Source organism: Colias eurytheme, chromosome 4 (assembly GCF_061535395.1).
Source record: "Colias eurytheme isolate Ceu_HAF_F1 chromosome 4, ilColEury1 Martin Lab GWU primary, whole genome shotgun sequence".
Taxonomy (NCBI): Eukaryota; Metazoa; Arthropoda; class Insecta; order Lepidoptera; family Pieridae; genus Colias; species Colias eurytheme.
Window position 1 is genome coordinate 4,433,156 of NC_142983.1, and position 106,091 is coordinate 4,539,246.

General features: G+C 33.4%; 7 protein-coding genes across 9 annotated transcripts; 5 read left to right on the forward strand and 2 right to left on the reverse strand.

The window, feature by feature from the left end:
* The first annotated feature begins 6,642 nt into the window (after positions 1-6,642).
* On the forward strand, positions 6,643-61,165 carry LOC149908886 (pyrokinin-1 receptor-like). The gene is made up of 5 exons (XM_090120468.1): positions 6,643-6,857; positions 55,863-56,753; positions 59,547-59,767; positions 59,959-60,070; positions 60,404-61,165. Exons 2-5 carry the CDS (start codon positions 55,964-55,966, stop codon positions 60,583-60,585), a joined length of 1,305 nt encoding a protein of 434 aa, XP_089976594.1. The 5' UTR covers positions 6,643-6,857; positions 55,863-55,963; the 3' UTR covers positions 60,586-61,165.
* Positions 28,036-32,142, forward strand: LOC149908887 (uncharacterized). The gene has a single exon (XM_090101509.1). It carries the CDS (start codon positions 28,036-28,038, stop codon positions 32,140-32,142), a length of 4,107 nt encoding a protein of 1,368 aa, XP_089957635.1.
* A 6,216-nt stretch (positions 61,166-67,381) lies between the features above and the next one.
* On the forward strand, positions 67,382-75,452 carry LOC149908888 (acyl-CoA Delta-9 desaturase). 3 transcript variants are annotated; one of them, XM_090120472.1, is made up of 7 exons: positions 67,382-67,487; positions 71,343-71,513; positions 71,856-71,986; positions 73,446-73,651; positions 73,923-74,108; positions 74,697-74,803; positions 75,190-75,452. In XM_090120472.1, the coding sequence occupies exons 2-7, from the start codon at positions 71,345-71,347 to the stop codon at positions 75,381-75,383; spliced, it is 993 nt and encodes a 330-aa protein (XP_089976598.1). In that variant the 5' UTR covers positions 67,382-67,487; positions 71,343-71,344; the 3' UTR covers positions 75,384-75,452. The 3 variants fall into 3 exon arrangements, with proteins under 3 accessions (XP_089976598.1, XP_089976599.1, XP_089976596.1); XM_090120473.1 differs by lacking the exon at positions 67,382-67,487 and adding an exon at positions 70,600-70,715; XM_090120470.1 differs by lacking the exon at positions 67,382-67,487 and adding an exon at positions 70,645-70,663.
* A 122-nt stretch (positions 75,453-75,574) lies between these two features.
* Positions 75,575-83,210, reverse strand: LOC149908889 (putative glutamate receptor). The gene is made up of 11 exons (XM_090120469.1): positions 83,030-83,210; positions 81,962-82,131; positions 81,161-81,731; positions 80,612-80,813; positions 80,251-80,421; positions 79,624-79,847; positions 79,140-79,351; positions 78,504-78,655; positions 77,477-77,596; positions 76,182-76,348; positions 75,575-75,687 (listed from the first exon to the last, which is right to left on the reverse strand). Exons 1-11 carry the CDS (start codon positions 83,208-83,210, stop codon positions 75,599-75,601), a joined length of 2,259 nt encoding a protein of 752 aa, XP_089976595.1. The 3' UTR covers positions 75,575-75,598.
* Positions 83,211-88,927: 5,717 nt separating this feature from the next.
* LOC149908890 (acyl-CoA Delta(11) desaturase-like) lies at positions 88,928-94,274 on the forward strand. Its single transcript, XM_090120474.1, has 6 exons — positions 88,928-89,243; positions 89,646-89,776; positions 90,261-90,466; positions 90,810-90,995; positions 91,788-91,950; positions 94,200-94,274. The coding sequence occupies exons 1-6, from the start codon at positions 88,928-88,930 to the stop codon at positions 94,272-94,274; spliced, it is 1,077 nt and encodes a 358-aa protein (XP_089976600.1).
* Positions 94,275-96,159: 1,885 nt separating this feature from the next.
* On the reverse strand, positions 96,160-97,528 carry LOC149908891 (uncharacterized). Its single transcript, XM_090101584.1, has 3 exons — positions 97,284-97,528; positions 97,097-97,200; positions 96,160-97,028 (listed from the first exon to the last, which is right to left on the reverse strand). Exons 1-3 carry the CDS (start codon positions 97,351-97,353, stop codon positions 96,504-96,506), a joined length of 699 nt encoding a protein of 232 aa, XP_089957710.1. The 5' UTR covers positions 97,354-97,528; the 3' UTR covers positions 96,160-96,503.
* A 1,878-nt stretch (positions 97,529-99,406) lies between these two features.
* Positions 99,407-105,692, forward strand: LOC149908892 (E3 ubiquitin-protein ligase TRIM9-like). The gene is made up of 9 exons (XM_090120475.1): positions 99,407-100,378; positions 100,571-100,666; positions 100,762-100,995; positions 101,740-101,887; positions 102,443-102,585; positions 102,839-102,977; positions 103,784-104,014; positions 104,682-104,854; positions 105,327-105,692. Exons 1-9 carry the CDS (start codon positions 99,695-99,697, stop codon positions 105,459-105,461), a joined length of 1,983 nt encoding a protein of 660 aa, XP_089976601.1. The 5' UTR covers positions 99,407-99,694; the 3' UTR covers positions 105,462-105,692.
* Positions 105,693-106,091: the final 399 nt, after the last annotated feature.

Below are 106,091 nucleotides of genomic sequence, written 5' to 3' on the forward strand. Positions count from 1 at the left end.
AGGATGGTAATACTGTGGTTGAACATTGTAATAGACCATAGATACCGACACAACTAACACTGTATTCTTTGAACGGAAGGTATGACCCATATCAGTCATAGTCATAGGCTCTGGTAACTTCAGTCGCAGGAAAATCACTCATTTTGTAATGTGTTCAAAGATAAACAGTAGAAAAAAATAAACTCAGTTTAAAACACGTTATAATATACACGTTATATTTTTTTTCTCGTCATCATTTCAAAGACGTAAGGGATTTAAAAAATTAACCCCGAACTAACTACAAAATACATAACAAGTCGAAAAAAACGTGATTTCTTGTCCGTTCCCCTATTTTTTTCGGTGTGTGTAGGTTGCATGCATATATTCCTACTAGATATGAAGAGATATACAGAGAACGCTAAATACATTTGCCTGGTCACCATTACCATTCGATACACCATGACACGGTAGAGGCCGTTCTATAGAATTACGTCAAATAATGTACTCCATCTTTTATATCTCTGTAGGTGAGATGTTCTCCACCCTAGCCATCATCAGGTCTCCAGAACATAGTAGAGTCCGTTTTGAATAAAATTATCATCGGTGTTTTCTTAACTGTTCCCCACTCTAGAACTTATAATTACTTGCTTAGTCATCTTAAGGTCTCCAGAATGGGTCATGTAGTAGAGACTTTGCTTATAACGGTTAATGTTGAAAGATGAGTCTTCCTACATTACATTTACAACATACATAGTACACAATATTTACTATTCATAAATGTAATATGTTACTGCCTCTCAGAGAAAACATAAATTAGGTAGAAACCACTAACACATTACGATACAATACGATACATTTTACAATTCCATAATCTTTGGTCACTTTTACTTCAACAATGATGTATATTATAGAGGGCGGTTAAAAAAACAAATTCAAATATAGTGACAGAATCATTAAGGTCGTTGAACCATGTAATTGCCTTAAGCCAATTTATCTTGCGTTCAGCTTCCCAAATCACTTCTGTTATACGATATTTGACTTGCCACAGCATAATCTCTCCTTCATCATAACTTACTTCATATGATATGCTCGGTTTTGGTTTGAATGAAATTATATTTACGTTTAATTTCTGTAGAACAAATAATTTTAGTATTATTTTAGTTTTTAAGTTAATAATAATATAATTAAATTACTCTTTAAGTTAAATTATGTTAAAGACATATGTTATACCGTATTTTTATTTTTAATGTGTTAAATAATGTCTTAAATTAATACATAGAACCAACAACTCACAAACGTTGATGACTCAAAACAGAGTCGAATATTGCCATTAAAAATTATTATTTTAAGGATGGCGTTATAATTAAAGATACATTTTACTTAAGCCAAAGATGTTCAAGCTATAAAAAAATATCCATCACTAAGTTCTTGGTATTTTAAGAAAGTATTATATGGCAAAGAGCATTGTGTGTCTGTGTGTATTTGAACATTACAACAGTTCCTAGATTTTTCATATTAATAGATATATATATATATATTTAAATATATATGTATTTGCATTTTGCATTGTGATAAATAATTTATGGCAGTGTGTTAAAAGATTACAATTTTAGCTTAGGACAATATCTGCTGTTAAATTTCAATAAATGTTGTTTATTTTTATATGTCTAAGGTAAATGTCCAAGGTTAAATGCGTAAAATAAATTTTATATCTAACTAAGTATGTCGGACTTCTCTGAAAAAAATGCTATTATATGTGTATCACAATAACTTTTCCTTATAAAATTATACCTATTTGTGTAATTGTTCCATTTACCTATTATAACTATTTTCAGAGTGTTTTTATACAATTACTATTTATAATGTAATATGATATTTATATTTACTTAGTTGTTTTTATTTTTCTAGATAACAGTACAAATTTATATAAAGTCAACAAGATGACCATCTTGATTTTGATGTTGCAAATTGTGAATAAATTGTTTTGAAAAACACGTTTCTTTTTTCTTTATACTTCATTTTTTTTGAGATTGGCATAAATAAATTAGCAGTATTGAAAATGTAAAGACGTATATGTATATATTAATCTTATAATATATATAAATCTCGTGTCACAATGTTTGTCCTCAATGGACTCCTAAACCACTTAACCGATTATAATAAAATTCGCACACCATGTGCAATTCGATCCAACTTGAGAGATAGGATAGTTTAAACATGTAGGTACCACGTCCAAAGCCGGGGCGGACCACTAGTTAAATTATAGATCTTATTATTTCTCTCTTCTTGACTGCGCCGGAGAAGGGTAATTATTTCAGCAGTAGATATTATTAGTCAGCTCTATATTACATTTTTTCTACTATCCCACATAGGAACGCTATTTTTTCATAAAATTGCGCTTTTTAGATAATATTCAATGAATAATTAAAAGCTTCTTTTTCTGTGTTATTGATTCACCAACTGAAAATTGAACTACCTTACAAATCTAACGCCTTAGGTATGCAATAGCAAAGTTTACCATTTTTATTTTTCTAACAGGAGAAAAAAAATTTATTTAATGCACTTAAAATATTTCTGCCTATTGCTAAGTACTAAAAATCTATTGAACATATTAATACATACATAGATGAATTTATAATATTTTTTTTTTTCGTTAGTAATTGTTACAAGTCACCCGTGTCCACAGATTCAAAAGTTATAAATGAATATTACACCTAGCGAGGAATCACAGTCACCCTCTCGTTAAACCCAACTTCTAGAAAATAAGAAACAGTTTCCGAACTGAAAACTAGTCTATCTTGCTGAAACATCGCCAGTGCCGGCTCTGAGGCGGAGCGGGCGGAGTATCTCTAGGCGCCAGATCGTAAAGGGCGCCAAAATGCATACCCATTGCACCTAACACAAAAGATACTAGTAGATTTGATTTAACTAGATGCATCTTTTTCATCTTGTTCTTCTTCTTAACAGATAGCATGCATATTAAACCTAAAAATTAATAAAAAAAAATAATTTGTTAAATACCTATATTGAAACTTTTCACTTTACCGTCAATGCGAACTACGGATGGCCCTAAAACGTAGCACCGTGTTTTCGTAAGTATCAGTTCAAAAGATAATTATTTCAAAATAATTTTTTTCCAAGTTTTTATGGATCTCAGAGCCTATTTTTGACGTTATAAAATTATAATGGTTCGGTTAGGTTTACAACATAATTATTTAACGCGGGTGTTGAATTTACACTTGCACGAGAATAAGATGATTATTTATTTGTATGCTAACAAGAATAAAATATGAACATTACAAACCAACATAAAGTGTTTAAATTGAGGAATCACCGAGGATTTTCTTCGTACTTCGTTGTTCCCAACAAGTTCCAAACTACACACACAGGCTACTCCTTAAAACCTTATTTCTAAGGTGGCAACACTTACTAAGAAAACTTTTGTTATAATTACCGATCGTGGGACAAAAATCATACTACGAAATGCGAGACGCCATCGTTTGAAGAATAAAATAACAAGTTTTTTTTAGTTTGTTCGATTCCCGGTTGAAGCAAGTGCATTTTCGAAAATCTTAGAATGCAGTTCTATTTCTTTTTAAAAATAAAGGAATGCTTTGTTTCAGGAGAATTTTCTATCTCCAGTATTTCAAGTAGGTACTTTCCCTCCAGGGCCTATCGAAAATTTCCACACTGTATACTATGTAGTGAAGTGAAGAATAGAGAAGAGAAGATGTTAATGTTTGTGCCTGTTTCATGTCCTGCAACTTACCCACCTACTAATTTATTTTATTCAATATTGAGGTATAAAAGACTTGTGAATACATATAATTTATTTCCCCTGAAAGCTGAAGCTTGGATGCTTTGTATTTTCCTTTTATGGGTCCCTTCTATGAGATACAGTTGGAGATCTTATAAATCTTTCCACAATAATAAAAGTCGCTTCCGCTCTCAATTTTGTAATGTTTTATAAGGAAATAAAACACGTGTTCAATGTATTAGAAATGTATTTTGTTTCTTTCGTATCATTTTGATAGTTGATAACCTACATAATAGGTATAATAACTTCACAAATAAAAATAAATTTGCGGATATGTTTTCAATAATGCATTATTAGGCAGGGAGATATTGACATAAAATTTCGAGTCATTTGTAACAGGATGGCGGTTCTACAGTTACAAATTATTAAGTAAGTATTAAATAAGAGCAATAATCAAAAAAAGGTATAGGTACCACAGTCTTCATATTATTGTTCATTGATAAAGAATAAAATATGTTTTTTCAAATTCACGTGAGACTCGTGCAATTAAACTTGTTAATTGTATTAAATTATTTCAGAACGTTATAACTTATAAGTATCCTACATAATTGTTTCGCCTATTATTTGTTTTTTAATACATGGAATAGTTCGGCATTTACATAGGTATATCTATTTAGGGTTGAATTTAAAATCTAGACTTATATTGAGGAATTTCATATAGAAATTTCTAATAGCGCTCGAACCAGGCATGGGCTCGTAACTCCATTCAAGCGTGCTTGTAACTGATAGACTGATGTTACAATTGTATTAAAATATATCAGCTTTCTAGTTTTGTTCCTACATTGGGGTAAAAAAATTTATTAGCAATTTATAATGGTAAACAATTTATGAATTTAAACGTGGTTTACAAAGCTAGATATTGCACACATATTAAGTACTACGTAGATTTCAATTAACAGATGATAAATTAACTTTCACATAAAAAAGGGAGACAGAAAAAATAATCATAACACTTTATATTATTATGTCGATATCAAAGGGGAATATATTTCAAATAGGAACATATTGCAAAATTGCGAAAGTAATAAAAAATATTATCTATCCTTTATCATCAGCAATTTCAGCATATATCGGTTATTTAAAAGCTGTTAATCCTCTATTCTTGAATCTATTATGATATAATTTCTCAGAATTTCAAAATCGATAACCAACAAATTAGGTACATTCCAGATAGGTACGCGAAGCTTTGGAATCTCTGTTTTGTAGATTAATAGCTTTTATAGTATGGCTTTCAAACACTCATTCCATTAGTATACTTTAATTAGTACTATCGAGCTTTAGGATCTAGGAATATGTCGAGCTATTATTTTAATATGAGCACACTTTTATTACATAAAACTTAGTTACTATAGTTATTATTCTGTGATAAAACTAACAAAACATATCATACTAGTGATTATATTATATCACCTAATATAGATGTATTATTAGGTGATATTAGTGCCTATATAATAATACCACCTAAGTTATTTGTATGGATGAAGGTACTTAAAGGTTATGACCTAATAGGTAGACGATATTCAGATAGAATTCCATTGCCCTAACAATCTTGTTATCCGAATCAATTCAAGCACTATTCCCATTTCCCAGAGGTGAGATGGTATCCATTAATTAAGGACTAAAATCTTTATCTTCAAAGAAACTGTTCAGTTTACATGTGTTCATCTTCTCTACCAATAATTAAATCAGATAAAATATCAATTTACTTGTTAATGGAGACATGGTTTGATCATAAAATAAATCTATAAATACGTGACTACTAATGGTAATTGAGAAATTGTTTTATGAAATAATCACTTGGGACAAAATAACATACTAATTACTATATGTCTTATATTACTCGTACTTTATTACCTAGTTAATACATGGAATATTTTATGTAATTAATTAAACATTAGCAAGGGTTGCAATTATCATCCAACTATTTTTCCGCCCACGACTTCGCCCGCGTTTTCAAAGAAAATCTGCGCATCTACCGTTCCCGTGGGATTTCCGGAATAAAACCTAGCCTATGTGTTAATCCAAGTAACCCTCTATATGTGTGCTAAATTTAATTGAAATCGGTCCAGTAGTTTATATGCGTGAAATGAAAACCATACATTTATACATAATTACAAACCTTTCCTCTTTATAATATTAGTATAGATTATGAAATATTGATAAAAGAGAGCTAAAGGTTCGGAGCGTATACGACCAGTACTTACTTAAAAAATGGTTGTTTTCACGAAGTTTTCTTGATATTATAGTGTCGCTTTTATACCTAGCTGAACGGAGAATTCATTCATTTTATAAAAAGCATAAATAAATAATAGATTAACTAATACATAAACTATAAAGCATAGTACTTACGCATACGTACATAAAGAGCGAATCAATGGTACAATTTATTTTTTTATATATTTCACATATTATATCTATAATTATGAAAAAAGCTAAACGTTTAATGTTTATAAAAACCATTGCGTTATGTTACTTCGCTAGTAAAATTACTTTATTCCTTGCAGCTATTATAAACATATTTTGCATAAATTACTGACTATTCCTTGAACTCTTTCACATCTCATGTTGTTTAAAAACTAGTATGACTGGGTAAATAGCTGCAAAATACCCATTGGACACGTGCGTAATTAATTCACTGGAAATAATTACAATGCTAGACAATATGACAGTGATTTTAAAGCGATGACCCCAAAGGTCGCTGCATGTATTGTTTAAAAAATCCGATACCGACAATATGATGGTGAATTAGCTGCCGAATGTGTTTATATTTATTTTGGTTAGTTTGATTACTTGTTATGAGGTTTCCGGCGAAAAGACGCTGCGCGAGCCACAGTAAACGGGTCGGGCCGGCGAGAGTAGCACGGTTCGCACGTGTTCAGTAGGTTTCGCGTCTTGCCGATTTCGCACTATAACTTTGCGAATCCACATCTTATTGCTATAAAATTTAGTTAATAACAAACAGCTAAATAACCGATAAACAATATAAATTTTGACTTGTTTATGTGAATTTGAAACCCCTTTGGATTGATATGATTTTATTTCTCTACATTGAATTACTGAGGTAAGTTTTGCGATTACCGAAATTTATTTAAATTTTTACGTTCAAACTCCACGTAGGTATAATGTTTAATTAATAATTCTCAATGTCGATATCGATTTAAATAAATAATTTATTGAATGTAAACATTATTTATTTCGTAATACATCTATGTAATAAGTGGCATCTACCTGTTGTTGAATATCGACTAAAATAGGATTTTAGTTAACAAGAACCATTTTTAAAGGAAAATATTGCTAGGTTAATTAAATTACGTGTAATACGATAATTGTATACACGTTTAATTAAAAAGGTATTAGGTATTATAATTAATAATTATTGCTTTATAAAAAAAATGGTATTCATATGGTATCATTATAATTATCAAGCTGATTTTATATAAAATAGATTGACTCATACAAGAATTTTTATTAAAGAATATATCGAAAAATGCAGAGCACACTTTAAGTTGTAAATTTCATACGATGCATTTTTAATTATCATAATATTGCTCAGGCTTATATTTTATCCTAAATAATCATTTTAATTTTTAACATTTATACCTTCAATATAAATTAATATCATGGTGAGAATAAATATCAACGATTAATATTGATACATTTCTAATTTCTATAATAGCTAACGGTTTAGCGAAGATTGTGTGACCAAAGCTATAAATATGTAGGTATATATATGTAATTATATTCACAATTAGGTATATTATAATAAACAAATTGAAACTCTGTAGGACGTGCCTTATTGAAGTACCTAAGTGGGAAAATCTTGCATAGGCATTACCTATCGGCCGCCGAGGAGCCGTGGGTTAGGTATGTCGGATTCTTACCGACTAAAACCCCACTGTGTTCCATCGAGCCGCTTTAATGATGCTTATTGAAGTACTTACTTACCTGCTTATATCCGATTTTGTATAACAATAAAGAAATTGTTTATTGAACTTGACCTAACAAGAACGTTAGTAGGATTATACTCTGATAACAATTATCTACGATATATCTGGAAGGTAGAGTGTACTCTAGTAGAGTACACTCTACCTTCCACGTTCAAATGTCTGATTTCTATAATATAACCAAAAATATATGTGATTTATGATTTATTTAAAAAACTGAAGATAATTATCACATACAAACAAATCAAAAAGTTAAATTTCAAACTGAAGATAATTATCACATACAAACAAATCAAAAAGTTAAATTTCACCAAATACCTACATTAATCACTGTAAGGTGTCAAAAGGTGGCTTTATTATTCATACGACAATTTGCACAGTAAAGAAGCAATTTAAATTAAATGTGTTTTTTTTTCATGTTCCAGGCCCAGTGAATTATCATATTACTATTGTAAAAGCATGAAATAACGTTGGTATTATTTTGTCTGGTATAAAGGTAAAAACGTGTCGGGACCCAATTATTATTGAAACTTGGGACGAGTCGTTCAAATTGAAACTAGATCCTAGAGATACCTATAATAATCAATATTTACAGATACCTTTTTATGAATATTTTTTAAAAGCTGGCCTTAATTTGCTTAGTCGAACTACATTTTAAACGTCATTAGCGCTAATTATAAAATCAAAGCTTTTATCGATATTTATGAACTTTAATATTTTGTTTAATTTATTAATAATTTTTAATTTATAGGTAGATATCATAACGCAGTCAAATGACTAATATCCAATTAAATGGTTTGAGCTTTCACCTTAGTATTATAGGTTTTGAAAATACTTCTTATAGCCAATAAATTTCTAGCTAATAGGGAAAAATGCTCTCTAGATCTAATATTTAACTTAAAATAACGTTGAATGGTTAATAATTTTACAACAATACTTATTAATCAAGCTGGGGTTACCTACCTACGTTTAAATAATGTTCAATAACACAAAATTGTAAAAAGAACCATAATATGTATGTATATCGTTTATTTTCAGTAGCGATAATAAATAATAATATCTCATTTATGCAAATCATAGCAAATCACAAACACACGGAAAAACTAATGAAGTATACCTACTTCATTGCCTATTTAATATTTTACACCAAACACTTCGCATACTTAAACTCAAACTCAAACATTTATTTATTCAATTAGACTTCTTCGAGAAGCACTTTTGAAACGTCAATACATATTTTTTACATTTACCACCGATTTGGAAAGCAGTATCTATGGAGAAGAACCGGCAAACTCCATAGTTGCTTTTTAAATCATATCAGTATTACAATTTAATTTTACAAAATATGTAACTGTATAATATCATAATATGCCAGAGAACTGTCCTGTGGTTTTAACGCGATAACCCTCCATGGGTTTTTATCTTCCATATATTCCTTAATGCTCTAATAGGCTCTCTGAAGTCTGAACTAATATACGTTTTTAACATAATTTAAAATTTAGCACTACTAAACTCTTATCTTAAATTATTGAAATTATTCAGATATTCACAAAAAGAAATCTTTTCTAAAATACAAGTCCTGAGTGACTACAAATCCTGTGTTTTAGGAGAGAAAAATGTGTGATTTTTAATTAAAACATTGAGATGCAAAGAAGAGAAGAAGCTTTTTAAAGCACGGGTTCCCGATGCAAATAAAATTTAACGGTGAATCACAAATTTACTTATCATGGTTAATATCAACTGACACGATCATGCCATAACAATAATAATTATTGATTCAGATATACGCAATAGATAGATAACATAACGAAAGTTTTACGTAGATAGTTTGACATGACCTGCCTAAAACATGAGCTTTGCCTAAAGTTTCATCTAAATGTATTCACAACTAATCTTTAATATTATAACATCGTCATCGTCATCAGCCCATATTCGATCCCACCGCTGGGACATGGACCCAGGACCTCCTATGAGGGTACAGGGCATAGTCCACCACACTGGCCAATTGCGGGTTGGTAGATGTCACATGTCGTCGAACTTTTGATTCCTCGACAAGTCGGTTTCCTCTTGTTTTCCTTCACCGTTCGAGCATTGGGGATGTTAAAACATATAATATGCAAGTAACGCTTTGAAAATTCGCAACGGTAAATTTATTTTATCGATATCTTTATGATGTGACTCTCCATTTAAATCTTATTTGGGATATTTATGATTAACCTTTGTTATTACGGATTCCTTGAGTTACCAATTAATTTATCTCTACAGTAATTGTTTGTTGCTGTATTCTGTAATTGATTTCCGCAATTACATATTATTAGTAATCTGAGCAATATGTGGGGTGTGTCAACACTCTTGGAAAAACAATATCGTGTGATGTTATTTAAAAGCAAATATATTTTAAGATTAAGACAAGAAGTACGTTATTTTCAAATGATTGTGGGGTTTTTTTTCTGAATTTGACAGACTTTTCTGTAGAAAAATATTTCGTAAAGAACATCATGATCAAATTAATAGAGCAGCATAAATGCTCTTTCATTTTAATATCTCTGATATAATTTTAAAACTCTTTAATTAATTCGTCCTTAATTGTGCGGACTCATTATTGTAATATTCTTCGAAAAAGGAAAAAGTATAAATGATAAAAAACTACCAATTTACTTCGCATTAATTTAATTCTAAAATTTCAGAATTTTAACTTCGCAGAATTATTATATTATTGTGTTAAACCATGGATCGAACCGTGTGCTATTACTTCCATCCATGAGTATTCATAAAGTTCTTTGAAAAGGTGTTATCACCTGCCGAGCATTAAATATATCCTTTTGTGATTTTTCCTCCAAATATATAATATTACATTCTATAGAAAATCCAGCATTAAGAGTAGATATACATTAATATATAACTTTATTTAAATGATCGGATACAGATCGACCTCAATCATATTACGAACACGATAAACGTCAGGCTTCTTCTAATTTTCTTTATTTCATTCATAAATGTTTGTAACCTTTAACTCCCAAGCCAATTGAATTTATAAATGTTGATCTTATTTTCTACATATGAAAATTTAATAGTAACATATTTAGTTCAAATAATTAATAAGTCTACTTACATTGTAAACATTAAGTGAAGTAGGTACGTTCAAACAGCCCTAAGTATCGGTTTAACAAACACCCTACATGCGGTTTGAGCAAAACAAGCTCTTTTCATGTAAGCTTTTAATTACATATTTAAGCGGATATGTTTAATGTTTGCCCTGTAGATGATCTAAATTTAGAAAATTTGATAATGAGGCGAGGTTTATTTTTTTTTTACAAAAAAAAACAATAAAACTTGCGCCAATGCGCAATCCAAATTTGCAGGGCACTTTTTAAATTTCACCATTTTGTCGATTAATCACTAAAAAAATATATTGATTGCTTGTTATAATTATTATTCGTGAAATGTCAGATTACACAATAACATAAAAATGGCCGGTGATCGATCATAACTGTCTCGTATATCAATATGCTAATCAATTATTCAGTAAAATTTCAATCTCAATTACAGAAAAAGGTGAAAGGTAAAGCAAATATTCAGCTTCCTGGGCAAGTACCTAAGACAAATACATATATTTTTGTGATACTTTGGCTCTAATAAAAGGCTTTGGCTATACTTTATACTAGTTACTAATTAGTAATTACAATGTACACAATTTCACAGTACAAATCGTTGGTACAAATTATAACGCTTTAGAAAGTTTGAAAACTTATTATTAATAGCAATTTTGATTATTTTTAGCGTTATGATTTGTTCTACTCTGCTTTAATATTGTGTCCCCATTAAATACACGTGAAAGTTTGTATTTGTTACTTGTTTGTTTTGTTGGTTTAATTGATCTATTGATTGACGAAATTTTTAAGGTCAATCGAATGATTCCGCGGGCTGAAGGTTAGTTAATAGTGCTAGTGGGTATTATTAACAATGAATTAACGGATCAATATGGTTTTCTTCTGTGAATAAATAAAATAAAGTTGTTAATACGCTATAATAATAATGAATACAAAGACGGCCATACTGACTATAGTGTCAGTATATACATGTACATAAGTATAAGTACAATTGAGCGATATTGTTTTATTCAGGCAACATTGGAATGAAAAATTTATAACATTGGAAAAAAAATCAAATTCTGAAAAGCAGAGAGCTAACACTACCTACAAATTACCTATGCATAAAAAATAAAAATTCAATGCTTTTAGCTCTACACTTAGCTCTACATATTTCAACTCTTCTCAAATACATATATATATACATATACATATACAGGGTGTCCCACTATTGGTATACTAAGCGCGAAGGAACTTGTAGTTTTGCATACACTGATCACGTAAAAAATACTTTAAAAAAAAATTACGTCCAAAATTTTTTGCTAAATTTTTCCTGAAAATCCATGTTTTCTTCTCTAGCTTCGCGTAGCCGGCATATACCGCTTCTCTAATATGAGCATTTTATCTATGAAAACATAATCTTAAACGATAGCTCACGTGCTGGTGGCAAAGTTGGGCGGCTCGCTTGTTATGGGTGTACACATAGAGTTTTAAGAATTCATCTATTTGGAAAAAAAAATGCGTCTGGAATTTTTTAATTATTTTTTACGTACTCAGCGTATGCAAAACTATAACCTCCTTTGAGCTTAGTATACCAACAGTGGGACACCCTGTATATATATAAAATTTTAGAAATTTGATAATATTATACCTATAACGATTTTTTAAGCTATTGCATAGCTTCTATCGCGGGCCTTGAGTGCGGGGACCGAATCCAGAAATTCCGTAACGAAAAAACCTCACGCTCCCCACTCCGACGGACACGGAGGTGTGGCTAGAAGGCATGCTATGCAATAGCTTTACCGCGGCACTCGGCAGTCCCCGTCACACGTCTTTTTTTTAATTAATATCATTTTAAACGGTTATTATATATGTACTACAAAGAGCGCGTCAGCTGAAGCTAACCGGCAGATTTGGTTAACACAGTAAAATAAAATGGTTATGTTTTATCAATGCAAAAATAATCTGTTCAAAACGGGTTTCATGTCAATAGGTACAATCATTTTATAAACGCGACAATATACATACTGGAAAAATACTATTATGGCAATATTCTCCTGTGAGGATTTAGAAAATTCTCAGCTGAGAGTTGCCCACTTTGTGTAAAGGCTTATACGATAGTCGACACTCACTTTTAAAAGCGAACGTCAAAATAAATTTAAAAATACCTAACCTTGTCTCGAAACTATTAGAGAACAGTGAATCGTAAGTATAAAGAAGCTATAAATCTAGCTTTTCCGGTAATGAGTTTAAAAGTGGATGCCAATTAGAATAAAATTCAAAATAGTTTTTTTTGCATGAAGTCTTAATTTTTATATATCAAACAAAAATTTTAAGGGTCACGTTATAAAATGGAAAATGCTTTTACCAGATTATTTCAATTGAATGTAATTATGAAATAATTTGGAAAATCCAAAAGTGCACGCCTCATAATTTTTTTTTAATAAATATTTATTAATTATTATTTTTGTTTATTTAATAACAATTAAACCACATCGAATCAGACCCTGAAAAATGAAAGGGTTCTATTCCTGAGCATACTCAAGCGTAAGAGAAAAAAAAAGACTCGATTAGTAAAGTATTTCGGTCGCTATCGTGTTAACAAGAAAAAGGATCCGCACATACAGACACACGGACGTCCAAGACAGAACTTTTTTAAACTGTTTTTTAACTAGTTTAAATAACAAAAATGACATCAAAAATATCATGAACGTTAAAAATAGTGTTTTTTCTTAATATGTGTGTGTATGTATTATCTTACAAGTGCAATGTATGATACATAAAGACATTTTAAGTTTGAAAAATCAGATGTTTTGCGCGAAGTGACAGTAGTACCCACCTCAACGCTTCGCTTATGAGGCGTGCAATATATAAATATTATTCACAGATAATTTATTTATTTTCATTGCATTCATTCATTTTTGGTTTATGTGGTTTATTATGATACTAGGTCATCTCATAAATCATCAATTAATATAAATTTTAGTAATATGTATAATAATTAATATTATACAATATACCTATACAATAGTATAGTTGATTATTCCGTAACTACATATTACAGATATAAGATAACATTAAACTGATATCGAAAGTTAGTCCTAATAAGTAAATTGACAATAACAACTTTTTAAAAGTACCCAAAATTTTACATGATACACTTCCAGCCAATAATGGTTCAAAAGTTCTTTTTGGGGCTTTCAAAAAACAGAAATATCCTAGACCTACAGGAAAAGAAACAAAACAGATGTATCGATATTAGCATTATATTTGGTAATTTCGCAATGCATATTTGTCGTGTAGTTCAGCCCGTATCAATCTCGATCCGTTTGATTGAAATTATGTGAATGATGGAGGAAATTGATATTGACTTTTCTCCCATCCATACATCGTATCAAATGGATAATTCATTGTCTCTAACGGCTTTGTTTACATACAACGTATCAGCCTTTTCCCATCTTGAAATTTTGTATCGCTTTCTAGAGTTCTAACAGACGAACGGCAAGTTATGAACTGCTGCACATGTGGCGACGGCTGAAGTAGCCTCTGCTGTTCACAACTTGCCGTTCGTCTGTTAGAACGCTAGCTTAGCGTTTCAATCAATCATACTTATATATTATATCAAATCATACTCATATATATCAAATTCGGTTTCAATCATACTCATATATATCAAATCATATCATATATTAGGTAGCTACATTACGTTATGTTATGTTTTTTACTTATACTTGTTTAAATATGCGAAACTCTTTTAATGCAAAATTATTGATTTATTAATATGGCCATTCAAGGTTACGAATGATCAAATTAATAAATCTTGTTCTTATGAAATAATTCATATACAAATAATTATAGATGTTTTCTCAAATAATGCTGATGCATCGCTGTTCAAGTCATTTTTTATAATATAATTCGTTGTTTGCCAAATTGTGTGTTTGAAATATGTATAAGTATTGTAATATATTATGTAAAAAATATGTAGATACAAGTGAGATACAAGCTTTATAAGCAGTATATTTTTTTATTAAATAATATAATTTGTGAATATATTTTATTCTTAATTATGTAGGTCCTTAACCGTAACCACGTATTAATCACTATCACTATCACTATACAATAGTATAAAACAAAGTCGCATTCTCTGTCCCTATTTCCCTATGTCCCTATCTCCCTTTGTACGCTTAAATCTTTGAAACTACACAACGGACTTTGATGCGGTTTTTTTTAATAGATAGAGTGATTCAAGAGGAAGGTTTATATGTATAATAACATCCATTAAATAGTGGAGAAGTACTGTTATTTTTGAGGTTTCTAATGTGATGTCGTAAATAATTACATTTTTTCCGCTTACATTGCAAACTCAGGCTGAACCCCTTCGAGTTTTATCAAAATAATGTACTAAGTATTGTACACATTGAAAAGGTCTACAGAAAAGTCCGCGATGGCATATGTCTATCTCTTATGGATTACCCACAATAACTTTTTTTGTCATTTACTTTTTACGTCAAATAATGGCTAATTTTCGAAGCGATTTAAACCAATACAGCATTAATCCATAACCAATTAAATACCTTGAATACAATGTTCATTTAATATAGATCTATATGGCCTTTTACACCGTATGATTTAAGTGAATATTTTCGAAGATATTACAGATTTAAAAATTGCGGGATTGCGGACCGCTATGTTTTTATATACAACGTTAAAAGTTTTTCTGTAGTGTATTTAGTATCAGCATTGCACCCGTGCGAAGCCGGGGCGGGTCACTAGTATATTATAAAAAAACGACGAGTTTTTTACAAATGGGATATAGAATAGATATTATATATATTTATAAAATTTCTTTAGCTTTGAATTCGGTTAGCTTTACGGCTATAAAATATTTATTGGAAATATGACAATTAATACTCGTATATCAATATCCATATAGTATAAAAAAAACAATTAAAAAAAAACACTTTTCCGTCGTTTTCACAATTTTTAAACACTATATGATATTGCTTTATACATATGTTTCTATGAAATGTCGTTCGCGGTAATAACTTGTAATTACTCATCTCGATGAAATAGATGTAGAAATTGAAAATAAAAGATATAAAGTAGCTGTGCTCCACGTGTAGTAAGTAGGTACCTTGAGAAGATGTTACTTTATTAATAAATAACTAATAAATTAAAGACGACAAAAATCCATATTTTTTTAGTGATGAGCTTTTTGATCTATGGTTAAGATAAAAATAAAAAGTATAAAAAATATACCTAGTACAAGATTTTGTAAGTCCGTACATAAAACATGTACCTACATATTCAATTATAAATACACTCAGTCTCTGACAGGTTGCCATCAAGTTAAGTCTCTGGTTATTTCATACGCGACCAGAATTAGGTTGCTGCCTTTTTAGTTTTTACTTAACTCAGGAATAGGGACCCCAGAGTATATAAACATGGAAAGAAGGCGACGCACATATAGGCGATATTTTGTAATATAAAAATACGTATTTTCAAGATAGACAAACAGGCTAGTAAATCCCGATTTACATTTAGCCAATTTATTGTACATTCAAGGACAATAGTTAAATGCAATACGCAATAATTGACTTTCAATAATTGTAAGCAACCTGCAACTGTTTACACGCGGGTATACTTAAGTAAAAAATTGAATGAAAATACCAAGTTCTTTTTTTGAAATCAAAACTTGTAAAACAAATCAATCATTAAGACTACGCAAATCATAATATATTGTTTCAATTTAATTGTAACAGGCAAGAAATTTGCGTCGTGTAAATTAGGCTTTTATTCAATAGCATATTTCTAAACAATGAACTGACATCAGGTATCTTTGTGGGTATCTTATATAATTCCCAGGACAAAGATGATTGCCATTTCATTAAATGTCTAAATTCCTCGCTGACATTGCAATTGTAATGACATTTATATTCACTCAAGTTGTCGTCTGGCTAATGAGGTCTTATTTTATACTCAAACCATGACAAAGTAATAATTATCTTCCTTATCTTTGCAAGCTATTATTACGGTCTAGTTGCTATAATAGTAAAAGAAGGAATTGAGCATATCACTCAAGAATGTATGCTTACAAATTATTTGAGATTCATTTTATTCGTTCAAGCCAATTAAACATAGAATTTATTCTATTCTGGGTAAGCTAAAAATATCTGAAAATACCGCTATTAATTCTAAATTTACACAAACTCAAACTTAAACACAAACAGAAATTGAATAATTTCTATAATATTTCGCTATAATAGAGATTAACTATTATCGACAAAGATTAAATAACATTTAAGTATTCATTATTGTTTCACGAATATGATGCTGGCCGGTAAAACATGAAGTGGTATCAAATTACGTAAATTTTACATTTCGTCGAATACCTACATTATAACTATTTCACAATTAAACATAATAGTTAACATTATACGATAAAACATACAATAAATGATTATTATATGGATCAAAGTACAATATTTTGCCTTGATGCGCTGATTGACAAGTCAATTATTAAATACTTATAAAAAAATGCCAGATATAAGAGCCCACGACGGCCAGACTTTCCTTTCTTTCGGAAAGTTGAAAGTTTCTCTGTATATGTCTCCGATACAGATAAGAACGACTAGCGATTATCAAGTCTGGGTTGTGGTTACTTTGGCAGGAAACAGGTAGTAAGGGTGTATAAAATTGTACCTAACTTCCATTATAGTTTAAAAGCTAAATTTTATATATGTTACTTGGGAACCTATAAAAAGACATTACCTTAAGAGCCAGACAGTTTTCATGGTTCTTACATCTAGCCAGACACATTTAAAAAATAACTAACATATCATCAAATTCACATAACTACCTAAAAGCGTAACAAATATGAAATAACCCACTAAAAACATTAGTTAACTATAATTATTAAAAAAATAAAAGTATAATATATAAGTAATAAAGTTATTACTTATCTTTTACTTAGACTTATGTTGATGGAATTTCACGTATCCCGATGACTTTTTTATTGTGTCATCGAGATACGTGAAATTTCATCAACATAAACCCCCGTAAAAGATAAGTAATAACTTTATTACTTATATATTATACTTTTATTTTTTTAATAATTATAGTTAACTAATGTTTTTAGTGGGTTATTTCATATTTGTTACGCTTTTAGGTAGTTATGTGAATTTGATGATATGTTAGTTATTTTTTAAATGTGTCTGGCTAGATGTAAGAACCACGAAAACTGTCTGGCTCTTAAGGTAATGTCTTTTTATAGGTCCCCAAGTAACATATATAAAATTTAGCTTTTAAACTATAATGAAAGTTAGGTACTATTTTATACACCTTCACTACATGTTTCCTGCCAAAGTAACCACAACCCAAACTTGATAGTCGCTGGTCGTTCTTATCTGTATAGGAGACATACACAGAGAAACTTTCAACTTTCCGAAAGAAAGGAAAGTCTGGCCGTCGTGGGCTCTTGATCTACATGTTATAATCAATCATATATTTTATGTATTACAATGGCTATTCTGTGGTATTACATGCGCCTATAAAGGTGAATATATCATCAATTCGCAATTTATATTGTATAAAATATTTTTGTATTGTAAAAAGTAGATTACTAACGGGACTAATTGTAAATTCTAGTAGCTTTCTTTGATATTATTGAATTAGCTAATAAATACGATGGAAAAAATCTTCGACTGATATTCGAGATGCGCAAGCCTCTATCGAACAAGAAATTAAACTATGAGCATTTGAACTATTACAACTATTACATTTGAACTAATACAACTAACTTGAACTATTATTTAATTTGAATAGGTTTTTAATAAAAGTTTAGTTTATGTAATTATGCATTATTTTAATTCTCGGGAATCTATGGTTCTTCGTGAAAAATAAAAATTATCTTCCTAGTGCAAGTCCACACTGCGAGCCTAGCGCGGTTGCGACGGCGGGCGCGAAATATCAAACGTATGAAACGCGCCTTTGCGTCCACATTGAAATGACTATGGCGGAAGCCTAGTGCGACGGTAATGAGCGAGCCAGCGCGCGTAGTTTTCAAACTCTCCTATCCGCGCGTTCTGGCCACACTACGGGCCTAGTCAGCAAGCGACCCAATGCGCGGACGGCGGGGGTATCAAACCAGTTCGGTCTTGTCGCTCGACTTCTTATATTATATCCTTTATTGTTTTTCGTAAAATAGCGGTAAATACTTAATTGTTGAAGTGAAACTTCTTTATTATTTTATAAGTGCGATTCAATCTAAAACACTTATATACACCACAGTAATTTTGTAGGGTATAATCTCAATTCTTCATATAAGATTCACCCGTTATTCCTCTCACCTCTGTTTTATTTATTTCGTGTACAACTTCTTTAATGATCTCATCTCAAAATCGGACTGTCCAGTAAAAATAGCAAATCGTCCAAAGTTTGCAACACCCGAAAAACGTCGAACCGCTACTTGAGCTCGCGTGTCGGTGTGGCCACCGCGAGCGCCCGCTCGTCGCGCCCGCCTAGGCCGCCGCCACCGCGCATTCAGTGTGGACGCACACCTAGTCAAGCAACCATTCAAATATTATATTATTATGATTTTTTATTTACCTATAATTAATTTTATTGGAGCAATTTACCAATAAATTATTGAACCGAATATAGACGATACATATTCTTTAGTATCTAATGTTTGTTTTGGCGGCTTTGGATGTAGATAAATCATTAATATCAAAGTAACTGTGTGGCGTGGAGGTAAACATCTATTTTCGCTGATTTCTTTTTCTTCAGACGAGAAAATGTGTTAATTGAACGATCACTGTGAATTTTGTCTCTTAGACGAATTTAACGAACTTAACGAATTCCTTATTACGAATGTTTCATCGAATACTCTTTGTTACATTCGCCGCATTTTGGACTGTTTTTTCATTATTCTAAATCTAAATATGTACCGAGAAAATAGAAAATATTTTATTAGTTGTTAAGTATAATAACTATTCAAATAATTATTATACTTAACTTAATTATTAACTTTAGAAATCCGCACATCCGAAATACATCCATCACTGTTTTTAGTATTAGCCATTAGCTTAATAAAAGCTTTCTGAAAACAGACGCATTAGAATCTAGATTAAACGAGTACATCCATTTATTTTTATGAAATACTAGCGGTCCGCCCCGGCTTCGCCCGTGATACATGTTTACGTTTTCTCTACATAAGAACCATCCTCGTACTTCAAGGAATATAATAAAAAAATAATTATCGAAATCGGTTCAGCCGTTCCCGATTTATGCGCTTACCAACACATTTTGCGATTCATTTTTATATATAACTGACATTTATACCCATCTAATACACGTGGAAATCAATTAAACTATATACATATTGGGTGGACCATTATCTCCATAAAAAAAATCCATCAAATCATAATTGTTTTTCAAATTACTCTGCTTGGAAAGAATAAACTGCGTTAAAAGCAACTGACTTCAAAAACGAAAAAGTACAAAATAAAAAAGATTTGATATCATTAATTACTACATATTATTTAGATGTGCTGTTTATTAAATAGGTTTGATGTCGGTGCACGGTAAGCCCGGTATACTTATATTTTTACTTTTTAGTGTATTTTTCAATACGAATCAAACGAGCCCAATCTCGATAAAGTTGAGTTAATATATTACTAAGTTCCTATGGCCACCGTCCGATTCCATCATCAAATCAGCTCTATGTCATGATTATGTTTCATCGCTATCCAATTTACATACGTATACAAAATTTCAACTCAATCGGTTACCGGGAAGTGAATCAAAGTTACTTGCTACATTACAATTAAGTTATCGAGTACAGACAAAAATGCTCATAAAATAAAAACTACTGGGCCTATCCGAATAAAATTTTATGGGACCAATTCGACACCATCCCGCATCGAACAAAAAAAGAATCACGTAAATCGGTTAAGAAACCTAGGAGTAATCGGTGTACATACGTACAAAAAAAAATTATACCGGCCGAATTGATAACCTACTCGTTTTTTTGAAGTCGGTTAAAAAGCATTTCACATGTCAGCTTTCTGTCCAGTGCGAACCGCAAGTCGCTATTTAATTATGTAACAGATAAGAACCGACAATTAAACGATATAACAGAATAAAAATATATATACATTTTCTATGTATTTATCCTAGCTACATTGTAGAAATAAACAAGCAACAATAGGGGTATTATGTATGAGTCAGAATTCGCAATAATGAAAGTTCTAATATAAATAATAGGAGATCCTATATTAGTAGCAGGATTAGACTAGAGTAGATAATTTTTGAAACAAAAAAAAATCGCAGTCGGATGAAACCCATTAGAAAAGGAGGGGAATATGATAAAAATGTAAGGAAAAATAAATTACGGTCAATCCGAGTTCGGGAAGCGGGAGGGGGGAGCTTTTATGAGAAAAAAATGGTTTCTCTCGATTTCCGACAAAACTACAAGTCCTATAGAAAAAAGTTCAATGGCAAAGTTGTAGGTAATTAAAAGTTCTACAACTTTTGTATTCACAATTTTTTCACATAACCTAAAAATTTAGGTGAAAAATTCAAAAGACCAAGTTTTTGGTCTTTTATTTCTATCTACTTCAAAATGTATTTTTTTTCTACGAAATTTGGTGGAAACTTACTTTATTATGTCCCAAATACACTGTAATTTATTTGATTGAAAATATTTATTTTTTCGCCTTATTTTGAATTAATACCAAAAAAACAACCTCATTTTCAATCGAAAAGTCACCCGTCAAAATATCAGCTTTTTTCAAAAACTTGGGGTGCCTTTTATTCATTGAAATCTCTACTTTCATATGGTGTAAAAAAAATAAACACCACCATAGTAAATGTTCTCAGGAAATGCATACAAACAGTCTGAAAATTAGCTTTTACTAAATCAGGCACACTTCTTGAACTCTATATCTTCTCTTGTATCGGCTTTTCGGTAATATTTCAAAAGAAAAATAATTATCTGTTCTAAGTTTAATATTTTACAGCATATTCAAAAGCAAAATGATGTCGATAAAAACATTTCAGGTAGTTCGATTTTCTATAGGACTTGTGGTTTTGTCGGAAATCGAGAGAAACCATTTTTTTCTCTTAAAAGCTCTCCGCTCCCGCTTCCCGAACTCGGATTGACCGTAATTTATTTTTCCTTACATTTTTATCATATTCCCCTCCTTTTCTAATAATGGGTTTCATCCGACTGCGATTTTTTTTATCTTTTCATTATTTTCAAAGGCTTCTACCCCAGTCTATACATGGAAATAAAAGTTAGAATTGCGAATATTTGACGCGTTAATTACTGACTGCAATTTGAGCTTCTGACGGCCCAACAAAATACCACTTAACTTTTTAATACGCTAATAATAGCAGTATCAGCTTTCAGGAATACAATGAACCTGTTTAATACTTATTGTTTGGAATTCCGCGTTCGTTTGGAACTTTGTGTTGAAATTCACACGCTATATAATTTGAAATTTCTATTACAAACATAAATTCTGTAATGAAATTAATTTTCTATTAAAAGTTAAAACGTCCTGTTAACTTCACGGGTTTGCCAATTTGTGCGAAGACAGGACAACGTCTGTCGCGTTAGCTAGTTACTTATAAAAAGTTCACTTCACACAAAACAAGAATTTGTGTTTGTTTGACTTAAAGTGGTAGTTACAATTTAGTGTTCATTGAAACAAGCCTATTAAACATTAATTAAAAAGGAATCACTTAACATTATACAAAAAATATTACATTAACTACTACTACAACAATTTATAAAAACAATCATGCCACTCTGCAAATATTGTGCTGGAACGTGGTATAAAGTCTGATTCAAACTTGGGAGACATTTTCAATGTAAATATTTCTCAGTCTTTTAATAGGTTTCTATATTGACAGAATTGTGACGTAATTCCAGACATAATTAAATTGTAAGAGCTTTATGTACTTTGGTCTAAAATTAAATTAATAAATGAAAGCCAAAAAATTCCGTAAAGTTTCTTATATTAAGCTCGAACCTTATCCTGTTTCAAAAGTTATTTAACAAACATTGAGATATTAATACTACGTATGGAGACGACAATGCCTACATCACATATGTTCCGCTCAACATAGGCCATATGGCTTATCTGCACTAAGTCGCTTTAGTGCGATGGTCGCGCTCATGTCTTGTTTGTTTTAAAGCAAAAAACCAAGAAACTCATCAAATATGCCCTCGAGTGTGTTTCGATATTGCACTTATAATTCAAGTAATGCGGCAAGGTGCAAAGAAATAACTTTTCATCGGTAATTAATTAGACAATCATTTTTAGGGTTCCGTAGCCAAAATGGCAAAAACGGAACCCTTATAGTTTCGTCATGTCCGTCTGTCCGTCTGTCCGTCTGTCCGTCTGTCACAGCCGATTTACTCGGAAACTATAAGTACTACAGTGATGAAATATGATGGGAATATGTGTTGTATGAACCGCTACAAAAATATGACACTAAATAGTAAAAAAAAGAATTGGGGGTGGGGCCCCCCATACATGTAACTGAGGGATGAAATTTTTTTTTTCGATGTACATACCCGTGTGGGGTATCAATGGAAAGGTCTTTTAAAATGATATAAAGTTTTCTAAAAAACATTTTTCTTAAAGTGAACGGTTTTTGAGATATCAGCTCTCAAAGTCGTAAAAAGTATGTCCCCCCCCCCTCTATTTTTATAACTACGGGGTATAAAATTCTAAAAAAAATAGAGGTGATGCATGCTAATTAACTCTTTCAACGATTTTTGGTTTGATCAAAGTATCTCTTATAGTTTTTGAGATAGGTTGATTTAACTGTAATTTATTATATTTGCTGCTACGGAACCCTTTGTGCGCGAGCCCGACTCGCACTTGGCCGGTTTTATTAAAACTTGGTTCGAGCAAAATTTTTGGCGGGCGCCATTTTGTGTCATTTGTCATAGACTAAAAATTTAAGAAACGGCATTGGGTATGAAAGATGTCTTTATTACCTATATTAGGTGACGTACATTTTTATAGTGGAAAAAAAAATAATTTTACACATTTAAAAATATTGTACCTACTGTGGATATTATTTGAAAAAAGGTTAAATCATGAAAGATGAAAGTAATTAATTACCTAAGTATGTCAATTTTTTTTCATTAATTGGTTTTAATTGAAAAGTTTTTAATTTATAAGTTTATTAATTATTTATTCATTACATAAATTATATATTTTTTTTTTGTTCCATTGATTGTTCATAATAATTGATAAGTAATAGACAAAATATTTACAAAGTTTCGCCTCTATAGCGGTGAGTCGATGACATCGCTTAATCTATGACTCACAAACCACCCCGTGCCGCGGCGCCGCGGTTGCAGCACAGATTTTGTTCATGGTGTCTCCTCTATACGTAGTAATAATAGCTCAATGTCAAATAATAGCTTATTTTTCAGATGTCAATGTCTTTTATCTTATCAATATCATATTTCGTGCCTATTATACTCTGTCCATTATATTCACAATTATATTATTTGCTTTTTGACAGCTTCACGCCTACAAGGGTTTTGTATTGTCTATGTTAAAATGTCATACAAATAATTATCTTCATTTACTGGCCCCGCCCACTTAATGATGTCTACACAGAATTATTAGGTAATCGATAGGAATATTCTGTAAAATATAATATAAATTTAAACGTAAAGACAACCAAATTGTAAGATAGAAAGTAGAAACCAATAAATAATTAAATATTAGTTTAGTTTAGTTTTAACATAAAATTCATAGATATGTGGTCTTATTATTACATATCTTGTTAGTACGTTTACCTTGTAATTATTATTTACGTAGCTGATTCGATTAATGATAATATTTTGAGTTTATAATTGAAATGGTATCACAATCGATAATCTTTTGGACATCACTTCTGGTATCACCCGTCGAGCTGACAAAAAGCATTTCTTAAAGTGGACAGACCACAGGGACAGACTATAGTTGAAATATTCTATTATAAGTGCGGTGGTATATTGCACTTTTTAAATTTTAATTCGCGGATTCTCTGTTAGAAACCGCGAAACCTCGCGAAATTTTATTTTGATCAGATCAGATCTATCTATATGCGCACGTAAAACCGATATCTACACTAATATTATAAAGAGGAAAACTTTGCTTGTAATGAATAGGCTCATAAACTACTGGACCGATTTTTATGAAATTTGGCACAGATAATCTTTAGACCCTGAGAAAGAACATAGGCTACCTTTTATTGCGAAATATGTACCACGGGCGAAGCCGGGGCGGACCGCTAGCATACAATATAGTCTATATGCAATAGTGTTTTCACTAAATTCGTCGTGCAAAATAATGTCGATGTTTCACATCTGCCGGGCGTCCCATGACGGATTACATTTTTTAAAGAGCTTACGTTTTATTGTAGATGGAACACTTATATTTCAACCGTAGTGTGCTATTCGTGCGGTTTTGTGGTTATAGGGTTATAGCAGCTAACCGTTTAATGGGTGAGATTTTATTAAAATGGAACGTAGGTAAAAAGTAAAGAAAACATAGCTCTATTGATACATATCTTTATTTACGAGCCTCGAAATTTCCGATGCAATCAGTTCAGCCGTTCTTGCGATAATACCAAAGACAATAATTTTGTGTTTTATTAGCGTATAGAGTTGAATAAACACTGCTATTCTAAAATCATTCATTAAATTTATTTCATAAGCAAATGAAATAATGTGTAACTAAGTACTTTAAATACATATATATAAAAACATTAGGTAAAAAATAAAAATACATTGTAGGCTTTACTGATTAGTCCATAGATATAGATTTCTCAAGGAAGTGCTTATAATATATTATCTGTAGTCTGTACATAATAAACGCATAGCTCATGTTACTTAACTCATTATGTAAAGGACGAGCACACGCAGGCGGTAACGGGGCTCCCCGCGCAGCGGCTCCACGTGTATGAGGCGGAATATTAACGCTGCACGTGGAAGAGAGGCGCACCGCGGTTTCGACGAGGCGCACCGCGGTTTCGCCTATCGCGCTGTACTCAGTACGCCACGTGCATTGCGTTTACACGTGGAGGAGGCGTGGCCTAGGCGGCACATGCAAGACAGCCGCCGCCGCTTTGAGTCTCGCCGCCGCTTTTGGATGCCGCCGCCGCTTTGAGTCTCGCCGCCTTTTGGATGCCGCCGCCGCTTTGTGCCTCGCCGCCGGGCGGCCGCTTTGAATCTCCCCGCCGGCGACGCATATAAATAGCCCGAATTTTCAAATGGAATTCAGTTCGAGCGAGTGCTTACTCCAGACCAGTAGCGAATAAGTACTAATAGTGATCAGTTCGAGCAAGTGCTTATTACAGACAAGTAGTTAATAAGTAATAGTGATTAGGAATTGTAATTGTAAAGAGAAAATATATGTACTTATGTATGTCGAAGGAAGGGTTTTATTTCGACCACGAACCCCAAAAATTATACAGTCCACAACAAAGTGTGGTCCTTCGATCGCCGGATAACAACGTGTGACCCTTCGATCGCCGGATAACAACGTGTGATCCAACGAGCGCCGGATACTTCAAGGAAGAAACGCTGCACGTGGAAGACCAGATCCTGCCGAAGAGAGGTACGCATCGGCAACGAGCTCACCTTCGAGGGACGAATATCGGCAAACCGGTAACGTTGGTACTAGCCTGCTGGTGTTTTTGATCGTCACCAGGCGAGTCAGGTACCTACCGACGGGGCCGCGCTGTTGGTACTAGTCCAATAAGGTGAGTCGTAAGGTTTTTTACGGGCAGACACGGGCCGCCAGTGGTGACCTAGTGGTACGCGCCGGGAATCAGGGGTGCTGGTCAGCGGAACGAGTCTGCCAGTATAAGCCTGCGGTGCGTCACCTCTTTAGGCATGGTGGTAACCCGCTGCCAGGGTGACGCTGTGGAAGTTGAAGACCGGAGCCAGGAGACAGAGCGTGTGCGGCAAGAACGAATGCGGCGGCTGGTGCTGGACCCGTTGGCATCGCCGTCTGACGCACGCTTGACGTCAGCCACAGAAACAATGGAGATCCCGCCGCAACCGCGACGGTATTCGCCAGCGAGATCCTCTAGATCGGTGCGGTCGTCGGCGAGTACGGCGCGGCGGATTAAGGCGGCGGAATTAGAAGCGGCAGAGCGACTCGCCGCTATCCAGAGAAAAGAACTACAAATTGAGAAAGAACTAATAAATAAACGCTTACAGTTCGAGGTGTCCGCCATACAGGAAGACGAGGGCCTGCCGGAAGATATCGTCACCGCGACAGAAGAACGAAACAAGGTGGACGAGTGGCTCCAGTCACATCCTGTGCCGAAGGATGACAGACACCAGCGATCCGAACTAAGAAGAGGAAGATCGCCGACGCCGACCAGACGAACAGGAATAGAGCAGCTGGCGGCGTCCCTAGAGAAGATGGCGCGACCGCGCCTACGCCACGCGGACCTTCCTATATTTTCAGGTGCGATCGAAGAGTGGCTGCCGTTCCGAGCAGCCTACCGGGACACAAGCAGCATGTACCAAGTGTCCGACGCAGAAAACATCCAGCGGCTGCGTACATGCCTGAAGGGGGAAGCAAGGGACGCCGTGGCAGCGCTGCTTCACACTGCTTCATCACCTGAAGCAGTCATGAAAACCTTGGAGCAGTGCTTCGGGAGGCCCGAGATAATTATCGACAGGGCCATGGAGGACCTGAGGAAGCTGCCGCGACCTGGAGCAGCGGCCAAGGACATCAACAGCTTCGCTGTGAAGGTACAGAACGTGGTATGCATACTTCAAACCATAGATAGGAAAGGGTATTTATACAATCCTATGCTAGCAAGGGAGATATTGGACAAACTAAGTCCGCACCTGCGGTCCAGATGGTGCGACTATGCATATTCACAGGAAGGTACGGCAGATCCGGAAATTGTGGTGCTGTCCCGCTTCCTGATGAGAGAGGCGGACCAGGCGCTCCGCTACACATACGCGCCGATGAGCAGCACTGCGCCAGCGCGCAGAGACACCACGGCAGCAGCGGCAGCGCGACCTGCTCCACCAAGAAGGAAGTCGGCAGTATACGCCATAGTTTCCAGCAGTGGTGATGAAGAGGAGAAGAAAGAAGAGAAGAAAGAAGAGAAGAAAGAAGAGAAGAAAGAAGACTTCTGCCTATGCTGCGGGCGCGACCACACCATGGTTGCCTGCCCACGCTACGCCAAGCTGTCGGTGGATGAGCGGTGGGCGCTGGTGAGGGAAAAGGGCGCCTGCTTCAAGTGCGCCACGAAGAAACATCGGCGCATCTACTGTCGAGCGAAACCATGCGGCGTGAACCAGTGCCGCCGCCCGCATCATTCATCACTGCACGACGTAAGAAGAGAAGAGCCTGCTGCGTCGACCGAAGAAACCGTCATGGCGGTTGCTGACCGCGCAACCGCACCGCCCCGCGCCGTCCTGCTGAAGATGTGTCCAGTTACCGTCGTCGGCCCACGGGGGGAGGTATCGACGCACGCACTGCTCGATGAGGGCTCCACCATCACCCTCATTGATGAGGACCTGGCGCAACAGATCGGCGCCGAAGGTCCCGCCACGCCGCTCCGCATCCACGGGGCGAACATGGAGCAGATTGAAGAAGGAAGTCGACTGGTGACGGTGCAGCTGCGGGGGCAGAACGACGGGACACTACACGACCTGCGCGCCCGCACAATGAAGAAGCTACAGTTGCATCAGCAGTCCATCCCGGGTTCCCTGCTTCGGTACAGACACCTGCGCGACATACCGGAACATGAGGTATGTTACGAACAAGCACGCGCGGGTGTCCTGGTGGGTACCGACCACTGGGAGCATATCGTGACAAGAGAACTTCGGACGGGCGGCGCCGACGAACCTGCCGCCTCCAAGACAAATCTCGGCTGGGTGATACATGGGACAACGCCGCGTCGAATGATCGTCGAAAGGGACTGCGTGCTTCACGTCCGAGAACAGCAGCAAGCGGACCTACGGCTACACAACCTGGTGGAAGAACACTTCAAGATAGAATCATTGAACATAGCCAGTAGACCGCGCATAGGTGAAGCCGACCGACGAGCAACGTCAATCGTCGAGATGACTACGAAGAAGACGCCGGGCGGGTATGAAATCGGCCTGCCATGGAAGAGGGATAATGTCCGCATGCCGCCGAGCTACAATGCCGCGCTGCGGAGACTTCTGAAGATTGAAGCCAAGATGGACGCCGCGCCGGAATTCGCAGCCGAGTACACCAAGCAGATGAACAACTTATTTGAGAAAAGGTATGCGGTTCCATGCGATGGCAGTGAAGGCGAGAGCAGCGTGTGCTGGTACCTGCCGCATTTCGCTGTGACCAATCCCAACAAGCCAGGGAAGCAGCGATTGGTTTTCGATGCGGCAGCCAAAAGCCACGGGACTTGTTTAAATGACGAACTGCTTGAGGGCCCAGACTTGCTACTATCACTGCCGGGTATATTATTTCGATTCAGGGAAAAGGCAGTGGCAGTCACGGCAGATATAGAGGAGATGTTCCTACAAGTAAAAATAAGACCCGAAGACCAGCCAGCGCAGCAGTTTTTATGGAGGGGGAGCCGACGCGACACGCCGCCACAGCACTACAAGATGACGTCCATGATATTTGGTGCAGCGAGCTCTCCGTTCATGGCGCATTACATCCGTAATCATAATGCGCAGCAGCACGCAGAACAATATCCAATGGCGTTAGAAGCGATAACTAAGAGCCACTACATGGACGATCTGGTAGTGAGCTACGCCGACGCGGAGGAAGCCAGACAAGCAATCGAAGAAATACGGACGGTGCACGCGGCGGCAGGCTTCAAGCTACGAGGATGGAACGCCAGCGATAGGAACGTGCTGAGGGACGTGCCACGAGAACTGCACGCCAGCACACCAACGCAGCTGGGAGGAGCGCAGCCAGCCCCGAAGATCCTCGGGCTAATTTGGGACGCCGAGCAAGACGCGCTAGGATTCAACACAGCGATGAACAGGGTACCGGTGGAGGTGCGAGATCGCAAGCGCCCGCCAACCAAGCGCGAAGCATTAAGTGCGGTAATGTCAATTTATGACCCACTAGGCCTCTTAAGTTATTTCACCATCCGTGCTAAAATCATATTGCAGAGCCTGTGGCGCCTCCAGATTTCATGGGACGAACCGATACCTGAAGAAGAGGGCGAGCAGTTTGCGGGCTGGCTGGCGCAGCTGGAAGCGGTCGGCGCGCTACGTTTGCCGCGATGCTACGCAACGGACAACGTCGAAGACATCGAGCTGCACGTGCTATGCGACGCCAGTGAACAAGCGTATGCAGCCGTGGCGTACTGGCGTATGCGGCGAACGGACGGCAGCGTGCAAGTTAAACTCGTCTCGGCGAAAGCGAAGGTGGCACCACGGCGCGCGCAGACAATCCCGCGCCTAGAGCTGCAGGCGGCGGTGATCGGCGCCAGACTCGCCGACCAGATAAGAAGAGAGCACAGGTATGACATATCTCGTACTTGGTTTTGGACAGACTCATCGACGGTGGTGCACTGGGTGCGCAACGATGCAAAGAGATACACGCCGTTCGTCGCGCATCGCCTCGGTGAGATTGGAGAACTAACACAAAGGGAAGAGTGGCGGTGGCTGCCGACTCATGAAAACGTTGCCGACGACGCCACCCGCCTAAGTTTCACCACGGGACATGATCGATGGTTCCAGGGTCCAGAATTCCTGACAAAGACGGAGGACCAGTGGCCCACGGAGAAGGAACTACGAGAAACTACGGACGAGGCTGATGTACTGCATGTAAGCGAGCTGCCACGGAAGATGGAATGGCTGCCGGATCCAGAGCGCTTCTCCAAATTCCGCACACTGGTGGGAGCAACAGCAAGGGTGCTCGCATTCATTGACATACGCATCAGACACACGGCGACGAGACTAGAATGTCGCCACCTAGAGCAAGCCGAACGACTGTTGGTGCAGCGCGCACAGAACGACAGCTTTGGAGAAGACATAAAGCGAATCAAGGACGCGCGCCCCATCAGCAGATCCAGTAGACTGTACAAATTGGACCCGGTAATGGAAGACGGCGTGCTGAGAGTAAGGGGCCGCATAAACGCAGCCACGGCACCCGACACAATGAAGAAGCCGGTAATCCTCGACGGCCGGCACAGAATAACCAGACTAATAGTGTTACAGGAACATTGTGCCGCCGGACACGCCAACCGCGAGCGCGTCACCAACGACCTGAGGCAGCGCTACTGGGTCATCCACCTGCGGCCTACAGTGCGCGCTGTGGAGAAGAACTGCGCGCTGTGCCGAGTACGCCGAGCCATGCCGCAGGTCCCAGCCAAAGGGGACTTGCCGCGCGCTCGCCTCGACCCGTTCCACCGACCCTTCACCAACTGCGGGGTCGACTACTTCGGGCCAATGATGGTCAAGATCGGACGAAGAAGAGAGAAGAGATGGGGCGCGCTGTTCACATGCCTGACATCGCGCGCCGTGCACCTGGAGCTCGTCGCATCTCTGTCAACGGACTCAGCCATCATGGCGCTGAGAAGGATGGCAGCGCGCAGAGGGTGGCCTCGTCTGATGTATTCGGACAACGGAACGAACTTCAGGGGTGCTGATCAAGAACTGAAGAAGGCGTACAACGAGTGGGCGCCGGCGCTACAAGAAGAAGCGCTGCGCCACCGGATGGAGTGGCGCTACATACCACCGGGTGCGCCGCATCAAGGCGGTGCATGGGAGCGGCTGGTGCGGTCGGTGAAAACCGCGCTCGGCGCGACACTACGGGAGAAGGCGCCGCCAGAAGAGGTGCTGCGGACTCTACTCACCGAGGCGGAGTTCGCGGTGAACGCGAGGCCGCTGACTCACGTAAGCGTGAGCCCAGACGACCCCGAAGCCCTCACGCCCAACCACTTCCTGTTGGGCTCCTCAACGGGACTGCCGACGACGGGGCCGTGCGACGAAGCAGACCGACGGACCTGGCGCGCCAGCCAGGCACTCGCCGACCACTTCTGGCGCCGATGGATCAAGGAGTACCTACCGACGCTCGTGCCACGGGGGGAGGCGCGAAAGGACACGCGACGCCTCGAGGAAGGTGACGTGGTCATTATCGTGGACCACGTCTTGCCGCGCAACACATGGCCCATGGGGGTCGTGGTGCGCGTTCACGCCGGGCCGGACGACGCTGTGCGGGTAGCCGAAGTGAAGACCAAGAGCGGGATCTTCAGACGCCCCGTCAGCAAGCTCGTCGTGATGAAGGAGGCTACGCAAGCTACGCCGGGGGGAGGACTGTAAAGGACGAGCACACGCAGGCGGTAACGGGGCTCCCCGCGCAGCGGCTCCACGTGTATGAGGCGGAATATTAACGCTGCACGTGGAAGAGAGGCGCACCGCGGTTTCGACGAGGCGCACCGCGGTTTCGCCTATCGCGCTGTACTCAGTACGCCACGTGCATTGCGTTTACACGTGGAGGAGGCGTGGCCTAGGCGGCACATGCAAGACAGCCGCCGCCGCTTTGAGTCTCGCCGCCGCTTTTGGATGCCGCCGCCGCTTTGAGTCTCGCCGCCTTTTGGATGCCGCCGCCGCTTTGTGCCTCGCCGCCGGGCGGCCGCTTTGAATCTCCCCGCCGGCGACGCATATAAATAGCCCGAATTTTCAAATGGAATTCAGTTCGAGCGAGTGCTTACTCCAGACCAGTAGCGAATAAGTACTAATAGTGATCAGTTCGAGCAAGTGCTTATTACAGACAAGTAGTTAATAAGTAATAGTGATTAGGAATTGTAATTGTAAAGAGAAAATATATGTACTTATGTATGTCGAAGGAAGGGTTTTATTTCGACCACGAACCCCAAAAATTATACAGTCCACAACACATTAATTGAATACTTATGCATAAAATCATGCTTACTATAATCACGTGACAACTGCGAGGCCACTATGTCTATTATTTTATTATTGCAGTCTTTAAGTACCTATAATCTACTGCTTAATTGTATAATATGAATCGTAGATTATTTTCTGTGATATAAAAATTATCCTTTGTATGAACTATGAAGTTAGTGACATCGACATGATAAAGTTATAATGATCAATCTAGCCAAAAATACTGCGAATACCTATGCATTTTAACGAACGCTAACAGTACTTTAAGCTTACCTGAGGTGAAAGCTTAGTGCTTAGGACCTAGATAGTAGTTACTAGTTATATATCAATTAAATTTTTTCATTAAAAAGTAAATAATCATAAAACCGTTTCTATTTTATTGAAGTGAAACTTCTTATCGGGGTTGGAAAAAAATTTAGTGTAACATTTTTTCGTTACGCGTGACATTCTTCCGTTACGCGCCATCTTTTTCTTATCCCTACCACGCGTGATTCGACGTATTTCTGTCAAGTTGCTTAAAGTAAATTATTTTTTGAAAAATAAGGTCATAAAGAAGTTTCACTTCTTACGTGTGTACACTAGTACCTACATGCACACATTTTTTTGATAAACACTTCTATTTATGTAATAGGTAAAGTCATTGTGTACTTACACAACTAAGGTAATAACTTCATTGAACGACTAAAGTATTTTATGTGGTGAAACGTCTTTACCAGAAAATTAAATATTTTCGGGATTCAACAATTTTATTATCTAACCTTGTCCTTCCTTGTGATTACTTTAATGACAGCGACAAGAAAATAAGCCGTAAAAACACCACTCTTTTTTACTGATAAACTTTGAGAAAATTCTGAAGCCTCCATTATGTCATTATCAATAAGTACCTATAACGTGAACATCGTTTAATATAACTAAAATGTTTTACAAAAACTAAATTATACAAAAAAGAGCGTGTGTGAATCTTCTTTGGCAAGATTCAAAGAGACTAAAATCATCGCCTTTCTCCATGATGTGACGGTATTTCCCTTACGCGTCCTTGAAATTTTACTCTCAACGTGCCTAAAGATGTTTCACTTCAAAAGTAAATCATATTATATTTTAAGTAATGAAAATAAAGGATAAAATTGCAATACGAATTAATTATCACATTACCTACATAGAAAAGAGCGCAATATCGCTCACATAGCTACAATTTTCAATCCTATTTTGGATATTAAAATATGTGAGTTAGTGACATTTAACATACTTCCGACAAACCTAATTGGCAACAACTGATAGTTTTAGATTTAAGAGCAGTTTGCTATGTTCTAAAGTACCTACTCATAGGTACCTCATAGCATGAGGTACTTAGAATTACAACCGCGTCGGTAACTATTACTATCCGATATTTTCGAGTAGTTTGCTTTGGCTGTGTGTCTAAAGATATAAACTAACATCTTAGATAAATAATTACGTTTTCGTGGCGTCTTTATTCTGAAAAGTGTATTACATAATTTTTTCCTACAATACTGAAAACTGAAAATGGTTCAGGTCCAAAAACAAATACGTAACTAAGTGCACAAACTTACATATTATGTGTACATCACAGAGCAAGTAATACAGGCAGTTATAAATTCCATTGGATCTGATTTGAGCAGTAAAATTTTGATAAGTAAGAATATTTATTGATATTCTTGAAATTTGCGTAAAGCAAGTATGATCCCATAACATTCTCATTAACAACATTCCATCAAACTTTACAACTCGTTATGTTTTATTTTATATATATTTAGTACTAGATTTCCGCCCGCGGCTTCGCCCGCGCAGTCAAAGAAAAACCCGCATAGTTCAAGTTCCCGTGGGATTTCCGGAATAAAACCTATCCAATGTCCCGGGGTAAAAAGTAGCCTATGTCCTTTCTCGGATATCAAAATATCTCTATACCAAATTTCATGCAAATTGGTTCAGTAGTTAAGGCGTGATTGAGTAACAGACAGACAGACGGAGTTACTTTCGCATTTATCTATACATATAATAATTAATAATACATACATATTAGTATGGAAATATGGATTTCCTACACTTTGATAACAGGAAGACCAAAATGGAATTATTTCAAAGTATATTGGTAGGTGTATAATATCTATTTCACATATTAATGTTTTTACGTGTGTATTTTTAATAAGGGCAATCAATTGACCGATACAATTCTAGGAAATGGAAAAATTAAACGGTGAGAAAAACCTACTACCTAGTTGTAAGAATCAAAACATAATAATTATTCTAAGGTAATTGCGTTGTAATAACACGGCAAGTCTATTTAAATTACACAGGCATTTCATTAATTCCTGGCTTATTGGTTTTAATTATAAATTCAATTTTTTTTTCTTCGACTTTAAACAATATGAAGTAAGTACCGATTACGTTTTCCAATTGAACAAAAAAACAGTTCTTACTTTGACTTAAGAATTGTTTTGTTCGTTTAACTTAAAAATTGGGTTTTTAATTTTTATTATTGAGGATATTGGAAGGGAAATCGCAACTCACACGTGCATATACAGGGTGGCCCGTTTATAGTGGTCCAAAAATTTTTTTCAGCTTGAGAGCATCATGAGTAATCATTTAAAACAAACTTTAGTTAAGCGAAAACTTATGGTTTAGAAATTATGATTTTTTTTATAAATAATCCGGAGTTTCAATATTTTTGTCACAAAACCACTCTGTTATGAAAACAACTGGACCGAATGGAATGAAATTTGGTATAGGTATAGCGCAATAACCTACCTATCGCACTATAGGCTCATCTTGTGTAAATAATTAGACTACATTTTTTTATTTTAACTTTTTCTGTAGTTTTTTGAATTTCTCGGCAAAATATGGATTTTTCGAAAAAATGCTGTGAAAAAAAAATGTACTACCAAGGTTTTGCTGGTACTGCTAAAAACTACCTTAACATAGGGTTATTCTTGACACAAAAAATCATAGTTGTCCTTCGATTGTAACATCTTCAAAAACAACATCATGTACATTAACACATGAAAATCGAAAAATTACGAAATTTACCATAATTTAATTTTAATCATTTGGAACGGCCAATTTTTGATTAAAGAACCATTTATTGCCATAAAAGTCATTACAAATCAGTATTCACATGGCACTAAAACTTTAAATGAATGAAATAAAATTTTAACCTGCCAGCCAAAATAACTTAACTTTGTTCTAATGTCAATTTATTGAGTTTTTTTGTTGTTTAGTTTTTATGATTAAATCTTAATAAAAGGTTTGGAGAATTAATAAAACAAAATAAATATTAATTAACATATTGTTTATTTTTTACAAAAGGTTTTCAAAATACCGTCCGCCTTTCGCTAAACATAATCTGCATCTGCGTAAGAAATTTCTTCGCAGCCTTTTAAATGGCTGCCGGCTTTCTTTAATGTGTGTTATAGCCACTTGAATTTATGCCTATAAATAACCATAAATTCATTATACATAGGTACATTTGTATACCAATTTATGGTATTATACTATTTATTACCATAGGTTCATACCTAAAAATTCAAGTGGATATAACAGCCATTAAAGAAAGCCGGCAGCCATTTAATAGGCTGCGAAGAAATTTCTTACGCAGGTCGCAGATGCAGATTATGTTTAGCGAAAGGCGGACGGTATTTTGAAAACCTTTTGTAAAAAATAAACAATATGTTAATTAATATTTATTTTGTTTTATTAATTCTCCAAACCTTTTATTAAGATAAACATAAAAACTAAATAACAAAAAAAACTCAATAAATTGACATTAGAATAAAGTTAAGTTATTTTGGCTGGCAGGTTAAAATTTTATTTCATTCATTTTAAGTTTTATAGCCATGTGAATACTGATTTGTAATGACTTTTATGGCAATAAATGGTTCTTTAATCAAAAATTGGCCGTTCCAAATGATTAAAATTAAATTATGGTAAATTTCGTAATTTTTCGATTTTCATGTGTTAATGTACATGATGTTGTTTTTGAAGATGTTACAATCGAAGGACAACTATGATTTTTTGTGTCAAGAATAACCCTATGTTAAGGTAGTTTTTAACAGTACCAGCAAAACCTTGGTAGTACATTTTTTTTTCACAGGATTTTTTCGAAAAATCCATATTTTGCCGAGAAATTCAAAAAACTACAGAAAAAGTTAAAATAAAAAAATGCAGTCTAATTATTTACACAAGATGAGCCTATAGTGCGATAGGTAGGTTATTGCGCTATACCTATACCAAATTTCATTCCATTCGGTCCAGTAGTTTTCATAACAGAGTGGTTTTGTGACAAAAATATTGAAACTCCGGATTATTTATAAAAAAAATCATCATTTCTAAACCATAAGTTTTCGCTTAACTAAAGTTTGTTTTAAATGATTACTCATGATACTCTCAAGCTGAAAAAAATTTTTGGACCACTATAAACGGGCCACCCTGTATAGACTTTACAATAATTCATATCAATGCAGTGTGAGTGCTTGCGGTTATACAAATTGAATGCAGTTTTATTTATAATAATTGTTTCGTATAAGCATGGAAATATTATTGCTCGCAAAACCCCTATATAACCATAGATATTACAAGACGTTTCTTAATCATATAATTGAACAGGTATATTATTTAAATAATCATGAATGCTAATAGAAGCTAATATTGGTCATAATTTGTCGAACAAGGACAAATAAGTAATGATTTATCTGTCAACACATCCTTTTGAGTATTTATATAAGCTTTTTTCTATACTTACAATATAACACCTAGGTAAAAAAATTGTACGGACTACGAACCCTCACTTTTAGTTGTCAAGTAAATTAGTTGTCTACAAAGCCCAGATGTACATCTAAATTTTTAAAAGCATGGACGTTGCATTATTATGCATATCATATACATCATACATGATAATAATAATTAATGGCAGCCATAGGATGTATCGAGAAGGGCAATAAACTGAGACTTCGCTGTTGCAGCGCCTCCAAATAAAGTCGATAAGATAGATATTGCACAATAAACATGCGCGATGCGTGTCATAAAACAATTACCTACTTGAAATCCGTTACTTCTTGTAAATAACCTGTATACTGTATAGGTAGAGTATGTACTCTAATTATAGAGGCTCTTTTCATATGTTTTAAATATTAATGTAATAAGTTTCATAATTGTCGCACGAATTAAAAATTAACACGTTGTGTGTTCAATGCTCCAAATTATTTTTTTTCTATAAATTCATTTTTTCATTTACAACGATTTATCTGCGACCTCGTCCGATATCGTGGCAATGAGTGAAGAATTCAAAAACGTACCTACTAGAACCTACTATTACAACTACATACATATTCAAACAGGAAATCGAACCTGCCATTCCGTTTATAGTTTATAGGAATAAACCACAGATCACAGAAACTAAAGGGAATAAACAAATAGCGGCAAATAAAGCAAATACATAATATTATAGGTACAAGGTTCCCGGGATTTTGGGAATAGACGTAGCATACAGTATGTTGTGTTTATTTAGTCGTGTGTAGGTTTTAATATTCTACTATAACTCCCATAATATGTTAAATTAAATAATTATATGGTGTAGTGCATACTTTTAAATGAATAATGTGTTAAATTAAGTATGAATTAAAGTCAGAAATTATTTAATTAATTCAGTCAAAATTAAAAGAACGTGACATCTTGTCATTTTCTAAAGTAAAGAAAGTCCCAACGCGATATAATAGGTAAAATGTCCGTTGAAAACGAAAAAGAACGTTCACTGAACAAACATGAAATCAATTATTTTTTTAAAGATTTAGTGATATGTATTTACATTTGTGCATGTAATGCATGTGAAAGTATACTTATACAGTTTATAAAATCCTTATTATGTAAATAAATTGGTTTAAATAAAAGCACTTACATAAATACGATTATGTCCAAAGCTAAGGATGTCCACTTTTAATCGACGCTTTTTGTTGTCTTCGCGGCTACAAATTGTACAATTTATGGCAATTCGTCCAAATTTTATGTTAAATTCGTCACATTGCTCTTTTCGTAACTTATATATTAAAATTAAAATACATAGGCACTGCAGATTTAAGTTATTCAGACACAGTACTATGTCAAAATTCAAATACGAGCACACATCACAGTCACTTTTCGTTTGATAAAATAATTTAATGAACACCGTTGCAAGTGACTTGCTAATTATAATTGGCACAAATAATATTTTCCTTTATACATATAGTTAACTCCTAATAATTACAATTTATAATATAAAATATTAATAATTATACTTGTTAGTCATACTCACATGAGTTAAATTCGTAAATATCGTCCTGGTTAAAATGATACGACGTGCAGCAATTTATAGTTTTCCTGTATTTTACGTTCCAGAAATAGCAGAAGAGAAATAATATATTTAAGTTATGCTTTTTTTATAAAAAAGGATTTTGAGTCGTTAAAATAGTAGACTATTTTCAGATTCACCTTGTTCATACAACAAATACTTACAATTATAAAACTTAGTCCATGTGATAATATTGACAAAGACACAGTTAATAAAACATCTTACTTAAACCATTATAAGTCATTGGTGATTGAAGCTAGAATAGAAGATACCTTAACCTACGATGTATATTTTTAAGTTAATTTTAAGTTCTAACATTACAATAAATTCTTTAAAATCCGCTCAGTCTTTCTTGAATCTTAAGATATCTTATCTTATCTATAGATTTTAAACTTATAGAACGATATTGTGAGTTGTGAGTTGTGACAATAGGTACCAGCAAACATAATTAATAAATCACGGATTGAATTATTAAATGGACTGGCCATTAATAAATTCCTAGTATCTATTATGCAAGGGTCTTTGATTTTCTATAAAAAGAGCTCTATAAAGAAATTCAAAGAAATCCAAGAGTCAAGACCTACACTAACGCTATGAAGAGCTCAATAAAGAATGAACTTCGGAATATAAGTAAAGTTTTTATTTATTGAATATCGACCAAGAATAAACGTATGATACAGATGAACGGATAAGTTAACGGTTATTATTTGTCGTAACATTAAACTCAAACTCAAACTATAATTCTTAGTTTGAATGAGACTCTACACTATCTGCAGAATAATATACAAAAGCCATTACAATGTGATATTAGATTTAGGTTTAGAGAATCATTTATTCTAATTTAAAGACTTAAACTTATATGAGAATAACTTAACAAAGTAAATAAAGAATGTAAATTTCATCATCAATATTTACTACCCTTCAATTTCGCGGAGTCCATAATATCTCTAAATATTGTTTTAATGCAAAATAAAACAAAATTTATATATTTATAACTAAAACTTACCAACCAACTCAAACATTTATTAGGTAATTCAACTACAATTCTTATAGAAGCACACGGAGCATACCATATCTTTACAACAAGCTTTTCTCTTAAAATAAATGAAAATAGTATAACACGTGTTAAAAAAGTTAAAAACTTTTCATAAACTCTTTCTTATTATTATATGTTATCCTAATGGATTAAAAAGAAGGGGTACCGACAGCAAGCTAATAGTAAATCTGATTCTAGGAACTGAATTTAGTCTATTTATATTGAAGCGTTATGAAAAATCTTTATACTTTGCATACCTACATATTACGATTTTTCAACTCCTACACAATGATTTAGATTATGGACTTATGCTATAGGAAATAAAATAATTTACCATATTTGAGTATTGATATCACATTATATACGAGTGCTTACTAGCTTTCCGCCCGCGGCTTCGCCCGCGTTTTCAGAGAAAACCCCGCATAGTTCCCTTTCCCGTGGGATTTCCAGGATAAAACCTATCCTATCTCTCAAGTTGGATCGAACTGCACATGGTGTGCGAATTTTATTATAATCGGTTAAGTGGTTTAGGAGTCCATTGAGGACAAACATTGTGACACGAGATTTATACAGGGTGTCCCACTGTTGGTATACTAAGCTCAAAGGAGGTTATAGTTTTGCATACGCTGAGTACGTAAAAAATAATTTAAAAAATCCAGACGCATTTTTTTTCAAATAGATGAATTCTTAAAACTCTATGTGTACACCCAAAACAAGCAACCTGCCCAACTTTGCCACCAGCACGTGAGCTATCGTTTAAGATTATGTTTTCATAGACAAAATACTCATATTAGAGAAGCAGTATATGCCGGCTGCGCGAAGCTAGAGAAGAAAACATGGATTTTCAGGAAAAATTTAGCAAAAAATTTTGGACCCAATTTTTTTTTTAAGTATTTTTTACGTGATCAGTGTATGCAAAACTACAAGTTCCTTCGCGCTTAGTATACCAATAGTGGGACACCCTGTATAATATATTTAGATTAGATTAGATTAGATATGTTATACTACATTCATATGTCTACAACTCTACATATTATACATGTTTAATAAAATATTAATTGATTGGCGCTTGTACATGGAATGTGTTATGTAATTTGTATATGATCGAAAAACTATTGCGGAATTACGTGGTAATTACGTATTACGGCTAGGCGGTATTACGGCTTCTAAACGCAATACAAAAATTAATGATGTGGTTAATAAAGTTACAGACTTTAGTATCGATTTTATGTACCTATGGAGCTGCGTAGCAACATGACATTATACCTACTATAAATTCCAAACATCTATAATTATTGACTATTTAATAATATGAAATAATACATTTTTTCTATATAAACTTCTGTTAGCAATTATATTTAGAAAAAATTATGTAAAAGGCATGCGTCATGCCTTCCTCAAAAAAGTTTTCTAATAACTTTTACTCTAAAAAAGATTTTGCGTGTTTTATTTTAGTTTCAGTTTATGTATAAAAAATAAAATATATATTCGTCACCAGCCCCCCTAGTCAAGTGGCTTTCTGTTAGCGTAGCGTTCAATAGAATAGACTACGAATGTATGAGATTGACGTAACCTCTTTCTGTTAGCGTAGCGTTCAATAGAATAGACTACGAATGTATGAGATTGACGTAACCTGCCCCCCTAGTCAAGTGGCTTTCTGTTAGCGTAGCGTTCAATAGAATAGACTACGAATGTATGAGATTGACGTAGGCTGTAGATAAACGTATCTACAGGTTACGTCAATCTCATACATTCGTAGTCTATTCTATTGAACGCTACGCTAACAGAAAGCCACTTGACTAGGGGGGCTGTAGATACGTTTATCTACAGCCTACGTCAATCTCATACATTCGTAGTCTATTCTATTGAACGCTACGCTAACAGAAAGCCACTTGACTAGGGGTGCAGCTCTGCTTAGCGAAGAATTAATTAGATCACGTATGAAGGTATTTTGTTGCAACTGTATTTTTGCTTTTGGCACACGCGAAATTTTAATTAGGTACTGGTAATCCCTTTATACGAACTTTTCATATAATAAGGCGAGATTTAAATTGATAAAACTAGATGTTTTTGAATCGCGTAGCTTAGAAGTTAACGAATTAGAAAATACATTTTAAAGATTCTTCTGAAATATCTTAAATCTTTATTATAGAAAATGGAGTTTAACGTCTAGATTGGCCATGAGTGAGTCAAGAATTTGTTTATAATTTACGCATACCTACCACATAGCAATATAAGAACCATAAAATATAAATACTTTATTTATAATGTATACGTGCCTACGCTTAAACTCGTTTGATCCTTAATACAATTATATCTAAACATACTTAAATAACATTATTTTCAATTAAACAATTACTTTGTATCTTCACGATAATCTTTTTAAGTTGTTGAAACTGTTCAAAATTATATTCGCTCTTAAATGAACAATTTACTTCTTATATTTATACTTCAAAATGGATATACCGCACGATTTAAATAATACCAAGTAATACCTAGAAACTACAACTAATCCATTTTAATATCATTAAATTAATGCTTCGTTTCTCGCTTTGAAGGATACTCTAATTGGCAGTTCTGTAACAATACACAGAAACAATAATGTTACCCAATTATATCGCGAAAAGCTCTTTTTGATAGTGAACATAATTAGCCTTTTATTGAACAGCATATAGTGTAAGTTATGAAGTAACGTGAAGTATATTTTTGATATTTTGTTTTATATCATTCAAATACTTCATAAATGAGAAATTTATAATGGTTATAAACAATAAACGATTTAAACGAATACAAGGGTAAATTAATTTTATATAGGTAAGTAACATATGTTTTCCTTAAAAAGGTGTCTTGAAATCACTTTCTAGTGGGAATTAATTAACCTAAAGCGAGGAAAAAGGTTTCAAAATCGCTTACTTAATTAATTAATCTAGATAGTTTGAAGAAAAATAAATATAACATTATTTCATACAAAAGTCCACATAGAGCTGTCTAAATCTCGGGAACATAACAAAGAAATAAAAGAAGCAATCATTTAAATGTTCAACACAGACTGAATTACATTTTGTTTATCTTAAATTTCAGATAAAAATAACACGGTGAAGGAAATAACCACTATTCGTTCTTAAACAAAATAACATTACAAGTTACAACCTATTATCTAATTCGTATTTTTATAAGAAAAAGCATAATATGTCGGAACTTCCCAGAATTTGCAAGGACAACTATCGAAGGAGATTTGATATATCTTTTCCAAGATTTCAACCTTTAAACAATTATTGATAAGTTCAATAAATACAGATACGCACGTAGGTATATTGTTATTTGAAAATTGCAAGGGATAGGTTACAAAAATCAAATCAGCTTTTAAATGAGTAATGAATAGTAAGCAGCAATAGGCTGTTCAGTGTACGCAACTGGTGTAAAAATAGACATAATAACATTACAAACTTTATTAACGCTTTTATGTATGTACCTGTAGCTGCGTAGCAACGTGGCCAAATTCCAGACATTATGAAACATCTATATTTATTGACCGTATAAATTTACTGATAAAATTGAGAACCTAACTAATTTACTGCATAAAAAGTATACCTAACCTATAATCTACACTAATATTATAAAGAGGAAAACTTTGTTTGTTTGTTTGTTTGTTTGATTGTAATGAATAGGCTCATAAACTACTGGACCGATTTTAAAAATTCTTTCACCATTCGAAAGCTACATTATCCACGAGTAACATAGGCTAGGTTTTATCCCGGAAATCCCACGGGAACGGGAACTATGCGGGTTTTTCTTTGAAAACGCGGGCGAAGCCGCAGGCGGAAAGCTAGTAATATATACAGTTAGATACATTTTCACAAAAATTGTGCGGTGTAAAACCAGTGTCGAATATGGTTTTTGCAAAATCACAAGTGACCGATTGTTTTCGTTCTACCAAAATGCAAGTGCAATTTCTATGTATAGAAGATTCATCTGTCTGTAGATACATGTTTTATTGGCGATAATTAATAGATTAAAATGCGATTAAAAATCATTGGAAAGAATAAATAATAATACACATTAAGTAAATATAATAAATTATTATTTTGGGGAATTAAAGATCACGAATATGACTTTCATCTATAAGCCAAAATTCTAATAAAAATGAAACTGAATAAAGGATACTCCTTTTACAAGTAACTTGCAAGTAACTAATTGAAAATCATCATCATCAAAATATAATGTCAAAACTACTCATTACTTCACTGTATCTATACATATAATAAATCTGTAGAAGGGTCAATTCTGTACATTGAAAATATTGAAAAAATAAATAGCAGGGGGTGTTACTGGATCGATACCAAACCCAAATATGTGATTAAAAAAATTTTTGTCTGTCTGTCTGTCTGTCTGTCTGTATGTTCAGGCATCACGTAAAAACTAACGGTTCGATTTCGATGAAACTTGGTATAATTATACCTTATTATCCTGGGCGTAAAATAGGATACTTTTTATCCTGGAAAAATACGTATAAAAAAAATTAATCTTAATTTTTCAGTTTTATCCATAGACGTTGTTCTGTAGAACCGCGAACACACGTTGCGTATTATTATAGGCCTAGCCGTATTTGGGTCCAATAGATATTTATAAGATGTCATTGTCAGAGTTATCTATACATATAATAAATCTGTAGAAGGGTCAATTCTGTACATTGAAAATATTGAAAAAATAAATAGCAGGGTGTTACTGGATCGATACCAAACCCAAATATGTGATTAAAAAAATTTTTGTCTGTCTTTCAGTCTGTCTGCCTGTCTGTCTGTCTGTCTGTCTGTCTGTCTGTATGTTCAGGCATCACGTAAAAACTAACGGTTCGATTTCGATTAAACTTGGTATAATTATACCTTATTATCCTGGGCGTAAAATAGGATACTTTTTATCCTGGAAAAATACGTAAAAAAAAATTAATCTTAATTTTTCAGTTTTATCCATAGACGTTGTTCTGTAGAACCGCGAACACACGTTGCGTATTATTATAGGCCTAGCCGTATTTGGGTCCAATAGATATTTATAAGATGTCATTGTCAGAGTTACTCAAAATGGAGAAATAAACCATCCACGCGAAGACCGACATCCGCGCGGACGGAGTCGCGGGCGGAAGCTAGTAATAAAAATAATACCTTTGAGTTGAATTGAATTACAAACCTATTTCTTAACTGCATTTCAATTGAAGATTAAGGAAAACATAACAAGGATGTATCCAAACCGGTCTTACTCCTTCATTCATTTAACATAATAAAGGTAATAAATAGTGTTCTGTACATAGTTGCATTAGATTTTGCACTGAATAAATACTAATCTTTATAGTTTTCAACATAACAGTTAGGGGAATCTTCTGAGGTCACGAAATTTTAAATTTAATTTTGCTTCCGTAAAAGGTACAAATACATACATCATTTTCTGCAATGTTTAATGTTCATGGATCAATGAATGTTTCCTTTTTACAAGTAATCTCTTTTTTTTTCAATCAACAACTTTTTTACGGAAGAAATGCTAGTCAGACTGTGTAATGGAAAATAAATTCGATTTAGGACTTATATACATCAATGTGCTGAGCCCAATTTAAATTGGAATGGAATATTTTCAGAAGTATAATTATTTTCCGTTTGCCAAAATAGACATATTATGATAAATCGACAGCGTCCGATTTTCCCGCATGGATATTATGATTAAGATTTTCTTGTTATTTCTAATATTATATTATCAACAACCATTAATATAAAATTTAAAATAAAAAGTTTGTAATGTGTTTTCAAGTTTCATTATTAAGTAATAACAAAATAACAAGGAGGATTTTTTATAACTGAGTTAAATGTTATACTAATATTAAAATGAGATAAAAGCGAAGTTTCAATGGAACATAGAGAGGCAGGCAGGGGTTAGGAAAAGTTTAAATCAGTTGCGATTACGGACCTCTTTCATTATAAGGAAATGTCTAGGACACAACTATCTACCAACCTAAAATAACTATATATTCTTTGTACTACTCCTGAAGTAGAGATTTTTTGAAATCTATTGTCCCAAGATAGCCAGACCCAACTACTATACGTATATATAAGAATAATGTATTTAAGACACTTCTTCAATCTTCTATTAATGAATATTATAAAGCCGAAAAGTTTGTTTGTTTATTTGAACGCGCTTATCTCAGGAACTACTGGTTCGATTTGAAAAATTCTTTCGGTGTTAAATAGATTTTTATCGAGGAAGACTATAGGCTATATATCATCACGTTAAGACCAACAGGAGCGGAGCAATGCGGGTGAAACCGCGGAGCACAGCTAGTAATTATTAATGAATATGTATTTTGCAAAGGACTTGTTGCCAACTCTGCATGTATTTCATAGTCCTTAGTTAATGGATAATTATAGATATATGTATATATGAACATATAGTGGATTTGTATAATATGATGAATTTCTTTTTATCAAATTATAACATTAAAATAAAATTAAAATAATTGATCTGCATTTGTTGCATTGTGCAAAATTATACTAGTAAGAATCGCGTCTAATTTTCTCATCAAATATTTATTGCTATTACCTCCTAATAGTCGTTATCTGCATTTAATTGCGAACTGAAATTCTTTACGTAACCTAATTACGGCATCTCACGAACACTGTTCAAAACAATTCATTCAGCTTCCCACTTGTTTCTGATTTGATGTTATAAAATATAATCCTTCCATTGTCCCTTCAAGATTTAAATTTAAAATATTTTAAATATTTAAAACAGTATCTGTAAACAGTGTCTGTAAAATAAAGAATAGAAAAAATATATAAAATCTGTAAAGTTTTGACATTACCTACGCAACTTGATGAAATACCATAATTTTACGTTCACAAATAGGTAAGTGGTTTTTGCTTTTTTATTAATATTTTACCTTGTCATTATTTCAAAGGGCAATTTGATTAACGTTGCGCATTTAATTATGAAGTCGAATTTTTAGCTGAATTTATTTAAAAAATAAGTCGTATACGTCGATGTCAATACAGAATGATTAAAATTAACCTAATTATAAAGAGTTTTAGAATTTTAAGCGAAAATAAAAAACGAATGAGTGAATGAATATACTGGTCCCTTTAAAAATAATAAAAACTGCAAAAAAATCGCAGTCGGATGAAACCCATTAGAAAAGGAAGGGAATATGATGAAAATAAAAGGAAAATAAATTACGGTCAATCCGAGTTCGGGAAGTGGGAGGGGGGAGCTTTTAAGAAAAAAAAATGGTTTCTCTCGATTTCCGACAAAACTACAAGTCCTACGGAAAAAAGTTCAATGGAAAAATTGTAGGTAATAAAAAGATCTACAACTTTTGTATTTACAATTTTTTCACATAACCTCAAAATTTAGGTGAAAAATTCAAAAAACCAAGTTTTTGGTTTTTTATTTTTATCTACTTCAAAATGTATTTTTTTTCTACGAAATTTGGTGGAAACTTACTTTATTATGTCCCAAATACACTGTAATTTATTTGATCGAAAATATTTATTTTTTCGCCTTATTTTGAATTAATACCAAAAAAACAACCTAATTTTCAATCGAAAAGTCACCCGTCAAAATATCAGCTTTTTTCAAAAACTTGGGAAGCCTTTTATTCATTGAAATCTCTACTTTTATATGGTGTAAAAAAATAAACATTACCATAGTAAATGTTCTCAGGGAATGCAAACAGTGTGATAATGAGCTTTTACTAAATCAGGCACACATTTATTATCACGTAATAATCCCGAAATTAATTAATAAAAAATACTAGATAAGTAAGATATGTATTTACTGATTTATGATAATAAAAGAGGCCTAGCGAGCAGCGTAGTTAACAGATTAAGGAAGGAAATAAAATATAAGTCAGGAACATGAACTTTTATAAAAAAATCCACATCGTTGAATTTCAATAGATATAACCATTCAATTACCGGAGTGGAATAAAATCATTCACTGAACCAAAATATACCTGAATGATTCGAGTTGTTCGACTCAAACTTGCAAATTACGAAATCTTTTAAGCAATTTTTTTCCTTGTTCTTGTGCTAAACATACCTAATAAAAATTAAGTATTTCTTACCTAAGTATTTCGCACCTAATATATTTATGGTTATGCATTTAAGTATTTAGTTAGGAGTATTAATGAAAAAATTGCACCTTTGACCTTAGTTTAAAATTGGTTGTGACATTGCTTAATTTAAATACAATACGAGTAAAGTGACTCGTTAAATTTATGAGATGATGTTAAATTTTTGTGTATGTAAGTTTTTAATCTTGTAAAACTGATATGAGCAATAAGCAATTAAAATTGTATAAAGCATCTATTTAAGGTTATGTTATGTATCACAGTAATTTATCAGTGTTCTATTACAAAAACGTAAACAAGTTTCCAAATCCTAGGTTCATCGTCTTCTCTACGACGTGTATTGTATTTCTAAATTACTGAGGTAGCTGATTTATCGTTATTCATCCAATTACTTTGTATGAATCGCAGTTATGTTTTGAATTACTTTCAATAACAATACTTTCAATAAGTTATTATATACCTAAATTCGATCATGAAGACACGAATACCTTCTTGCAATACATAATATAATACCTATATTATGTACTGTGTGGTGTATGGCATAACCTATGTGAATGCTTCGATAACTAATTATTATTAATAATAATTTAATGTTTAACTTTACTGAAATACGCTATGGAAATACGTAACGAGTATTGGAGTTTATGATAGATAGATAGAAATTACAATGTAAAACATTTTCAAAAGCTTTTATTACCCACTACTCCAGCTACCTATACCTACGGTTTTGAATAAGCAACACTTTTGGGGTAAATATTACTCATATTTTACGACAATGATGTAATAATTCAAACAATACGAGTGTTTTTCTTCGTATAAGTAGTTTTTATTAATTTTTCCATGTATTTCATTATTCAAAATAAATTATTTATCTACGTATTAACATATTAAAGTTTTAATAATAATATCCATACGCTAAAAGTTAAAACAGTTAACAGTTTAAAGTTTTAATAATAATAAGCTAAAAGACCACCACGGTACGCGCGTTCGTAAGTTGGTACCAAATAAAGCTGACCTTTTCGACTTTACAAAATTGCCTGGACTATAAATTAAAATGTATACCATACCAATCATCCCTTTATTTTCATTACTCCAAAATATTGAGTAAATGTCGCTTTTATTATTAAATTTATATCAAAGGCAGGCTCTTAAAAATGTCAATTTTTTTTATTATAATGTGTATTAAAATGAATCATTTACGGGTTGTAGTTTACAATAATGAAGGATTAATGGTTGAAGGCTTGTAACAATAATTTGCTGAAGTCCCATGTCCCCTAGTGAGGTAAGGGGCAAATGCATCATTTGCAGTTGCTATAAATGATATAGACCTTTTTTGCTTAATAAAGACAAATACAAAATAAAAGCAAAGTCCTTTATTTAATACTTTGGTAGTTATAACAAATTCAGACAGTAGTTTATTTGAAACGCTCACGACCACGTGAAAAGTACTACGACTGTCTTATTAATATTAATAATATATTCATATTGATGGTGTGACAAACAAAATTTGTCCTCGAGAAAATAATTCCTCTTACACTTATTTGAATTGTTAAGTGGCATATTAGCCGGACTTTATTTACCAAATAACAAGCAATTTGTTTAATATTTAATGATTCATTAGTGGTTTGGAATTGAGAAATTATTATATCACGAATCATATTGACAGCCATCATGAAGATTATTACGTTAATAAAATATAAATCATTGCAAATAAATAATTACAATGCAACACTCAGCTAACATTCTGAAGTTGCACGTGTACGATTTAATATAAAATACATTTTATTAAATGTATACTATATTCAATTATCTTTCTGAAAGAAAGATATAGAGTATATAGACAACATTTCCTTTGGTATCTCTTTGATATCCATTTACCTTACTGATGTTATTATTCCAAGTGTTTCAACAAACCCAAGTGATCTTTAAGACATTGTAAGGGTTCAAAGTAAGAATTTGACTTATAGTTTTGCATGTAGCAGGAAAATATATAAAAATGTAAGATGGAACAAAAGTTCACGTGGTGGATAACTTTTAGTTGAAATAAAAACGCTGTAAAATTTTAAATAGGTACTGTTTTCTGCTTAGCTACTTGAAAAAATTGTCTACAGTTATTGATCTTCTCATCAATATAAGAAGAAACATTGTTCGCTGACGCTTGTTCAACCATTCTAAACTGACAGCTCAATATTTCAGAGCTACTGATTCACGATTTAAATTCCTGGATTTTATCGATATGTTATAGTCAAAGTCCGATACACAGTCTCTTCGCGGAAGGACTGGTTTATCCTAGGTTTGGCCAAAGCCATCAGGCAATCCCCGAAATACATTTCAATTTCGCCCTTTGCCTGAAGTATTTTTAGTCAAACCCAGGAGCTCCTAACTTTTCAGTCAAACGTCGAAAGTAAATTATTCTGTTTCGGTTTTGGCCTAGTCAATCCTAGAAGCGACTGCAATTCTCGGTCATTGAATTTCTTAATCTTGTGAATTATTAAAACAATAAACATCAAAATTTTAAAAATGTTATTTTTTTATACTTAATCTTATACAAACTAACCTCCTTATATTCCAAAGCATTTATTTATTTATTTTATACTTTATTGCACATCGTACAAAAGGCGGGCCTAATGCCACACGGCATTCTCTCAAAGCATCTCAAATATAAAAGTGAAAATCACGTAAGCTGACCAATCAGGTGTCAGAACTGGCAGAGTTAAGCGGTTCTTAAGACTTGAAAGCAGCTTAAATGATAAAATGCTTCCAAATATACGAAGATAAGACATTTCATACCTATATCGGAGTTGGACTCGTCAAACCCCGATTTAATAAAATTGTGTTTTGACGTTTGCCTGACCAAATTAGTCTCTCCCAGGTTTGACGAAAATTGTTTAGTCAAAGGCCGAAAATTTACATTTGTTTGGGCTTTGACTAAGTCATTCAGTCTGACCTGAGGATTGACCAGTCCAACCTAGGAGCGCCGGATCTTCGGAGTTTGCCTATAACAGATAGATTGAACTGTTTGAATGAACGCATTATTTTACAAAACTAAAAACTAAGGTTGGAAAGTTGGAATGCTTCAATATTTGGTAATTTATAAAACATGTTTAAATTAAATAAGTGCCTTTGAATAATATGTACTAGGTAAAAAACTACGCGAGCGCTTTTTGACAATGATTAAATAATTCTGAAAAACATATTTGTACGTCTTTTTATGAGTAATTCAATGAGCATATTATTTATCTTTTCTATTGTTAGTTTTCTTTTGCTACCTATGATTAAAATTGATAAACAGAGCGGGCAGCCTCACGAAGCAATTGCTGCACGAAGCAGCTTCTTCTATGACATAGAAATTCACACTACACATAATTTTCTCTCGCCTAATGAAAACTCGATAACCTTTCACTTTAAACAAAATTCCATGCAAGAATATCAAAAGAATCCCCTAACATAAACTTTTCTTAAGACCATTAAACTTTATCGTCCATAAAACCGTGTTACTAGAACACAAGTTTATCCTAATCATGACGCAATTTCACGTTTCTCGTGACAATAAAGTGTGACCAAGGGCTACAAATGTAAATGTTGTCGGTCGTGATTTATAAAAACATTATAGTTCAATAAAATTAAAAAAGCGATATACTAGGTATATCTAGGCTGTAATAGTTTGTTTGTACGAACTAATTTCAGGAACTCGGTAATGGCTTGAATTCAAAAATTGTTGTGTTGAATAGGCCATTCATCGAGGCAGGCTTTAAGCGATTGAAAAGTAGAAAAAAAATATTTAAGAGCAGACGAATAACCTAACGTTACTTTTTAATTGCCACTTTTTTTTTTTTTATGTTATGGGGAGGCAAACGAGCGGACGCACTGCCTGGTGGTAAGCAGGTTGCGTCGCCCATAGACCATAACAGAGGTTATGGTTGTTGCCTACCAGAAGGATTAAGGGGTTTGGAAGGAATTAGGGAGAAGGGGGCGAGGATGGGAGGGATTAAGGATAGGGGAGGAGAGGATGGATAGGGGATAGGAAGGGATGTGGGCCTCCGGACCCCTCACTCACCGTACGGAACGCGACAGTAAACTGTCACTATGGCGCCGATATTCTGTGAGGGTGTGGTACCTTCCCCGGTGCGAGCGTGGCCCAGTTCGTGCCGAAGCATGCTCGACTCCCACTTCAATAATTGATGATTTATTTTCAGAATTAAAATAATTAAATAAAATATTTTGTCTCGCCTGTTTTTCACTGTGTTGAAACAGTAGATATTACTTTAGGTTTTCTTCAAAATTAGTATTTAAATTTTTTTTTATTTATATTTACATATGAGTAAAGAGAATATATAATAAACTAGCAAACCCGCGAACTCTGATTCGCCACCAGAGACACCTTTTCTTTGCTTTAAAGTTTAAACCTCACGGAGCCCGAGACCTTTCCAACGAATGCAAAACCGTGGAAATCGGTTCGTGCGTTCTGGAGTTATAAGCGTCGGGAAGGAAAACCCGACTTATTTTTATATAGTAGATATAAAATAGAATACTTATAAAGTTATAGAAGAAATGTGAAAACAAAAATAAAATAAGAAATTCCGACAAAAAAGCTTTTATGTATTTCAAAAGGACAGATATAATCTTGTTAAAAATTTCCACCAGAATATAAATTCTTGTACTTAATATGTAAGTTGACTTGTGATAAAAATATTTTTTATATCAACACATAGGCAAATATTTTATCAAACACGAATGTTTAATTCTTGTGATCGATGCATATTTTTATTTTAGAGCTTCGAGCTTCGTTATCGAGATCCTATAAAAGTGTTACATGAGTGTTAAGTACCTATGCTCTTTGCCTGCCTTTATATTTGTGCTATACAATTTTTATACGTAATAAAACATTGGTATTGATATTAATAATTCATGGGAAAGTAACCGTTTGTGTATATTTATTAATTATTATACTTCATGATGGATGGAATGAGCTAGGAGGTTTATAACTCAAGGAAGGGCTACAGCTGCTTGGTCGAGTAATAATTGTTGTTGAAATTAATATAGGAGATGGAAACATGTACCGCTATCGTGTGATAACTATACCTAGCTAGTTAATAATCTAAGAAGCGATAAGAAATTTTACTGAAAATTATTCAATTATGAACCTTCATCCCTATAACATTGCGTTTGACACGATAACTCAATAATAACAAAATCGTAGTCGTTTACTCGCGTGTCTAATTGCAATTAAAATTAGTAAGGGTCAGCGTTTTTAATTATACATTAGCAGAATAGATTCAATATTAATTGGCGATTTAATTGCCGAGTCTGATTGATTGCATCACCTTTTTAAATTCGAAATATTTTATACACTAAATTATGCCTACTGGCATATTGTTATTGTAGTTTTATTAATGACACGCTGCTTTAATCATGTATAGGAAAAATTATAAATAACAGCCTTAGCCTTAAGAGGATCTTAGCTACGTTTTTGAAAAGCTAATCAAAAAAAATACAAAAAAGCAACTAGGTTTTTACTGAGTTCCGGTCGACCCGCGTCGTAATCTATTTTTCATACCCCATGTGATACGGGTGGGTTGAACAAAGTTTGCCGGGACAGATAATTAAACTGTAACAAAAAGCTTTTATTTAAAATTAAACATGTTGTAAATCAATTTCTGTTACAACAATTTTCAACCAATGTTACGTTGTTATGTTACGAAAAGGTTTTATGTTTTCTGAGATACTTTCCATCGACATGAAACGTTTGAGATTTAATGATCTGCAAACATCGAAGATAAATATGATATCGCGTTTTTCATTGTTCCCATAAAGAAAAACATTTCTTAAAATCCCATAATATAATGATGTCTTACCTACATATTATAATAAAAGAATTCTTTTAAATTCGACGTAATTTATATAGGACGAAATTTATTTTCAGCGTTATTAGGAAGATATAACCCGTTAACATTTAAGTGACCTCCTCAACTCAATATTATTTTGCGTTACTGAAATAAATTATAATAATTAATACATATTTAATTGTATTAATTATTGTCAGCGACGCAATGAATTAATTTATATAATCAATTAAAGGAGAATGGGCAAATTGGGCCTGAAACTTGGGCTAGGACCAATACACACGAAATATTGTTGTTGTGATAGATCATTACACATACCTTACGAAATAAATAAAATAAAAAAATAAATCAACCGGGTTCTTGTACAGTCAAGGCAAAAAGTTTTATTTATTTGGCTATTATTTTTCGCACAATAACGGTGTTTTTAATTCGAGTGAAGTAAATATGAATCAAAATGTCACTGGAGTGTTTAAGTTTAACCACAAAAAACGTCTAACTACGTTGAATTATAATAAAGTGAATTAACACGGTTTATGTACCTGTTACAAAACATAATATTAGTGTATTTCGTTTATTAGAAGGCTTATGATTAGTATGTATTTGTAAGTGAAAGTGAATTGGAGTAACATAAAGATATTGTCATTGTCTTATAACAGTTATTTATTGCAAAAAATATTATACACAAAGAAATAAAACTTGATGTGACTGTACAAAAACCCGGTTGATTATTTTTTTATATATATTTTTCCCGTTATGTATGTGTTATGATCTATTATAAAAACAATATCTCATGTGTATTGGTCCAACTCAAGGGTTCAGGCCCAACTTCCATAGTAAAATGCCCATTCTCCTTTACAAATTAATAATGTTTTCCTATAATAATAATTTAAAATATGGATTTATATTAATTTTTGTTTAATATTAATAGTCATTGGTATTCATAAAATGAATACAGCAAGTCTAATGAGGTTTCAATACAGTTATTAATTTTATGAATGTATGATCATGTGTAATAGTGTACAAAATAATTATTTAAATACCCAATTTAATTAAATTATAAATACCCAAAACGGAGTGAATTCCGCCATATTGCTGAATATTAAATGATTGGAATATTGTGGTGATTATCAAGGTTCTGAATTATTTCTTCATTTCCCCGTGGAAATTAAACATATTTTCCAAAAATGTAAAAGTTTTATCGCCACGTAATTCATTAGTCAATCATTACTTGTTAAATGTACCACGGTTCCCGGGCTTTTTGCAAACATTGCAAACACCTAACACCTAGTATAATATGTATACAATATTATACTGGATGTCACCCAAGTGTTGCGCTGCTTTTATAGTATTGTTTCTTCCTCGCAAGTTGTGTTTTATTATGATCATATTCTAATGTAATTCTTTAAATGGGACGGAAAACTACGAAAAGTAATTCCATTACCGAACACCTCATACATTCATATTATAGCTGTTATTGTAATGAGAATACTCGATACATTATTACACTCGCATCTATAAGAATGTCTTGTTTACCTGAAATTCGTAATAGAGTAATAACATCCCATCTATTAAAATAATATGATTGTAAGTAACCTTTTTAAAATAACATGAAGACTGAAGAGCTTTTACATTTTTGTGGTTATATCGTTGACTATTTTATAAAATTTTCGCTGATTGCTGAATGTATAAGTTTCAAGTTAACTCGATACGATGTCAGCAAATGTGAAGGACACATCATTATGAAAATTAATTAACAACTGTTAATAATAATTTGATTATTTATCTAAAAAATCTTTTTTCTTGTTTCAGATACATCCATCGTTTCTACGTGTGTTAAGATGAAAATGGTACCAATGATGAGTCAATGATGTGCGTTCAAACAAACACCTTGCTAGAGCACAATAATTGCAATGACTTCAGTGAGCAATGTGACAAATGCAACTCTCAATGTATCCGAGAATGTGGACCCGACGCTCATTTTCGGACCTCAGCGGGATTCTATGTTTATCGTCGTTCCTATCACGATAATATACAGCCTCATATTCATAACAGGGCTATTTGGAAATATCTTCACATGTCTCGTCATAATACGAAACAAAAATATGCACACGGCCACAAATTATTACTTATTTAGTTTAGCAATATCTGACTTGCTTCTTCTAGTTAGCGGTATGCCCCAAGAGATGTACTCGATATGGTCCAAGTGGCCATATGTATTCGGGCATACGTTCTGTGTCATTAGAGGATTGGCCGCAGAGACATCTACTAATGCGAGTATTTTAACAATAACATTATTTACCATAGAGAGGTATTTAGCGATTTGCCATCCGTTTGTTTCCCACAAGATGTCCAAATTGTCACGCGCAATCAAACATGTGATATTATTGTGGATAGCATCTCTGGGACTGGCGTTACCGCAAGCGTTACAATTCGGTATCAGGGTTCACAAAGGCGTCACTATGTGTTTACAAACAAGAGTCATAATTGAACATTCCTTTGAATTGTCAACATTTTTCTTGTTTTTTGCGCCGATGATTGTCATCACCGTCCTTTACTCACTAATTGGACTGCGACTGAATAAACCCACCGTACCAAAAGAAAACGGAACGGGTAAAGATGTAACGAAAAACAAAAGAGTCATACATAAAATACAGAGGAAAAACAGTACACAGTCAACAAAAAGAGTCGTTAAAATGTTAGGTGAGTTTACAATTACGTCAATTACTAATTTAGTGGGTGTCTTGAAATATTTTACAAATAAACCTATTAAGTAAATCAATAACGACGCCACTGAGTAAAATTTATTTAAATATGCGAAACAACAAATGACGTTATTCAATAATTTTATGTGAAAAATTACGTGTTTGTGAAATAATTAACCAATTTTGGTATAGTTTATTTACTCACGTTTAAATTTACTTAAGTTTCAAATTTAGAAAATTAATTATAAGGGTGCACTCACACACATCAGTCACCGTCAAGTCACCGATGACTGATCGGTGACGGTTTGTGTACGTATCCACAAACACCAGTCACCGTCATGTTGTCCGTCAGTCACGTCGCCGGTTTGACTGAATCATTGAACACATACATCAGGTTAGTCAGTGATTAGACGTGTGTCACGCTAGAGAACATGTAGCAATTGACGGTAGCACGACGCTGACTAAACTGAGACGTGACGGCACCGGGTGAGTGGGGATAAAAGTATGATACATGTATGGAAAGATTATTTGACGTGCCTGACCGGTGACGTCACTGATAGATTTCGTGCCGGCGACTGTCGTGTGGGAACAGAGTCATACTAGAACTATTGATACATATTTTTTTTTAATCCTGTCCGGTGACGTGCCGTGACGGTGACTGATGTGTGTGAGTGCACCCTAATTTGAGTCAAAGGAGAATGGCGAAACTGGGCCTAACAAAATTAGGGCCTTACAGAAATCATAATATATTTAAAATTCATTATGTTATTTTTAATAATTCTTGGTAAAATATTGACTTCTGATTCTATGGGAAAACAAATGTTTGAAAAAAAAGATAATGTGTTCACTAACGGCATTGTTATTTAGATTTCTATGACTACCGGTCTTATCAAGCAGAGATTGTCAGTGCTGTCAGGAGTAAAATAGTCGATATATCGATTGAATATTTATTTTCATTTTTAGTTTTATATAAAATTCAAATGTTTTATAAATCAGAAATATAAGTTAACTGCGTTACATATTTTATTTTTAACTACGCTATTTATTTAGGTAATTCTATACATATTTACTCATGGCGGCCGCACTTTGTAAGAATATTTCTGAAAAGTAGCTGGCCGCTTCAATTTTAATTACAATGACATGTTTGTCGTTTGACTTTTGACATTTGATTGAGGTTTTTCGTTTCGTGGTTAACTTATTTTCTTCATTTTTATCGACTTTCGCTACGTATTACGGACACTGACGATCTCTGTTATTACTACCAACCAACGCTTGCACACCGGACTTTGATTACCTGCCTTTACGACTCGCTACTGCTACCCTACCTGGACACCGACTTTGCATCCGATTTTTCATTTACAAATATGAACTGCATGAACTGTGGTATTAATGCTAATCGTAACAATGCTATACGTATGCATTTGTTACAAGATAACGCAATAATATCAATTATACAACGTTGGGCTGCTCCTCTAACGGTTAGTGGATTAGTATTATCTAAGGTATTTAGTACTAGCTATTGAAATCAAACAAAAACGTAAACACACATTGTTTTATATATATAAAACAATGTGTGCCGGGGTGGACCGCTAGGGTCCACCCCGGCTTCGCCCGTGGTACCTACATGTTTAAACTATCCTATCTCTCAAGTTGGATCGAACTCCACATGGTGTGCGAATTTTATTATAATCGGTTAAGTGGTTTAGAAGTCCATTGAGGACAAACATTGTGACACGAGATTTATATATATTAATAATATATATATTCACTTTCTTTTGTCCAATTGTAATATTAATTCTTTATTTGTAGATCACTCACTCTGATCATATATATGTGATGCATGCTGGAAACTTGCAAATGATTCTTTGAGGATTGAAAATCATGAAGATGACACTGTAACTCTGGGTCATCAACGTGTATGCATTTATTGTGGACGTTCTGTATTGCGCACACGGTTTCATTTACTAAGAACTGATTCTCAACGCGATCAAAGAATTAGAGCCACTGCTCAATATCACTATATTAGAGTGGATATTACCTCGTCATTTAAGTTATTGAGTGTTTTGATAATATTTTAAGTAAAAAGTTGCCAATAATCTTCTTTTTAAATCTCAAAGTAAAAATGAAAGGTGTTTTAACAAAGTATTTCTTTAAAGATTGGAAATAGAGCAACATATCTATGTCATTCTTGCTGGGTGAGGGCTCTCATAGGAAGAGAAGCAATAACAGTTTATTATTGTAATTGTTTAGTAGGAAGAACTGTAGGTTGCTGCTGTCACGTTATGTGCATAATATGGTACCTTAGCTGGGCAAGGTATCAACCAGATTTAATGCCGCCAGCACAGTTTCTGGATGATGTGTTAGTTGTTTATGATGATAATGATGAATAAACGATTTATGAAAAAACGTGTTTTATTTTATATATAAGTACCTACGATGTTTTGGTAGGTACTCTAAAAGAATAAAAGTTCGATCCAATATCTCTATTACCTAACTGTTCTTCTGTTACACTCTTTATCTAAATAATTTATATTATAGGATATAAACTTACCTCTACTTAGAAAGAAACAAAGCTATTCATTGAACTCGAGCAAACCTAACCTCAATTTTAGTGACGTTACATGCTCAATATCTCTGCTATCCCATAGAACAGATCCTTAATTGTTATATTTATAGAATCTGTATATTTTTATCTATTTAACCCCACATAAATCATCAGTGTAACGATCAGGCCCAAAGTCCTATGGGAGTTCGCCATTCTCCTTTTACGTATTGTTTTGTTTTCTTTCAGTTGCAGTAGTGGTGGCTTTCTTCATATGCTGGGCGCCGTTTCACGCCCAGAGGCTAGTAGCGATTTATGGCACAGCTGAAAATCACTTAGCCAAATCCCCGCTACTGCTCTCCGCGTACTACTTCCTGACCTACACTTCTGGAGTGTTCTACTACTTGTCCACGTGTATTAATCCGATATTCTACCACATTATGTCGAATAAATTCCGAGAAGCTTTTAAGGTTTGTATTAAAATTTTATTACCTGCTAAATATTGTATTATTTGTCCATACCCAAGCCCTTTGGAAATAACAGTTTTATAAATAAATGTGTTAATTTCAGTTTATTAAAGGATTTCTATTTCAAATTTATCTTTTTATTTTATCTATAAAATATTAACTGATAAAGTCACAATAATATTTGTTTGTTTTAGTTAACAATGATGCAGTGGTGCTGCAGAGAGTCGAATAAACCAGTCACAAAGCGATGTTCCTACACAGCTGTATCTTTTTCCAGACACCCCACCTCTAGTTTTATGAACTCCGGTAATTGCCTTTATATGAAATATTATCACACCAGCCAATAATCTTAACTCCCTGTTATAATATAGGAAAAGGAAGTGTAACATAATTTGGTGGAAAAGTTTAGTTTGTTTTCCTTGAGAATGAAAGAGAAGCTGTTATAAATCTTAATTACATGGGAACGGCGTTGCAGACATTAATTTGTGTTTATATTCTTTTGCCTTAAAATAGTATTTTGTAGTGTTACCGTAGAGTACGAAATTAATACTAAACGAGATGAAAATTAAATATCCTATATACGTAGATACCTAATTACCAAAAACAATCAACAGTCAAATGTAAAATCTCTTTTTTCAGGTTCATTCAAAAACCAAATTATAAGCAAGAAGGGATTGAAGTCTGAAAGCCGCCCCAAAGAAAATGTACCCAGCTCACGAGTTTTCAAAGTGTGTGAGAAATGTAAAAGAACATTCTCTGTGCCATCTATAATTGAATTAAAAAGTTGTGACCATAAACCAGAGCTTGATACAAAAATATAAATAACAGATAATAGACCTCTTTTCTAAAACGAAACAAAACTGTCTTAATTATCAAAAGATTTTAACATGTATATGTGTGATATTTTTTTATTATTAGATAAGTAAATGTGGTACCAGATAAGTGTACCTAAATAATATTTATTACATTATACAAAGTTGATTGCTTTTATTATGTATTTAAATAAACAAATTCATTTATGGTTAGAACAAATTAAAATAATAAAAATATTAATTAATAGATTAATTTTATTTATAAAAATTTGGATGAATTTGGAAAACGAATGACTGATTTGTATGATATGTAATGCATTTAAAATATACGTATACTTACTATACGTAAAGTGACGAATTTTATGTAATATAAAATAAAATGATGTTGGACCATTGTTGGACAGATTATTAAGGATCTATCTCTTCCCCTCTTATTTATAATGTGTATTGTAATATAAAAAAGGTTCCGACAATAACCAATATAATAATAAATAACCACGAGCGGGTCACTGAAATGGTAACCTATTAAAAACTCGAATTTCTATTACCCGAATCTTAAAATCCCGAAATCGGTTGTTACAACTTTTAAAAGACATAGTCCGGGATCCATCGCCCATTTTTGCAAGTGATTACTATCAAGCTAATTTTTCGTGAGTAGCTTTATTTTGATGAGATGCCCAATAATTTCATGTACGAAACTCTCGATTGTGGTAGCTTACAGAGGTAACAAGGATAAAAAATTTTGATTTGGCGGTTCTCAAATATTTATTACGCAATTTGTAGGACAATATGTCTGTTGAATTATATAAGTATTAAATAAGTGAAAATAAAAAAATCTGCTGGTTAGTAATCATTTATGATGACTTCGTTATCGATACACATTGGAAAGGGGGACTCTTTGATCAAACCATAGATTTTGAAGGACAAATATTTTTTCGAATAATTTAGATAATTATCTTGAGATTGAACAAAAAAAAACATTCAGTTAGTAATTAATATTTGAGAACCATCAAATCAAAATATTTTATCCTTGTTTCCTCTGGTAGCTACCACAATCGAGAGTTTCGTACATGAAATTATTGGGCATCTCATCAAAATAAAGTTACTCACGAAAAAATAGCTTGATAGTAATCACTTGCAAAAATGTGCGATGGATCCCGGACTAACAGCTATGTAGCGAATGAAAACTTTTTAAAATTCCTTTTTTAATTTCCCAGATGAATCAATTTCCAGATACACGAAAACCAGATTTTTAAAAACTATTTTTTGTTTCCCGTATTCTCATAATCCAGATATAGTTATACCAGATTCTCAGAATACCTTTTTTTTGTTTCCCATCGTAACATTTTCCAAATAAACTATTACCAAATTTTCATAATCTTTTTATTTGGTTCCCATATAATCGTATAGCAGATAAACTTTTGCCAGATTTTCATAATATCTTTATTTGGTTCCCATACAATCGTGATTATACCTTTACTATTGCCTGAAAATAAACATTACCAGTAAGTAAATTGTTTTACTTGCCCATTACAGAAAGGTTTAAGTGTCAAATTCGACTCAGTAGGTTAGGTTAGGTTAGTGCTGCGACCCCCTGGAAGGATTTCGTTTTTCTGGATATCGTTTATTTGAATTTCAAAAATCTGGACATTGTTTGTCTGGATATCAATTAACTGTATTTCAAAAATTTGTGTTTTAAAAATCTGGCTTTCGTGCATATATGGATTATGGTTATCTGGATTTAGTGCATTTAGATTTCGTATGTCTGGAACTCATTCGTCTGGATTGTAAAACATCGTATAAATGAAGAAATGGGCAAATGAAATTCGGAGTTGCGATTATATATTATGGCAAACAAAACTTCGAAATTTTAAAATTCGGGGTTATGAAAAAATGTCCAAACGTTTTCGGGATTATGATATTCGGAATATTAAAATTCGAGATTAATTCAATTATTTCTAATTCAGTTCTTGTAAACACCATTTATGTATAGGTACTTAGGTAGGTCTTAGAGTATGTAGTTAGATATTTTTTTTTTATTTGTTCATTAATATCTTTATTTTAGGTTATTGCTAAGGATAGTTGTTTCTTATCCTGTAAAATTGAATCAGTACTATCCGTATTTTATTTTAGTTTGTTATATTTTTCATGAAAACGTATAATTTTACTCCTTCAAACATTGAATGCGCAAATTATACTTCAAGAAACATCTTGTAAATGTATATAAATATATGTATATGTATTTTATTGTTAAAATTTGTACTTAATAGGATTTGTAAATATTTAATGTTAAAGGAAGAAGGATTAAGAAGGATGGATATTAAAAAAATATCAAATTGAAAATAGTTTATTTTCTTAAACTTTATTATGTTAAGTTCGTGGGTCGCTAATGGTAAGCGTACGGCATCGTTCATGAAACAAAGTTTAGATACTAAAGTATTGCTAACTTTGAAAGGAATGTTTAATAAAGGGAATAGAGAAAAGGATACGCCTTTGGTGCCCCCACGCATCATACGAAACCAACTATTTCACGATGATTTTCTCTGGAGGTGCTGTGGTTTAGTAGGAACATCCAGAAATATTCCTATTCTAGAAACAACGTAGGAAAAAACTTAAACTTCTCTGTCGTGCGGGAGGCATAACTTCCATCTGGTTCAGTGTAGGAAAGTGATATCTATATATCTGAGATGTGCTATTGATTCCTAGTTCAATGGTATACCGACCTTAATACCGGGTTTCTTAGACCTCGTGCCGCACTGAACAAATAAAAATTCTAACACAGTGCGGAACGAGGTTGCGAACACCTCGTAACCCGCGCACCTCGTACCGCACCCTAAGCTAGCTTCACGCGGTTAGTGTTGTGCAACGCATTCGAGACTATTTGTGGAACAACTTATTGAAGCTTTTACAAAGAAGGACCTGAATGTGGATACAGGTAATATTCAAACATCCTTACTACTCGTTATAATAAATATCGTTAATAGAAACGTGAATGTGACATGTTGAGTAACTTTCTACAAATAGGTTGATAATCATGATTACTATTAGTGTGTTTGTTCATTGAATCAACTAGCGGCAAATCAAAAACACCCGGTAATCGGTGTATGGCTCATCAAAATTTAACTCTTGCCTAAGTCAACAAGCCAACAAACAAGGCACATCATCTCTTAAAGGGATCAAAGAAGAGGAGATGTGTAGGATGTTACGAAAAACTCCGCACCTTCTTAACAAGTCGTAAGGCCGACAAAAAAGTAAAGGAAATTCTCACAGAATGCACTGGTTGCAAACAATATTCTGGTTTGGCCTGTTTTAATAAAAAACATCCATAAGTTTGATAAATAAATACAATTAAATAAAATCGATATTTCTTTTCCCATCACTAAATTATATGAAAAACTGCTATTGTTCAGTGCGGTATGGGGTACATCAGACCCCACATTTTATTTTACCCATAGAATCTAAACTAACTAATCTAACCACGGGCGGCGGTAGATTTAGGTTAATGAACTCATTGTTAATAATAATCACGACAGAAGCCGCACACTTTGTCTTATTTGGCGCCAAAAAAAGGATTTTGGTCTCTTACGGGCGGTGGGGTTTAATATGCCTCGTGCCGCCACAATCTCTGGTATAGGACAAGGTTTAAAACGACCCGTAACGCAGTAATGGAAAGTACAGATATATTTGTGCCGCAGCGAACGTGTTAATCAAACATTTAATTTTGATCATAATTAAACGTATTCATCGTCTAATTTTGACATAATAAAATTAAGTTAAAAAAAATACGTGTACAAGTACGTATTATTAAATTAAAAATTATTATTTTACTAAGATCATAATGCTTTGATTGTAAATAAAATATTTGTTTGAATAAATTCTAAGACACAGACGAGTAGATAATATTTTAATAAATTCTCAACTCTCTTTCAAGAAAACGGCATCTTATTTCATTCTCAGGATGTCTAGAGCTAAGATAATTCAAGTTTATATAGACAAAGGAACACATAATTAGGTTCTCGGCATTGTTCCTTTGAATACGATATAGGAATTGAAGTAAATCTACGATGGGAATCTGTTAATTAGATCCAAATTAGACTAAACCTGAAATATTCGTATGTTACATAAAAATGATACTGGTACCTACCTCAATAACAGACAGTATCAACTTTATTTTTACGTAGGTAACAATACAAAACATTTCCTTAAATTAATTTACAGTAGTGTACCTACGTGTAAATGTACTATCACAGAATTGAGAAATGAGAATTAGTCCGGGATACATCGCCCATTTTTGCAAGTGATTACTATCAAGCTAATTTTTCGTGAGTAGCTTTATTTTGATGAGATGCCCAATAATTTCATGTACGAAACTCTCGATTATGGTAGCTTACAGAGGTAACAAGGATAAAAATTTTTGATTTGACGGTTCTCAAATATTTATTACGCAATTTGTAGGACAATATGTCTGTTGAATTATATAAGTATTAAATAAGTGAAAATAAAAAAATCAGCTGGTTAGTAATCATATATGATGACTTCGTTATCGATACACATTGGAAAGGGGGACTCTTTGATCAAACCATAGATTTTGTAGGACAAATATTTTTTCGAATAATTTAGATAATTATCTTGAGATTGAACAAAAAAAAACATTGAGTTAGTAATTAATATTTGAGAACCATCAAATCAAAATATTTTATCCTTGTTTCCTCTGGTAGCTACCACAATCGAGAGTTTCGTACATGAAATTATTGGGCATCTCATCAAAATAAAGCTACTCACGAAAAATTAGCTTGATAGTAATCACTTGCAAAAATGGGCGATGTATCCCGGACTAATACTCAATACTGACGAGAAAGGTTAAGCCCTCTTTGTTTCGTAAAAAATAACAATGAAAGCGGAAATTTTAGCAGTTTGATAGAAAATTGCCTCATGAAGTTAGCTTTTGCTAAACCGTTGTAAATCTACCTCAATTATATAAAAGACAATCAGGGTATCTCAAACTAACCATGAATCCGAAAAAATATCTTCACTAAAGCACTAAAAAAACATAGCCGATAGGTATTTGATTTTCGCGAATGCACTCCGTACACAAAAAATCAATTTCAGCCTCAAAGTTTAATTGAAAATGCCGATGTGTTAAATATGCACATTGTTTCGTTATGAGTTCTTTTTAATTGCCTTGCATTTGAAAATAATATTAAAAGGATTATTTGAATAACTTATTAAATAACCATAAGAATTGTACTGTAAATTTTAATAACATAATTCGGTATATTCATGGTATTAGCACAGACTATATACTACGTATGTATTAGGGATATTTTGAACATAAAGGGTAACACTTTTGTTTACACTTGATTTATCAATTTTGGATTACGTTTCGCCTTTAATTAATACTCTAATACTATATATCTCATCGTTGAAATGTATGTGGCCATCCAGCTGCGACTCTGAAGGTATTATTATTTAGTTTTATTAAATGATCATCGCCTCACCCCAGGGAATCAACGAAAATATGATTAAGTACTGTTTTGCAGATAAATAAAACTAACTCTACCACACATAAATATTTGCCTTTAACAAATTAAAAGAAGGTATATGACCTGAATACTCAAACCTTTAGTACGATATTAAATATCAATATAATTATATTGTTAAATCCCGAGCGATAAGGGTCTAGTGACTGTCTGTACCTAGAATCGGGTTAATAGAATTTCATAATATAATAATTCAAGAAAATACATGCATAACAGGCTTTTCTCAATCAAAATTATAATCTACAAATTCTACAATCGAAGGAATTCAAAAAGTAAAAGATAGATTTTTATTTCATTAATAAACTTAAGACTACTGGGCTGATTTTTTAATTATGGAATAGGTACTACTGATTTTAAATAAGCTATCCAAGAGGGGATCATGGGTATCTATGCCAAATTCCGAAATAAAAAAAATAAAATGTGAAATGTAGAGACCAATATTAATTTATTCGAACTAGAACTTAAATCATGAATGCATTATAATATTATTCAGGGTGGAATTTGGTTATGCCACCTGAAGTGAAAGCACTCTTTATCGTTCTGAAACTTTCCAAAAAATTTTGAATGTAGCATTGTTTCTTTTCAACAATAATGGAATGTTTTCTTTGAGTAAAATTCGCTTAAAAACTTTCAAGATTAAATCCAGCATATTATTATTTTTTGAGTAGGTAAACAATTTATTATCGCATATTAGTGCGGTCAATAAAAGAAGAGCGAGAAAATAAAGAAGCTACATTAATTACCATCAAGCTGATACTTAGAAAAAACTCATATTTTTTACCTTTGACCTTAAATAGATTGTTTTGTAAGTAAGTACCTTAATGTAACCTTACTCTTCTTTTCTGGCTTAATATGACCGCACTATATACGTATGTTTTTCAAGAATTATTTGCAACTCCTGCTTTTATGTGCGTGTGTTATGTGTGCGTATACCTACGCGCGTGTGTTTATTGCGTGCATAAATTAACATTCCTTTTCAACATTATTATGTATAATGAATATATGCAATGATTAGTTATAAGGATATGTTTATCGTATGACGTATCATATCAAACGATCAAATAAACACTTTCAGTAATAACTTCACCTATGAGTCCACAACGAAATTGCGAAGATTTCACTGTCACAATGATCGCCCTTAAACGCCTTCAAAAATTGCTTGTTTACCTATCTACATACATAGGTATCTTGAAACTAAATACGTCAATTGCCCTTATTAGAAGTTTAATAAATGTATTGTAAATTAGTTGATATGGAATGAACCTCAACGAAAGCATGAATATGTAAAATTATAATAAAACAGTTTGATCAATCCGTCCAGTCATCGAATTGCTTTATAAGCAGGAGGAGGTCGCACCGTTCTACACGTCGGTATGTATATATTTTAATATTATTAAGAATAAATAAATACATAAATGTTTGTCTCCCTAAGAATGGCTTAACTAATATTTTTCTGTTTTTATTATTATCTTCGTTAGAAAGAAAGTTTAGAAATATGTAGTAAGTATACTTAGTACATTCCCCGGCTAGCCTTATGTTAAGGTATACCATTTTAGTTAGTATATATAGGTATGTAACACGCACATAATCGGGTGCTCTTTTAAATAGTTTCTTGATCTACCCTATTGGCATAGGTATGATTATTATGGTATTGTCCATTATTCAAATATAATTCATATAGAAGTCGTCAAAACACTGATTGAAAATATTCATCGCCGATTCGGAAAGCATTTTCTGTATCAATCTTTTAAAATCATATCAAAGTAGGAAAGTTGTATAAATATTTAAATTAATAATTACGCTAGAGAACTATCCTATGGTTCTAGACTAGGTTTTGCATACGTCTCTACATGAACTAGTTGGTATTTCTCCTAAGCAAATTACCGCAAGTATGTCTGTGTTAAACATGAACCTTATTCGTTCATCATAATATGAGCTTAAATATTACTCAGACAGTGACGATATGCTTCATTCTAAGGAGTGGATTATAATTTATAAAATGTACTTGACGTTTCCTGCTTTTTTTTTCTGTCTCATAATAAATTACCAACACTAATCATAACACCCGTACCTATTCGTAGTGAATGTTAGCGAAGTAAGAGTAACTAGTAACCTAAGCTAGTAACAATTTATTACTTATTAAAACACTGACTCATTTAAAAATAAAGTATACAAATTTCCACAGAATAACAATAAAATTTTTTATTAATTACATAAGGTACATTACGTCACCTGGATAAGTTACATTCAATTTGCAAATGTACAATTTAAAACTCTACCGTCGCGGTCGTAATAGAGTTCGCGAAAGGCAAAAGCCTGAATTTGCTTAACATAATAAATAATAATTAATCTATCAATAAACACTAGAAAATTTGACTTCTCATCTTCGTATTTATGAATTGTATAGAATTATACATTTAACATGTCGCATAAGGGAAAAACGCATTCATATAAATGAAAAACGCTAATGTTAGATAATGAAAGGGAAATTTAATTGATAAGCGTCCATGGCCGATATTGAGTTATAATAACCGATTTACCAATTTTGTCTGTGTAAGATATTATTTATTCGAAAGCATCACGTCATTTAAGTACCTACCTATATTCAGTCAAAATTTCAGGAATATAACTAATAGAATGCATTTTGTCGAATTCATAATATGCAGATTAATTTTCGCTTATCTAATATAGTTTTCATAAGTTTTGGTTGAACCTAAGTCGTTTCTCATAAACGCTATAAATTACAACTTGGTCTAAATTATTTCTGAACAAGGACGTCTGATTCTACTCTTTCAATGTTAAACTTTAACAAGAAATTATTTTACTTTTCTTCTCTCTGACTAAAGCATCGTAAAGGTTGTTTATAAGTCAATAAAACTTGTAAAATATACGACATTATTTTAAAACGATGAATCTTAATTTGATTATTGTTTACTCCCGATATTATTTCTTCTGTTATCATAATTTCTCTGGCTAAAAACATTGATAATACTTTGCTCTACAATGTAATACATATTTTATAAATCCATTTGGGCTGTTCGCACTTAATTTATGCCTATGTTTTATCGTTCGTCTTTCTTTTAAATGTACATATCTTTTTTTTGTGATGTCCGCACTAAAATATTCAATTTAACATTAACATACAATACTTTACATTGACCCCAAGAAACCTTTAGACTCTCCCGTCTACGGGTGTTTTGTTGGAATCGTTTAGAATAGTTGTAATGTCGCGCATTATTAAACTAATGTTTAAATAAAAAGAGATAGACATTTCCATTAAAACACTTATAATGAGTAAAACAATTTTACTTGTAGAGTTAAGTTTTATATAACGGAAATATACAATACATAATAGAAGTATATAATATTTTTCCAAAACAGATTTCAATCCGATACTATTTATATAACTAGGAACGTCTAAAATTATAATTATATCAATGGAACGCCTCTCAATTGAGTATCTTTCTAAACAGCAGTATAATCAAGATATCAAATAACATCAACGTATGCACAATAAGTGTATGTTGGATATAAATATCATTAAATAATTTACGAGTCCTTCATTCAGGTCAACGCGAACGCAACGTAATCTAAAAATATCTAAAGTGAAACTTAAATTAAAAGAATCGAACATAATAAAATCCCTAGATACGTATAGGTACGGCTAAAATTACGAAATATACATAATGTACGTAACATGTGTCTACTGTCTATATAATTTTATTTGTCATCGTGTTTCATAGAAAACAAAAGCAGACTGAACATTATTTTATACATTTATTTTATTTTTCATTTATTTCATTTCATTTCATTTCAGTTACTGACTTCCAGTTATTTAATAGAGTTCTTAACGTTTCCACGTACAACGTAGGTATTATCTATACCTTCTCTTTCCGATATATGCTTACACGATTAATTCATAGAAAATTATGTGTGCAAAGGCGATTTCACGAAACCCAATGGTGATATTAGATATGAACCTATTTGACTTAACATCGAAGTTCAACAAGTCGGTATTCGAATTTTATTTATTGATATATCAAAGGTCATTAAATCAGGAAACAATTTCAGCAACATCATAGACTTAAATTCAAATAGTCCTCATTAAATTTTCGGAGATAGGTACATATATATATATATATGGGAAAATAAGTCTTAGGTCTTGCCAGACAAAACCAACAACTTCACTAATTATCAATTAATGATATAAATCCGCTCGGATTCAATGCATTCAAGATTCTCACTTACTCGAGGAAACAATCATAACAATTATGTAAGTTACCTTCAAGGTAAAAATCAAAGCCAAGAGCTCTAATAAGATCCCTATTTTAACCTGGCATTAAATGCCGACAAGCATTAAAATCAATCATTGTTTCTGTGACAACCTTTTCATTACATTGGTTAGAGACAGTTATTATGCTTTTTGTCCGACATTGTTACCTTACTGAGAATAAAAATGCAATATCATTGATATTCAGTTGCACCCAACTCCAGCGACTGCATACACGCTCATGTTGTGATCAGTGAAAATATTACAAAAACAATGAGTGCGTATTAAATTGTGCCAATATTTGTGGATTGTTTCAACATCAATAAACAGTGAGGCATCAATTCTGTTGTCTTTGGAAAGTTTATTAAAATGTGCATTTTAAATTCTATCGATGTTTAACTAACTTTTCAATTCATTTAATTAATTGTCGTGTACAATTTGCATTAAGTCTTACCTTCACCGAGAATTTATTGTATTCAGTTAAAGCTACTTACTGTAATTATTAAACAGTTGTGTTTAGAGAAATTTTTAATTTCTAAACTCAGTGCAATCTCGTTGCAGAAATTCTCGTATTTGTTCTGCAGTATTATCGTATTCGTTTTTAGAAGTCCTATTTTATTTGTTTCTTCTTCGTAATTTCAATAGTTTCAAATATGCAAACATTTTCATTTATGTTTGTCCTAGATTATTTAAATCGATGATCCTCCAAATGAAGCTAGATTATGTATACTTAATATAGTAAATGAGTGTAGTAAATTAAATTGAGTGCCTTTGATATTCTCTAAATGCTCATTACTGCGAACTATTTAATTTTAGAGAAGAATATCATTATATTAAACACAACCCTGTAATAATCTTTGGGAGCAGTATTCACTTTCAAAATAGTCTTAAATGTACTCTGTAAATATAACAAAATTTATTGGTATCCACTTTATCCTAAATAATATTATTTAAAGTTATGACGCAAACAATGACGGAAACGCGGCAAGGACCCGATGTGACGAAGCTGAGCAAGTCCAGGGAGGCAGACTGGCCCGCAGTCCTCTTCTTTATTCACATTCATCTTCTGTCCTTGTATGGAACATGGATCTTGTTCACAGAGGCCAAATTACTAACAATTATATTATGTAAGTATTTATAGACACAAAAATTGAATTTGAAATCATTTTATTTCTATTCAAGAAAATACCCCAGCTTTTGAAAAGAGTATTATCATACTACTATCTACCTACCATCTTGAATATCTACCTACCTATCATCAAATCTGATAAGATTTAAGAATCTGATAAATAATTTCATTATCTCATAATCTGCAAGTTGTTTATTTGGATCTCGAAAATTATCCATTGCTTTAACATAATAGAAATGTTCTTGTCTTGTATTCAAGATTAGATCTTGTGTTCAAATATTAATTAGTTATGAATAAGGTGTGCCTCTGATCTTTAAAATACCACTTTTAATTGTTTTAGTCGTGACATTGATATCAATCGCGATATTAGGAGTGACGACAGGAGCGCACAGGCTCTGGGCACATGCTACATACACAGCAAGCACAGAATTAAGAATAGTTCTTATGTTATTCCAAACTCTGGTTGGTCAGGTAAGATTTTATTAGTTTACTTTATAATTAATATAAAACTATACCTTTATTCTTCGTAGAAACCAACTTTGGAGAAGTCAATGTCCTTTAACTCAATATTATTATTAAGAATCGTTAAAATATCGTCCAAATTGAGGAAACCAGTGAAAGTTAATGTCAAATAATAAGGGGTTGACCTCTAAATAAATATTATTAAAGGCTAGTTCCGTTCAACCTTCCGTTCTTGAAGTGACGATGAGGTTATCCACGCTTACTCGAAAGGACTTTCAACCGTGAATTCGCGTATTTTCGTTTTATCAATTACGCTGAACTGTGATCCTAAAATCTATATACATAAATTAAAATAAACGTGACAATAAGTAAGGAAGGTTAGCTAGGAGGTTTAATTAAATAAATAATTATTTAAAGTAATTATTCTTATGACTGTAAGACATGTTCAATGCGCTGTATTTTTTTTATGAAAAGTAAATATGTAAATATGCTTTATTTTGTATTTCACATTAATTATGACCCAAAATACCGAACTTATAGTATGTACCTAAGTACTTACCAACTTTATTTTTTTACAAGATAAGTAATAGTTAATACATAGTCAAAAATATTGACGCTCTAGCATTATATGTATATTCTCATATATGATTACTTAATGCTTGAAAATTTGTAATGAATGAATTTGTAAAGCTTTTGTAAAGTATACCTAATTACCTATAAGTTCTTAGAGTTCAACATTTTCATGAAATAATATTTATTTGCAAATTTTCACAACTCTACAATAAAGCTCAACAACAACAAAAATAATATTAAAAATAATAAGTACATGCTTAATATGATACGTAATACTGTATACTTACTTTATAGAATACTTATAAGTGAATAAAAAAAATTGTTCTGCTATCTTTATTCCGTTTAGATATAGGTAGACTAACTACTTACTTAACTAAAAAACCCGTTGTGTCAAAATATTTTCTTTAGAAGTTATTATACTTTTTGTTGACTTAAAAACAAATTCCATAAACCTCGTTTCTCAAATATAATAATATTAATATTAATATCCGCGATCCACCCGCATTCCAGTTTATATTCCCTTATGGAAAAGCACTCTTCACAAATCTTTAGAAATTTATAGATACGTAATTATTCTATTTCAATACACGAGTTCGTATTTATTTTTGTAATTTTCCTAACACCTTAGGTTATGTTTTGGAAAGTTATATTTTTACAGTTTTTCAGGTTGAAGCCTGAAGGACCATAGTTACATTTAATATACAGGCAGAATAATTTTTATAATCTTATAAAAGCAAATTTAATCTGCCTTTTTATTTTTACAGCGGCCGAATAAAGATAACTAAATTTCGCCCACAACAAATAAACATCTATTGTAATAGCCTCATAAGATGTGATAGGGAAAGAAAAACACGAATATAAATGTAAGAAAAATACACAATTTATTCTTTAACAGGGTTCCATATATGATTGGGTACAACAACATAGACTACATCATGCTCACTTCAAGACCGACGGTGACCCGTTCGATAACAGCCATGGGTTCCTGTATGCCCATTTCTTAACCAGACTACGAAAGCTCAGCGAATACCAGATTGCGCTGAAAAATTCCATAGACATGTCCGACATTGAGAAGGATTGCGTCGTTATGTTTCAGAAAAGGTATTTAATCATTACTTATTTATGTTCTTAAAGCTATTGCACATTTATGAAGGTGCTAATTGGAAACCGTTATTGTCATAGAAATAAACCATAAACATTATGGCGACAATGAGCGCCTTGTTCTGTTATGCCTTCTTAATAAAACGAATGAGTCAAAGTCTAATATCGTCTTACCTTTGATAGGTACTTTATACTTCCTCACTTCATTTTACTTTTAATGCTAACAACACTTAAGTATCAGCGTGAAATATTTAATTTGTACACTTTTCAGGTTTTACTGGGTATTATACGCAATAATATTCCTGCTGTTACCTTTGAATGCACCTCTTGAATATTGGGATGACAGCATTTTGAGTTCAATATTCGTTATTGGATTTTTAAGATACTGTATCGTGTTACACGCTTCATGGTTAGTTGAAAGTGGAGTGGCTCTTTGGGGACTTCAAGAGGGTGAGAAGTAAGTGGAAATGTATTTCATATTTATCTTATACATATTAGGTATATTCCGACCCATGTATGATAATTTAGTGAAATAACGTCACAACAATGAACTTTAATCGCTTACTCTTTACTGCCTTGACTGAGAAGGGTCGTATCGAATTCCACAATGTTCATATTAATATAAAAAATGACATAATAATATTATATCAAAATATTAAATTTGGAAATATTTGAAAAGCTAGAAACCTAAAGCCAGTGGGTTATTGATATATATATTAGTATTAATCTCTCGTTTCCATGCATTCAAGGGGACATTGCTTACTAGCAGCTGTAGCGTCTACTTATAAATTTTTATTTTATTCTTAAAAATATGTTAATTAATATCTATATTTCTCACGAAATATTTGTGTTTTGTTTGAACCTAGCTTAAATACTTAACTTCAATTCGCAATTGACTCGAAGAATCTTAATTTTCTCGATTGTTAAATCATTTCAATGGAGCTTTATATCAAATTAACAGGAACGTCTTCAAACAGATGAAAAGTACACGTTCTTCGTGATTTAAACTTTTTCGTGTAATTAACATTTGAATTATTTCCTACAGATATCCCCCGGATAGCAACAGTGTGTTCATAATCAACCGAACATTCTGGCCTCATTACCACTACATATACCCAAAGGACTACAAGTCTGGCGAGTTCGGAACTTACGGTGAGGAAATCATTCATTTCCATATTAAACATAGTGGTAATGTACATTACACACTAAATTGATCGACATAATATTTAAGTACTAGTTGTGCTCCGCTTCTGTTGGTCTTAGCGAGATGATATATAGCCTATAGCCTTCCTCTATAAATGGGCTATCTAACACCAAAAGAATCAAATCGAACCAGTAGTTACCGAGATTAGCGCGTTCAAACAAACAAACAAACTCTTAAGCTTTATTATATAAATAGTATATCTAGATATAAAGTGTAAACATTACATCGCCCCATTTCAAGAGTAAAAAGCAACTTTCATAGTGTAAATATAAAATTACCTTTCACTTCATTTATTAACAAAATACAAATTCACGGTCTGAACAAATTTTTCCAGGTACTGGATGTTCCACGGCGTTTATAAGAATTTACGCCGCTATGGGTCTTGCTACAAATTTAATAACATTAGAGCCTCACACCCTCCAAGTGGCTATGGCAGAATCTGTCAGAACGAAAAAATCGATTCCCGAATGTATTGAAGAAGCCATCAAGGCACAAACGCTCGCCGAAGATCACTTTCTAAAGAAATAGCTAGAGCAATAGTTTAATTAAATTATGTTATTTAGAAACTTTATTTAAATATAATATCTAGTACAAAGACTTGTTGTCTAAATATGTTTTTTATTTAATCTAAGTTAATATTCATTATCTTTAACACATTAACAATCTAAGACACTCCTTAATAATTAATCGGTACATTTATCGATATAATTCAACAGTAAATAATTATAACAGTTACCAAACACCTACCAAAGTAAATTCCAGAAACGATAATAACATTTCTTTAATGCTATCCTATTTTGTTTCCGATTCTTCCAACTGTATTCCCCAATACCTGTAACAATTTAGAAATCTCCGTAAATACATATACGTATTTTCGGCGAAAACTGATAATAATATGTTTTCACTTTTCATACGTCAAAGCTCTTTCTTCAATCTATCACACTTTACACTTACTGATTATAACTCTTGGTATAACTGAAATCATTGCGTTTCTCATAAAATTTCACTCTGAATGCTATTATGGTTTGTCAATACAAAAGGAAAAGAGTTTCAATATGTTATATAAAACCAATTTATCATTGTATGTTCGTTTAATAAAAATTTTGAGAGTATGGAAGACGAATGATCAATTTACAGTCACATTCATAAACATTAATAACCTCCTCGCTTTTTTTTTAAATTCGGTTAAAAACATAATATTTTAATGCTGTTTGTATATATAGAATTGAATTGCTCTAGTTATGGCACCTTAAATAATATTACTATACTAAATATATCGATCTGAATCTTCAAATTAGTATGTATTTATTGTTATTTCCGACATACCGACTAAAAGAGCAGCAATTAACCCAGTAATGATAACAAGAAAGGCCGTCCTGACGTCAGCTGCTCTTGCTGAAGCGAAACCCGATGGAGGAGCACATTCTGGCATAGCTGGAACTAACGTAGCGGCCAGTTTCGAGAGAGTTCCACTACTACGTAACTGAAGCAGGCTAAACAAGAAAGTAATCAATTTAGAAACATAATATAGTATACACATCGGGAGACAAAATCTACGAGACAAAACTTTTAACCTGTGTTAAAAGTTAAATTAATTTTTAACACAGGTTAAATGACCATTCCATAATGTAAATAATAAATATGATTTATATTATGATTTGTAGACAGAACTCAACGTTTTACCGGTTTTACCCGTACCTACTTAAGACCCCCCGGGAAAAGACCCGCAGCTTATATCGGCTTTCCAACAACTATAATCCAAATCCACATTGCAAAATAAATTGATTCATAGTCATAGCAATCGTTTTATTTATATATTTATTGTAAGGTACCTTACAGCTAGTGAAACAATTTATACTATTACTGCAATAGATACTAAGATACGATAGTTTTAGATACCTGTTTCTTACTGCAAAGTGCAATAAGCACAAGTGTAACGAACAATTTTCCCTACACGAACCGTTTTAAATACGTAATTAAGTATGAATGAAACTCTCTCACACGTGTTCCCACGCGTTACTGCACTATACAAGTTCATGAGATCGAATCCACTATTGAGGTTTCATTAAACATTAATGTAGATACTCAGTGTCCTCACTTGTACTAATTTTAGAGTATTAGAATGGTATAAAATCAACTCATTAATAATTAAGTAATTGAAAGCAATCTAAAACGGTATTTAAAAATTTAAAACGAGTAGATATAAAGCATGCTTTGATTGATAATTTGTAATTTTGGCCAATGACTTTGATACAAGTTCCGCTAGTTCAAGAGAACATTGACCTGCTACAACACTAATAATTGAACAAAATAGTTCGAGGATGCCGTTGGTACAGAAGATACGATTTAAAAGGAATTCAAATATTAAATTCGCTTTTTATGAACCGTTCTATCTCACAAAGTAGGTTCATTAGGTTTTGGTATTTTAATAAAAATGAATGGTCTCCCAAATAAAGGTATGCACAACGCGAATGCTTTATATGGAACAGATTTTGCAATAGGACTACATTATGGGCTATATGGCTAATGGCTAATATATACGAGAGCTCTAGAGCTCTCGTATTTATTATACGACAGTCCTATTTTATAGAGATACAAATGTGCTTTTGAGGAAACATTACCTGACAAGTATAGGTTTTGAATACGGCGATCTCCTTGGCAAGGGGAAGGACAGTTGAGATCGTGTGGAATGTACTGGCAATTCGCGTAAAGCGCAGCGACCACGAGCTTGGCTGAGCGATCTGAAATAAATATTATTGTTATCTTTTTACTGACTTCCAAAATAGTGGAGGATTTCAATTCGCCTTTAAGTTTTGTTTCTTTATCATACAAATAGGTATCAAAGTCTTATAACATCTGTACATTTACTATAAGTAGGTAAGTAATATTTAGCTTTTTGGATACTTCTGAAACATAACTCAATCTTGGCTACCAGTCTGTCAAAACACTAACTTATATTCAAAGTAAATTAGAATTGGGTACCATTTAACTAACTATAATAATTGTCTACTTAAATATAACAAAAAGCAAATTTAGAACATCTTTCAGTAAAGTTTTATCGTGAATAACGAATCTAGAAATTTCTATGAATAGCAAATCTCATTCTATAAAAATGTAAATAATGAATAAATTAATATGCTTTATTGCTTTGAAAATAGATACATAAAATAAAGACAAGACTTAACAGAAGCAGCAAAGGGCGGCCTTATCGCTAGGTAGCGATCTCTACCACCTGGTATGGTTATAATTCCTGTCATTATTAGGGTTAGGTACCTACCTAACCCTAATAATGACAGGAATTATAACTATTATATGTTGTGGGTGAGCAAAAATAGGGCAATAGTTGGAATAAATTAATCAAATGTACGAAATTAACTAGATCTAGAAATAATCTAGATGTGTCTAGATGTATAAGTGTAAGTGTGTAAGATGTGTCTAGATGTGACGTATGTAGCTTTTAAATCTATAATATAAAAATGAATCGCAAAATGTGTTGGTAAGCGCATAACTCGAGAACGGCTGAACCGATTTCGATAATTCTTTTTTTATTATATTCCTTGAAGTACGAGGATGGTTCTTATGTAGAGAAAACGTAAACATGTACCACGGGCGAAGCCGGGGCGGACCGCTAGTATAATATATAATTACGTAAGAGTAGATCGTGCAGAGCGTTGTTCCGCAAAGAAGGCGTAATCCTGACTAGCAGCACGCGCCAGACCCTCTTCTGCTGATGATACGAGGTTCTCCGCTTCCGAATACCCACGTATGTAAAACGCATTCAGTTGCACATCTTTCGTAGACTGGAATAATTTAAACGTTATACAGATTTCGATAATTCCAATCTCAATCGAGTCTTCTAGTGGGAGGAAACTCGATAAGTAGAAACTATTTTAGATACTTAATATAAAAATAATAAGATATTTATAAATTAAGAATAAATAGATTGCAGTATTTACCGTACCGTACAGTATTGACCGGTCAATAAGGTTTTGACTGTAACATAATATATAATATACTATTACTACGTGTTTATTTATAAAAGAGAATAAAAAACAACAACAATATACGACTACAGAAATTAATTATATGACCAAGTAAAATTGCGCCATTTCAAATTATTTTACAAGGAAATAAAATAAGGCTTTCCTTCTTTCAATTATTTTTAATCTTTACAGACACCTATCAAAACTATCAGGGTCACGAAAAAGTTGATTTTCTTTTGCAAAATAATCGTTTAAAAGTTTCCGTAAGCAACAAATATTTATGATCAAAATATCTACCCACCATCAAATATGTTTGATCTGCCCCGTTCCGTATGTATCCGATTTTCATGTTAGGTGACTGCAACACATCAGCGACTGTGCCGACATTTGCGACGCGAACAGATAAAACTGATGTAATAAACGCCGCATACGCATTATACGTCACTACCGCGAAGAAAAGACACACGATCAGTAAAATACTGGCCGCTGGGTTTGACGGTGTCTGTGTACCACCTGGAGAAATCGGTAATTAGAATAAAATTTACGTGAAAAGGATGTTTAGATTGGTCGCGGATGGCAGTCGTAACTCGTATCTATTCAATTATACAACTCATCATGATATGTGTTAATTATATTTTGTTTTCAATTATAGGTTGTTTTTCAAAGTCTCATAATAGCAATAAATGAACATTAGATCTTCATTTGTATAATGCAGTATTATAATAATGTATTAGATGCGCATGAATAATGAAAATAAATACACACACCCATTCGTATCCACAAACCTTGTTGACAAAGAATTCCCGTTGACCAAATGAGTGCCTCGGTACAGCTCATTTTATGAGATTTTTTCTTCGGATTATTATTCGATAATTTACATACAAGTACTATGGCTATAGCGGCTATAACTACTACTGCCACAACACATATAATAAGACGTGGACTGAATGGCGCCAGGAATATATCTCGCACAGAGGAGGTCTCCTGATTTCGAATGTAGATGTTGTACCTGAAATTTCAATATTATAAACACGAATGAACTGAAAATTGAAAACTTAATGAATGAAGATGTATTGAAGTCTTTGCTATATATAGAGACAGAGAAATTGCTTTATTTTCATTCGAGCTACATTCCAAAAGAGCAAACAAATCTAGTGACTAAAAAGTACTTTTGTGAAAACCTAAGTTTCATCGAAGTACTATTTCTAGACTTAAACTAATTACCTACTACTAGTCTGAGTTAAATATTTGATAAGTAAGTTTACCGACGCTTGTTAAACCAAATAACCGAATATTTTATTAATGAATTTCAATGATGAATTACTCAGTGTAAATAGCGTTTATAATACATGCAATATACATCACAATATGTATAATGTCAATGATAAAGCATTTTTAAAAACAATACGTACATAGTCTCAGCAATTGGAAAAATAAAGTCCATATCTTGCTGACGCGAGGGTTGGTCGGTTACGGGTTCTAAAGCAATGTCCACAGATCGGTCTAGAAGCGCCCCAAGCAAGCCGGACCACACCCCCTCATATGTACGAAATCCCAATTTACTGTAATATCGAGTCAGTGACCTGTTTACATAAACATATACATTTTAATAACAAATATTCAAATTGAGATAAATTGTTCATTCTTCTACTGCATATGATAATGTTATCTTCTACCGATAATGTATTAATAATGATCAAAACATGAAATAGATCAAAATAAGACACACATGATCGAAAGGACACGTAATAAAAAAAATTCGCTAAAACTCACGTTCCGTTCATCTTAACGGTTAAAAAGAAAAGCAAATCGTTTAACAGTTCTGGCGCTGAGGTATTCTCTTCGTCCAGCGCTGAATTATCATCCACAGAACAATTACGTCGACCAACAATGAGCGTTTCACCCATAAAGTTGCGAGCTTCCACTGGATACGGCATTTCCATTAGTGCCATGGACTGTTGTCCATCCCAATGTCCTACGACGTAAATATATAAGGAGCTTTTCTTTATTATATTTTCTGTATACAATTTGTAATGGTTTTTGTATTTACACTATCCTATGGATAATATTATTAAGGCACCAACTTCTCTATTTTTACCTCACTTGAATCATATTTATTTTATTGAAAGAATACTAATGAAAAATAAATAAAGGAAAAAATATATAGTTATGTAACTACATTACAATTTACATCTCTCTGGATAAATATTATCTCATAATAATTATTAATTTATTTTATTCTGTTTATTATCTACTGTAGTTGTAATACTGATTACAAATACATATTTAAATTACATAGTAGCTTTTATTCAAAATACATACCTAAGTATGAAGCGTATAAAGTTGAATTCAATCTAATTTTGAAGTATTGTAAAACATGAATTCCTTGCTGTTTTGGATAACGAGCTTCTTTCCATAACTTAATGAAACCTTGCAACGACATTCCACTTACATTAAATACTTTGAAAGTTCTTGTATAATCAACGCCAACATTCCCGGATTGTAATAGTCGAATTGCAGTACCATTTCGTTTTAATATCTTATTTCTGGCAATATTAAAGTACCTTTTCGAAGTCCGGTAATAATTTTTCTCAAAATCATTATAAATGCAATTATAAGTTTGGTTGTGTTCATTAAGACATATATTATTATATTTCCTATTTGCGTCGTTAACATTATTGGAACGAGGAAATTTGTGATAAATAAAATTATCTTTACAGACATTTAACTTGCCAGCACTCCGAGCTGTGTTGTAATAATACGAAACAAGAATATTTTGATCGAAACGCAAATCTGTTACATTTAATACGTTATTTATTTGCTTAAAGTCGATTACTGATCTTACTGATATTAACCAATCAGCTGAAGCATGGTTTAATTTCCAACCGTTAAGCTGCAAATAATAATATCACTATTAAATTAATGAATTACATAAATTTATTGGTATTTTCAAAAACAAACAAATGAAGGTGGAAACTGGAATTTTAATCCTGGTCTTGCTTTTCGCTTCTAATTAGATAAGGTCGTAGGTACACCGTAGTCCGTAGCCCGTGTCTGTTCGCTGTTATGATGCAGATATAGTGAACTTTACACGAAGAAATTAAAAGTATCCAATCTACAAACCTGATTTATCAGTTTAGTTAAGTCCGATGTAGTATTATGTACCATGTGCGGTGATAAGATTATTACACCAATATTAATATGTACGCGCGGAATACTTCGCACGTTTAATGCTGAAGCCACTCCATTGATAGCCAAGCATTTCACCAAATGCAATATCGCTCTTTGACAACCTTCGCAGAATTAATAGAAAATTAATTAATGTTAGATGTAACTCGTAGAATTTATAATGAAAGGTAAGTAATTATTATAAACAGAAAGGCTTAAGGCTATATCTTAACCTTTATAAAATTAATCCAGTGCATTTCAATGTTTAAAATTTCAAGAATTTATGTAGATTTGTAGAGAAAACTTTTTTTTTTCAATTCGATACACTTATAGTATGGGCTTTTAACTCTGTAGGACCCTGTAGGACATCATATAGTTTGAATTTATATATGTTGTTATAGAAAGAAATACAAAGCTCATCAATTATTCTAACGAGGTGTTACATGTTGAAGACGGGCCATTGGTTTCCGGCATATCAAAAGTTGGAAAGATCAATAGTTATACCTATTATGGTTTTGACGTAGATATTATGTAAAAAATATCAATCATTTGTCCATCATAGATAGGAATTTCCCAGAATTTCTGCCTTCGTGAATTCCCAATACAAATAAAGAAAATGAATAACTGACACTTTGACCCTAAAACACCCAGCTATGATGTAACCAGCAATATTATTTAAAGTTATTGCTTATTCTGATGGGTATATGACTGCCGATAAAGCAATATTATGCAATATCTATTTGTACTCGATCATTTTAAATCTTATTTAATATTTTAACAGCAACCACTTCAGAATTTATTTGTCGAATTTCGATCCCCATTGAATAGTTATATAAACAAAATGTGAATTAAAAAATGAGCGCACCATCTACCTACCATAGATATCTAAAGGTATCTACCTAATTAACTTTATACCTAACATCATGCCTTCGAAAAGATTTGCTGAATAGTGAAATCAAATTGAATAAAGCCTGTGAAAAACTTTAAACAATATCTACCTACTAAAGTTAACGCCATACTTACCCGTTTCAATTTTAGGAGTAAAGATAATTGCCTGATTCCAACTTCTCCACACCGCATGATCTACAATGTATGGAAGGGATTTCAATACTTCTGGTGGACATTGTTTGTATGCACAAGCCGTATTGTTGAAGAAAATTATTCCAACTATTACTGCCATCAACAGCCGTGTCATACGAAGCATATTGATAACTTGTATTGGTGACAAATCAAGTGCTGAAGCCAAAATTATTTTGCAACACTGTAGAACAAGACGCTTTTTACGATATTGAAGTGTTCGTTTTTTCTTTCTTGCTTTTTTATTATAGTGTATTCATCTACATTCTTATTCATGTTCCTATGTACTAACAAAAACAAAAGTAAATTGATAGATAACACCTATAGGGAAACGCTCTTGTGTAGCTGTTATTATTTCTTAGTAGAAACTGAACTGAAAGCAAAGCCATACAATAATTTACAATATGTTTACTACTGAATATCACAAACATAATAAATCATGTCCCCACATTTATTCATAACAACGCTGTCAATTTGAATCCGATGTTCATTAATTTTCTTTCCGCATATTGCTATAAACATTCGTCATAACTACAAACAATCCACAAATAAATGAATAATTCGATTGATGTTTCAAAGCATTAATTATATTATCTAGAGTCTCCATCATTTCACCAATTTTACTGGCGTCAGCAAATAAATCTAGTTAATAGGTTTTAAAAGCATTATTATTTGAAAAAAATATTTTAGTACATGCAGGTATTAGAGATGTCAATGGGCAATGTACCTAAGTAGGTATTCTTCTAAGTAGGCATCTGGTATAAATAAATGGACATGGTTTACTTATTATCATTATAATGAAAGAATTGAAATGATTTTGTCTTACATTGTCCATTTTGGAAGGCTATAGCCTATAAGTATAAGTATAACATCAAGTTACGACCCATACAAGCAGAGTACCTAACTGTAATGAAAAATGCAAAAAAGATTATTTTCGAGAGCAAGAGAAATTGCTTGGGTCCGCCAGTAGGATAATATTTAAGATCGTAGGCAATTAAGCTGCATTTATATGTTTAGTGAAAAGCTACCTATAAATATTTACTTATCTTCAATGATCCATAACGTTTTTTTCTTCAATATCTACACACAACATTATCCATGCTACATAAATCTATGTGAACGAATTCATTTCAAATTTCTATCATGCAAAATTAATTCAATTACCTAGTTACAACTAGGGCATGCAGAACCGAGTCCGGTTCCAAGTTTCTGAAACCCGGTTCCAAATCGACCTCAGAACCGGGTAGAACCGGGTTACCCGGTTCTTTTATAATACTCGGAAAAAATACGAAATTAAACAAAGTAACTTTTATTTTACGCGGCTTGTGTCTTATTTTATTAAATTAATAAAGAAACAAAATTCCAATACTTCTCTTTATTATCAACTAGCGACCCGCCCCGGCTTCGCACGGGTGCAATGCTGATACTAAATACACTACAGAAAAACTGTGAACGTTGTATATAAAAACATTACGGCCCGCTCCGGCTTCTCACGGGTATAAAATAGATAGCCGGGCGGCCGGCCGGTACCGCCGCAAAGGCTACGTCCCGCAATTTTTAAATCTGTAATATCTTCGAAAATATTCACTTAAATCATAAGGTATACATAAGGTGTAAAGGGCCATATAGATCTATATTAAATGAACAATGTATTCAAGGTATTTAATTGGTTAAGGATTAATGCTGTATTGGTTAAAATCGCATCGAAAATTTGCCATTATTTGTCGTAAAAAGTAAATGACAAAAAAAAGTTATTGTGGGTTATCCATAAGAGATAGACATATACCATCGCGGACTTTTCTTTAGACCTTTTCAATGTGTATAATATTTAGTACATTATTTTGATAAAACTCGTAGGCCTCAGCCTGCGTTTGCAATGTAAGCGGAAAAAATGTAATTTTTTACGACATCACATTAGAAACCTCAAAAATAACAGTACTTCTCCACTATTTAATGGATGTTATTATACATATAAACCTTCCTCTTGAATCACTCTATCTATTAAAAAAAACCGCATCAAAATCCGTTGCGTAGTTTCAAAGATTTAAGCGTACAAAGAGACATAGGGACAGGGAAAGCGACTTTGTTTTATACTATGTAGTGAAGTACCTTGTTATCATAATATCACATATTATAAACTTAAACCTTATTCATAAACTGCAAACTGTAAAGCAAAAGGCCAAGTGCGAGTCGGACTCGCGCTCCGAGGGCTCCGAACAAACCTATTTTTTATAATGTTGTAACTTTAAAATTTATGTTTCTAGCAATTTTTCCTTTGTCTGTGTTATAAGACGTTACTGTTACCAAATTTAAAGGCTCTGTGTTCATGAGAGGTACCCTGTAGGTTTTGAGTCCCATGCGAATGTCGAAATTTGCGAAAATTTTCAGCATTTACGGCTGTATCTTTTGATGCGTTGGCTTGTGAGTTTGACTTTTTCACAGCATCAAGGGACCGAAGACTTGAGTATTCGATTTAAATTTCAGCTTGATACCAAAAACAAAAACATTACTGGATCATTATATGAAACAGTAAAATCAACAGCTTTTAAAATTCACGACAAATCTAATAAAAATATTTCAGTAGCCTAATTTTTGTCATTTTCGAAGCCTAATTTTTTTTTTTGGTAATACACCAGTAAGAAACTTATAGCATCTAAGGTTAGACAACCAATCAAAGCCACGCTTGAGGCGTGGCACGAAAATTTGCGATGTGCGTGAGTCTGACGTTGCCAGATAGAATAAATTTGTTAAAATAATGCAGCAAAATATAAATAAAACTTTATATTTTAATATTTTGGTCGGAACCGGGAGAACCGGGTTTCATACTATTCAGACCCGGTTCTCAAGATCATCAAAAAACCCGGGTTTACCCGGGTTTTTCGGAACCGGGTAAACCCGGGTGCATGCCCTAGTTACAACTTACATTTATTCCATTCATCGAAAGGTCCTCATACAAAACTAAATTTCCTTAATTTGATTGTTTATCGCCTTCCCCTTTGTTAAGTTAGTCCCAATCCCAAAGCCATTACAATGTTCCGTCAAACAAAAAACGTAAAAGATAATACCTACACATGAGGTGATATGAAACAATCAGGTACTCATTATAAGCTTCCTGAAAACTTCTAAGGCAATGTACCATTACATACCTACAGACCATATTATAGTAACATTTAAACCTATTTTGTATGAACTAGTTTGCAAATCAAGATAAAATATTTGCAAATTTGAATGAACAAGAATACGTGATGAAGAAAAATCTACTTGGAAAGTTTAAATTAAAGAAGCACGTAGCCATACAAAACGTGCTCTGAACCCAATATAATGTTAACACAACTGTGGTCAAAGGTAGACGCAGATATCTATTCATTTATTATAAAAAATATAAAGTGCAAAAAGTGAATTCACTATTTAATTAAGGATTATGAAAAAGTAAGTACCTAAATACCTACTTAGGTAATCATTTTAATTATTTTAACTACTGCGTAGTCGTAGCTATAATTATGTAGGTAAACCTAGGGGAGACCGGATACAAAAGTAACGGTGGGTCGAAAGTAACAAATGCTCTCTAGATTTATCCAATGGGCGAACACCGCTTAGCCTCTGTCAGGCGATAGCCGAGAGTGCCCCCCTTAATTGTATTCATTCGCCGCGTGCACCATGCGCTGTTAGGCTGTGTGACAAGACGCAACTTGTTTTCACGAATGAAAAGTAAGATTTTCGACATTTTTTTATTAGACGTTTACGTAGTCTTAAAAGGATCATAGAAATCTGAATGTTTGCATATCCATTCTTCATTAGAGTAATTGTACATTGCTCATAATCATTTTTATGTAGCACGTTCCGTTTTAAAGTTTTGTTGCACGTCTTGGCAAAAATATAGACGGGTACAAAAGTAACATAGCCCTATGGGTACAAAAGTAACATGTTATTTTTGTCCCATTATGATTATGTATATTTTTATGTACATCTTTACTTCAACAGAATGCCACGACAACGCATTAGAACTACTGATCGAGGAATTACCGACACGGCTGAGGAGCATTTTGAAAGATATTGCATCAATTATAGGCCTTGCAAAAAATATAATATTTGCCATGTACCATTATATAGATTTATAAAAAAAATAAAAGCCGGTAATACTAGTGCAGCTACCTTCTGATCAAGATTTACTAATAACAAGTAAAGTAACCTACGCGACTATTTAATCGAGTGCTCTGCAGTTTATTTTCCGTTATCTCCATCAACGAGCATAATGTGAATAATTTTTTTTGATAACCTTGCTGAGGTATTGGGAAAGGTACCAATTTGAGCGAAAAGATATTTGGAATATGGACGAGACAGGGGTGACCACTATCCAAATACCTAACAAAATTGTAGATAAAAAGGGATTAAACAAGAAGGTGCCATAACCTTAGCAGAGCCTGAACAATTACTAACTGTTGCAGTTGCTATTAATGCTCTAGGAGAACACATCCCGCTTTTTTCGTATTGCCGAGGGTCCTGTTGGTTGTGCTGGAGCTGGGAATGTGGATGGATGCAGGATGTAGAATTTTTAATTATAAAAGAATGATTCCCTTAATTAATCTCATTACTTAAACTAAGAATATTTTTTATCGATTTGTTTTATATTGTATTTGTAAGTATTATATTTAAAATACAGAAGTTGATATGTGTTATTAATAGAAAGTCTTTAAACAAATAATTTGTTGATTTACCATCATAATATTGTATTAATTACCAACCCCTTTATCTTGTTACTTTCGACCCACGACGTGTTACTTTCGACCTGCTTACGGGGTCGAAAGTAGATAACAACTGACGATTTTTTTTTAAATTTCGTTTATTAATATAAAACACTACATAATGTAATAAATTGAGTCGCTAATGTATAGAATATAAACTAAATTTATATATGGTTATATTAATATAATGATAACAGTAACACCCAGTGAGTAATCAAGGCAAAAGTACAAAGTGTTACTTTTGTACCCGGTCTCCCCTACTTTTAATTTGTAAGTTGTAACCCTCGTTCTTAGTTCAGTAACACAGATTTCATAGACGTGAAAACTCAAACAATGTCCAAATATTTAAATAAAAAAGAAGTAATACGTAATAATTATTCCCTAAGTTGATTCCAAATTCAGTCCATAAAATGTAATTTATACTGAGTGATGCTCATAAATATCATCAAAGAGATACTTAAACAGACGAATCTTTTTTATTGTATTCGTGAAATCTAATCAATAAATGTGTATTACTCGATTACATTATATCTGTTCTGTTTCGTATTTACGAACGACAACATTTGTTGTCAATTACAATATTAAAACACCATTCTTCACTGGTAGCTTACTTGTAGCCTGCAGGCCGGGACACAAACAAAATTGTAATTAGAAGGTGTTTTACTACCGTCATTAATGTAGGTACCTATTAGTATAAGTACATAATAAATGAGAAGACTTTTATAAAATATTCAACATGTCATTCTATCTCAAAATATCGAATATTAGGTCCAAAATATATGCGTGTTCATTATGGAGATATTATCATGCAAATGATGAAAATGCATTAATTCATTAAAATTCATTGAGGCCTGATAGTATAGGTAAGTACATAATAAATGAGAAGACTTTTATAAAATATTCAACATGTCATTCTATCTCAAAATATCGAATATTAGGTCCAAAATATATGCGTGTTCATTATGGAGATATTATCATGCAAATGATGAAAATGCATTAATTCATTAAAATTCATTGAGGCCTGATAGTTTGCTCTAAACAAATTACATATAATCCATAGAATATATCCACACCCGACAAATTTATATTTTTATTTCAGAGTATGGCACCGAAAACTGTAACGAGACAGGACTTATTACATCACATTCCCGAAGAAAAATACCTTTTTAGGGAATGTGTTAATTACGAGAATGAGATAAAATCTTTAATAAAGATAAACCATTATGATGAGCTCTTGCCGAAGAATGATCCCCAATTCTTGGCCCCAATTAGAAGGTGGGAGAAGAAAATGGGATTTGAAACGCCTATTCAATGGATAAATGCAATATTAATTACAATATATCACATAATTGGAGTCGTGTGGTGTACTATTCACTTCTTTAGTCCATACAGATGTAAATGGCAATCTATACTTTTTAGTAAGTATATATTTAAATCGAATGATTTTTTATTTATATTTCAGTACGTGTATGTAATGAATCAATTATGTTAATTATTCAATGATATTTTTTTTATTTGTCTTTATTAAGAATTTAATATTAGGTAATTAGCGCTTACATAGCACAATTCAAAAATAAAAAACAACATATCCAGCAAGTACCTATCTATCTACCTATCCTATGTCTAAAATTCTAATGTCAATATAATGTAAAATAAGCAAATTAAATGATTTGAATTAAGATTAGCGAGAAGGTAAGGTATTGGACCAATTTGATCTCGCTAATCTGGTAATCGCTAATCTGATTAATTGACAGAGATGTAAGAAATGATTATCTAAAATACCTCTATTTAATTCAGTTAAAAAAATATATTTCTTACAGCAATTCTAGTGGGTCAATTAGGAGGGTTTGGTATAACAGGTGGTGCTCATCGATATTGGACCCATCGCGCATTTAAAGCAAAGTTACCGCTGCAAATTATAATGATGATTGCCTTCTCAGTCGCCGGTCAGGTAAGGAGATACAATAATACTTCGATTAGAAATAGCATTTTCGCCTGTAAATTTCAAAACCACCTACCTACTGCACCGATTGACTTGCGCACCGAGGATTCCGACAAATATTTTCAATGCTATAAAACGTTGCTTCGTACCAAAATTAAGGATTCTGTGGTCACGGGAAATACATTGTAGTTACAGGTTTTCCCTCGCTTTATTACATTACGGCTAGCCGTGTTAAATTACGTAAGACGACGAATACGTTTCGGCGGTTTTTTATTTAGCCGCATTCAATACGGCTCATCGTTGAACCGCCGCATTACAATACGGCGGATTATACAATCCGACTGCGACATATACCTAGCCTATAACCTTCCTCAATATCTAACACCGATAGATTTTTTTTAAAACGGACCAGTAGTTCCCGAGATTAGCGCGTTCAACACCCTCGTTCTCAACTCTTTACTACATATTACAGTGACGCAGTTCCTCTTTTCAGAACAATATTTATAATTGGGTCCGAGATCACCGCGTTCATCACAAGATGTCGGAAACTTCAGCAGACCCGCACGATGTGCGCCGCGGATTCTTCTTCTCTCACGTTGGATGGTTGATGATGAAAAAACATCCAGATGTCATATTAGCGGGGAAAAAGATCGATATGAGCGATATTATAAATGATCCGGTAGCAAAATTTCATATTAAGTATGATTCAATTTTTTTTTATTGTTTAAGTTTGTAGGATATAGTCATAAACCTAATCGTCTTCTTATTAAGATACTTATAACGAAGTAAATTCAAACATATTATTGTAGGTGCGCATCACATCTACTTCATAATACTACCATAGGTCCATAGACGGTAGTACCCTCCTAAGTCCTATTAGACTATAATTTGTGTCGCTAATTTCTCTCCCAGTAGGTAGCTTAAATAAATATAAATATATTATGATCAGCTAGTGTAGATATTTAGGTATAATTTTTATAATTAGCAAATATAGATTGTCTTCAAATGCATATTATTGATTTTCATTGTGTAATTTTTTCAGATATTTTAATATTCTCAAGCTGATGTGCTGTTTCATTCTGCCCACGATTACTACGGTTTACATATTTGGTGAATCCTGGTCTGTTGCGATTTTAATTCAATGCTTTATACGATATTTATTGAATCTTCACTTCACTTGGGCGGTCAATAGTTTTGCTCACATTTGGGGTCACAAGCCGTACAACAAGTAAGCTACATGCATGTGTATTTTTCATCTACGTAGCTAGTACTTAAGCTAAATACATATTTGTACCTATATTCCTACCCTCTTTAAAATTGTGCGAAAATATCAGACTGACCTTAATAACTCAGGCCCCGGAACCACAGACACAATAGAAAATCTATTGTGTCTGGGACCGATCGGGCCACTTGGGGCTCAATGGGTTAAAACGATAAATTAGTTTTTGAATGTAAAATACAAAGGTACTCAACTACATACCTAATATTATGTACCTACTTAATAAACGTCTACTTATTTCTTTTGATAACTAAAGTTTCGTTGGTCCTATTTTAAGACCTAAAATACAAATTCCAAATGAATATTCATAATCAGGACCAGCCTTGAAAGGGTCACGTACCTACAATAATTATGAATTTAGTTATTACGCTATAAAACCATCGAGAAGCATAATAAGTATATGTATCTAAAACGGACTAAGTACCTAGTGGTATAGTCAACGACGTCAAAGGTATGGTAGTAGATAAATAGTTCGGTTGCACTATACTTCAGAACCCGGAATGTAGCAAAACAAAATGTCATAAAATATATTTTAATTTTTCGAAAATTCTTCATAGAGCTGTTTTCTTTCCGATTGAGTTAGATTATCCGCCCCCGCGGATTAAAACAATGGAGCTTACCTAAATATAATTTTTTTTTAATGACGAAGATAAGTTTCTTTGCAAACGCTTTCCACCTGTATATTTTTAACGTATTTTAGTAGTAGCTGAGATGGCTTGTTATTATTTTTTATCATTGCAGATTAATTAAACCAACTGAAAACTGGTACGTATCTATGGTCGCAATGGGCGAAGGCTGGCACAACTTCCATCACACATTTCCCTGGGATTATAAAGCTGCGGAACTTTCATATTTTCTCAATACGACTACTTTAATAATCGATGCATTTGCATCATTTGGCTGGGCTTATGACCAAGCGCGGATCCAGGGGGGGGGTCACGGGGTCATGACCCCCCCCTGGGCTAGGTCCACGACCTAAGTGGACCACTAATTTAATATTAACTTTTTTAAATTAACAAATTAATAAAACATGATGTTTTTATTGAATTTTGAGGCATAAAAGTAATATAGAACAATGAAATCAATTACAAACGGTAACGGAAGAGAATATAACAAAAATTATAGAAAAAGTTTATTAGGGTCGACCTGTGGTCGTAATTTAAGGACAATTAATAATTAATTTTATTTCTACAACTTTTGCTGTTACACTTTTCACACAAAACCTCAAATATCGAAATATCCCAGTTCGTGGATAAGACATAAAATAGCAAATTTTTTTTTAAATGAACAACAGAAAATACAGTCAAATTACAACAAAAAATCGGCTAAATGCGCTCGCACACCGAGGACTCTGAGCAAACATATTTTTTCATTATGTTGAGTCTTACAATTTTGTTTAAAGGATTTTTTTCTTTATCTGTGCTTGTAAGTGCTTAAGTCGTTGCTTTTAAGTTTTAACCAAATTTCAAGACTGTGTTCACGGGAAGTACCTTGTAGGTTTTGATTGATGATTCCCTTGCAAGTATAGTTGCGAATTACAGAATATGCGGCTCTAATTGCTTTTTCTTCAGATTGCGTTGACATAGAATTTGAATTAAATAACAGATTTAAGTTATTATAGACCTGACTTCTGATGTGAATATCAATTAAATACATGTAGACGTTCATGAGTAAAGGGATTTTTAGTTTAAAATGATTTAAAAAATATATTTTTATTTAATTTTAATTAAATAATTAGGGTTTTCGCAGTTATTACTACATCTGTGCTATAACACGATACTTTTTACTCAATTTCAAGACTGTGTTTACGGGACAGGGTGCTCCCTGCAGGTATTGATTCCCTTGCTAATGTCGAAATCCTACGGTCTACGGTCCGGTACGGTCGTTTTAGCCAACTCAATCAAAAGATGCAGCTATAAATGATGAAATTTTTCGCAAAATTCGACACTCCCTAAGAAATCAAAACCTACAGGGTAGTTCCCGAGTACACAGAGTCATGAAATTTAGTACAATCAAACGTCTTATAACGCAGACTAGCTTTCCACCCGCGGCTTCGCCTGCTTTCTCTAAAACTTTATAAATTATATACTATTCCCCTTGAATCACTCTATCTTTAAAAAAAAAACTGCATCGAAATTCGTTGCGTAGTTTTAAAGATTTAATCATACATAGGGACATAGGCACAGAGACAACGACTTTGTTTACTAATTGCGAAAAGCATGAATTTTTCCTTAGATTATAATATAAAAAAATATTTTTAAAATTTTTTAACTTAGGTACAACCCTGTTACTCATGAACGCTGTATTAACTGACATGTATTAACTTAATATTCATACCAAAAACTCAAGTCTATAATACCTTTACGCTATAATAAAATCAAACTTCTATGTCAACGAATCAGAAGATACAGCCGTAAATGCCGAAAAATTTCGCAAATTTCGACATTCGCAAGGGAATCAAAACTCAAAACCTACACGGTACGTACTTTCCGTAAACTCAGAATCTTGAAATTCGGTACAAAGCAACATCTTACCTACAGATACAGGAATAATTGCAAAAAATATATATTTTTCAAGTTTGTCTGCCTGTCAAGACCCTTTTTCTCAGGAACGCGTGGAGGTATCAATCTGAAATTCATACCGAATACTCAAATCTACGGTTCCTTAAAGCTGTGAAAAAATCAAACTTATAAGCCGACGCAATCAAAAGATACAGCCGTTTATGCTGTAAATTATCGCAAATTTCGACATTATCGCAAGGGAATCAAAATCTTTAGGTATTGTGCTACTTGTGTCAGCACAGATGGAGGAAAAATTGCTAAAACATACATTTCATGCTTATCAACATTCGCAAGTGTTGCCAGGAATCAAAACCTACAGGGTACTTCCCATGAACACAGAATCTTGATATTTAATCTTTATTTAATAGAAACTTACGTCTTATAGCACAGATAAAGGAAAAATTGCAAAAAGCATAAATTTAATATTAAATCATATAAAAATGTTTGTACGGAACTCTTGGTTCGCGAATCCGACTCGCACTTGACCAATTTTTTTTAAATCTACGTATCAATTAAATTACCAAAATATAGCTTTTGAAACTTGCCCACGTCTATGTGACCCCCCCCTGGCACTAAGGCTGGATCCGCCCTTGCTTATGACATGAAAGTTGCTTCATCGAATGTGATAGATGCAGTTTCTAGAGAACAAGGCGAAAGATACCAATAAATTACCAAAAGAATACTGTGATGTAGCTGTTTTATTTCTCCACGATCATAACCCTTTTAATAATGTAAAGTTTAGTCACTGCTATTAATTAGGTACGTGCTTAAATTAAAAATTGACTGTCCAAATAATGCTTCAATGTTTTTCAGTCAATACATTTCAGCAGGTTTGGATAACGATTAGCCCATTTTATTATTAAAGATAGTGATAAATCTAAAATACAGGCTCCTTTGTGCTTAAAGCTAAGATCACCAATACCAAAATAAACATTGGCATGAAAAGTCGATTTTACACTTAAGTCGCTCAGACTGTTCTTATTGACAAATGGGTCTTCTTCACTTCTTGCTTATAGTTTCATGCAAAAACTAAAAGTGGTTAAGAAAACGGGTCCTTCAAATGACCATATAATATTATTATGATGATAATGCCCCATATAATGACAATGTAGGGACGGAAATGTTAAACTTGGGCATAGTGGTGTAGGTAATAGAAACTACCCACTTATTAAAAAAAGGAAACATACCCATATCTAATAGGTAATTTATGGTTATCGAACGTCCACATACTTTCAGGAATTTCGGATCCGCCTAGGAGGCGGGACCGAATTTAAGAATGGTGATGTCTGGATAGAAAAAAATAACCTCGAATTTACACTTTTTTATTTAAGTGTTATTTTAACATGTACCTATTACATTTTTATTTCAGTATGCAGCCGGCAGGTTACAAATAAATTTATTGTTTAAAGTTACTTATATTTATGTACTTACATACATTTAAAACAAAGACTAAACAATGGGGTAATATAAAAATTAAGCTCTATTATAAATTAGACGAAATCAGTTTCACTCATTGACTTTCTTTTTAGGCGACCATCAAATCAAAGTTAACTACATAATATAAATTTAAACAAACGTTTATTTTGTCGTAATATAGACCAATAATATTATTTGTAATAGTGATCGCTTTTATTATTTTTACTACACAGGGTGCCACCGCCTTCGGTGTACTAAGCGCAATGGAACTTATAATTTTGCATAGACTGACGACATAAAAAAATTATTACACAATTATAGTTAAGATTTTGAATTTTTCATCCCTAAATTCGCGCAGCCGCCATATACCGATCCGCTAATGTGGGAATTTTATCAATGAAAACATAATCTTATATTACGTAAGCGCGTGCGAGTGGCACAGGCGAGGTTACCAGTTAGGGGTGGACATATTATAGTTTAAGAAAAAAAAAATATCGGGAATTTTATGGGTATTTTTTTTCATTATCAGCGTATGCAAAACGTTAATCAATAAGTCCCAATGAGCTCAGTAAACCAGCAGTGGAACATGGTTTGCCTTTCCAAAACAATCGCACAAGCGTCTTGTATATCAAAACCGTAGACAGTTGGTTTCACTGTCTATGATCAAAACCATATTAGAGCCATGTATGAAATAAGAGTAAATAACATTTATGTAATTCACAATAAATATGTATTTTATAATTAGCATATATAAATAGACAGTGAATTGATATGGGTCATTTTATGATAAAGCCAAAACAAAATTGTAAGACAGTTTAAAGAACATTTTGTTAAAATTATTTTGTCACTGATAGAAAAAGTAAAAATTCGACATTTAGAATATTTTTAAAGTTAGACAATATATACAATTATGACTAGTTAAGCATTGATGCAATCTAGATTGTACGAAACTATATTTAAAATGCTGTATCTTAATAATAATTGAACTGTTTTTTCCACTAGGTACAATAATGCAGTGGACATCCAATTATTTTATATAAATTGGGTATAATATACATATTACTGGGTATTATTATATGGGTATTATTGGGTATAATATATAGACATATATACATCATCACACATTATATTATAATGTGTGATGATGTATATATGTCTATAATTTAAGCACACATCATTTTACATAAATATCTGTGAGGTGTATTTTACATTCTTTAGTTATTGATGAATGTCATAAATCTTGTTTATAACTAATTTACTTTTTTGATAATATAAAAAAATGTTTTTCATTCAAGAAGCACACATATTGCAGCGACATACAATGTGATCAATTGCTCAAGTTATTCCTGTGTTTCCTTATTTTAATAAAAAAACATCTATTGTTTAAGATAAATTATACCCTCACTTATTGAACAAAAAAAATTTGAATAAAAAATTTTTTAAAGGAAATAGAAATACAAGATTTGTTGTGTTATCCATTTCAATCTTCTATTAGCAAATAAACATCAGCTTTAGATTTCTGTATATCTGGCCCCTTTTCATTCACTTCATTCAACTTTACTTCTTTGATTGGTCTTAAATTTTCATCCTTTGATACTTTTCTCTTTAAACTCAGTCCTTTAGTTCCAGATTCATTGTGATCACTGTTAGAAACTTTTCGCTTCTTTGTTTTTGTCACTACAAAATCAACATCTGATGAATCATCATCAAACCCAGCATATACAGGAACAGAACGCCCACTTCTAGTAGAACGCATGGGCTGTGTCCTGGTAGTCTCTTCAAGAATCTGTAAGGGTGGTGGCCAAGCACCAAGATTAACTGATTGCCTGGCCTGTCTATAGTTATTTAGAGACATTATTTTAAAGTAAACAGCAAGAAGTCTGGCTTTTTCTGTTGGTGTAGAGGCACTGGGGAAAAGACTCCAAGGTAAACGTCTATCTCTCACATTCAAATGCCGCCTTTTCATTTTGACTTTCGGTGAAGGGTTACAGTTATTTTCCTCCATCTGTGACAAAAAATAAACAATTACACAAGTTAAGAGATAATTAAATGATTATTCTAGCCATTTCGTACCTTTTGTTTTTCTTCTTCTTGTGCTGTCGACTTAGAAAACTTTAAAACTTTTAACAGATCAGACATTTCTTCTTTACTTAAATTTTCTTCATCTAGGCCATACTCTAAAATTAAAATTGAAAAAACGAATAGCGAATAAATTTTTACTTAAATAATAAGAGTATCGGAAGAAAAAACTTTTGTTTACCGGTTAATTGATGCCGCAAACTCTTGGTATCAGTATCTGAACTTTCCTCAGAAGATAAAACATATTCCATTGTCAATAATTATACATGGAAGCGTCGCTTTTGCCATGAAGGAATAAATGATAGAATGCATTGAAAATAATCCAATAACGAAAGTAGTTTGTTTACTGCAAAAAACAAAACATTTTTATTATTATTTATAACTGTGCGGTTTGTCGCTTTTATTTATTTTTACAAATCCGCGTTACATGACATTGACAATTGACATATAAAATTAAGTGTGGACCTTATTAAAAAAAGGAATGACTTTTATGGTGCAAAGCTGAGGTGCAAAGTCATTCATATATTGCTTTATTCAGATTCATTGCATATTGATTGCATATCAAAGAATATACTACTCTCTACCGAGAGTTGCATATATTGCTTTGCTTGCTCGATGAGCCCACGAGCGAATAATAAAGATATATAATAAATCTTTTGGACTAATCCATACAGAATAAAATCCTTAGAAGACAGATTACGGAAGCAAACGTTTTTTTAGATATTTAAAGTGACTAACCCCCGTTTTCCAATTACAAAGCAGAATGCGACTCAGTGCCACACAATGTCGAATTATGCTGATGCGAAACGCACCAGCAGGTTGCGCTAAGTTCAGTGTTGAAAAAAAAATATTCATAGAGTTAGCAATAACCTCATTAATGTGTAAATAAAGTGGTATAAATAATAATTGATGAAAAATATTTACGGTTATTTTAAGTAATTTGGATTTTGATTATTTCATTAACATTTTTTTTTCAATGTTTGTACCTTCATCCATACTTATATTTATTTTTTTAACACAATTTGAATTAACTTTGAATATTTCGAAAAAACTACAATGAAACGAAAGCTTTAAAATTTTTTCCAACAATTAATAATTACTAACGATAAATCGATTGCACGCATCAATTCACGCGCATTACTTTTTCTAGTGCTCGATTGTGCGAAGCGTTGCTGTAGTTGGAACTTGGAAGTTGGTACATTCAACGTTAAGCATTATGCCGCATAATGCGCTCTAGTGCTGTAATTGGAAAACGGGGAACATTATTAGATTATCTATATTTATATTTTATTTTATGTATCTGTGGTAGACATGCGCAAAACCTCAGAGGAATAAACCTATTATGGCGTATTCAGAAAGAAAGCTTGAAACTTATAAGCGCTTATCGGCGCTTGTCATGTTCATATATTTTCCTGCGCGGGTTGACAGCACTGACAGGAAAATATTATATGAACATGACAAGCGCCGATAAGCGCTTATAAGTTTCAAGCTTTCTTTCTGAATACGCCCTTATATAGGTTTATTCCTCTGAGCGCAAAACAGTTCGTCAAATAGTAATGCAACATCACGCATCTCTTCCACGGAAGTGATATTACTCCGTAACATCACACATTACCCGATCGATTTTTAATGAAATGATGACATTAATAATATTATAATGTTTATATAATATTAATGGTGATATGCGAAGTATTACAGATCATAATATTGAAAAATAGCAATAATAACTGCAATACTTATTAGTTATTGCATATCGTAAAATTACAATTTAAGTAAATATTTAAAAAATGTAGTTGATTTTCCTTCATACTTAGCCACGTACTTTATGTTGTTTGTTAATAATTGTAAATTGTAATGAACGCAAGCAAATGTAAAACAAAATAAAAAAAAGTGAGTGATGCGAGTGATGTTTGTAACTGATGCGTAATGCGTGATGTTGCATTACGTGTCAAAGTTATATTACTTTTGTACTATTACACCCCCTCTACACTACTCGCGAAGTTGAACGAGGTTAGACGAATAGAATAATGTAGAGAGGCAGTTCGGCTTACTTCGTCCAACTTTACCTCGCCTCGGCCGACTTCCGTTTGTTGTCGGTTTTTGCGCCCGAGTCAAAGGGCACGAAGTTACCTGAAGTTCGTTCTGAATATGAATGTATGCGCTCTCGCGAAGTTGAACGAGTGTGTAGTGTAGCACCGCGGACTTCGGCCGAGTACTTCGCCGAGGAACTTCGCGAGTAGTGTAGAGGAGGCATTACACGCATTACCTACCCATGTCTAATCTGTGGAAATTTAAAGTGTCAAATATGTGTGTTTTTATCTCCCTCAATTTCTTGTTTTCTTGATCTCGTTTTAGAATAAAATGGCATAACTTTAAGTGATTAAACTGTGCGATAGAAATAATTTTAAATAGAAATGTATAAAGCGCGTACTTGGCCATTTTTATTTAATAAGTTATAACATAGTGTTTCCAAGAATATGGTAATATAATAGTTTAAATGTTTAAATTTTACCATACATAATAATTTAAAGTAAAAGATGCAGTAGATATAATTTGAGAATAATACAAATAAAACATAAATCAGAAAATAAAATGGAAGAAGAGTTAAGATGTTACGTGTGTAAGGAATTCTATAGGGAACCAGTGTTATTACCTTGTGGCCATGCATTGTGTAGAATATGTGCAGTCAATCTTCAAACTCATGTTCACGAAACAGATAATGCTTCAGCTGCCGCATCGGATTACCAGGAAGCTGATAAAGCTTCAGTATCAAGTGAAACAGATAGTGGTGTTGTATGTGGATCAAGGCCTAATAGTTACGCTGGGACGCCTGCCGCTCCTATCTATCCAACAGCAGCTTTTAGCCTCGTCTGCCCCGTATGTAACAAACAGATATATTTAGATGACAATGGAGCAGACGGATTGCCGCCTTTTCGTGTTATGCGAACAATCGTCGAAAGGTTTGGGGGCGTTAATATCGCACCGCCAGCTGAAGAAGCCTGTCAAATGTGTGAAGGTGAGAAGCGTGCTGCAGTAGTAAGATGTGAACAGTGTTCTGTGAGATATTGTGCTAGTTGTAGAGATGCTTGGCATCCAACACGTGGGCCACTTGCACAACATGAGCTAAGAGCCCTTGGGACAACATGTGTGGACCATGGTTCCACTCCTGTTCTATATTGCAATACTTGTCTCATCCCAATTTGCCAGAGATGTCTTGCAGAACGTCATTCCACCCATGAAACACAGCCCCTTTCTAATGCAGCACGAGCCCATAAGGTAATATAATAAATGATTTATTATAGAATTATGAAATGCTGTGATTAGATCAGATTATCTGATTGTTATAAGATTAGATTATCTGCCAAATTCTTATTGGAACACAAAATTTAAAACATAATTAAAATTCCTTTATTTAAACTATTTTCTCTCATACGAGAGTGGTGACAATCATACTCATTAAAATTTCAGACTGATTTATCGCAATCATTGCAACAACTCTCGGAAGAAGCTAAAGCAGTGACTGAGTATATTCAATTAGTCAAAGGATCTGGAGAGAAAATAAATGTAAGTTCTTTCACTGTTACTGAGCATTAATGTTAAATGAAAACAAATATATTCTCTCTCTTTATAATTAAAATACATATTTGTTTACTTCTTAGGATTCCTGCGAAGAATTGGAGAGACAAATAGATCAAGCATGTTCAGAAATAACTCGTGCCGTTGAGAGACGACGTGACGAGCTAGTAAGAGCGGCAAGGAACACTCGAACGCAAGCTGCTAATAATATGCGATCTCTAACTGCACATGCTGCACAGAAATTACGTGAAGCAACTGCATTATTACACTTTTCCATTGAAGCTTTAAAAGAAACCGATCATGCTGCCTTTTTACAGGTATTTCATTTATAGTCATTTGATAAGTTTCTGCATGTATTTCTATGTGTATATTTTTATGACTAAGCTTTATTATTCTGTATAATGTACTTAGTGACAACCATTCACGTTGATATCAATTTTATCTAATAATATTAAATAGTAATTTTATCAAATATAGGTAAGTCATCAAAGATAAGTCATCATGAATATTTATTGATACAATCAACACTATTTTTTTTTTGTCTTATTTCAACTTAAACAATATGTAAATACTTACTTGTGTACATTGTAAAATTGATAATGGTAATCAATGATAATCATTGTATCAATACACCTAAATTTACAAATATGTAGTATTGATAACATTGCTCCATAATCTATTGTATTTAACATTACTTGTATTTATATTTCATCATCAGTAATGAAAATAAGCAGATAAGTTTGGCTTTTAAGTCTAATTTTCATAACAAACTTACTTTATGGAAGGCATACTATTGATTATATTTTAGTTTTTCATACTACCTACAATATATTATGTACATAATTTATTGTAATAAATATTACAACATTGTTGTAATAGGCAAATATACAATTATTTCAACAAACATTACATAAAAGTGTATGTCCTTTATAAAATAAATCGGATATATTATTATGGCTAACAATACCTAATAAATACAATAGCAATTGTAATCACATAGTCTTGACTTATAAAATTAATATTCATATTTTTTAAGTCTCGTACATCAATTTTTGTTTCAGGTTGGTAACATTTTATCTGCGCGCGCACAAGATACAGCTACTGGTTTACGAGATTCGTTAGAATCACCCCCATCCCCGCCAGCTCTAACGCTCGACATAGAGCCCGTCTTACGCACCGTGAAAACAATGAATTTCATAGAATGTATACGTAAGTATATTTTATAACATGAGGGTGCTCTGAAATTTATTTTGTCATTGTGATATTTTTAATAAAATTTTATGGAGGTATTTTGTAATACATATTATGTTCTGAAATTTGCTAGCAAAAATAATATGTGATAAAACTTTTGTTTGGAATGCAGCACCGGAAAAAGAAATGAAATCATCAGGTATTGATTTTAATTTCTGTTATAAATATAAAAATTACAATTTATATAGCCCATTGAGCCCCGAACGGCCCGATCGGTCCACAACCCAATAGATTTTCTATTGTGTCTGTGATTCTGGGGCCTGAGTTATTACAAGATGTTTGTGATATTAAGTGTTGTATCAAGTAATAAGCAGCCACGAAGGAAAGAATGCTAATATTGTTCAGGCTTACGAATCTGCACCAAAAAATAAATAAATAAAATTATACGAACTCGATCGTCGATTTTTTCTAAGTGGTGACGCAAATCCTTTCGGTGAAATCAGCTTGATATGGTTCTCAAGAGCTCAAGATAATGATTTTTCCAAAATATTAAACGATTTTTGTATTACGTAGCTCCCGGCGCGCCAGAGATGGCAGTAGAAGCGTGTGCTGCGCGCGGTTGTTCGTGCACACTGGCATGGCGGCCGCCGCTCGCGCCACACTCTGTTCGCGGATATATCTTGGAACTAGATGACGGACTGGGAGGACCTTTCCGGGTGAGTTGAAGTTTTGGGTTTCAAATGTTATGTGTAACATGGGCAATGATGTAGATGTGAATTCATATTTGATAGCTATAAGATAAAAGATAATATAAATAAAATCTGTTTCATGGTACCTTGCAGCACTTTGTGGTGCACATGTTAATTTTTTTAGTACAACTGTCGATTGACAAATTTTTTAATGATATAAATATTAATCATACATTTGGTAATGTATAACTGAAGTTTCAATGCTAAGATATAATTGCAGGAAGTTTATTGCGGCCGTGAAACGGTTTGTACAGTCGATGGCTTGCATTACGCATCTCTATACAGTGCGAGAGTGAAAGCCTTCAATGGAGCTGGAGAAGGACCATACAGTGAAGTCATCGGCCTACAAACTTCACCAGGTTGGAATTGTTTATTTACTATGAAATATTTTTTTATTCTTATGTCCATCGATCTGGAGCAGTAGCAGAACACTGTTGTATGTATACCAGAGGACTTAAATTATACTTCCAAAATATTCAATAAATTTTAAAATCTGAAATTTGATATGTTGTGTTTAAATCCACCTGAAAATTTACAATTTTCAATAAGCTTTTTACGATAAATATAATATATAATAATTAAGTATTCTTATTTGATTGTGAATATATATTTAATACTGTATCTATTATATGGACATATCTTTACGCAGGTAATTTATTTAGTGTTATATTTGTTTTATTTCTTTTATAAATATATATATTTTATGCTCTACCCTTCACCTTTCCTCTAATTTTATTTCTCTCCGTACGTCCGGTTGTCTGGAAGAAATCGCTGAATAGCGATAAGACCGCCAATTGTTGTAATGTATCCTTAGATTAAGTATTATTGTAATGATTCTAAGAGCAATAAAGTATTAATAAATAAATATAAATAAATAAATAAATAAACGGCTTTAAGAATTATCATGAGAGGATTGGATCATTTTAATTAAGAGAATAAATCAGATTATATTAAAATAAAAGAAATGGCGATTGTATAGCTCTTAATGGCTTTTTTAATTATTTAATTAATTCGGTAGCTAAATTATGGATTTAAAAAAATGTGATGTACATTTTACGTAAAATTGTTCACCCAATTAGGGTGTTTTGTTATTGATAAATTTTAAATGCGTATAGTAGTGACGGATATGGTGCTTAAATGTGTACTAACTCAAAATTTTGCGCAGTGGCGTGGTTCTCATGGGACGCACGGTGCGCGCACGCAGAAGGCGGGCTCGCGCTGGGCGCGGACGGGCTGAGCGCGCGCGCGGCGGGCTGGCAACCTCGCGTGGTGATCGCCGACCAGCCGCTCGCGCGCGGCGTGCACTACTGGCGCCTGCGCCTCGACCACTACGACGGCGACGCCGACCCCGCCTTTGGGATCGCGCGCGCTGAAGTCGCTAAGGATAAGATGCTCGGTATGTTTGTCTCTCTGTAAATTAGAATAAATAATATGGATTATACACTCAACTCTAGATTCTAGTTGTCACTACATAGTATAAAACAAAGTCGCTTTCTCTGTCCCTATGTCCCTTTGTATGCTTAAATCTTTAAAACTACGCAACGGATTTTGATGCGGTTTTTTTTTAATAAATAGAGTGATTCAAGAGAAAGATTTTAGAACCTATATAAATTATAAGGTTTTAGACAAAGCGGGCTAAGCACTACATAGTATAAAACAAAGACGCTTTATCTGTCCCTATGTCCCTTTGTATGCTTAAGGGCTGATTTTTCAATCCTTGGTTAACACTTATTCGTCGAATAATGTATAAAACTACCATTTTAAAAACGTATTCTAATTGCCCGTATTTGACAGTTAACGTGATATTTTAATATTATCGTGTCATACTTTATTGGACGGATAAGTTTTATCCAATCTTTAAAACTACGCAACGGATTTTGATGCGGAAGGTTTTAGTATATAATTTATTAGGTTTTAGACAAAGCGGGCGAAGCCGCGGGCGGTAAGCTAGTATTGTATAATTTTACAAAGACCCAAGTTCATGACTGCTTGCCTATTTCCCAAAAAAATAATTATTGAATTTTTTTAGTTGCAAAATATTATTTTTTCTTTAATTACTATAGGGAGTGACGCGCTAGGCTGGGCGATGTACATCGACGGCGTGCGCTCGTGGTTCGTGCACGGCGGCGCGCACGGCGGGCGCGCGGCGGGCGGCGTCGCGGGCGGCGCCACCGTCGGCGTGCTGCTCGACCTCACGCGCGGCACGCTGCGCTTCACCGTGGACGACCGCCCGCAGGTAGCGCACACACTACTACACAAGTACAACACTTCATGTTTAAACGCACACAACTATACATCCATAAATATATTATAAATGCGAAAGTAACTCTGTCTGTCTGTTACTCAATCACGCTTAAACTACTGAACCAATTTTCATGAAATTTGGTATGGAGATATTTTGATACCCGAGAAAGGAGAGAAAAAGGCTTTTCCAGTAGCCTTTTTCTCCTGGGAAAATGACGCAATCCCGGAAATTCCACGGGAACGGGAACTGTGGGTTTTTCTTTGACTGCGCGGGCGAAGCTGCGGGCGGAAACCTAGTATTATATATATAACTCGCACACTCCTACATCATATATCGAAACACAAACGCATCAGCTACATGTACATTGTACACCCGAATATATACATACAAATAACTACATAGTTCTAACTAGGGAAAAATTGTCTTATTATATGTATGAGTAAGTATTCATTATTATTTCCAGGGCGACATAGCATTTACAGGCTTACGAGGCGCCTTCTACCCAGCAGTGTCCTTAAACCGAGGTGTTGCAGTCACATTACAGCCGGGATTGCCGCCACCACCAGATTTACTCATGTCTAATCTATCTATTGAATAAAAACAGGAGTCAAATACGAGCCCGTATGTACTGTATAAATTCATATTAAAAGACTATCCACGTCATGACAAACGATTAAATTTATACAGGGTGAATTTCAATAAATAACCGGCACAATAAAATCGAGATCCGATTTTTATAGTCGATTGAATAATTATTTAATTTCCTACTTTTTGCAATGTGTAAGTAATTGCGTTCTTGCATTTTTACTTTACTACATTATATATTAATGCTGATAAAGATATCGAATTCGCGTACGAATGTATTGTACTTATCGTTAATATGCCCCAAATAATGAATATATTTCTTCTGGGGGTTTACACCGTTGGGTGGAAGTAATTATATAATTCAGAATCACCTGTATATCGAATTATCGAACATAAATATTAAATACATATATCAATATAGATTAAGAGCTCCAAAAACCTGTACGATTTAACATTTATAATATATTTAACAATTATAACTATTAAGTTTTTATATTCCAGAGATAGTTGTTCCGAAACTTGCGTCTATAGTTAATATATTTAGCTAGGTTTTATAATCATATCTTAGAATTTAAAGGTATACGTATGTGTGTCTATAAGAATAACCCGATAGTAGCGTTTAATAAAGTAATAACTAATAACA

Bases quoted from the DNA above. Each gene is read 5' to 3' on its own strand.
- LOC149908887 (XM_090101509.1), top strand. From the start codon at position 28,036: ATGGTTGCCTGCCCACGCTACGCCAAGCTGTCGGTGGATGAGCGGTGG.
- LOC149908886 (XM_090120468.1), top strand. From the start codon at position 55,964: ATGACTTCAGTGAGCAATGTGACAAATGCAACTCTCAATGTATCCGAG. The intron at 56,754-59,546 runs GTGAGTTTACAA...GTTTTCTTTCAG, and splicing joins AAGAGTCGTTAAAATGTTAG to TTGCAGTAGTGGTGGCTTTC. The intron at 59,768-59,958 runs GTTTGTATTAAA...TGTTTGTTTTAG, and splicing joins AATTCCGAGAAGCTTTTAAG to TTAACAATGATGCAGTGGTG.
- LOC149908888 (XM_090120470.1), top strand. The intron at 71,514-71,855 runs GTAAGTATTTAT...TAATTGTTTTAG, and splicing joins ATTACTAACAATTATATTAT to TCGTGACATTGATATCAATC. The intron at 74,109-74,696 runs GTAAGTGGAAAT...TATTTCCTACAG, and splicing joins GGACTTCAAGAGGGTGAGAA to ATATCCCCCGGATAGCAACA.
- LOC149908889 (XM_090120469.1), bottom strand. From the start codon at position 83,210: ATGCTTCGTATGACACGGCTGTTGATGGCAGTAATAGTTGGAATAATT. The intron at 76,349-77,476 runs GTAATGTTTCCT...TTTCTTGTTTAG, and splicing joins TCAAAACCTATACTTGTCAG to CCTGCTTCAGTTACGTAGTA. The intron at 75,688-76,181 runs GTATGTCGGAAA...AAATTGTTACAG, and splicing joins AATTGCTGCTCTTTTAGTCG to GTATTGGGGAATACAGTTGG.
- LOC149908890 (XM_090120474.1), top strand. From the start codon at position 88,928: ATGGCACCGAAAACTGTAACGAGACAGGACTTATTACATCACATTCCC. The intron at 89,777-90,260 runs GTAAGGAGATAC...TCCTCTTTTCAG, and splicing joins CCTTCTCAGTCGCCGGTCAG to AACAATATTTATAATTGGGT. The intron at 90,996-91,787 runs GTAAGCTACATG...TTATCATTGCAG, and splicing joins GGTCACAAGCCGTACAACAA to ATTAATTAAACCAACTGAAA.
- LOC149908891 (XM_090101584.1), bottom strand. From the start codon at position 97,353: ATGGAATATGTTTTATCTTCTGAGGAAAGTTCAGATACTGATACCAAG. The intron at 97,201-97,283 runs GTAAACAAAAGT...TTTTAATTTTAG, and splicing joins TTTGCGGCATCAATTAACCG to AGTATGGCCTAGATGAAGAA. The intron at 97,029-97,096 runs GTACGAAATGGC...TTTTTGTCACAG, and splicing joins AAGAAGAAGAAAAACAAAAG to ATGGAGGAAAATAACTGTAA.
- LOC149908892 (XM_090120475.1), top strand. From the start codon at position 99,695: ATGGAAGAAGAGTTAAGATGTTACGTGTGTAAGGAATTCTATAGGGAA. The intron at 100,996-101,739 runs GTATTTCATTTA...TTTTTGTTTCAG, and splicing joins ATCATGCTGCCTTTTTACAG to GTTGGTAACATTTTATCTGC. The intron at 102,978-103,783 runs GTTGGAATTGTT...AATTTTGCGCAG, and splicing joins CGGCCTACAAACTTCACCAG to TGGCGTGGTTCTCATGGGAC.